General features: G+C 46.0%; 3 protein-coding genes across 4 annotated transcripts in view; all 3 read right to left on the reverse strand.

Annotated features, from left to right (window-relative positions):
- The window catches only part of LOC144273803 (protein FAM83D-A-like), a 14,686-nt gene extending 5,879 nt beyond the window's left edge, over positions 1 to 8,807 (reverse strand). Inside the window, exons 1-4 of the mRNA XM_077832507.1 lie at positions 8,346 to 8,807; positions 2,515 to 2,682; positions 1,502 to 1,626; positions 845 to 1,231 (exon numbers count right to left, since the gene is read on the reverse strand). Of these exons, the coding sequence (XP_077688633.1) occupies positions 845 to 1,231; positions 1,502 to 1,626; positions 2,515 to 2,682; positions 8,346 to 8,807 (1,142 nt within the window). The remainder of the gene's footprint in view (positions 1 to 844; positions 1,232 to 1,501; positions 1,627 to 2,514; positions 2,683 to 8,345) is intronic.
- Positions 8,808 to 12,804: 3,997 nt separating this feature from the next.
- Positions 12,805 to 28,394, reverse strand: LOC144273462 (protein FAM83D-like). The gene is made up of 4 exons (XM_077832050.1): positions 27,899 to 28,394; positions 16,965 to 17,132; positions 15,482 to 15,606; positions 12,805 to 14,171 (listed from the first exon to the last, which is right to left on the reverse strand). Exons 1-4 carry the CDS (start codon positions 28,358 to 28,360, stop codon positions 13,214 to 13,216), a joined length of 1,713 nt encoding a protein of 570 aa, XP_077688176.1. The 5' UTR covers positions 28,361 to 28,394; the 3' UTR covers positions 12,805 to 13,213.
- Positions 28,395 to 38,385: 9,991 nt separating this feature from the next.
- PPP1R16B (protein phosphatase 1 regulatory subunit 16B) lies at positions 38,386 to 110,229 on the reverse strand. 2 transcript variants are annotated; one of them, XM_077832229.1, is made up of 10 exons: positions 109,983 to 110,229; positions 57,234 to 57,304; positions 54,669 to 54,814; positions 50,176 to 50,279; positions 46,662 to 46,786; positions 43,259 to 43,384; positions 42,129 to 42,204; positions 40,931 to 41,060; positions 39,900 to 40,068; positions 38,386 to 39,162 (listed from the first exon to the last, which is right to left on the reverse strand). In XM_077832229.1, the coding sequence occupies exons 1-10, from the start codon at positions 110,227 to 110,229 to the stop codon at positions 38,641 to 38,643; spliced, it is 1,716 nt and encodes a 571-aa protein (XP_077688355.1). In that variant the 3' UTR covers positions 38,386 to 38,640. The 2 variants fall into 2 exon arrangements, with proteins under 2 accessions (XP_077688355.1, XP_077688356.1); XM_077832230.1 differs by lacking the exon at positions 43,259 to 43,384.
- Positions 110,230 to 144,179: the final 33,950 nt, after the last annotated feature.

Consider the following 144,179-nt stretch of genomic DNA (forward strand, 5'->3'; position numbering starts at 1 on the left):
TAAGGCACTTTTATGTTTTAATGCTTCAAGTACTTCACTGTGCATTGTGTAATAACTTGCATAGGAAGAACCACAACAGTGCTCTGTGTAAACGTCTCTCTTTCACCAACAGAAGTTGGTCCAATAAAAGATATTCCCTCACCCATCTTGTCTGTCTAATATACTGGGACCAACATGGCCACAACAACACTGCAAACAACAGTGCTTAAAAGCAGCTGATGCACTAACTTGCTCCACCTAGCTGCAGCCATTCATTTGAAGAAAGGGTGTGATGTCTGAGGCCCAGTAGGCTAACATCTATCTTTTTCCATCTGGTTGAGGTTATATGTTATCGTTTGGCTATCCATGTCATTTTTCAGTCAAATGTCCCTAGCTGGAGAGGTTGCCAAACACAAGTTTGAGCTTGGACCTGATTTCAGAGCAGAAGAGTGCCCTCCCCCCCCCCCCATTTATTTTTCAGAAGGAGCTCTTTAAGCAGTGTTCTTTTCCGTAGCAAGAGTCTTTAGAACAACCAGACCCATTGAGTTATGAGGATACTGATCTAGTAGAGGATGTGAAAGTGCAGCAGAATGACTGAAAACTAGAAGAAGTTAACAAGAGTTATCCACATGCTGGTGATAATATCCACATATTATCACCTAGGAGGCAGAGACAACAATACAGTCTTATGTTTGCTGGCCTGAGTTGTAGTAGTCTTCAGAAGAACCACTGTTTGAGTATTGCCTTCTCTCAATTTGAGATTTGTTTTCCAGTGGCTACCATTACAACATTGGTTTGCAAGGAAGCATTGGATATGGGCACAGTGGGCTCTTCTCATCTTTCAAGTTGAGTGGACAGTGCTTACCTCTCTATGCTCCAACGTGGCCTCATGACTGCAGAGACATTCTTCTCAGTCAACGGTGGAGATGCCTGCATTATGATATTTGACTCACACTTTGCCTCCCTGGAGGCAATCAAGAAGCTCTGTTTCTTTCTCATGTTTTCTATAAATGCTCTAAGGTAGAAAAACTCCATTCTCAAGAAGTTTTCCTTCATCCAGTCACTGGAAGCCTTTGTTCTCCTGAGCAGCTGATCAAACATTCCACTCTTCTTGCAACCGGATGACAGTTTGGGGTTGATGGGCTTTGACCGTGCAAAAAGGATCCGGAATTCCAGGTCAAAGCGTGCAACTGCTGGGCCCGACAGAATCAAGATGTTACTGCTGCTTAGTTTCCCATCAGTCCATGTGAAACTTAATAATGAGAACATTCACAATGATGTTAATTTATTACAATAAATAATACACCCACACAAAGGTTGAAATAGTGCCAATACATGTTCCCTTTCAATACAAGAAACTAGATTGTTACTGTACTACGGATAGTTAGCAACATAATTTTTAGTGCAAACATCACATACGATCAACAGGTCACAAGAAAATCAGTTTTGTACTGTTACCCTTCACCCCACAATCCAAAGAAGTCATAGGAGACAAGGACATGAAAAGAAATAGGGTACTTGCCTGTAGGAACCTGTTGTCACTCTTATGCCGTCAACCAAGATAAACTTTTCTTGGACCCTCCCCACAATTTTGACTCCTGACCTTGTGCAATAGGTGTTTCCTGATATAGTTCGAACTCTCATCAGCTGTTTGAAAGGGGGGGGGGGGAAAAACCACCCTTATTTAAGTTTTGACATATCAAAAGAAAATGATTCTACCTAAGAGGGAAACTTACAAACGTTAACGATAAAAGAGTGTCCGAAGACCACTGCTGATCAGCTAACACAGGATGTTGCTGAGTGGCATAAGATTCACTCTCCTAAGGAGTCAAATGACCATTCTAAGGGGTTCTTGTGGCTTAGGGAGCAAAACATTAAGTCAAAATTTGAACTAGAATTTAGTCTCCCTCTTTGTAAAGCAGTGAGTCTTGATGCCGTTGGGCTAACAAGACCACTCAACGTATTTGTCCTTAAGGGAATAAAAAATGGACTAAACTGAACTGAACCCTCCTTTGTGTCCGTACAAAAGAGTGACTAAAATATAGTGGATTATGTGTTTACACAGTACGAGTCTCCTCCCCCTTTAAATAATTTATGTTTGTGGGAAGAGAACCTCTCTTTCAACAGATTTCCTAGAGGAAGGAAGAGAACTTTAATCATCTGGGCCAGAAACATTAAGACATTCATCAGAAAGATTCCCATTCTAAGGAAAATCAATTTACTTTATGAGATGGCCAGAAAATGAAGGTTCAAGCTAAGATATTTAAACAAAGAAAAGGGTGTCTGCAGTGCTTTCAGCAATCCCATAACAAGTGTTAAAGACAAAACAATCACTTCAGTGTAATACATGGGTGTTAGTGCACCTCTAAAGACATCATCGTTTGTGCAGTTAATGCCTTCTTTTTCAAGATCAGTTAAAACTTACAAAAAAGAGCAAGAGCTACACAAATCATATTTCTTCTGAAAACTCAAATGTTATGGTTGCAACAGGGCCAATAACCAATTGTTTCTTGCTATAAGTATCACAGTGCCTACCTTCTCCTGCTCATGATCAACTCCTAGATTTCTGCACATTTTCAGAAAGTGGGGAAATGAAGCACGATCTAAAAGGATGTACACGCTAACTTTCCGCTTGCTACAGGCTTCCTGAAGGTCTTTGAAGATATCAATGTCTGTGAAAGTATCCATAACCACAGCAATAACCTGAAAAAAAATACAGAAGAAACCATTAGTTCAAGAAAATCTTGTGACCTATATCTTATTTTTCTCAGCACCCCAGGGAAGATTTAGAAAGGGCAGAGGGGCGTGTGAATCAATTTAGCTTCCAAATTAAGTAGTTCCCTGGTTGATTTCCTTTTATTGATACTATATTCCCTAGACAAGTTTCCATTTTCCTTGCTACTTTTTTTTAAGTGTTATTTCATTATGGCATGGTCAACATGTTCTGTCATTCTTAGCAGCATTCCATAAGTGTCTCAAATACTGGATAATTTAGATATGCAATGCTGTAGCCGCATCAGCCCCTGGATATTAGAGAGACAAGGTGGATGGCGTAATATCTTATTGAATCAACTTGTTGATGACAGACAAATCCCTGGCTGAACCAGAGCAGCATGTGCAGGCTCTACAGTGGGAAGGCTTTTTATATTGCTCTGTATCAGAGGTGAGAGAGGACACCATGATACTGAGGGATGAAAGGGTAAGGGAATGAGTTTAGGTTAAGCTAACAACACTTCAAAGGGAAAAATACATGGGTATTGCACGTGTACTATACCTCTATATTAGGTGTCAAATATGTTGCTTCACAGTACACCTAAGGTATATGGATACCCATTGTAATCAATCTTTGCATATCATCGCTTCCACAAAGTCATATACAGTACAATGGAAAAACAGATATTGAACTCTTAGGATGATGGGAGCCTGCTTCTTAGAGTATTTATTCTGTCTTTGATACTTACCATTTGATAATACATACAAAGAAATGCATACATCTAAGATTCTTTGCTACTCCATCCACATGGTTTCCTTTTGTACACCTGGAATTACAATAGCAGGAACTAGAGAGTCTGTGAATAGGGGCTACATCTCTTTGGTTCATAGGGTGCAAACGACATAATTAAATAGCTGAAGGCAGGTAAGTGAATTGGGAAAGAGAGATTGTTGGCTGTCAGTCCTTTCTGCCAATGGATAAGTTACTCAGGATGAGGAATCTTATATACATTAAAAATCAAGTACTGAATCATCGCTTATCAGGGAACATTATCTCCGTTTGTCATTTGCTCAGCAGCAGCTGGCTCACTGTTTGATTATATTTGTATTCTATGTTCCCTCTTTTGTATTGAATGACTTCACCCTCAAGGTTAAGCCACACAGGTCTTAAGGTTCCTTCATTTCCCCCACCTCTAAATTGATCCCAAGACCCACCAGGGCAGTCAGAGACCACAGACTGCTCTCCAATACCAGATGAGTGGGCTAGTAAGAAGCTTACTTAGAAACTTTTTTTTTAAAAAAAAAGATAAGTGTTTCACCACCAGCCTTCCGTAATCAAATAGTTGACCTTTAATACCATTCAGCCACATAATAAACTGGGATATGGGAACGGGGAGTAAATATCCGGTCCAAAACAGAACTTTGGCAAGATGGTTAATTCTTAGCTTGAAGTTTCTTACACTGAAGTACCCCAAGTTGGAGATGCAACACAAATGCAAGCCATTTTGATAGACACATTCTAAATCAGAGATTGTGGGATTGTGTCCTCTTCCTGCAAATGTATTGCTTGAAGAGAAGGATTGCTTGAGTCCCAAAACTTGGAAAGGATCACTGACTTCACCAGTATTATCTGCAAAGGGTTTGAGTATGCAAGGAAAAGGAACTTCTCATTGCAGCAAATATCTTCACTGATGTGAATTGGTTTCCCCTTTACTATCATTTCTTTAGATTAGAAGAAATGCTGAGGATCCTCACCATATTGTCATTAGTAGGGCTGTCAAGTGATTAAAAAAATTAATCACAATTAATCGCATGATTAAAAAATTAATTGTGATTAATCACACAATAATAGAATACCATTTATTTACATATTTTTGGATGTTTTCTACATTTTCAACTATAATTGATTTCAATTATAACAACAGAGTACAGTGCTCACTTTATTTTTGATTACAAATATTTGTGCTGTAAAAAACAAAATAATTTTCAATTCACCTTATACAAGTACTATAGTGCAATCTCTTTTTCGTGAAAGTTGAACTTACAAACATGGAATTATGTACAAAAAATAACTGCATTAAAAATAAAAATGTAAAACTTTAGAGACTACAAGTCCACGGAATCCTACTTCTTGTTCAGCCAGTCACTCAGACAAACAAGTTTGTTTACATTTGCAGGAGATAATGCTGCCTGCTTCTTGTTCACAATGTCACCTGAAAGTGAGAACAGGCATTCGCATGGCATTGTTGTAGCCGGCATCGCAAGATATTTATGTGTCAGATAAGCTAAAGATTCATATGTCTCTTCATGCTTCAGCCATCATTCCAGAGGACATGCGTCCATGCTGATGATGAGTTCTGCTCGATAACAATCCAAAGCAGTGCAGACCGACACATATTCACTTTCATCATCTGAGTCAGATGCCACCAGCAGAAGGTTGATTTTCTTTTTTCCGTGGTTCAAGTTATGTAGTTTCCGCATCGGAATGTTGCTCTTTTAAGACTTCTGAAAGCATGCTCCACACCTTGTCCCGCTCAGATTTTGGAAGGCACTTCAGATCCTTAAACCTTGGGTTGAGTGCTGTTGCTATCTGTAGAAATCTCATATTGTACCTTCTTTGCGTTTTGTCAAATCTGCAATGAAAGTGTTCTTAAAATGAACAACATATGCTGGTTCATCATTTGAGACTGCTATAACATGAAATATATTGCAGAATGCAGGTAAAACAGCAGGAGACATACTATTCTCGCCCCAGCGAGCTCAGTCAGAATTTAATTAATGCATTTTTTTTAAACGAGTGTCACGAGCATGGAAGCATCTCCTCTGGAATGGTGAACGAAGCATGAAGGGGCATATGAATGTTTAGTATATCTGTCATGTAAATACCTTGTAATGCCGGCTACAAAAGTGTCATGTGAACGCCTGTTCTCTCTTTCAGGTGAGATTATAAATAAGCAGGCAGCATTATCTCCCGAAAATGTAAACAATCTTGTATGTCTTAGCGATTGGCTGAACAAGAAGTAGGACTGAGTGGACTTATAGGCTCTAAAGTTTCACATTGTTTTGTTTTTGAGTGCAGTTATGTAACAACCAAACAAAAAATATATTTGTAAATTGCACTTTCACAATAAAGAGATTGCATTATGGTGCTTGTATGAGGTGAATTGAAAAATACTATTCTCTTTTTTTATAATTTTTACAGTGAAAATATTTGTAATCAAAATAATATAAAGTGAGCACTTTACACTGTATTCTGTGTTGTATTTAAAATAAATATATTTGAAAATGTAGAAAAAAATCAAAAATATTTAATCAACTTCAATTGGTATTCTATTGTTTAACAATGTGATTAAAACTGCAATTATTCATGATTAATATTTTTGAGTTAATCGCATGAGTTAACTGTGATTAATTGACAGCCCTAGTCATTAGGGATCCCACGACGTTTTGAACAAAGGAAGCATTATTAGTCTAGATGGCCTGACCAAGATCCAGCTTGGATAATTACACTCTGCCTTCATAGCTGATATCATAGGGATAAAATCTAAGTAGAGATGTTCTTCAGTTCTCTTCTGAAAAACTTAAGTGGGACTAACCTAAGTCAGCCTCACTTCAGTCCCCAGCAAAATCATGGAGCAGGTCCTCAAGGAATCCAGTCTGAAGCACTTGGAGGAGAGGAAGGTGATCAGGAACAGTCAACATGGATTCACCAAGGGCAAGTCATGCCTGACAAACCCGATTGCCTTCTATGATGAGATAACTGGCTCTGTGGATATGGGGAAGTGGTGGATGTGATATATCTTGACTTTAGCAAAGCTTTTGATACAGTCTCCCACGGTATTCTTGCCAGCAAGTTAAAGAAGTATGGATAGGATGAATGGACTATAAGGTGGATAGAAAGTTGGCTAGATTGTCGGGCTCAACGGGTAGTGATCAACGGCTCGATATCTAGTTGATAGCCGGCATTAAGCAGAGTGCCCCAGGGGTCTGTCCTGGGGCCGGTTTTGTTCAATATCTTTATTAATGATCTGGATGATGGGATGAATTGCACCCTCAGTAAGTTCGCAGATGACACTAAACTGGGGGGAGAGGTAGATATGCTGGAGGGTAGGGATAGGGTCCAGAGTGACCTAGACTAATTGAAGGTTTGGGCCAAAAGAAATCTGATGAGGTTCAACAAAGACAAGTGCAGAGTCCTGCACTTAGGAAGGAAGAATCCCATGCACTGCTACCGGCTGGGGACTGACTAGCTAAGCAGCAGTTCTACAGAAAAGGACCTGGGGATTACAGCGGACAAGAAGCTGGATACGAGTCAACAGTGTGCCCTTGTTACCAAGAAGGACAATGGCATATTGGGCTGTATTAATAGGAGCATTGCCAGCAGATCGAGGGAAGTGATTATTCCCCTCTATTCGGCACTGGTGAGGCCACACCTGGAGTATTGTGTCTAGTTTTGGTCCCCCACTACAGAAGGGATGTGAACAAACTGAAGAGAGTCCAGCGGAGGGCAACGAAAATGATTAGGGGGCTGGGGCACGTGACTTACGAGGAGAGGCTGAGGGAACTGGGGTTATTTAGTCTGCAGAAGAGAAGAGTGAGGGGGGATTTGATAGCAGCTTCAACTACCTGAAGGGGGGTTCCAAAAAGGATGGACCTAGGCTGTTCTCAGTGGTGGCAGATGACAGAACAAGAAGTAATGGTCTCAAGTTGCAGTGTGGGAGGTCTAGGTTGACTATTAGGAAACACTATTTCACTAGGAGGGTGATGAAGCACTGGAATGGGTTACCTAGGGAGGTGGTGGAATCTCCATCCTTAGAGGTTTTTAGGGCCTGGCTTGACAAAGCCCTGGCTGGGATGATTTAGTTGATGTTGGTCCTGCTTTGAGCAGGGGGTTGGACTAGATGACCTCCTGAGGTCCCTTCCAACCATAATATTCTATGATTCTATGACTACAAGGCAGAAGGCTGCTATATTCCATCCGAGAGGTGGCATGAGTGATCCCCAGGTTTAGTATGTACAGAGCACCTATTGTGGGTTAGACGCAAGTTATCAGGTTTTATTTAAAAGACACACTGTGTGATGGTGTGATACTAAGGTGCTACAAGCATGTGTTTTGGGATGACCACGTTATGAGTAATTGCCAAAGTCGCACATGAACTAACCGAGACCAAGGAGTGTCCATAAGCACACTACACTGTCATTTATTCTGCATATAACACATACATTGCCGAAAGACTAGTTTCTAAAGTAGGAAAGATTTTATCACAAAGCAGACAGGATCCCTGCCCTGAGGAGCTTCTCCCTTCCTTCATTCTCCTGCAGGATTGTAGTGATGGCCTGTCCAGAGAGGAAAGGTCACCACAACCATGACTGTCACAAGTTTTTGCAAGAGCAAAGTCGTGATTTTTAAAAAAATGCAATAAATAATAATGCAAAGTTGCAGGTTTCAGAATTTAATCCTAGCTGGCCAGAGATTAGGTGACCAAAACCAGGGGGTCTTTAGTGCAACACCAGCTTCCAGGCTCCAAGTTCCCCAGGTACAGAGGAGCGCTGTGCAGCGCAGCAGCCCGCGGGTTTCCCAGGCCAAGGGACGCGGTTCCCGAAGCAGGCGGCGCGGGCAGGAAGGGGGCGCAGAGGCCGGGCTGGGGACTCACCTCCCTGGCCGAGCGGATCTGCCTGCGCACCGCCTCCTTGCAGCTGTAGATGGTCTCCCCGAAGCTGGGCTGGAAAAGCGCCTCCACGCGGGTGAGGCCGCGGTACGAGCCGCTGGAGAAGGCCGGCCAGCCCAGCTCCAGCACGGGCGGCTCCACGTCCGACTGCTCGGGGAAGTAGGTGAGCGAGGAGCAGTCCAGCGAGGCGCTGAGCGAGGGCTCGGCCGCCCCGGTCTCGGCCCCGGCCGGCGGCGCGGCCGCCTGGAGGACGGCCTGGATCTCGGGCTCCGAGAGGAAGCCGGGCACCTGCTCCCGGCGCAGGAAAGCGCGGAAAGCGGCGCGGCCGCCCGCCACCAGCTCCTCCAGCGCCAGCCGCTGCGCCTCGCTGTAGAGCTCGGGCGAGCTCGGCTCCCCGCGGGGCCAGCGGCCGGGCGCGTCCTCCAGGCACTGGGACTGGTTCGCCATGGGGAGCCGCGGCCGCTGCTAACCACCAGCCCACAAAGGGCAGCCCCTAAACCAGGCCCTTTATAGGGAGTTTTAAACCCAGCCAACGCCCCCTCACCCCGATTCTCCTCCACCTGCCAACCAGCGCCGGGCCCTGCCTCCTTCTCTTGCACCTTCCCAGGCTGAAGGGAGCGACGGTCGTTGAGTTCAAGCGGCTGGTAGGCTCCCTAATGCCCCAGCTCACCTTGGTGGAGATGCCCTGACTCAGGCGGGGCAGCTGCTGGAGCGGGCCAGAGAGAAGCAAGGGAGAGTCTCTGACTCTACTGGTGCCTGCTTTCTTCCCACGCTGATGCTCCCCACTTAGCAAGCCCTTGTGTAACTCCATCCGAGCTACCCTTCCCCACGGGGCGGGCAGGGAATTATTTCAAACTGTTGTAGAAACAGAGCACACTCAGCACAGGAGACCTGGTACCAAAGAATTGCACCTATCTTGTTCTTGCATTTACATTCCTGCATGGGGGGGGGGGGGGGGTCGGGCGGAGAGAGAGAGGGGAAGAAGAGAGAATGGGCTGTAATTTTATTTACTTTGATTTCTCATCCTCTTAATATGAAGGAGCCCTTCCAAAAGGTGGTGAGCCCTTACGGCCCAGGTAGCAAGGAGTCAAAATAAAAGCAAGGCAGTGCCCCCCCCCCACCACCTTTTGCCAAGGGATGTCTGGGTGAAATCTAAAGCTTAAGAGGCCACAGCTGTACTTATGTTAACAGTCCTTCTCCCCTTTTTCTTCAGAGCGAACCATATCAGAGGAATGTTTGAAACAGCAAGAATAAAGCCAGGGTCTCTTCCGCAGCACTGTTCTTTCCCCCAAAAGAAGTCTAGTGTCTAAAGAATACGCTACATCTTGATGACTTTGACTTCTTCCAGGTACCGTTTATGGGGGTTAATAGCACTAGAATTAATTCCCATCTCTCCTAATAGCGGGAAAATATAAGCCAGACAGCAAATGTTTCATTAAGTGAAGAAGAGTCAAAATCCCAAATAGAAGGGAAGAACCACAGATAAGGAAAAGTCATAATTAAGAAAACCCATGCTGCAAATTCACTGTTTAATTTGTGAAGTAAAATACTTTCTGCTGATGGGAAAATACTGTATAGCAGCCCAGTGTAACACTGTAAAAAGGACATGAAATGAGGAAGGTTTTCAAATAGACTTTAAAAAGGAGACATGCTGCCATAAAGGAAGCATGGAGTAAATCCCTCACCTGGCTGCTAAAGTGTGCATTGACTAGCTCTCTACAACCCCTGCAGTGGCTGATGAGGGGACTTCTTATCACGGGGCCACCTTTTTTTTTTTTTTTAAACTCCTTTAAACAGTGCTAGTGCAGCCAGGGCTTTCCTCATAGTTGCATGGTATGGGCGTGGTAGCATGAAACAATGAATGGTCAGCTTTCCCCCCATAGGAAGGTTGAAATGTATAAAGTAGCTACTTTTGAGCTTAGGTGTAGGTAGCGCTACCAACAAGAATCATAGAACAGATGCTGACAGAGAAATAACGGTACTGCATTGAGCTATCTTATTTTGTAGACAAATTAGATTTAGGGCCTATCTTTCCACTCACTGGTATATCGGAGAGGATCCAGTTGGAAAGCTGCCTTGTTCCACCCGTTGCACACAAACTCACTGAAAGGGAGAACGCTGTAGTATATTTATGAGACCTGAAGGTACGGTTTTACAAAAGTGGAAATGAGATTGGCCAGTGAAGGTTCTGTCCATGTAGCTATCTGCTATTATAGCTTGCCAAGAACAAACATCCCATAGTAGGTTAGAAGGACTTGGCTTCGTCCTCCTCAGCATATCTCCAGGTGATCGTGATAGATCAGAACTAGTAACCGTTCCTCACTTCTGAAAGATTTATGGAATACTGTTAATCTGAAACAAGGGCCGCAGTGTTAGAGGTGTGGTACTTTCAAGGATTATACTTCCCCCACATCCCTTTGCCAATTGTTGTAGGTTTCTAATTTTTTTTAAAATGTTTCTCTCTGGTTCTTGGTAGGAGAAAGACACAGATGGGAAACAAACTGTACTGGAGAAAACAATGAAACTGGCTACAGACAAAGTGCTATCAGTTACCACATTTGAAAGAAATGGTTTTTCCTGTATTTTTTCCTACTTATTTGTAACAGTAGGTAACATCTTCACACAAGTGTAATTAAGATGATGGCATCCACTTGTTGCAACCTAAAAAATTTAGATTACATGAATGTAAACGTTATGCAGTGTCATTGTGTGAAGTCATTGCTGTGCAGGGTTGTCAGCTAGATTTTAGGACAGATGACAGAGCACCTACTGCAGTAATTTGTATTGCCCCACTGCCACCCCCTATATCTGCAGTTCTCAACTGGGGGTCTGTGGCCCCCTGGGGAGTCCATGAGCCCATTCCAGGGGGTCACAGGGCCCCAAGGCTGAAGCCCTAATCCCTGGTTCCCTCCATGGGGCTGTAGCTGGGAGGCACAGGGCTGAAGCCCCTATCCCTGGCACTACCTGCAGGGCTGAAGCCAGGGGCTGAATCCCAGAGCGCCGATGCTCCCTGTGGGGCAGAAGCCCTGAGCCCATGGGCAGAGTTGGGGACATGGAGGGCATTCCCCCTCCACCCCCTAAACTGCAGCACAAGAGCACAGCAGTCCCAGGGGCAGATCCACACCTCTCCCTGCTCCCTGGCAGGTTGGAGGCAGGAAGCCGGAACCAGGCAGTGCGGGACAGCTGCTGCTCTGGCTGGTGCTCCAGGTTGAAGCTGCTCCTCAGCTCCCAGCCTCCTTTGCTCCCGCAGAGGCAGTCAGTAAGAGCCACCCAGGTGAGGATACCTGGCTCTGTGGCTGGCAGACCCCTCTGAGAACAGGGACTGCAGGGGAGCCCTCCAAACACAAAGCTCCCAATACCCCCTCTCCCTACACCCTGAGGCTATGCCCTCCCTGTACCCTGCCCACACAACCCCTAGTCCCTCTCCCTGCACCCTGAGCTAACCCCTGCCCTCACCCAGCCCCAGTCCTATATACCTTATAGAGAAGAAAGTTATTAGACTGGCCGTTTACGGGCACATTGAAATAAGGCCTACGCCAGCAACGCTCCCCTAGTGGGGAAGTAGCTTATACTGACCAGTTCTTTTGCCCTTATAAAACTTATACCAGTTACCTGAACAAAATGAACTAGACTGCCAAGAGGACTGTTTTGCTGGTACAACTGCATCTACAGTAAGGATTTTTGCTGGTGTAAAAACATTGTAAATAATCATATCCCTGACATTACTGCACTAGAATCTTTGTCAGTACCAGCCAGGGCTGCCACTGCTCGGAGATTCCATTGATTTAATAGAATCAGGTGCCTAGTCATCAGGAATAATTTTCTACTGAGGGCAACTACAGAGAGTGTGCAGTAATAAGGACACATTCTCCTTCCTAACAGGAGTAACTGTTTTTCAGCAGAATATCCCACAAAGAAAACATTCAAGGTAATACATACCTATTCGTTTTGCTGCCCCATAGGATCACTTTTTGTAGCATAGACCCTGAAAAGGCCTTAAGCCTTGTCACACTTATGAGAGTTCTCCCAAATGATGGGAGTTATACTCTGTAGTATAGAGTGGTCGTTCATCAGGGTTGTTTACTACATTATTAAAGAAGTGTGGTTTTATATAAAACAAAATGTGCATAAGAATGATGTAGCTGGAAGATTGGCTAGTTAGGTACCACTCAGTGAGTTTCATTAGTTTGGAGTTAAACGGAAGGGATATAATCAAAACACAAAAACAACCTTAAGCTCCTTATGACTATCATGCAAGAGTGCTAAACCCATAATATATCTAAATTCATCATTGAATTCAGATTACGAACAAAATTAGCCTTATTTAGTGCAGATATGTGAAGCTATTTCCCCACTTTGGTTTTTTAAAGTTGTTTTATTTTCAAAATAAAGTTATAATAAAACCCAGCATTAACATAATTCATGTTAGCGAGTGGAAGTCAGAATAAGATCTCAGAACCCAATTTGAACAGAATCATTCTGACTCAGTAACAACTTTTCTCAATATAAATAAGTTAAAACCATAATGTTGACAGCACTACGAAGCACTAACTAGCATATTTTGCCGGTGACGGTCTAACAAGGAATTGAGGGGTAAACATCAATAGATAGAATGAATTTTAGTGTTATTACATATAAAAACAAAAAGCACGTAGAGGCACATATGGCATTAAAAATATCTAAACATATTTCAGTGCATTGTTTAACAAGCTGCATAGAATGAGACTACAGTGCCGGTAAGTTACCAGCCCCTACACACACGGTACCGGGATGGACTATAAAAATCAGTAGCTGTTAAAAGGACTGTGCAGTGAGCCTGGAGCTCTTGGACTTACAGCCAACTCAGCAGTCACTTATTTGAACAGAGAAACGTCTCTGAGGCTGAGTAGGCTGGTGCTGATCTCATGCCTCTGTTTTACATTGCAGCTTACAGTGTGGCAGCTCGTATAGTTTTCAGGCGCACGTCCCCTTCGGGAGAGGATAGCAACCATATGGTTAAGTTTGGATCGGATAACGGAGTAATGGAACTGCCTCTCTTTATGCAGTTTTTGAAAGTATTCTGCCCTGTGGTTGCCAGAGTACTCAATGGACCTCAGAGAGGACAGCGAGCTGGTAGAGCTTGCCACAGAGCACTGGGAAGATGATGAAGAAAGTGACCGTAGACTAGAAGAAGTTGATGTGGACTTTCCAGATGAAGGAGATCCTTCTTTTGATTGTTGTCGCACGAGTAGATGCTCTTCCACACTCTCCTTCTTGTCTGTCTGGGTCATAGCTGTCTTCCGAGGCACTACTGTTTGAGTGCCAGCCATTCTAGCAGCAACAGAGGTTTGGGTTCCAGATGTTACCATTACAACACTGGTTTGTGTGACAGCATTAGATAGAGTCACTGTGGGCTTCTCTTCCCATGGTTCAGTTTGAGTAGACATGCTATTCACCTCCTTTGGTTCCACTATGGCCTCCAGACTTCCAAACCACTCCTCTGTGCCAATGTAGGAAGGACCCAGGTTATAGGATTTGCTTCCTTCAGTGTTGTTAGCCAAATCTGTTTTTTTCAGTGGTTTCTTGGGGGTGCTTGACAGTCTGGCCAACTCTGCTCTCAAGAGGTTTCCCACAGTGTGGTCTTTTGGTGATTTTGTTCCACTGACCAGGTGATCAAATATTCCACTGCTCCGGCAGCTGGATGGCAGCTTAGGGCTGATCGGTTTTGACTGTGCATAAAGGATCCTGAACTCCAGGTCAAAGTGTTCAGCCACTTGGCCTGACAGCAGCAACAAGTTACTGCTATTCAGTTTCCCATCAGTCCATGTGAAGCTATTGAAAACAAACCAAGATTCATAGTTAAACTCACTTTAATTGGTACATTAGAAAGAATAGTACAGCTATATACACCAAGCGACAAGTACACATTAGGAGGGTTGTGTGTTTAGGTGAGGTATAACTTTCCATTAGGGCTATCCATATCCAGTCCTTATGCAATCGATGACACTTTATGCCATAGTCATCTAATCTTGCAATTAAATATACAGAAGCCTGGTGAGCTAATGCAGTGGCTCTCAACCTTTTCAGACTACTCTACCCTGATTTGTCTTTTATACCCCCAAGTTACACCTCACTTAAAAACTATCTGCTTACAAAATCAGACATGAAATGTAAAAGTGTCATAGCACACTATTGTTGAAAAATTGCTGACTCTCATTTATACCATATAATTATAAAATAAATCAACTGGAATATAAATATTGTACTTACATTTCAGTGTATGGTATCTAGAGCAGTATAAACAAGTCATTGTCTGTATGAAATTTTAGTTTGTACTGACTTCGCTAGTGCTTTTTATGTAAGCTATTATAAAACTAGGCCAATATCTAGATAAGTTGATGTACCCCCTGGAAGACCTCTGTGTACCTCTAGGAGTATGCATACCCCTGGTTGAGAACCATTGAGCTAATGTACGGTAATGTGGTTGTGCACTGGTTTTCAGGAACCCACCATGCAACTAGGTTTCATCTCTGATGCAGCAACAAAAACTGAGGGAGAAATATGTTTGCCATTGCACAACTGGCTGTAGGTGTTTGAATAATACAAATGATAGAAAGTTCCCCAAAATGGTGGGCATTACAGGAAATTGCGTACTAGGGACCACAGCCTGCCAGAAACAGAAGCAACGAGACCAATGTTTTCCTCCCCATGACCCTCCTCCATGGATCTGAGTACTCAATTGAAATGCAGCCACTCTGAGAAACCAACCTACTATCCCCAAGACATGGAGAGGGGACAAGCCTACCAAGGATATAGCAGAAACACCATGAGACTTGTCCCAAATGAACAAACTACATTGTTAGAAGCAGCCCAGATTCATATGGACATTCCACAAAGGTTTGGAGGAAATTTCTAGAGACAGTTTGCCAACAGACAAGCTTTAAACTAATGCCAATTTCTGGATCAATTCCCCAACATTATTCAAGGCTGATACAGATTCAAAAAGTTCATACAGCATTAAACAGATGAATCACCAATATTGCTTTTGAGTCAATCTTATACCTTTCAAGTTAGTTTTCACTTCTTGCAGAAATCTCCTCCCCACGAAGACCTAAAGAAATGCAAAGGACCCCAGAACTTGCCTGTAGGAGCCTGTAGTCACTCTAATGCCATCAATTAACATGAACTTCTCATGGACTTTCCCAACAATTTTAGCTCCTGACCTCGTGTAGTAAGTGTTCCCAGTTATAGTTCGAACTCTCATCAGCTGTTTAAAACAAAAAACAAAAACCTGATTTTCATAACATATAAACCATGCAGTGTAGGAGAGAGGAATGAAACGGACTTGCTTAATACCACTTACTGTCCAGCAAGCATTAATACTAAGTGATACTATTAACAACCGTTTATACCAACAAATTTGTGCTAAACACTATAGAGATAAATGTGATTGAGGTCCTGGTCTCCACACAGTTTACATTCCAGATCAGAGATGTCAAACTCAATCTGCAGAGATGGCCCAATTCCATTTTAATTATGGGTCATTAGTAAGGGCATAGCTTAGGACTACAAAGAAACTCACACTGATGACAACTGGAGGTTTGCACAAAGATCGAAGGTAGAAATGGCCTTGTCTGTAATAACTGAACTTTTAATCATTAGTGATTTAGTACCAGATTTTCACATTCAGCAACACTTATTGGGAAAATAGCCTCATCTTTAGGAATACTATTATTTCTTCCCTACCTTTGTCCCCACTACCCTTTTTGTCCCTCTGCATTTCCTGCCCTGCAGGAACTTCCAAATCCTACCCCCTCCCTTCTTCTGTCCCCTGAATGTCATCATTGGGCTTTAGCATCAACCTCTCAGTGAGAGTAAATCAGGGACAGGGGAGCTCAAACGTCAAGATATCTGAAAACTTAAGGCAACACTGCATAGCTTTACACTTGGAAGATTCGTCAACCACGAGAGCTAAAATTTTTATTATTATTATTATTCATAATTAAAGCTTTGATTCTGAAGAACTGGAATATGTCACATGACCTACGTGACTATAACACATGGGTCTGACATTAACACTTTTGTTGACACTTCATTTAAAAAGAAGTGCATGTTATACGGGGAGGGTAGAACAGACACTATAAAAGCCACGCGTGTATAGTGTGTCTTATTGTTTCCTGGGTGGGGAGGAGGGCTGGCTTGTTCTATTTAGCAAACTCTCACTTGAGCAGAAGACACTGTTTGCAAGTAGTGATTTAGAATGCATGCTCTTCAGGACAAGGACAGTCTCTTACATGTATATATGGCACTCAGCACAATGGGGCTGCTCACTACAACTGTGGCCTCTGCACAGTATTGCAATTCAATACATATAAGTTGGGAGAATGGCCAATATACTTCTTCTACATGGCTCTTGCTGGTTTTGGGAACCTATCACATTGGGTTAATGCAGAGCCCATATTCAAAGCCTGCAGTATAAATCCCCAACCTTTGGGATACACAGAGGCTTCCAAGCAAACATAAGAGAGTACCTAAAATGTTCAACTCTAGGCAGCATGTGAAATACTGGTGTGTCTTTCAAAGGCAGTGCTATAATTTACCATAGAAAACTCCTCTAATACTTACACCTTCCTGCTCAGGACAGACTCCCAGACTCCTGCACATTTCCATAAAGTGGGGTAGAAAATCTTGGTCCAGAAGGATGTAGACTGGAATCTTCCGCTTTCTATAGGCTTCCTGAAGGTCACTGAAGATCTCAATATCTGTGAAGGAATCCATAACTAGAGCGATCACCTGCAGAAACAGAAGAAGCCGTTAGGCCCAGAGCCTGACTCTCTCATTACACAAATAAGCATGACTTTGCCTGTCTAGATCAGTAGCTCCCCCAGTCAGTTCTCATTCAGTGGTATTGTACAGCCAGACACATTTCTTTCATGCTGCCTTTTTTTTTTTTTGGGAGGGTGGGGGAGGCAAAATGATAATCTTATGTTCCCACAATTTAGTCAAACTCACTATGCCCTGGAGTATACAGGATGATCCCAGATGGATTATTCCCACACCTGTTAATGCTCTCACATTATGGTTTGCTTTTCTGCACAACCTTAGATAATGACATCTTATTTCAGCACCTGGGGAGCTGGCGAGGCACAGTCAGCAGTCTTGCAGAGTTGGCTCCACTCCCTTGCTCCCAGATACGCTGGGCTGAACGCCTCCTGCTGAAGGGGGTTGTCTTAGCCCTACAGTTGCTGATCAGTTCACTGCGGCTCAAGAGAGTTTTAGACATAAAAAGCTTCTGTCTATACTGGACAATCTAACATGTCTTCCATCCCTGTAGTATCCGAGCATCTCTTAAGCTTCAGTGATTGGATCCTCACAAGACCCCTGCATGATAGGGATACATCATCATCCCCATGCACACAGAGATGAAGCTGCTTACCCACAGTCACAAAGGGAGTCTGGGGTAGAGCTAGGAACTGAACCCCGATAGAGCCAGGTATTATTAGTCTGAATCCCAGTCCAGTGCCTTCACCAAAAGATCATCCTTCCACCAGCATTAGCACCACTGCACACTTTCTGCTATTAACTCCTCTAGTGTAGTCAGGGCCCAAGACAGGAAGATTCTTCTCTCCCAGGCCATTAAGAACTAGTACCACAGCCATGTGTGTTCTAGAAACCCATCTAGCTAACTCCAAATGTCATCACAGACCTAGATATCTAGCCCATCATCATTCAGAGGAAGTGCATCTGGCTTGGGGTGATGGAGATGAGTAAAAAAAATTCAGTTTGATGGCTTGTTTTGCCATATTCCAGAGTACTGGCACATCAAAGGAGAGTGGCTGTACAAGTAATGTAGGTGTATGGGAGCGGCACTTATCAAGTGTAACCCAGCCCCAAGGTGCGTACAGGCATGCTGCATAACCACCACTTGTGTGGTATTGCTCACACACAAAGTTACTTCCCACAAGTACAGAGATTTACTTTTTTGCTCACCATTGTACTCTGTTCCAAAGCACTGGTAATTAGAGTCTGCAGAAATACTCAGGTGTTTTTAAACAGATTTGCTTATTGCATGTGTCCTAACAAGAGTTTACTGTAGAAAGCATTTGCAGAAACCACAACTTAAGTAGATATTAGAAAATATCCACTGAAAGTAGATTTTGAGTTGAAAAACTCCACATTTTCACAAGAATCCCAATTCTAAAAGTCATGCATATCAAATCACGGAAGACAAACAGTACCTGTGATTTAGGTGTCCAGTGAAAGTTAAACAGCTTGAATTTTAGCTCTTGAGCACTTGCAACAAGCTACACTCCAAGAATTATTCACAGAAGTTTGGCGAATAATTTGAGGAAACAATAAAGGTGTTGTGACAATGTACAGCCAGAAGAGGGAAGCTAAAGGTATTTAGCAAAGCATTCAGTTTTGGTCTACTTCTGCTCCCACAAAGTCAATGCTAGAAAACTCCTGTTTAATTCAAGGGGAGCAGTTAGACCAACAATGGCCGCTTTTGAAAAGCCCATTCTAAAATCGGTCAAACAAGTTATTGGCTGCACTTTATTCACGCAGCTGTAATCTCACCAACACTTACAATTTGAAAGGCGTCATTAGCGAAGGTGCTTCTAAGGCAGAGGTGGGCAAATTACAGCCTGTGGGACCATCCTGCCCAGCCCCTGAGCTCCTAGCCCGGGAGGCTAGCCCCCAGCCCCTCCCCTGCTGTCCCCCCTCCCCTGCAGCCTCAGCTCACCACGACGCCAGCGCTCTGGCCCGCCACTCCTGCCAGGCAGTGCAGCAGCGGGGCTAGCTCCAGCCAGGCGGCGGGGCTGCGAGCTCCTGCTGCTCTGAGCAGCATGGGAAGAGGGCAGGGAACGGTTGGATTGGTGTAGGAGTCCTGGGGGGCCTGTTGCGGGAGGGGGGTGGATAGGGGTCAGGGCAGTCAAGGAACAGGGAGGATTGGATAGGGGGTGGGATCCCAGGGGGTGGTCAGGGGACAAGGAGTGGGGGGGGGGGCGTGGTTTGGATGGGTTGGAAGTTCTAAGGGGGGCAGTCAGGGGGCAGCAAGTGGGAGGGGGCAGGAGCCAGGCTGTTTGGGGAGGCACAGCCTTCCCTACCCAGCCCTCCATATAGTTTCACAACCCCGATGTGGCCCTCAGGCCAAAAAGTTTGCCCACCCCTGTTCTAAGGGTATGTCTACATTGCAATTAAAAAAACTCATGTCTGATCCATGCCAGGTGGCTCAGCCTTGCAGGGCTCAGACTAAGGTGTGGTGTAGTGTAGACATTAGGGCTTGGGCTGCGCCATGGGGCCAGCAATCCTGCTGGCTGGATCCAGCCCGTGGGCCATAGTTTGCCCACCCCTGGTGTAGACAAAGACTCCTGATGCACTGTCCTCACCTTTTGCTTTGTATGCCTGAAACTACAGTGGCAGAAACTAAAATACCAGTGACTGAAACTACCTTTCTGGTTCACAGGGTACAAGTGACTTACTTTGGAAAGCTAGATGCTAGTGAATGCATTGTGATCACACGTTCTGGCTTCAGGGCGTTCTTACCAGTCCATCAGTCACTAGCTTCCCCAAGGTTCAATCAAAATCAAATACTGACTCACCAGTCATTAGGCAATAACAATCTGTTGCTGTCATCTCTCTCACTGTTTAATTCATTTTGTTTAATACATTTACACCCTTCCTTCATTTGGGATTGTGCATGACCTCAAGCTGAAAGTTTATCCATCCACAAGTGTCACTAGTCCTTTTACCATACATCAAAGCTGCCTAGTTACATAGCCTTATAACTAGGAAGATGACAGGGCTACTCCTTGGACTGACCATCAGAAGAGTATTATGAAGTGTTTGGCTAGCATTTCTTCCTCCAGGTGGTCACCTCTACTGCAATTGAGCTCCCCAATTCAGCAAACAGTGGAGCTCACCTAGAAGTGAAGTGGCATTGGAACCATGATCTCATCCACCAGTGTTAGAGAACCACTTACCCACCACCTTAACTTCCTTTTTAGCTTGGAGGGGAACACATGCCTCCAGAGATATTTAAGCCTCGTTATAAGGCTATGGAAAGGAGGGGGAAGAAAAAGTGAAGTCTATGAAGAGACAGACCACATGTCCAGTTTGGGCAAAGTTCATTCTGAACCTGAGGTTCTACAGGGAATTATGGCATGTTACAGATGCACACCATACCAGGCTATTAACATGCAGATATAGGTATATACTAGATCAGAGAAGTTGCTTGGACATTGGGAGGGGGTAAATTTATCTTTCTTTTTAAAAATAATGCACATTCCATCCAAATTTATGGACGGACTAGAAAGGCCAGTATCATCCAAGTCTTTAAACCAAGTGCTGAATTCATCAGACCTTCAAACATTTCTGAACTGCAGTTTTAAATAGAGAACTTCTCTAAGCTCTGCAAGGGGAGAGAAACCCAGTGAAAGCCATTTCTCCTTTTTACCACACTTGGTCTTCAAGAGGAAGCTTGGAACTGAGGATCTTAACTGCTCAGAGAGACCAAGGGACTGTTCACCCAAATAAGGGTAGAATACCTCCTTGTGTAGTTGCATTCTGTCACCTGTTCTTACTCATGAAATTTCATTCTTCACTGCTTCAGGAGGGATGCGTGTGCACATGCAGGATGGGCATATAGTAGACCCTCTCCATATTTTGATCCCTGCAGGATGATCCAGGCCTCAGCTTTAGTGTGTGTTTTAGGCCACAGGAGTATGTTTTAGTCTCAGGTGAGCAGCGTGACTAGTTTCTGCCACTGAAGGGTGCATATACAAGCACAGAAGGGTATAAGTTATTCACTCTCTTGTCGTTTCCCTTCATTGCACCAGCTATGCATGTTACAACAATACAGTTTAATAGCTATACCTCCCTTGATATTTCCAGTACCTGAATCACTTATTTACTTCTCTTCTGGGGTTTTAATCCCTCCCCGTATAGAATAGAGAGAATGCTACACTAACAACCTTTACTGAACCACACCAGCTGGAACTGATTAGCCCCCTGAAGGCACTGCGAGACCTGGCCTGCATCAGCAACTTTCCTTTGTGATAAAAACCCAAGATAAAGAAATGCACAATACCTCGCAACATTTGGAAGTTTCTATGCAGACCCAGGGCATTATGTGACAGAGGTAATCCCTGAAGAAGAGGCCAGCCTCATGTAGTAAATTTGAGTTGTATGCAAGTTACAGCAGACAATTTGATTTCAAGTAGCTCTGGCACCTATAGAAGAAGTGGGTTTATCCCTAGCAGATAGGATTATCCAGTAACCATGCCCCTACTGAATCTGAGATTTCCAGAATTTGGGTATCAGTGCTATAGTAACATGCTAGGAGTTAAGCCCATTGCTTGAGTACCGTGATGTATTTCTAGCCACCACCACCACCACATCTGGACTTTCCCTTCCTCGATGAGCTACGTGTATGCTTCAACTGGACTAGTCACAAGGTCAAGTTTCTTGTTGTAGGTTCACATCTACATCTAAGCCACACAACTCCAATCCTCCCACTTCCCATTACTGTCAGGTATAAGAATATGGAAAGAGGTGCTGTTTTCCTACTGCACTGGACAGACCAGCAATCCAAGCCAAACACAAGTAGAGCAATGTTTCCATTCACGTATTTTAGATTTTCACAGCCACCCCTGGCACTTCCTTCCAGCTAGTCTTTAACCACCAAGAAAAATCTGAATCAGGAGCCTGCTATTATTATTGAAGAAGTGTCAGACCACTGGTCCATCTTCTAATCCAATACCCTGCCTTTGGCTGTAGTTAATACCCATAGCTTCAGATGAAACCCATCCCCAGCCTCTATACAGAGCACATAGTACCGAGCCAGGTACACAGTGTTGTACGCTGGGGTGGGAAAGGAAGAAAAATAACTTTTCTTCCTAACTCAGTTTATGCCCTGAAGTGTGAGATTTAGTGACTGCTTTTAGTGTCTCTACACGTTATTGGTCCTAATTTTATCTAGGCTATTTTTATTAACTTCAACTATAGTAATTGACTGATCTCTTGGGGCTGCAAATTCCTTAGGTGGATTACACACCATTTCAAATCGTTCTCTTTTATTCATTATAAATTCTCTTGTCCTTTTTTCCCTCAAGCGATCCCTTTTCCCTCATATTGTAGGGCACCATAAAAAAAGTCTTACCTGTTACTCTCTTTCATAACTTAACACTGATTGACATGGAATTCTGGTCCTCAAGACTACACGTCTTTAAAAATTCTGCCCCATAGCACTTGGCCTTTCCTGTTCTATTGTGTTTTGGGGAGGGGGGGATCTTTGTGGGTTGTCATGCACATACAGATCAACAGCTGACCTGACAAATTGCTTTCTTTAAACTCCAAGTTGTATTTTTAAAGTTATTGTTTGTTAGCAACCAAAAGAAGTGTATTCAGAACATGATCCTCCCAGATTAAAAAGCCTGACCTCGCTCACTCCAGAGATGCATTGTCCAAATGCTCATTGTATTCCCTCCCATAATACGCATACCTTCAAATGGCAACCAGAAACCAATTCAAGTTAGCAAAGGGTGGGGTGGAAGGCGGTGTTAGTTTGAGTGTAAGTTACCGGTAAGCAAGAAAAAAATCCTCCAGATGCCTGTAAAATACTGTTCAATTATAGAAAAGTCTTGGGGGGGGGTGGGGGGAGATATTGCCTTTGTCTTCTCAGGTATTGGCCACTGTCAAACCGTGGAGTACAAGGGAGAAAACAAGCAAGACTTTCTCTTTCGGTTGTTTGATGCCTGCTTGGGTCTTAGTAGCATTGTAGGACATCTTGGGCTATGTCTACACTGCAGTAACACAACTACAGCGAGGCAGCTATGTTGCTGTAGGGCCACAGGAGATGCGTCCTACGTTGACGGATGGGTGTTTCTCATTGACGTAGTTAATCCACCTCTCCAAGCAGTCGTAGCTAGGTTGATGGAAGAATTCTATCAACCCAGATGCACCTATACCAGGAGTTAAATTGATGTAGCTATAGCATGCGAGGTGGGAAAAATTTCACAGCCCTGAGTGACGTAGCTAGATCAATCTAATTTTAAGGTAGACCAGGCCTAAGATACGAGTTATAGGAGCTATGGGGCCCAAAGATCTGGGCACTACTTCAGTAGAGATAAACAGCTATTCTGGAGCTTACGTTACTGTGACAAAACAGGATCTGGCCCATTGCCTCTAGCAATTGTTTTTGATAGAACTGCATGTTTGTGTGGTGTTTATCAACTAGATTAGGTCTAGGGCATGGTTTAAATGTCTAACTTTAACCAACAAAACCAATACTTTCCCACTGGCTCAGCCTCTAGCGCAAAGCCCAGCTACTGTGCCATGTTCAGCTGCCGAGAAGCCTGCTAGCCCTAGACTCTGCACAGGGGCTCAGTCTTGCTTAGCAGCCTCACTAGTAGACATTGGAGGCAAAGATAAGATGAGGGATGTCCCCTTACCTCAGATACTAGCTGCTGAAAAAAAGATGGAGCTTGCTTTCTTCTCCCCATAGCAGAGCCTTCTGGCTGGGGCGGGGAGGAAGCACACACCCCCAAATGCAGCAGGGCAGAACAAGGAGGACTTCTAGGCCATCCTTTTGCCAGCTTCCCAGTTTTGGCATCTTCAGACCCACCTACCAAGCAGCCAAATGCCTACCTCTTTTGCTCCCCACAAACATCAGTGTAAAATGGACATTTGACAGTTTCATAGCTGCCTGGGGCGGAGGGGGGGGGGGGAGGGGTCCCACTAGCAGTAGTGAAACTGGCTAGCATCAGGTGAAGTTTAACTCCGCTGCTGCTGAGCAAAACTAGGAACATCAGCTGTTTACAGACTAGGGAGTTGAGGGGAGAAAAAAATAATCCCAGCATTATGGCCAGAGGGTTGTCTTTGCAGACAAAATCCTATTGCATCAGAGAGGGAAGCTACATGTGCAAGAACTTTGAAAGGCAACATGGCATTTATTAGGGAACTGCAGCTACACAAGACAAATTGGTTAGGAACTTGATATGGGAGCAATTAAGGGTCCGTTTGGTTTGGCCAAGACAAATTTCAGCTCATGAGCAGTGGAACGGTTGGATGAAAAGATTTGGAATGTCTTGGCAAGCAGCATAAAGGGAGGATGGAGTTTAATATTTATGTAACTGTGTAACACTGCTAGAAGGGAAAGAATTAATGGGTGTGGCCCAGATCCAAACAGATCCCTAAAAAAATTTCTAAGCTGTTTAAGACTGGACAAGTTTGTGCATGATGTTTTTGATAGGAGATGGTAAGGCAGAGAGAGACCAGTACATTCATAATATATTGTGTAATAGGTTTAGTGTTTTTTAAATTACTTTACCGTTTCCGCAATACAGAAACTATTGCGAACCAAGAAGTGGTTAAATCATTATGACCCTAACACTAAAAATATGTTCTTATTTCTCCTAATCTTTTGACTTTATAATTTGACATTTGTTTTGAAGAGATTAAAGCTCACATTGTGTCATATCAGTGCAGACACACATCCCAATATTCTGGCTAGGATAGCATGTTAGATGCGTAGTCTGTTTTATACAGTAGTACAGCTTGTATGCACGGTTATGTAACAGCTTCCAGTTTCTATAGAAAGTGTGATATTTGACAAGTTACAAATTGAAAGTGACAGACACTACATGTAAAGTAAGGCATATGCACAAGGGGCCATTCAACCTTCACTCTACAATTTCTGACTTCTAAGTGCATTGTTTCCTCAACCTTTATATCATGTTAGTGCCAGTTTTAAACAGGTATAATTAACCATATTGCTGGTTAGCATTGCAAGAATAAGTGCAGCAATGACAAGGGCTGGGCATACATTAGATACACGGTCTCATGTGAAGTTTCCTTCTCCTCATAGCAGAAAAGCTGTTCCATTTTGCATAGTGAAGGCCATTACAGTGCTAAAGATGTTCTCCTGCTGTAATCCGCATCAACTGGAGAAGTCAACATCAACAGGTCCATATCCATGCAGCTTATCAGACAGTCCAAGGTTTTAGCCCAGTCACTGGGGCAGTAGTGGTCCAGCTACACAACATGTTATAACCAGCTCAGAGGACATCTTGGTGATGATCAAGTCCCTGACTCAGACACCTCAATCCAGCCTTGCTCCTTACAAGCAGCACAGGCTGGAAGCATAGTATGAAAGTTGCAGGGAATCCCTTGCCTGCATTCGGAGGCTTATGAGGGTTTGTTTTGCTTTCTTGTACATCAAAGCGTCCTACAGTCATGGTTTGTTTCAGTGCTGCCTTGCCTTCCCCTCCCACTGCCCCAAATTCCCCCTTCTTACAGACATACCCTGAAATACACTAAGGGATGCTTTTCAAACCACGATGTTGGAGAGCATTAGTTAGAATTGGCAAGGGCGACGCAGCCCAAGAGTCTGACTAGCCCCAGGTGTGACATACAAGGGTACAGTCCAGGCCAATGAGTAGCTGTGTTATCCCTGCCCTGTAAAGGGCACGTCAGGTTACAATGCCTTGCTGCTGTAGTCTCCAACCTGGAGAACGTAAATCGCTCCCAGCTATGTCTGTATGCGCTGCAGACAGCCAGCACACCTTGACTCTTGCCAGCTTTAAAGATTACTCCAGGGTGATCCCAACACACTCCCACATTTCTCCTCAGGAATATATGTCCTGTACTGCCAAGCCCTCTCCTGGACAGCACAAATAGGTTAAGTCCATTATTCCTTTAAGAGAATAATAGGCAAGGCTCAGATTTTGTCAGGAATATTTTAGTAAAATCACAGACAGGTCAAAGTCTTCCATGGATTTTTGTATATTGCCATGACCTGTAATTTTTACTAAAAATATCCCTGAGGAAATGGGGAGGAAGGAGGGTCCAACACCCACAGGCACTGGGAGCTCTGGGGGGCCCCGCCACCGCTGGACAACAGCAGGGGACCCCTGGCCACCCACAGGGAGTGGCAGCTGTGAGGTTCCCTTGCTGCCTGGAGTTGTGGGGGAGGTTCCCCCACCATCCTCAGCAGGTGGGAGCTGCAGGGTCCCCACCACACCACCTGCGGGGGCTGGGAGCTGCAGGGTCCCCCTGCTGCTCAGGGGCTCCGCCACCAGCATCAGCTGAGAGCTACGTGGCCTGCCAGCTGACAGCTCCAGCGCCGAGGAAGAAAATGTCACAGAGGTCTCTGGAAGTCACGGATTCCGTGACACAATCATAGCCTTAATAATAGGCACACAATTTACTACCCCAAAAGGAAGGTACCCAGACACTTCAACTTGAACATACTGGATTAGATAAAACAAAACAAGTTTATTATTAACTACAAAGTACAAGTAATAAGGCATAAGAGTCAGAAATGGTTACAAGATAAAACACTGCCTAACAAACTATATTAGATTCAAAGCAAAGTTCTCACCACATGCTTTCTGCAGTCATAAGGACCAATCCACAGGTCAGGACTCCTCCCACAGAGTTTAACAGCTGCTTCCTTTGTCTCTTTAGGGGCAGTCAATGTGATGGGCAAGGTCTGTGTATGGGGTGGGGTGTCTTGGGGCCTTTATCTCCTTTTTTATAGTTTCAGTCCCACTCTTGAAAAACATTTCCAGCAGAGACCCAAAGAGACAGTCTATGTGAAAGGATATACCCTGCTTGTTTTTTTTCACATATTTAAGCGTCCTTTGATTTTCTTCTCTGCTTGATTATTCAGTTTTCAGCTTAAATGCAAATTAAAGCATGCACACATTCCCTCTTTTGTTTAGGACAGACCTGTTTTCTGCCTGTATAGGGCAGTGGGGTTTCAAACCTGTGTTAATAACCCCACACAGAGGAATGTTATAACTTCACATAGAATGTGTGGCCACACTGTACCAGGAATAACACTGACCACCAGAAAAGTATAGGTTTTCAAAGGATACCTCTGGCAAGGCATTCTTTGTACAAAGGTTATTGCAATAATGTGTACAGTATGAATACAGGGATTTATTCGTTCCGTACTAACAACTCACCCCCACTAACTTCCCAGATTAAACAGGTTTCAGAGTAGCAGCCGTGTTAGTCTGTATTCGCAAAAAGAAAAGGAGGACTTGTGGCACTTTAGAGACTAACAAATTTATCTGAGCATAAGCTTTCGTGAGCTACAGCATCCGATGAAGTGAGCTGTAGCTCACGAAAACTTATGCTCAAATAAATTTGTTAGTCTCTAAAGTGCCATAAGTACTCCTTTTCTTTTTGCCAGATTAAACACTCACCCAGTCATTAGAGCAAGGGGCTAGAGGTTGCTCACACTGAAGGACACAACAGCAGGGCGGGTTATATTCTAGCCTGCAGCCCAGCTTCCATGGGGTGCTGCTGGAACAGTTTGTATAGCGAGGGTACGGACCGAGCACCATTAAACCAAACTCTGCACCCCTGTACGTGATGGAAACCACTTCCAGCCAGGTGGTGATGCTACACCCGCAGCACCCCCAGTTCCCCAGGCACAGAGGAGCGCTGTGCAGCGCAGCAGCCCGCGGGTTTCCCAGGCCAAGGGACGCGGTTCCCGAAGCAGGCGGCTCGGGCAGGAAGGGGGCGCAGAGGCCGGGCTGGGGACTCACCTCCCTGGCCGAGCGGATCTGCCTGCGCACCGCCTCCTTGCAGCTGTAGATGGTCTCCCCGAAGCTGGGCTGGAAAAGCGCCTCCACGCGGGTGAGGCCGCGGTACGAGCCGCTGGAGAAGGCCGGCCAGCCCAGCTCCAGCACGGGCGGCTCCACGTCCGACTGCTCGGGGAAGTAGGTGAGCGAGGAGCAGTCCAGCGAGGCGCTGAGCGAGGGCTCGGCCGCCCCGGTCTCGGCCCCGGCCGGCGGCGCGGCCGCCTGGAGGACGGCCTGGATCTCGGGCTCCGAGAGGAAGCCGGGCACCTTCTCCCGGCGCAGGAAAGCGCGGAAAGCGGCGCGGCCGCCCGCCACCAGCTCCTCCAGCGCCAGCCGCTGCGCCTCGCTGTAGAGCTCGGGCGAGCTCGGCTCCCCGCGGGGCCAGCGGCCGGGCGCGTCCTCCAGGCACTGGGACTGGTTCGCCATGGGGAGCCGCGGCCGCTGCTAACCACCAGCCCGAGAAGAGGGAAGCTGATCCGAGAGAGGGCAGAGCTGAGGCCGCACGGGGGCCTTTTATAGAGAGTTTGAACCCAAACGAGCTGCCGCGCCGCCGCCACGGATTGGGGAGGTCGCTGCCTCTCCTTCCTCCCTGTGGTTGGCTGGCTGCTTTTGAATGTGTTTGGCCAAGCCCGCCCCTTCTGCGCTAGGGCGAGCTCGGCCCGCCGCCAGCTCCGGCCGGCTTCTGTGCCCCGCAGGCTAGGCGAGCCAGCCCCGCTGCCGCGCCTGCCTCCGCACGCTCCCTGCTCCTCCGAGGGAAGCAGAGACTGCCCAGAGACTGAGGTGCACTGGGGCCCAGCCAGGGGGTTGAGAGAAGCAGGGGGCGGGCAGGCCGAGAGGAGCAAGTGGTGGGCGAGGGGAGCCAAGGGGGTCTCAGGGGCCGGCTCCGTGGAGCCATTGTAAAGCCGGCACTGGCCCGGTCACCCCGCGGCTGCTGCTGGGAGGCACGCTGAGGCGGACTGCCCTGAGTTTGGGCAGCAGCACGGGGCAGCCAGGTTTTGGCCTCGACCCCCTGAGCAGTGCCAGGGGCTGGGCTGTGTGGGGAGTCTGAAACATTTTCCCCCTCCTAGGCTGGCTGCAGGCTTTACTTTGCAGCTCTCTCGTCACTGGATCATTTCCAGTTCTCTGTGCTTTTTACTAGGGTTGTTAGACAAGGGCTAAGTGAAAAGTGAATCTGGAAATGTGGACTTATTACTCTTTGCAGAGTCAGACCTGTTCTACTCATGATGAGCTCCTTATTTAGTGGGCTGCGTTTAACAAGCGACAGAGCACGTCTTTATAAACCAAGGAACATACCGTTGTACTATGCCACTTGAAAAGAGGGGTACGGGCAAAGAAGCGAGAGCATCCAAAATCCCCGCTGCCCATCCCCTGTTATGAGCCTGTTGCATTTAGCAGAGGTAGGGGGGAAAGTCCTGAGAGAAAAAAGGGCTAGAAGCTTTAGGTCTGATGAAACACGGAGGCAAATTAATGTTTCAATGGCAGCAAATGGTAGGGAGAAAAGGGCATTACCTTTCTGCAGGGGGATGGGAAGAGGTAGCACAGATTTAAGGGGTCTCTGTTATTTCACTGCCAGCTCCAACTCTGCTAAATGCGAACGCTTTCTCTGCAGACAGCTGCTTCTGCCCTGAAGCTGTGCCTTCACAAGGAAAAGAGGTGTATTTTTCACCTGTGTTAGAACCATAGTGAAGACAAAAAGAAAAGGAGTACTTGTTGACAGGGACACGTTGGAGGGATACAAAGGGGGGCACCAGCTAAAGGGGGGGCACATGCCCCCCGAGGTGACCTGCATGTTAAGGACAGCTACATTATTCTGTTGCCTCTGCCCCATTGATGACTGGAGATAATTTTTAAGTCTTCTGAAGCTGGAGAATGAGTTCAGGATGGTACAGGCACAGTGAGAAGGATTCTTACATTTGCAGTCCTCTGGAAACAGTGCTTCCGGAATACTGAAAATGAGTCCAAAATCTCATTCTTGATGGGTAGCAATTTAGGCACCATCATTTTGTATGTATAGTTGAGATTATATTTTGCCATGTGCATTATTTTGCATTTAACAGTGAATTTCATCTGCTGTTTTCTTGCCAAGTCACCCAGTTTTGTGAAATCCCTTTGTAACTCTTTGCAGTCTGTTTTTGACTTAACTACCTTGAGTAATTTTGTATCATCTGCAAACTTTGCCACCTCACTATTTACCCCTTTTTGGAGATCATTTATGAATATGATGAAGAGCACTGACCCCAGACCAGTACAGACCCTTGGGGACACCTCTATTTACTTCTCCCCTTCTGAAAATGGGCCATTTATTCCTATCCTTTGTTTCATGTCTTTTAACTGGAGTGCCTGGGAATGCTTTCAAGATCACCTAAGGATCCTTAATAAAAGGCTTCCCATTAAATTAAATAATCTTAATCACCCCTTCTTTGTTTATAAACAAACTCCCTGCACCAAGGGCAGAAGTCCTTAGCAATGCCCTTCCCCGCCGCGATTGGGGCGGGCCATGTGACCCTTCCTCCCTGCAGGTAGGTTACCACTGGTTCAACCTACAATTCCTTGTCTTCACTACAGTTTAAACACATTAGTTAACATGGGTGCATTTTTCAGCTGTCAAGCTAACTTTCCTAGTGAAGACAAGACCTTAGTGGCAGTGGAAAACTCCTGTAGCCCTTATGGTGGCTGGATCTGCTGGTATTTGTGATCAAGGGAGGGATGACATACACATCTTCCCTCACTCCAGGGCTTATCTATACAGGAAAGTTATACCGGTGTAACTGTGTGCATGCTCTTCTTCCAATATAAGCCAAGCTGAAAAAAGTGTCCATACAGAATGTTCTACTGGTATAACTAGTAAAACTTTCCTATTAAGACAAGCCTTAAGAGGCTTAATTCCTTTTCTTCCTCCTCTCTCTGCAAGGGTCTGTTCCCAAACTTGCAGAGAGATAATAGCCCCTCTCCTGAAGCAAACAGACAGTGGAATTGATGAAGGACCAGCATGACAGTTGCACATTGGCCTGTTTGTTATGGGGGATGGGGAGGGGTTTGTGATTTTTACTGCTCCTGTTATACCTGTGATGGTTACCCTCAGGCCCCAGTAGAGAGAGCTGCAGCAGTGCTTAATTTGTTATGAAAGAGGTGCCGGTGCTCAAGCAATTATGTTCTGGGGCTTAAGGAATATTTTACTTTTATAACTGATGTGGCAAGCTCAGAGGTGCCTGAGCTCTGACCTGCCAAACTCAGAGGTGCTGGGGCTCAGCCCTGGCACAAATTAAGCACTGAGTCAAACATAACTGCTGAGTCCTCAATTGTGGAAGAAAAGCGTGATGGTTCCTGGGTATTTGAGGACGTATGAAAGAAGTCCTTGCTACTGTGGCAACCTGCATGTACAGGATTAATGAGGAGTCCACCATGAGCTCAAAGCTCCATGCAATGTTAAATCTGGTAATTAAGGACACCAGGCCATGGGCTTGAACACTAGTCAATTCCCATCATCCTAAGACCTCACACTTCTGTTGATCATCGGTTGATTTAAGATCACTGCATTTTATCCACCTGCCTAGCTCTTCCAGACACATTATGTTGGCAAAGCCCATGGCTGCATCAGAGGAGGAAACACATTTAGGTACAGTCCACGCAGTGGTGGTACATTGTTATATTAAAAATCAGATGCCATAGATTTCAAACATATTAAGCCAGTAAATAAAGACCCCATCTGCAGTTCCTGGTATTATCAAAAGAAATTTAATATATTTTTTTAAATTAAAAAATTCAATCATTCTATTAAAGACACTGAGAAGTCAGATGCTAATACTGTCATACATATCCTGTTGGCATGAGATTTACGTACAGTTTGATATTTAATGCATTGCTTCAACATGTTAAGAAACCATCTTTTCATACTTACAGTAGCAATATGAAGTTAATTCCATACAATATCAAATATCCTTTTTTAAAAAGTTTTAAATATATTACTCTGATTGCCAAAATGCCATTTTTATACACAAAGCTGCTAATACAATATACAGTTCTCTTACATTATTTTTTCACATAAAATACATTTTGTCAAGTTTTATTTGTACATCATTTACTACAGCTCAATGGAGTCATGAATTATTGCAGACGGCTGGGCATCCTTTTGATATGTCCTGGATATGCAGCAGCCGAACCTAGCTGTACCAGGTCTACAAATGCCACTGAAGTTGGTTTACTGCTTCCTTCTCCTGGAAAAAACGACAAAATTGCAGTCTAGATGCTGAGAAGTCAGATAAGGCTCAACTAAGGGTGTATCCACACTGGCTATTTGAAAACCTGTTCTCCACTGGCTCAGGTGGAGGCTGGAGTATAGACTGGGCTCAGGCATAGGACTGAACACCAGATAACTTAAATGCCTGACTCTTCTTTCTAGACCTTCCACCATTGCTACCACCAATAGAACTGCAACAGCGGAGAATTACAAGCTGTAAGTTTGCAGTAGCAGATACACCCGTAAAGAATCCAAGCATACCCTTCCTGTGTAGGCAACTATACACTGGCAGCTTTACCTGCATGAAGACAGCAGGATCAGGCCTGGAAACTGCTCAGTAACTCCAAACCCCACTTTACAGCCTTAGAAAAATTACAGTGTCGTGTAGTAATGGACTACAGCTCGTAATACTGCAATTGTGTTTGGGCACTTACTGTACAACAATGAAACATTTTTTGTGGACAGAATGTGATGTGCCAACACCATCTGTTAAAATACACAAGGACTTGGATCTCATTGTGTACCCTTATGACCCGAGAAGAACAAAGCTAACCTGGAGTTTTCACCTTACACAAGTTTTCATTTATAAATCAGCCAATTACTAGTAAGATAATACTTTAGGAAGAACATGTAGTGCTCATAATGCTTGCACCAGGACATCAAAGCTAGAGAAAGAATAAAGATTTTAATGCTGGCAGCAGACTTGATGTTGGAATCAAGTCATGGCCAGTGGACAGGAGCCAGAGCTGAAACTCAGGTGTATGCCAGGCCTGAGTATAACTTCAACCATAGCCCCAAACTAACACAACTAGAACTCATTATGCTTTTATTCCAGGTATCACAGGACTGCTGAAAATCTGTTTTATTTCAATTCAAATACAATTTTGGGTGGGAGGGAAGATTCCCTCTCCTCTCACTCGAAAAGCAGAGAAGAGAGATGGGGGAACAAAAGAAGCAAAACAAAACTCTGCAATTCAAATTGAAAAATTTCACAGGAAGTGAACATTTGAAAAAAAAAAGATTTTCCTTTGAAAAGCCATTTTGTCAAAACAGTTGAAGCCAGCTGTACAGAGTAGCCGCATTCTAGTAGCCACGTGCACTTAGCTATTTTTAGCTAGCTTGGTAATACATAGATATACCCATAGACAGAGAGAACACCTCGAGGCAGGCTGACCCCAATTAAGCCACTGAGATCTTTTAAAGAATAGTTCTAGGGCTTCCCCCAGTGGACTATTCCTATTTCAGTATATGACCGATAGTGTTTCAACACAGAAGGCTGCGAGAACAGATGCCCAACATCAAGGTGAAGTGTGCTAAGAATGAGGCTCAATGCAATTTAGGGGATTATAAATGCTCACATCTACCTACAAACTTATCAGCGAAAAGCCACTTTGCATTAACAGAATTCATCATACCCATTGGGTATTGCCCTGTCTCATTATTGCTATTTACCGGAACTCTCCCTGTGACCATCATCCCCTTCCTTCCCTAACACAGGGGAGGCTCTGCCCTGTGTAACATCTCATCAGAGCCCAAGCTAGAACACTAGGCTCAAAACTGTGGAAGAAATTCAGATCCAGGTCCATACTGAGGCCTTGCTCTAAGAGCTCAAATGGGACAAGAAATTTCAACATCTTGAAGGGGAAAGTTTGGATCTAGGTCTGAAATGAGAACCTAACTTTATAGTTCAAGCCCATCTCTAACAATTAATAGCCTATTGCTATGCATATTGCTTGGCTGGATCAAGAGCTGGCAGAGACTGCTCCCACGCACTATTATGCATCTGAAGAACGTCCTTTAGCATGGCAGTTGGAGCTCCCTCCAACTCTTCATTAGCTTGCTAGCAACCCTAGGGCCCCAGTATATCATGAAGGCTTGCATGCAGTAAGGTTGTGCCCATACACAACTCTCAGGGTGTGGTAACTAATAACTGGATGATAGCTGGATCAACCTCCTCAAAAGCTTGGGGAAAGGTGGATCTGAAATTTACACCCTGGGCTCATGTCTAAGAAAGCTAGAGTCTGACCGGCTTCCCCACTGATACTCAGATTTTAACAGAGCCAGGCTGCCCTTGCCTACAGGGAACATGCATGAAGGAGAGGATTGTACCAAAGAGGCAGGGCTAGACAGCTGTGTAGGCTTTAGGGGGAACAGAGTTTGAATGGTTGGGCCAAGAACAGAACGCTAAAAGAGAAGAAAAAATTTCTACTAACCTAAGTGCTAGACATGCAAATCCTGAGATGGTTTCTATTCTCAACTTTTTAGTGGCACTAAAATCTCCAACAAAGTAGCTGAGTGTCAGCTATTGTACGCCACAAAATAATCAAAGCATCCTACCGGAATGGCCCCCAAGTGCTAGATATTACAGGATTGTAGCTATAGTGCTTTTTAAAAATGAATAAGGACTATATTCTTAAAGGAGGGCACTTGCAATATATCTACAGAAGTGCCTGTGCACCTATCCTACCCGTGAAAACCTGCATTTGCATCTACCAAATAAATACCTGCCGGTGGATTAAGTCCCCATTTTGTGCTCCGAGATATCCATTCGGTGCTTACTATCATCACTTCACACACATGTTGAAGTTGTCTACGCCCTGCCCATGTATCCCTGCTGGTGTCCCAGGGCCCTCTGGGCATTCCAGCCAACAAGTCACTTATGCCCTTGTTTGAAAACTTATCCCAAGCTGTCAAATTGATTCACATCCTTAAGTAGCCATGGAAAGGACCCTAGACTGACTATCCCGTTCCCAAATCCCTACATGCACCAATGGTAGGTAAAGCTCATCACTGCCCTGGTGCAGCTCCTGGAGCATTCACTAGTTTCTGGCTCTTCTCCATTCTGAGATAAATTGGAGATAAATTACAAGTTATCACCAAGGTTATATTTACAGCCCCAGAGCCATAACAGCCACATTAAGCAGCTCTAAGGCCAATTTTATGGTTGCAATGTTACAGCAGTCCAATTAAGGGAATATTTGTGCAACCTAGAGCATGTAGCATTTCTTCCACATCCCCAATAGTAAAGCCATTGTTGCTTAGTTAGACATCACAACATTAGCTGGAATAATGAAATCCTGGAGATTATGTTAATCAGAGATGTCATATTGATGCATCAGAGCTATTTGTCTCCATTACGCTGGATTCACACTGCTTTAGTGTAGTAACTAACCACTGTCAACGAAAGCAAGCCCCAAACTATATAATTCCATCGCATTCAAGTGTCTGCTTTCTATTGGCTGGAATGAGATGTAAAGCCCAATACTCCTCTCACTTTCACCAGTGTAATCGGACTTCATTGGAGTCACTTCTGATTTATGGCTGGTGTGAGTGAGAAGGAACAGGCCATGACCTGATATCATCTATCACTGGGAATACAGCTCACAGCTGTTCAAAGCTTAGCATCGGCTGCAACTGATGTGCAGCAGCACCAGGATAATTCTGCTCCAGCGATTCTCATTCCCGTGGGGGTAATGGGAAAAGGACATTCCCTAGTAAAAGGGGAACATCTTCATTCCATGATATCGAGGCTAAAGTTGCTAAGACTGTCTCAGAAAACTTGATGTGTTCCATTCCCTGGAACTCTGGGTAACCATATGACACCACCAGACCTACATACACCCTCCAACAGAGTTAGCTGCACAGGACTCTTCAATTATCTGCTCAACTCCTTTAAGTTGGGAGAATAGGAGCTAAGCTCCCTGATGGCCCAATAAAAAAAAAAAAAACCACCCTCTAAGGTTATCATACAAGTTCAAACAATGCAGCAGTGGAGTGCCAAGGCAGGCAGGGCATCAGGAAATGGAACAGGAATAGCAGGTCAGCCCCTTGAAAATGGGGCAGGAGTGTCAGGCAGGATCCCTGGGATAATGGGGAGGAGTGACTGGGTATGTTATTAAATACATTAGGAAAAGATGCCTTCGCTGTAACAGACCTTCTGAAATCTGACCTGACTTTCTATCCCCCTATGCCAAAATTCTCTTCATTTAGGGAGAAAATGGGAAGGAAGGATAAGTGGACTGTCAGAGTCCAAAAGACTAAAGCGTCAGCCTGAGAGGAAGCTCCAACACCTGCCAATACACCCTGCACCTTCCTTGTGGTAACAGATGCCCATCTCCCCTGCCTGGGGGGTGCAGATACTATAATGTGCAATGTCCTGCCTTCTCCAGCAGAGGGCGAGATGGGCCCAAATCCCTATGCCACTGGATATGGCACTGCCGACACAGGCTCCATGCAAAAAAGTGCGACATCAAATTCAACTCTGAAGTAAACAAAGCAAGGAGTGTGTAAGCCCTCCAGACAACTTGATATGCTGCTTGTACCTAGTGGAGCTCCCTCTTGCTTCCTTTCCCTCATATAAGGATAGTGCAACTCTGGATCCCACCACTGTCAAAAAGCCCCTGTTCATTGTAACACCACACATGTCTCACTAACACACTGCTAATCTCCCTTGTAGAGATGGAACAATGTTTCTAGTTGTGGGATGGCTTCACTAACATGCTGCCTCATCTTTAGGCCAGTGTCTCCTGTTTTCCAAGCCATACACGGTTGAAAGGATGGGTGGGGAGGAGTCAGAGAAGAGAAAAGTACATTTAAAGTCCCTTACCAGAAGGGAATACAGTATTGCTCTCAAATAGCAGCTGAAAAGAGAGGAAGATGCATGGAAGTTCCATGGTCTATGGCAGATGCTTGGAGCACGATACAGTGCTGTAAGCAGGATTCTACCCAGTGATGGCTCAGGGTGGCATCAGGAACCCAAACAATCCTGCGTTTTTCAAGTTTGGGGCCTACGCTGCACCTATAAGACAAACATTCACAGATGCAGACTGTGTGCAATGGCCCCTTTGTGCAGACAAATATATTGAGATGCAACTTAAAATATTTTGTGAAGATTTTGCCTGTTTATTCTGGACTGTCGTGTCCAATTCCCTAGAGCTGATGCTCTGCTGATAGGTGCTGTCTCCTTGCTCCTACCATTCAGGTGAGGGTTTTGCTCCCTGGAGGGCAATTGCAGAAAGTGGCCTGCCAATCGCACACCCCTTGTTACACCAAGCCACAGATTCCTCAAATGCAGCCTGGCACACAGTTAACACATGCTGCCGGCTTCCTATCCAACAGCACTTCACTAGACCACTCCAAACTTCATTGCTGCATGCTGGCTTTTGCTCAGTGAAGAAGCCACTTTCTCTCTCCTACAAGATAGCTATTTCTGAGCCTTTTGCTGGCAGCTACCGTACTGCTGCTGGTGACCCCAGCATAGGGTCTGGAAAAACACTGGAATGCTGGGAAAAAATGTAAAAAAATTTCCATCCTACTGTGATGCTCAACAACCAAAAGCAATGATTTAGCATTGACACATTTAGATGCTTGAGCAGCTTAGCCCCAAGAACACAGGTTCACACACAAGAGTGTTAAAACCTAGTGAGGCTGGAAATATTTCCATGCCATTTTTACTGGAAGCAGGTATTTCTTTCCCCTTCCTTCCTAATTTAAACAGAGCCCTGCAGTTCTGGCAACCCAAATACAATAGCACTCTGCTAGTGCAGCAGAGACAGAAAGCAACAGAGACCATTCTAGTTTTTAAGCTGAGTGAAGCATAGAGAGTAAAAAGCAGCACCAACAGGGAAGGCGAGATTGTTAAAAATGAATGGATTTCACTAATCTAAGGGTCTTAGTAATACAAGTAATTTGTTCTTATCCCATTACTGACCCTGTCAGTCAGCATTTTATTGCCGGAGTTTATTCTACTGGATTTCCATCAGGAGTTCTGCTTCAAACCCAATGGCGCTGCACAGCCCCTGCTTTCAATTACAGTAGCCCACAAACTGGTTTGCAGCTTTTGACAGTCGGCTGCCACAATGCAGGCATCACACAACTTCCCGAAGTACACGCACTGGGGATGTGCCCAGCTTCACCTTTGTGTAAGCAAACGAAATACACCGAAGTTTCAAAGTCTGCACTTGCAACTCCTGGGCTGTTTGCACAAAGGCAGGGGTCTGGCCACACATTCTTGAGGGATACACCTATCACATCCACGAGTGAGAGGCAGGCCCAGTGTGTCGCATTCCAGAAGCTGGGTGGCTCCCAGCAGGAGGCTCAGAAAGGGAGGACTCTAATTCAGATGGTTTTGTCTTTCAAAGACCCTTCATGATTTAGAGTGGAGAGCCCCCCACTGTCCCTTTCATAACACTGCCGTGAGGCAGAGTCAGATAACTCTTTTTTACTGCATGTGAGGACGTGTACTTCATTTCTCCACTATGGGCCTCACTCTGCCAGCCTTACTCATTTGATTGCAGTGGGGTTACTGGCCGGGTAAGGTACTATTCAAGATGAATGAGGCTGGCACCATCAGGTCCTATGTAACTAAACTGAGTTCTCCCCATGTGGAGATGGAAACAGCCCATCCACAATAATAAAGCTAACCTGGTCACCCACTTTTAGTCTCCTCTGAGGCGAGATATGGATGACACTAGGAAATCCTGCAGCACCCGTGCACTTTCTCCTCCATTTCATCCATGGGAGCTTTGAATTTCAAGAGAGGGGGATCGCCACTGGATGCTGTGTAATAAACGGATGTCCCATTGGAGCTGTAGGGAGAAGTCCTGGAATCAATCAGGTGCTCCTTGGCCTCGCCCCCATTCTCAACTACCCCACTCACGCTGGTGCCAAAGTGGGTGCTGAGGAAGGGGTGGTTAAGCAGCTTAGCTGCAGCCCGCTGCCGCTTCAGTTCAGAAAGTGTTTGATGACTGCGATCCTTGTAGCCACACCAGATTTGCTGAGAGTCGGGGACACCGGGACTGCTGTAGGGCAGCGCTTGACTTGTATTACAGTCTGGAACTGTGTGCATTTTCCAGATGTCCCCGTTGGAAACCGAGTACTGGTAACTACTGGCCGGTGTCCTGAGTCCATTCTGGAGGGAGGACTGAGGGTCACTCTGTGTGCTTTTGGTTGCTAACTCAGGAAGGAGCATAGACTTCTCCAGCTCTGAATTCTGTAATGAGAAAACATTAAAGAGAAGCAGCTCCCAGTGTACAAGCCATCCCTTCCACAGCTTTCAAGTCCAGGCTGGTCTCTTTTAATCCATTCCTGCAGCCAAAGAGTAGCAGCAAAGGGGTGAAATTACCTATCCCCCAGCCCTATTATTTCATTAATGTGTGAACTTCAAATCCTAACTGGGACCAGTTAAATATTAACATAGAAGGACAGTTCCACGTTGGCTTTCCTTTTAAAAAACAAGGCAATTAAATGCAAAAAAACCCAAAACCCCACCTTATGTTAGTTCAACATGATGGTAACTGAATTAAATAAAGATAACCAGAGAGTGCAAGATCAAGTTCTTCTAGAAACATTGGCCCATCCACATTGCAGCTACATAATGTCTATTAAATGCACATAAAAATACACACAATTATATGAGAACATGAGCTTTTGCAATTGCCTGTCTTTTTGGGTCAGATTCTGGCCTCATTTATTTTGTTGTGAATCCCACATCATTCCTTTCACTTCTAGAGCAGTACTCCTGATTTACACCAGTGTAGCTGGAACCAGAATCTGGCCTTGTATTTAAATGTGTGCCCTTAACATTGTCTTTAAGATAATCTAGGTTCTCACACAACACCCATCACCATAGTGTCCAAGTACTGATAATCAACATGCCCATTCACATCTCTGGTTTCAGGCTCTTTATGAATTTTGATAGGAAAGTAGAACATGAGTTTGGTTCCTTACTGGATCTGTGTTCTCTTGGTCAGATCGAGCCTCCATGATTTCTCCAGCATAGCCTGAGTTTCTCTGTTCTTCCGTTGCTCCCATTTGCTGCCAGACAATGGCCTCCTTTTCATACTCCTTCCTGTAAAGGTTGGTTCGGTCCGAAAGACTTGCCCTCCTCACCACCTTCCTGAAGGAGAGAAGCAGGGAGCAGAGACTTTAGCAAGATGGGGCAGTGAGGGAGCTCCTTCATATCCTCCTTGCACTTTACAGCATCTTCCATCAGTGTCTAGGAGCACATTACAAACATGAATTAAGCCTCAGAGCACCCATGTGAGGTAGAAAAGGTCCCTAACTCTCACGTTACAGGGAGGAAAGGGAAGCATAGAAATGGTAAAGGAATTTTTCAAAGAGGATTTGGGCTCAGAAGATGAGATCTCACATACAGTTCTGCTAGTGGACAGCTTTCCACCCAGCCTCCCCTGGAGCTTTATCCGTTAGTTTTGTTCTAGGAGAGGACCTGTGGACTGGTCCAGTGGAGTTCTGCAGGCCATAGCTTGAGAACTGCTACTCTAAATTCATACAGAAAAAGAATATTCTAGATAGACTGTGTGTTCAGTCAATTTGCAGAAGAGTATCAGGGTTCTGTCCTTATGTTACCTATTGCTATACCTCCACTTTTCCCCACATCTCCAGTCATTAGAGCTATCATGCAAGAAAAGATCTTTTCAAAGCATTAATCAATGATGGAACAACTACCAGTAATTTAGGAGGTGGGAAACTCCCCTATCACCTGCTACGTTTTCCAGCAGTGTCTGATGCACTGCATCATGGAGCCTACTTTTCTAGAAGCAGCACAATCTCCAAAAAAAAGCTCACTGAACAATTGGCCCAGTTTCAGCCTTTTGGAGAGTCCACTGAACTTCAGAGCAGACAGCTTTGTACCTGATTACGCTGCATACTGGGTAGTCTGCTTTCAGGTTTGGGACCGCAAGGGTGCTCTCCAGTCTAGTGTGTGGCATGATCTGCGGGAAGATCAGTTTCACACTCACCCTCGGCTTCCCGTGCTGGAGGTTCTCCTGCTGAGGGAGGACTTATGCCTCATCTGAGATTTCATGATCACATCATGCTTATGTTTCAGCTCCAACAGTAACACTTTGAACTCCTCTTCTTCACACAAGTCTAAGGCACACACAAACCAAACCAAGCCATGAGCAGGGCTGTACTAATGTAATACACTCAGCTGAATGGAACAGGGGGTATGGGGGCTAGAGGGAGCACGTATGAGAACTACCATAATTAGACTCTTCTGCGCCACCCACAAAGCTGTGCCTTCTTGGTCTTCACAGTTTGGTAGAGATAATGGAATAGAATTGAGAAAGAAAATTTAAGCAGAACAGGAAAGCCAATCCCTAAGGCAATTAGTGGAAGCAGCATTGTCTGGGGCACCTAAAACAGGACTGGAAAAAAGCGCTGGAGAATATTCTGTGGATTTTAGCTCTGCATTGGCCAGAGAGACTGACTCGATCCCTCTCTTCTGTGCAGTGCATCGTACCTCACATCACAAAGGGGAAGAGATGTTTTGACCATTGCTTTATATTTTGATATTCTAGAAATGTAGGATGACTCTTGGAATCAAATGGAGGTCTATGGGGAAGGGAAGAAGCCTTTTGAGAATTTCTGTATTTAACCAATTCCTGTTCCCATGGACACACAATGACAGGAGGTCAGCAGCTGGGGATAGGACTCTTAGAAATGGAGATTGGAAATCGAGGTATCAGACTTCCCTATCTCCCCCCTTCCCATTCCACACCAAACTGGCTTGGAATCTGGCCACATCAAACCAGGGTAATAAAAACCACATTCTTTGGGCTGCACAGAGTAGATGCAGAAGACCTGAAAAGCAGCAAACCATTCACAGTTCTGCAGCGGACAGGTGGAGGGGGAGCTGGAGACGGGGAGGCCATGTGGGCAGGGGTGTATGGAGGAGAGGCGGATGCTTCAGGAGCAAAGGTAACATTTTCAAAAGCACTGAAGTGACTGAAAGGCACTTACACTCTTAAGTCCCATTGACTTTCAATGGGACGTATGCTTTTAAGTCACTTGAAAAAAAAATCACACTTTTAAAAATTTCAGCCCTGAACTCCAGCAGGCTCAGAGACTCCCTGGTTGCTTTGTGCTGTTTGGAGAAATCCCAGGGATTTAGCCAAGATTAGAAATACCCTTACAAAGGAGAGAATTTGAACTCACCTATTGGCATCTCATCAAAGGCCGTCCTGGCACTCAGGCTGGCTCCATGGGACACCAGCAACTCTGCCATCTGCATCTGCAGCAAGGGAAATAAAGCAATATTCACAGCCCTGGTTTAGGCAATCAGTAGCTGCATGTGATCTAAGGGACCAAGCAAGCTATGGAACAGTGGCGTGTGTGATCCACTGACACCAGGATCTCCAGCTGTGCTGGTGGGTGTATGAGTGTTCTCCACGCAAGAGACTAAGCACAGTTCCTACCAGCTCAACCACTGGGAGATTTCCCACCAGCTCTCCCAGGGAAAGCTGCTCACTTAGAATCACCAGGGTCTTAGGGAGACTCTGAGCTTAGATACTTCCCCCCCACCCGCCCAATGCATCCAGCCCATGGGCGGGGACCCCACAATTGGGAGTAAATCCACTCCATGTCTACTTGCCAGGATGGCAGTGTGTCCATCGGCAATGGTCTCTGGCACGCATACCCTAAGGAACGGTACTAGCAGATAGGGATCCATGAGATGTGGGAGTTGGAGGGGAAAATACTAGGAACAAATCAATTCCTTGTATGTACATGTACAGGCAGAGAACACACTCCAACCCTCCAACGCTGGCACAGTGAGATTCCCTGCTTATCAGTGGGACCTGCACTCATTTCTACCCTTGGGAGAGCCTGAGGTATCAGACTTTAAAGCCGTAACATGTGGATGTCTAAAAAGCTATTTTAGGTCTTTTTTAGGGCTTTCTGAGCCCTGCGCAGCTGGTAACTAGGACTCCGGCTTTACAGGTGGACGGATACAAGAAACAGTGCCAATGACATTTCACAGCATTCGAAAACCATCCTAAACAGTAGTTTTCCAATACATGCCCTATTCAAAATATTGGATGGTGTAAGTGTGTGGAGGGGAGGGGGAGCAAATCTTGGCATTATTAAGGCTTTATTGGCACTTGTTTGGACTTCTTGTGCCCACACCATACACTTGCTCTGCTTGTACCCACAGAGCACCTGGATTTTGCAGACAAAGGGAGCGTGCACTCTGGCCAGAGCACTCGTCCTCTGCTTTGAAATGCTGCCCCAGCCTCCCTCTGAGGTGAGCCAGCCGCACAAAATAGACTTTCAACAAAAATCTTTACCTGTCCCCAGAAGGCAGCAGCATGGAGAGGTTCCCATCCATCCCAGTCCTGGATGTCTAGCTGTGCTCCATGGTCGAGAAGCATCTCAGCTGCATGCAGGTAGCCATTAGCCCCAGCTATGTGCAGCTAAGAGACCAGGAACAGAGAGTATGAATTGCTGTTTAAGGCTCATGAACTTCCTTCTTCACCAAGTAACCCAGGTGATGCCACTGCAGTGTCTGAGTTTAGACCAAGAAAAAACAGCAGTGCTGTTCAGTGCCCATTGAAGTGAATGACAAGACACTGCACCAACTTCCAGGGGAGTCTGTTTGGACCCTGGAGTGTCATCAATGTGTTTAGGGAAATTTCTGCCACTGAAGGTCTTTGGGCTGATCTAAGAAATGTCCTCCAAGGGTTTTTAACATGTAAGTGCTTTTTCACACATGTCAAAACAAAATGACATCACCATCTGTAACTATTTATGGAGAGAGAAATGTAAGGTACTGTGATGCTAGGTGCAATGTGGCAGGTTTCTGTGGTCAGGAGTTAAACACCTCCCCCCCCAACATTTTGCATTTTTATCTCAAAAGGTTCCGCAGTGCTTCACAAACTATAAGCATGCAGCACCCCCACAATGCAGCCTGCTCTGGGATGGAGGATCACAGCTAAAGGGCACTCTGCACATTCCATGACAATGGGGGAAGAGGACATTCTTCTGAGATGCTCTGGAATGGATCTCCAGGACCAAGTTTTCAGCCTGGCCGTAGCCACGCTTCCATTTTTGTGGCCACAGTTTTGCACATGCTGTTACTTGCGCTAACAATTTAAGTGACTTAGACATCTAAATCCCTGACTGCTTGCAATTCAGGGAATCTGAATTTCAGATTTTGGACTCCAACGTCTGCTACAAAGAGCACAAACTGCATCTGAATGTCCTTCAGATGCAACCTTAATCACAGGATCTTTCCTACTCCGTGAGGACATTTAGGTCTCTTTTGGGAGTTTTTCTCCATAGTGTCTGCTGCTGTATCCTTGATCAAAAGATACCGTCTTCCTGCTCTGTGCTCTGTTTTGCAATTTACTGTATACAAGTCGGCAGCAGTCCTTCCCCCACAGAGATAATTCCATTTCAAGTGGTGTTGTACGGGGAAAGAGAACTTCTACTCCTTTCTGCACATTCCATAATGGAGAAGGAATGTGGATCATGCCACAGAAATGAAATTATACCAGTTGTCTTCTCTATAGACTTCTTTGTGTTCTCTTGTGTGTAATTTAAGGGACACTCTCAAAGCAGGGAGGTCTGACGCTCAATTTGCCCTTTTGATATCCTATCATCCACGTAAGAGTTATTTTTGTACTAAAATTCAGTGCTTTTCTAAAAGAAATGCTAGTTGCCTGCACCACCCTACGAAAACGAGCCATTGCTGTCATGCATCCCAGACTAGAAGTTTGTGGCTGTCAGGTAACAAAAGGCAGCTGCAATAGTGTTTCAAAGCTGGTGGTCATTAATATTGAGAGCAGGGCCCCATTGTGCTAGGCACTGTTCTAACACACAGGCAGACAGTCCCTGTCTCAGGGAGGTCACAGTCTAAAACAGCAACATACAAAGGTGGGGGTGAAAGGAATACACAATCGGATATACAAAAACATTTGCATCCCCTCACCCTATTATAAAATATATCGAGTGCCAAATCTCATCTTCCCCTCAAACCATCATGAGCTAGCTCATTTCTTATAGGCTTTGCATCAGTGGTCATATCTTCATGAGGCCAACAAGGGGCTGCATGTGAGTGAGAAATTCTTGACTTTCACAAGGAATAGCCTGAAAGGTAAAAGCAGGCTTGATCCTCAGGGGGCAAGCTGTCAAAATTATAACAGTTCCACTGTGCTGGTATGATAAGACAGAGATTTTAGAATTGCCCAACAAGCCAGAGTTGGGTGATGCTAATGGAATAGTCAAACAGGATGTTCAAAGAATTGAAAATTAGTTAAAAGGAGAAACCTCAGAATGCCGTGAAAATGTAAACCCCATGAAAGATTACTGCCACCAGAGTCTTATTTAGAGAGCCTGCCCTCCTCAGATTTTGTAACTAATGATACAGGAAAGATTTCTGAATCCCACTGACAATGTTTTAGAGTTGGAGACTTCATTACACTGCCATGGTTTGGCAACTTGTGTAATGACATCAGGTAACCTAGATACCCAGGCCCGCTGACGGAGAGGGCAGGGCAGGCAAAGGGGACAACTGCCCAGGGGCCTGGGCGATTTAAAAGGAACCGGAGGCCCCCAGCCGCTGCCGCGGTAATGGCAGACAGGATTCCCAGGGCCCTTTCAAATCGCCTGGGTGGGCCGCAGGGCTCCTAGGCGCGTGTGGGGCAGTACCAGTGGCGGCGAAGGCAGCCAGGTGGGCGTGTGGAAGCCCTGGCGGTGCCAGAAGAGCACACCCAGTAGCGCAGCCAGCAGCTCGCTGGGCACCAGCCAGCACAGGTGCAGCACTGCCCAAATGTCAGGCGGACGGTGTCCATGGCTTGTGCATGTGTGCACCAGCCCGCATGCGCTCCAGCTCTGCACTCACGTGGCAACGCCACGACAGGCCAGCAGCAGCGTGGGGCCCGGCTCCAGCCCGCCCTGCATAAATCAAACCTCAGCCATCACTTTCTAAGGGGCCCATTGACTGTTCTGTCCTGGGGCCCAGAATTGCTGTCGGTGGGCCAGTAGGTACCAAAGCCTTCTCAGATACCTCTGAACTCAAATGTCAAGTTACCAAAATCACAGCCACACAGGCTACAATACACTACACTTAAAAAACAATATTACTAGGGCACTCTAGTTTTTTTGGAAAGTTTAAGTGAGAGGCCAAACAGACTCCTTTGGGGCAACCAAAAAGATATGGGGTCAGATCCTTCAGTTGCACCTGATCCCACTAAAGTCAATGAGGATTTTTATTCTCACTTCAGTAGAAGTCAGATCAGATGCTAATGGGATTAGGAGTGATAATAGAACAACTGAATTGTTTTACTCAGCCTGCCCAAAGACTTTTCCAAAATTCATGCTTCTATTGAAGTGTACAGGACTTTCACTGTGGGACTTCTTTTGAAGCAGCTGGTACTGGACTGCTATCAGAGACAGAATACCGGACAAGGTAGGCTAGTGATCTGATCTCTTACGGCAATTCCTACAGATCAGTTGGCCATTAACTCCAGTGGGAGTGAGATCAGGCCCTGAATTGCAAAAAGTCTTTACTCATGGACACCGTTTGTTGCTCAAAGGAGATGACCTAAAATAGAAACCACTAGCCTTCTACCTCCTCACACTGTACTTGTCTTTGGAGATTAACAAAGGACACACACCACCGACAGCCTCCTAGAATTCACACAGATTGCAGGGACGGATGAGGGTGGATACTGTAGCAATTCTGCTCACCAATGTAGCACCTTGAATATCTGTCCTGTTCAGGTCTTGTCCTGCTGCAATCAGACCTCGGATGTCAGAGATCATGGCCTGCTCCGGGGCAGCCCGCATCTCATTGATTTTTTCCTGTGTGATGCCTGTAGTTAACAGGGAGAAAAGGAAATGGAAATGTTCTTTTCCTCTCCTGACCCAGTAAATAACAGCAATAATTGGGTTCAAATTCCTTGTCTGATCATATCTGCATGCTGAGCATCAGTCAGAACACTTGGCATACTCTATCCGTTCAGTACCTACAAAGCACAGCCAGGTTAATAGTGCTCCTAATGGCGTGAGAATGATATTCCACCAAAATCCTACCCTGGGGACAAGAGCCAGAGTCTTTAATGCCTGTGCAGAGAAAACAGGAGCTCAATTTTAAGCCCCCCGCACAGAAACTCAGCTTCTGTGCTTCAGAAAGATGAAAGGCTATCAAACCCTCGTGGCTCACAGGCAGCTAGCTGCACAGGTTGAGGACTGATGGTGTAATTACTGTTTCTTTAATCGTTTGCATGCTAGAAGCAAGTTTGAGCTGAGGCACTTCCCCTTTCAGAGGTAGCCTCATTCCTGACCCACATTTCCAGCAAGCCTAATGGAAGGGACCATCTTGGCCATCTATACAGAAGGTAATTATGTGCTGCATGGTTGACAGGGGGACTCCCCTCTCTGTGCTCAGGAAGCAGGCCCCCATTCTCAGAGGGAACTTAAGGGCTATTTCATCCACCCTGCTATTTGCCATAGGACAGTCACTGCTTATGTGTATGTTACACAGGGAAGGGACTTGGCAAGGGAGAAAAATTGCAGCTGTGGAAGGGTAAGAAATCATAGAAATGTAGGACTGGAAGGGGTCTTGATAGGTCGTCTAGTTCAGTCCCCTGCAGTGAGGCAGGACTAAGTATTATCTAGACCATCCCTAACAGGTGTACGTCTAACCCGTTCTTAAAATCCTTCAGTGATGGAGATTCCACAACTTCCCTCGGTTATTCGTTCCAGTGCTTAACTACCTTTACACTTAGGAATTTTTTCCTAATGTCTAAAATTGCAGCAAGAGAGATTTAGTTAAGCTCATTGCTTCTCATCCTGTCCTCAGTGGTTAAGGAGAACAATATATCACTCTCTTTATAACAACCTTTTATTACCTGAAGACTGTTATAATGTTTCCCCTCAGTCTTTTCTCCAGACTAAACAAATCTAATTTTTTCGATCTTTCCTCATAGGTCACATTTTCTAGACCTTTAATAATTTTTGTTGCTCTCCTCTGGACTTTCTCCAGTTTCTCCACATCTTTCCCAAAGTGTGGTGCCCAGAACAAGGCACAGTACTTCAATTCAGGCCTTATCAGTGCTGAGTAGAGTGGAAGAACTAATTTTCATGTGTTGCTTACAAGTCTCCTGCTAATACATCCTAGAATGATGTTTGCTTTTATTTGCAACAGTATCACATTGTTGACTGATATTTAGTTTGTGATCCCTTTATAATCCCCCCAGATTCTCTTCTTAAGTACTCCTTCCTAGGCAGTCATGTCCCATTTTGTATTTGTGCAAGTGATTATTTCTTCCTAAGAGTAGTACTTTGCATTTGTCCTTAATGAATTTCATCCTCATTATTTCAGACCATTTCTCCAATTTGTCAAGATCATTTTGAATTCTCATCCTGTCCTCCAGAGCTTGCCATCACAGCCAGCTCAGTATCATGCACAAGCTTTATAATTGTACTGTCAATGCCAGACCCAGGACAGATCCCTGAGGGACCCCACTCAATACGTCCTTCCAGCATGACTGTGAACCATTGACAACTACTCTCTTGAGTACTGTTTTCCGACCAGTTGTGCACCCACCTGATAGTAGGTTTGTCTAGGCTATATATCCCTAGTTTGTTTATGAGAAGGTCACGTGAGATAGAAACAGAAACCTCACTAAAGTCGAGCTATATCACATCTGCTGCTTCCCCCCATCCACAAGGCTTGTTACCCTGTCAAAGAAGGATATTAGGTTGGTTTGACATGCTTTGTTCTTGACAAATCCATGTTGACTGTTACTTATCACCTTATTATCTTCTAGGTGCTTACAAATTAACTGTTTGATTATTTGTTCCATTATCTTTCTGGGTTCTGAAATTCAGCTGGGCAGTCTATAATTCCCTGGGCTGTCCTTATTCCCCCTTTTATAGATAGGAAAATGGGGGAATACATAATCCGTACAGCATATACCCTTCTGACAGACAGGTGAGAACCCCAGCCCAGTTCTGCTCCCATCAAACTCAGCAACCAGACTCCCACTGACTTCAATGGTAGCAACAGAGGGCTCTGTGTTTAAATGAGTAGGGAATACATGAACAGATGATGCTACAATCTGAGAACCAGCTTAGGAAAATTGAAGGGGTAATAGCAGTGGCTCGAGCCAGGCATAGTGAGGACAGAATGCAAGTACTGTACTGAGAGATTCTATAGTGATGGGCGCCAAAACAGACCTTAGTAGATAGGCAGATGCCAAGCAAGTGTTCCTCATCCACAGCTTTAGCAACTAGGATAGGCCAATCATGGTTACCTGGTAAGCTATGCTTAAGACACTTAGTCCCTCTTGAATGCACCCCTCCAGTGACAGTGCACCGCACCTCTGGGGATGGAATCATGCAGCTCAGCATTCTTAGACTGCATCACTGGGCTGCAGCCTCCATTTCCCGAAACCATGATCACGAGTCAGGCCCAGCTATATCTGGCACCTGTCAGTCCTTTTCCACCAGGAGTCTGTGACGAGTAGCTGATTAAAGTGACCCACAGACAGCTTCTTCAAAAGAAAGCATTATTTATTCACCCAAAGGTACAGCGCAAAGGGATAAACCAAAACAAAAGGCCTGTGCACCTGGGTCTTGTCTAAACATTGTTCTCTCCTTGCAAGGTGTGAGTAAGTTCTACTCAATCCAGGCCTGACCCTGGCCTGGGAGAGACAGGCAGTCCCTGTAGTCTTCTCTCTGTCAGAGAGCCCTCTAGCCACTGCTGCTTGTTCATCTTCCTTCTTCTCTAGGCTGGGGTCTTTAATGGTTTAGTGCCCCTCTGAGCCTAAGCTCTGGCTGGGGAAAGGTAAACTAGCTAGCCTGTCCAGAGCGAAGAGCTAAACTCAGATCCAGGTTCAGATTTTAAACTCCCCCAAAGCAGCTCTCTCTCTCTCTCTCTCTCTCTCAAAATCTAAGGTTGTCTTTTCAGATGAGTCCCTTCACAGCACGGGTTCTGTGATAATGATCCCCATTAAGGGGGGCTGTATGGATCAGAGGATTGGTAGCTGGATAGAGTCCTTTACCGTGGGTTACTATGCAGGACTTTATAGATTAGGCCCATGAAAGTCTGGCTTCCAACAGCTGCCAAGAAGAAATGCAGTGCAGTGACTTCTACTTTCCTCAACAGGAGTACCAAGCGCCGAAGAACACAAAAACATGATTCAATACTTTATTAACCCACTTCCAATGTATTTTGAGTATTCCCACTCTTCCTTACCCTGGTATGCCATGCAGGTCTCAATGACATCGAGGGTCTGCTCATCTTCACAGAGATCATATGGCATATTTCCATCTGCATTTACTGCCAGCAAGTCTGCCCCACTACAAAGAGAAAGTCCATCATGAGGAAGTGGCACCAATACATATAGAAGGGAAGGGAAGCTCAGATGCTGCCCTATAACAGACAATATCCAACAGGTCATGGCAGCTGGGATGAGTCCTCTGAAGACCAAGCTGGGGTTTTAATAGTAATGTCTCATATTTGGTGCCCAAATACCTCCAGGATTGGACAGACACAAAGATATACAAGGCGGTGTCCATGGGACCTATGAAGGATTGACATGGGGAGGTACCTGTCCTGGAGTAGATGTATTCATAGCACACTGAGCCTCCTCTACGGGATTTGGGACTAGTGGATCTGGGCTGTGCATGTCCGCAGCAGCCTCTCCTGCGCTTTTAGGAAGGAACAGGCCAACGACCCATCGGTGCCAGAAGCAACATCTCACAATGAGCCACTGGCACCTCATTCTGGAACACCGCACCAAGCCATTAACAAATCCTTAGTCAGTGGACACTTGGCTGGCTGGTCCTCACTGAAAAGTTCTGAGTGCCAAGAGGGTTACTGGGAATGTAGGTGTGGACTAAACTAGTAAATTCCTCTCTGGGCAGATTTTTGTCTCTTATCCATTACAGGATTTCTTGCATCTTCCTCTGAATCTTATAGTGGTTGCTGTTGGAGGCTGAATACCTAAGGAAATGGAATACTATTCTGATCTAACAGGGTAATCCCTGTCAGTGTTCAACCTCTATGAAGTCTGGTTGTGTATTTTATATTATAACATAGCTAAGGCTTGATCTGTGATAGTTACTGCCTTTAAAAGAAGGCAGACAGCATCCACCAGCATTTTTATTCTTGTTCATTTTTCTTTCACATCAGCAGAGCAAATTACAATATAATTTACACTTGCAATGTATTAGAGTTAATTTAAGCAACTAACAAAGCATAGGACTTGACATCCTTTGGAAGCTGCTACCTTTGGTGGTCTCTGGGTTCTCTGTTCAGACACCAAAGCCTTGTGATGCAGTGTCGAAGCAAACCCTTTGATCTGAGACACCTGTTGCAGAAGCTTTCTTTGATCACAAAAACCCCACACTATGCCAACTGCAGAAAACCTGTCATCCCTCATCCTTAGAAAGATACAATTGACAACTCATCTTCTGAACATGGACCATGGTGCAGTGTTACTACGGTATTGGTTTGCCAGTGTCTGAGTCAACAGAGGGCTCCCTGCACCCCCCGAATGGGATGGACCAGAACAGATGCTCCCACCTCCCCAGTCCGACCATGCTTGCTTGTTATCCCTCATGCTACATCCTTTCACAAGAAAGGATGTTGCAGGTCTCAGCCGGAGTGCAATATGCATTCCTACGTTTCATTTATTTCTGCACTCCATTTTTAACCTCCCTCCCCAAAACTTTCAGGTTCCCACCAATTTTATCCCTGGGCTTGTCCAAACCTTGAGGCTACATATATAGCTGCCCCAAACATTAGAGCTATGCCTGGCTGAATTCCATTTTAATTTTTTAATTATTTCAAAAGATAATGGTTTTTTTTAAGATTTTTTTTCTATTTTTATCGATTTACATTTTCACAGTTGCGGAAAATTGTGGGGGTCAGACAACAATTATTTAATGAAGCAGATGCTAAGATTCATAAAGTGACAGCTTTATAACTATTAAAACACATATTGTCAACAGCACATGTCAAAATACACAGAGTAAATATCCTTAAATCAAACTTTAATAACTTCTCAAGCAGCGTTTTCTCACTTTGCCTATCTATAAATTTCAGTTATTACTGATGGGAAACATCTTTTAGTCAGTGTGTGTGTATGGTGAAACTGACATTTACCAATAAAAATCTAATCTTTCCAAGCCTAATTATAAGCTAAGGAAACTGCAGGAAGCTCCCAGCAATGGACAGGTTTGTTCAAGGTCATGAAGCATTGCTTCATTATCTTCCTTATAGACAGAGTCCTCTGCCCAAGAAAGGGGCCAAAATTTGAACCCAAGTCTCCCACCTGGCAGTGCAGTAGTCTAGGACAACGGGGCCCCCTGGCTAAAACCCAGAGCCCGATCCCCGACGTCCCCTGAGGGGCTGAAGCCAGGAGTGCCAAGCCCTGGTGTTCCCTGTGGGGCAGAAGCCCTGAGCCCATGGGCAGAGTTGGGGACATGGAGGGCATCGCCCCCCCGCCCCAACTGCAGCGCAAGAGCATGGCAGTCCCGGGGGTAGCTCCACACTTCCCCCCTGCAATCTCCTCTCCCTTCTCCCTGGCCAGGTTGGAGGTGGGAAGCTGGAGCCGGGCAGTGCAGGGCAGCTGCTGTTGTGGCTGGTGCCATGGAGCAGGCAGCAGCAGGGTTCCCTCATCTCCTGCTGGTGCCTGGGTTGAAGCTGCTCCTCAGCTCCCAGCCCCCTTTGCTCCCGCAGCAGCACAGAGGTAGCCAGTAAGAGCCGCCCAGGTGGGGAGACATGGCTCCGTGACTGGCAGACCCCTGCGAGAACAGGGACCACAGGGGAGCTCTCTCAGCACACAGCCCCTAATAACTCTCTCCCTACACCCTGAGGCTATGCCCTCCCTGCACCCAGAGCTACCCCCTGCCTGCACACAGCCCCAGCTACTCCTCTCCCTGCAGCCTGAGCTACCCCGCCCCCCGTCTGCACACAGCCCCTAGTTACTCCCCTCCCTGCACCCTGAGCTACCCACCCGACTGCACATAGCCCCTAGTTTACCCCCGCCTGCACCCTGAGCTACCCCCTTGCCTGCACACAGCCCCTAGCTACCCGCCTCCCTGCACCGTCAGCTACCCCCCTGCCTGCACACACACCCCTCCCTGCACCCACAGCCACCCTCTGTGTGCACACAGCCCCAGCTACCCCCTCCCTGTACCCTGAGCTACCCCCCAGCCTGCACACAGCCCCTAGCTACCCCCCTCCCTGCACCCTCAGTTACCCCCATGCCTGCAGACACCCCTGTCCCTGCACCCACAGCCACTCCCTGTGTGCACACAGCCCCAGGTACCCCCTCTCTGCACCCTGAGCTACCCCCCTTCCCACACACAGCCCCTAGCTACCCCCTCCCTGCACCCTGAGCTATCCCCATGCCTGCACACAGTCCATAGCTAACCCTTCCCTGCACCCTGAGCTGTTTTCAAACTTTTTGAGCTAAGCCGCCCACCTTTGAGTTATAATTTTTGGTTGTTCCCCCCCCACAACCCAGACAGGCTGGGTGGCCTGCTGAGGTGACTCGGGGGTGGAGGGGTCACTCCCTCCCTGGACCCCACCATGTAGAAGTGGGTCGAGTCTCACTGGCCCTGGGTCCCCCAAAATAGAAGTTAAACTATGCCTATGACCGAGGCCCCTGCCTTAAGGCCATCCCCACCCCTGCTGGGCCCTGGAGTTTTTATAGTATGTCAAGGGGGCCTCAGAGAGAAAAAGGTTGAGAACCCCTGGTCTCGGCCGTAGAGAAAGGGGAGACAGACACAGCTTGTGAAGGGCGACATGTTAGCGTACAGGGCTTCTTCTCAGCCTGCCCAACCGCCATCCGAGGCGAGAGACAGCTTTCAGTACAGAAAGTGCAAGGTATTCATGCTACAGACAGCACCTGGGGACACAACTGTATGGTTATTGACACCTCCTCGTTAGCCTCCCTTCAGATAAGTACAATTTAGCGTGATTACCCCTAGGCTGTACTACGCTACGCACTAACCCTGGGCCTCCTGCTCACCCAAGTGCAGAGAGCACGAGGGGCTTAAACATTAGGGCCCGCGCCCAAGTGCTTGAGGCAGGGGTGGGTGGGAGGCCCAGTGTTAGTGCCCTGTGTGATGCAGCTTGGCTCTCTATAGCATTTGTGCTACGTGAACACCTTGTACTTCCTCTGTCAGTGTTTCTAGCCTTGGCTGAAGGACTGGCATGGTGCGTAGGGCATTGTGGGGACCCTATGCACAGAGATGAGTTTTACCCCTTGTCATTTGTTTTTTCTGGCTATTCCTCTTACTGCTCCTTTGCTCCTGGTCCACCTACTGTGAGCAGAAGCCTGGAAGCATAGAGGAAAGGTGAACTACACACATCCAGCCAACAGACAACAAGCCACATGTGACAGATTGAAATCCAAATCCAGAGGCTTTGGCCAGACAGGCGCCTGCCCCCTTCAAAGCAAACTGATCCAGGTCACCCTCTGCTTTACTGTTTTCTCCTTGTTTTTTCCTGTTCTTTCCCTACTCTTCCAACCCAAGCATCATTTCCTATCAACGTGCAGCCTTGACCTGGCCAACAAGCACCTTCAGCCTGATCCTTCAAGGTACCAAGTGATTTCAATTCCTACCAACAGCAGTGGAAATTGTGAGCACTCAGTAGCTCAGAGAGAAGCAATCAGCACCTCATGGATTCAGGCCCACTGAGAGATACACAAAAAGGAAGCAGGGGCCACCTACTGCTGAATTAGGATCTTCACCAGGTTGATGTGACCACAGGTAGCTGCTGCATGCAGCGGAGTCCACAGCTCATTGTCCTTTGCATTGACATTAGCCCCGTGGTTGAGGAGAAGCTTGACTATCTCTTCGAAGTTGTCTATGCAGCACTGGTGAGGGACAGAAACAGAGGAGATAATTTTTACTTGTAAGTGATCACAATACCACAAGCTGCATCCTCCATAAGAAACAATTGCTAATGGCACAGTAACAACACATGGCACAGTATTTCAATTGGGATTCAAATAATGCCAGTAATGCCATGGTTCCTGCCTTAACCCCAAACTGTGCCCTGACAGTGACTGTCAAGTATCAGAGAGGTAGCCATGTTAGTCTAGTTCTGTAAAAGCGGCAAAGAGTCCTGTGGCACCTTATAGACTCACAGACGTATTGGAGCATAAGCTTTCGTGGGTGAATACCCACTTCGTGCTCCAATATGTCTGTTAGTCCATAAGGTGCCACAGGACTCTTTGCCGCTCTAACAATGACTGATCCTTTCATGGGCTTGGTGGAGTTTTCCTGGCATGACTTCAGTTGCTGGCAGTGAAAGTAATGAAACCACCAGTGTCACAAGCAGAAAACATTCCCCTTTGTCTGGAGAACAATGACCCGGTGGAGAAACAGCTTTTCTTAAAGCAAACATCCCTCCAGCACCAAAGTCATTAGTAGACAAACCCCCGTTCCAGCCATAGAGTCAATGAGAGCATTTACAACATGGACTGGGAAAGGCCGAGCTCAGCTGCCCTACTGCTGTTCACTGTCCCCCCTCTCAGCAGCAAGCAGGAGGCTGCCTGCTGACACGTCTAGTCACTGCAAATCCTGTGAGCCCAGGAGCAGTTTGATTCTTCTTGTGTTTCTGCGCTAGAGACCAGGACTTACTAGCTGGGGAGGGAATTAAAATCAGTTTGATTTAACAAATTGCAGTTTAGTTCAGCCTAGTCCCCTGTGTGGACGCTTGGAGAATTACTCTAATTGCCTGAGACCCAGTCGTGCCAGCTGGCAGAGGGCACAGGGGTGCTGCATAAGGGCTGTAGGGATACCCCAAGTCTGGGGTCTATATACTGGTATGCCAAAGACTGTCGTGTAAGGTCTCTAATGAAAGCCTGTGTCATGCTGGTCAACACAATCATTGTGAGCGGTATGTATAGAAAACATGGGAGTTTACATATGTATACTAAAAATTGTGTTCCCTAGGTGTGAGAGATAGGCAGTCACTAAAAGGTGATCCACAGACTTCTGTCGGGCCAGGGGGAAGAGAGCTTCTCCCTCTGGCTGGTCATGTGCAAACTGAGTATTGTCTGGTTCACAATATACATTGACAGTCTGAGCAGAATGCTAATCAATAGGTTGTGGGGGTTACAGAAAAAAACAAAAGCAGCAGGGGTTATCATGTTTAAGATTAAAGACAACAAACTTTTGGAAGTATATCTGGGGCATAGATGAACTCCCAGTTTTCCTTCACTGGGGAAGGCAAAACTGCCGGTGGGCTTGACCTCGTGAAAAAAAGGGTCACAGCCATCCGGTTGAAAAACACGGTGAGAAGGACTTTGGGGTAAGTGGTACCTTATTAGACAAAAGGGCATCTTGTTAGTTGACTTCAGACTCGAGAACGTGTGGTAGGATTTTGTTTAACATGTAACTCTGTGTTTTAATGTAGCCCTGTGTTCCCAATATTTCTGTTTGCCACTGCACGAATCTTAACTTTTTGTTCCATAAACTTTTATTTGTTTTCTCTATAAAAAAAGTGCTGTGGGCTAAGCAGATCGGTGACTACGGTGAACTCATAAGCTGTGCTGTACTGTTCCTTTTAGGGACAGTGAGCCTGGTGATTCTGTGATTGTCTGGTGGATAAGTGTCTGGACATGCCAGGGGATGCTCCAGGGCATCTGTTGCTTACCTGCAGAGGGACAGCAGAGCCCATGTGGGCTGAGAGGGGAGTGCTTGTGCTGCTTGGGGCCGAGGCTGTCAGGGAGCTGACCCAGGCAAGTATAGACAAGGACAAGGTACCTCACAATGCTGGGTACCTTTGAGGAGCATCACAGTGCCTTCAATCAATGTATGAGTCTCCACACAAGAAGGCTGCAGCAATTTACCTAAACAGCTAGTGCACTGATTGAACCAAACCCATTTCAAAACCAGGGAGTAGCTCAGCCTTGTGGGAGACTCAAGTCAGCTTGCCTTTAAGAGCTGACAGCCTAGCCTCACGGGGAGCTGCAGAGGTGCTGCTTTTTGTATCTGGGCCTCAAGTCCCAAGTTTTGCGTGAGTTCCTCCCTAATGGAAGTTTGGGGCATAGGGAGAGGGGCTCTGAGCTCAGCTTAGCCCCAGAGGACAGGATGCTGCAACATGTGAAGACTTCAGGTGTTTTATGGGAAAACAAGCTAACTACATGTGGGAAGGGAACCCTCCCTTGTCTCTCTGAGGTGCACTCACAGATGGTCTTGCACAGACACACTGGTACGCCCGCACCATGGAAGATGAACACATGGTAACAAGCAGCCTAGGATGGGGAGGGTAGCTCAAGGCCTCACCTGATGCAGGGCAGTGAGTCCATCTTCATTGCACAGGTCCGGGCTGATATTGTTCTTCAGCAAGTAACACACTGCAAGTGAGAACAACAGGAAGAAAGGAACTTCAGTTTACCAATCCTGGATACATTGTTCACCCTCAGCTCTAACCGACTCCTGGCCACAAAGAAACATGACTGTAGATTGAGACAAAGCCATGGCCACCTACCCATTCCAGGTTGTCACTATGCTGTGCTCTGGCAACTGGGAACATCGTGGCAACAGTGGGGCTAGAACTCTGGTCCATGGGCTGCAAAAGCACATGCCCCTGGCACTTGAGCTAAAGGAGAGTTAATACAGCACATATAACATTGTGCTGCCTGATTCTAGCCAGTAGAGGGCACTCGTACACAGACAGTTTTTCACTAACTTTACTCTAAATGGAAGCTTTACCATACAGTAGAACCTCAGTTTTATGAACACCAACCATATGAACCACCAACTATATGGATAATTTTTCCAGACAAAAATGAAATAAAATAATCACATAACAAAACTGATGTCAATGTCAACCCTTCACATGTTGATGCCTTCATTGCCTTAGAAATCTCTTTGCAGCAGTTTTAAGGACAAGACCGTGATGCAGAGCACCAAACTGCGACTTATGCCCCAGACCCACTGTAATTTTCCGATGTTCAGTTTTATGAATTCCTTGATCCAAACTGGTTCATAAAATAGGAGGTCTCCTGTACCTGGGATTGTAAACTGCACAGGTCTGCTTCAGAACAGTTTGGAACTCGCATTCTATTTCACTGCACCATACCTGAGTGCAGGTTTCACTGTGCACTAGGGCCGATTTTTTCCAAAAGATAATTTTTGCTCCCATCTTGATGCAAAAGAGCCTAACTTCCAGACAGTGTGAGCACCCACGCTCTGAAATTCAGGCCTCAGTCAGGAGTCACGGATTTGGGATACAAGAGCTGAGGCACCCAAAATCAATCATCGCTTTGGGAAGTCCTGGCAGGTCTGCAAGATGGAGGTATAGCTTTTGGTACTTCACACAGGTCCGTGTATGCCTGAAGGACATCACAGGATTTTAAGAGGACTACTGATGAGTTTGTTAAAATCCCACCCCTTTCTACAAGTATTGTCAATTTTTTAAGCAAGGTTCCTTTTGCTAAAGGAAAGCTTCCAAAAATATTTGTAAACCATCTAACCAGGGCAAATTTGCAAAAGGAGAAAAATTTAGGAACTGACCTCACACATGGTAACTGCAGTGGCCACAAAATAAGTACAGAAGGGTCTCATCAAATATCAGCTGATGGCCAGTATGGGGAACATTTCAAGTCATTTACACTGAAGTTGTGATGTCCTACGCTTGTTTGCTGTGGTTTAGTTTTTTAGCTTCTGTAGCCTTATGCTCTTCCCAGCCACATGTCATTGAGCTAGCAGGTTCATAATAATTTCCTCCCTAGGGGCAGAGACGCACCAGCTACTTGTATCCCATCATGTTCCTTGGCAGAGGATGTGATCATTAAGGGAAACCAGAGCTGTAAAATACAGAACACTCATGAGGCTAATAGGGCAATAACAATCTTTGACCCTGCAGAGAGGAGAGATTGCAACACTGGCTTTCCCAGAGCAACAGTACAAGCAGGAAGGTGCCCAGTTTGGACTAGTCACTTTCCTCCCTGCAACCCCTTTATCAAAAAGGGAGAGATTAGGGAAATAACCCTGCAATGTACACACATGAGCAACAGGACCTCTGTGCTCTGCTCAGAGAACAGCAATGCTTAACACTTCTGTTCAGAGCACTATGCAGACATTGTTTAGGGCTATGCCTACACTATGCACCTTTTAGCGACACATCTGTGCTGATACAGCTGTGCCACTAAAAGGGGCAGTGTAGCTATTCTTTGTCGGCAGGAGAGAGCTCTCCTGATGACAAAACACATCCACCCCCAATGAGCGGCAGTAGCTTTGTTGACAGGAGAGCTCTCCCACTGACAAAGCGCTGTTCACACTGGCGAGTGATTTTTTCACACCCCTGAATGACAAACGTTTTACCGACAAAAGTCCAGTGTAGACAACAGCTAGTTCTCATAACTGAGCAGAGAGGCAGGGAATGCCAGGAGGTTCTTATCCTCATTTTAGAAAATACGCATGAAGGGTTCAGACCCCTATTAAAGCCCTCCAGCCTGAGAAGAGGATCACAACATAGTCAAAGTTTGTAGTATAGACAGGACCGTAGGCATGTTCTCTGACCTGCTACAACCTCAGCCATGGCCAAGGCCTTAGTCCAGTTATGTGACCCAGTTAGGTTTTCTCTACACTACAAATCTGAACCAAGGGATAATCAGGAACCTCAACCTGGCTGCTTTTGCGGTCTAGTATTTTTGCAGGGCCTTTCATCTCTCCAGGTCAGTTTCCCCATCTGTAAAATGGGGACAACAGTACCCACATCTCTCCAACTTCAGCCCTTTCTGTCCTCAGGAGTTTTGTAGTCAGGCACTTCAGTGCTTTGCCCAGAGACACAGAAGAAGATGGCATCAGGAGACTAGAACGCCAGAGTTCATTCTCATTCCTGTGGATTAGGCACTAGGCCACCCTCTCTTCCAACCCAAATTATCATGATGTAACTGATCCAGTGTGACAACCTGGTGTTGAGATATGGCCTAAAGCTTTGCAGATTCCTCTTTATATTGAAACTCAATGTGATATTTTCTTAGAGTGCCAGTTTGCTACTGACACAGTCTGCCCTCGAGTCACACAAGCAGGTCTCACTGGGATGAAGGGAGATATAATCAGGTATTCAAGCCAGACTCCTGGGTTCTGTTCTATTCCCGATTTTGCCACTCACTGATATTGGCTAAATCACTTAACTCTTCTGAGCCTCAGTTTCCCCATCAGAGATGGGAACAATGTTCCTTTTGGACCTCACAGAGGTGTTGGAGGATTCACTAATATCTGCAAAGCGCTTGGAGGTCCTGATGCTGTTGAGAGCTTGATGTGGGGAGCTGCACAGAGAAAGCTGTGTGCAGCACACACGTTTTCTTGGCCCTATACAAACCAGGAACCATGTTATATACTCTCAAGCACCACCAACTAGCACCTTATCTATTAACTATTGAGAGAGAGAAACAGAGCACTCCTGTCATATATTTATTCCTGGGAATTAAACACACACCACACAACACCAGGTTTAATGACCAATCTAGGCAGCTCACACTTTATGCTCAGCACACGGACACCCCACAGTACTCACACACTTCCCAGTTCTGAAACCGTCTGCACCCCTGCCAATACATCTGATTTAATGACTATGCTTCTCCTATTACTGGCTAACCCCATCTTCCAGCTCTGCTAATAGGATTTGACTGATAGACCTGTCACTCACTGGTGGATCTGTTTTTTTGTTATTTACTTTGGATGCGATGCCATTAGGAGGCTTAATTCAATCTGGCTCATTTCAGAGCCATTGTGTACTAATGTCATGTGGCTCTATAATCATGTTTTCTCTGCTTACAATGATTTGGGCAAGTAAATGCTGGCAGATTAACCTTACAAGTGCTGTCCGTCCATGCGGGAGGAGCTGGGGCACTGATCTCAGCTCCGTCAGAATCAGTGGAACACCAGGGTAGATGCTGAAGAGTCCATATATTCTCTGCTTGTGTGGGCAAAGTTCATAAGGCACTGAAAGGGTTAAGGATGGTTAGCAAAGGACTGACACGAAGCTCATGTATAGCCACGTGAGTTGACCCTTACTACAAGACGTATTATATTCTCCCCTTCCGCAGACTCAGCAAGGTATTATTCATGCTCATGAATGCAAGAGAGAGACTGCACTGGCTTGTGCATCACATTCCCTCCAGGCCCAGCCCTGCCACTGCACCTTAGTCCTGACAGGAAATGCCTTGCGATGAACTTACTCATAGGCCGGGTGCGCCAAAACCAGGGCAGACCTGACATCCAAGGACTCCTGACTTGGCCCCCCAGTTCTGCCACAGACATCGTGTGCCCTCTGTATGGCTCAGCCTCCCACCCCGCCCCCCCACCCCAGTCTGTAAAATGGGGACAGCGGTATTGACTTTCCTCACAGAAGGGGTAAAAGAGGTAGCTAATGCTGCACAGTGCTTTGAAGATAGTGTGCTATGCAAATTCTGAGAGCTAAAGTATGTGGTGACTGCCTAGAGCTTCATTTAATGTGTCAGGCAATGGGGCTGTTGTCATAACAGCACTGGGGCCATTCCATTCACTCAGCAACAGGGCCACTCTTCACCAGCATCCCTCAACCAGAAAGTTTCCGCACCTGGGAAATACCCTTGGAAATACCCTTCCCTGCTATTTCAGTCCAGGGTTACTTTGGGCAGGGACAGCGGAAGTCTGGTCATGTGGCGGAGACCCTGGGCCTGGGTTCAATTCCCAGCTCAGCCCCGGACTAGATTTTCAGAAGTGCTCAGCGCCCGGAAGCTGCTACTGAACAATCTGAGCTTTTAAAGGCAGGCCTCTGTAGGGCCCCATTTTCCAAGGTGCTGGGCACCTGTCAGACTCAGTGGCTTTAACTAAAGTTATGTTACTCAGTCCCTTTGGTAAAATGAAACCAGCCCTTAATCTGCCATAGACTTTGCTGTGTGACATTGGCAAAGTCGCTTCCCCTCACTCTGCCTCAGTTTCCCATCTGCAAAATAGGAGTATAAAGCACTGAGATTCTTGGCACATATACTAACTTTCAGCCAAGTGTCATGATTTTGCCCCTTAGCTGGATGGGGGATAAGCGAGTCCTCCTGTGCAACATCCCCCTGACTCTGTTAGAGGATATTGAGGCTGGGAGCATCTTCAGGGCTCTATCCAGGACTTGGAGAACCTTCTGGGGACAAGACAGCCCAGAAAGAAGGAAGCAGGGAGTTAGGTAATGGTGAGCCCTGGCCTCCACCTCTGGAGTCTAGGTGCAAAAATTTACTTAGAGCATGATGAAAATGAGTTTGGTGATCTCTGCTTTGTTCTCAGGGATTGTCTGACTGGATTTCCAACCCCCCACTCCATATCTAGGAGCTTTTCCATGGCTCTGTCAAGATATTTGTATGTCCCCCTCACCTTAGTATCTGGGCACTTCACAAATAATCAATATAGCTTCTCACTTTTGTGCGGTGTGGAAATAGCTCCATCCTACAGATGGGAAACTGAGGCACCACAAGAGAAGTGACTCGCCTAGTGTCCCACAGCAAGTCTATGGCGGAGTTTGGAACAGAACCCTGACTCCCAGGCCCCTGCTCCAGCACAGAGCCATCCCTCCTCTTTGGGCAAAGCAGGGCAAGCCCAGTCCCAGGGGTTCCACCACACTCAGCCACTGATCCCCAGAAGCCTAATTTGGAGGGGTGCCCTTGGGGAGTGAGTTCAGGCTCCATGGCCCTTTCATGGAGTGTGGTGTTCTCTGCCAGGAATGGCAAAGAGGGAACCCACTGTGACACAGACACCTGTCAATTAAGAACTGGGCTAAGAACACCCACCTCATTTCACACAGGCCATGGAACAGCGCTCAGGGCTTTCATTTACTCCCTGCTGGCTGCGTGCTCATTCACTGTTTGTTCCACCCATTGAAATCTTATCTTGCTTTTCTCTTTGGCACAAATCCCTCCATTATTTCCACCGTGTGCTGGGCCCGCGTCCTGCCTCTGCCCCTGTTACACCGGGAGCAAAGGAAGCAGGGTCATTACCCGCTGCGCTGCCTGCCTACAGAAGAACTGCAGAGCAGGCGGCAACACCAGGGATTTCTGCTTTGCTGTTGAGCACAGGGGCAACCTGAAAGAACTGCAAGAGGCACCATGCTGCCAGTTAATAGCGAACAGTGCTGGGGGGAGCCCAATTAAAGATGAACGGGAAAGCTTTAAGGCTGGGAATCTGAACCAGTAAATCCCAGCTGGGGGGCAAGGGAGTGGGAGTGATAGGTGTATGCCGTGGGTCCTTCCTGGGGGTGCACCGTAAGAGGGAGCTGTGCAGATGGGCAGAGGGCAGGAGGCCTGGGGCTTCCCCTACAGATAGCTCTGGCAGATCCCCTGAAATGTGTGAGCCTCCTGGGCCAAAGCTATTGCCACTTCCATGTAGGGAGCAGGAGCAGGCCACACCTTCTGATGGAAGACTTAGGATGAATACAAATGTGTTGACTTTCCCATGGGAAAGAATGAGGCACTTAGAATATCTTGCAGGAAACCAGTATGCCTAACAATACCGAATAACATTTACTTGCTTAAAATGCTGTGGCATTAGCAATAGACCCACTTACCAGGGATGCATTCAGTCAGTTACACTCTAACTTTTGGAACACAGGATACTAGACTAGATGGACCACAGTACTGATCCAGTAAGGCAATTACTGTCTTTGACAGTGGTCAGCACCAGATGTTTCGGGGAAGGTGCAAGAAAACCCACAGAGCATTAAACAAGATAAAATATATGTATACAATGTCACCTTCAGACTTTTAACAGAGCAAATGAGAAGTAAATAAGTGGACACCAACAGGTCAGGTTGAGTTCTGCATGAACAGCCTTTTAACACAACCCAGGACCAAACAAAACCTCTTACGATGTTGCAATGGAAACTTTGAAACAGATCAGTATTTCCCTGCAGCGTTTGCAACCCAGATGTTGCAGCACTGTGCTTGAAGAAGAATCTCAAACTTTCCGTAGTGGGTACCACACCTTAAGGGAGAGAGAATGTCTCCTGGGCACTTCCTCTTTCACTTCCAGACGACCAGCAAGCCTACCATGGACCACAGTTACTGGGTGGCTGTGTTAGTGGTATGGGCCACTCTTTGCCCAGGGTTTCTCACAAGAACAGCCTTTGTATAGGTTCACTTACAATAAAAGTTTCAGCCTGCTGTTTGGAGCAAGGAACTAGGAGAACATTGTCCTCCACAGGGTAATGGGAAGGGCTACAGTGATGAGAGCTGTAAATCCGTGGATAAACAGAAACTGCTTTTACCATTTACTTAAAAATGAGCTTAGAGCACTCAGAACTGCTATGGGTGTTTTCAAGAGAGTTCAGCATCCAGCAAGCAGCTCCCATTTTCACACAATTAAATCCTTAAGAGAGCTCAGTGCCCAACGTGCTGAGCTCTGTTACAAAATTTGGCCATAATTACCTGTAATTGATAGACCCATTGATATGCTGTAGGCACCAAGCAGAAAGATGGTGAGAAACAGGGACGCCCTCTCAAATGGAATACAGCAGTCACAATAGGAGCCAGGTGAGCAAATCGTTGTGAATAATTCATTATGAATTCTATTCACAGAATAATAATTCAAATGCATTTTCCATTATTCTATCCACTTTAGCTATAATTAAACCTCTCATGCCTAGGAAGATTTGACATCAGTGCAGTTTCTGCATACATTTACTCATTCAAATCTACACTATATTAAATAAAAGCGCTCCCATGACAACTATGAAAATACATCTCTTAAAAATAAACAGATCCCAACAGCTATCCCCATCACACTAAACTGGAAGCTACATAAACAAAGCACTTACTGAACAACATCAAACCTCCACTTGAGTCCCCCCAACCTCCTCCTGCCACATCCCAGCATGACCTATTTCCTCCCCAGACCATGGGAGTTGGGGGGAAAAGAGATAATAAAGCAGCCTATACTCCAAGAACAGTAACCGCCGTAAAGAAGACACACCAAAATGTAAGAAGCTCACTCACTTGAAGAGGCATTGTCAAGACTGCACTGTAGTTCCTTAGGCCTGAGATGTTAAGATAGGTATTCCACACAAGAAAAGTTTTGCCGGTATAGCTGAACTAGCAAACCTTCTAGTGTAGACACAGCTTATACCAGCAAAAAGAATGCTTTTGCCTGTATAACCTGTACTGGTCCCCAGAGCTAAAATAAGATATACCAGAACACTGAGAGAGACAGGGTGGGTGAGGTCAAAACCTGGACTATCCCACCAACAGAAGTTGGTCCAGTAAAAGATATTACCTCACCCACCTTCTCTCCTGGAACCAACATAACTCCAGTAACACTGCACACATAGACCAGCAAAAGCACTTGCGGCAATATCAATGCATCTACACTAAGGCTTTTGCCAGTGTAAAAAGTATATATAATAATAATAATCACACCTCGGACTGATGTTACCATCCTGGCAAAAGTTTCTGGTGTAGACCTGGCCACAGGCAACAATCCTGCAGACATATGCACTGGGTTAGCTTTAAGCACACAAGCTGTCCCATTTCAGCGAGCGGAATTAATTAATTATTATTTGTATTACTGGAGCACCTTGCAGCCCTAGTTATGGACAAGGATCCCATTGTGCTAGGTACTGTACAAAGACAGAACAAGAAGACAGTTCCTACAATCAAAGTATAAGACAGGAGACAACAGATGGAAACAGACACGAAAGAACAAGGAAATAATGAGACAATACTTGTCTGTTGGAAGTTAAGTATATGAGTAAGGATTTGCAGAACCTGTTTTATTGTTAAAATGTAAGTTTTAAAAATCAGGTTTATCTTATGCCATTTGAACTTTATTCTTAGTTTGGATAGTGAAATTTAGACTAGTCAGTTTCACTAGCTGGTTCTCAAGCTCTTGCAAAAAGCCCTATATGTAGAATAGATGTATTTTTAAAGCTGGTTCCATTGAATAAAACCTGGCAACATTTCTATTCCTCTTAAATTATGAAATTTTACATGATCTAAAATTAGGGAACTGAACTAGTTGGTAGCTTCCACTTAGATTTCTAAATGGAGCTGGTCAGAAAATGTTTCTCCCCCCCAGTTAAAACTTAGTTTTTGGACAACAAACTCTAAAGATTTGAAGGAAGCTGGCGCTTTGCATAAAAAAATTAGTTTAGTCAAAGATTCAATTTTCTACTGGAAAAAAGTTGATGAAAGTTTTTTTGACCAGCACTATTTCTAATGTTCTAATTCAGTGGTTTTCAACCTTTTTTCATCTGCAGACCCCTACAAATTTTTGAATCGAGGTACAGACCCCTTTGGAAATCTTAGACATAGTCTGCGGACCTCCAGCAGTCCATGGACCACAGTCTGAAAACCACTGTTCTAATTAGCCAGAGTGCCTGGATTGCCATCTTCAGAACAAACTGATGCATTTCTCCCACTGCCTGCAACACACAACTAATTTCCCTTCCCCTATCCATTGATAATTCTGTAGCTATTGTGATGGGTTGGGTCACAGAGACCCGCTTGGCATTGCCACCTGATGTGTTGAGACTACCTCTGAGCCCGTTTTCCCTGGCAGCTTGGGACTTCGGTATCCTGTCTTGTTGAGCCAGACACACTAGCCTGCTGCAAACACAGACCCAGGTCTGAACCACGTCCCCCAAAAGCTGCAGGCTTAACTGAAAACAGCTTAAGAAGTGTTCCTGTCTCTAGCACCCAGATACCCAGTTCCCAATGGGATCCAAACCCCAAATAAATCCATTTTACTCTGTATAAAGCTTATACAGGGTGAACTCATAAATTGTTCGCCCTCTATAACACTGATAGAGAGATATGCACAGATGTTTGCTCCCTCTGATATTAATTACTTGCTCTGGGTTAATTAATAAGTAAAAAATGATTTTATTAAATATAAAAAGTAGGATTTAAGTTCCAAGTAATAACAGACAGAACAAAGTAAATTACCAAGCAAAATAAAACAAAAACACTTAAGTCAAAGCCTAATACAGTAGGAAACTAAATGCAAGTAAATCTCACCCTCAGAGATGTTCCAATAAGCTTTTTTCACAGACTAGACTCCTTCCTAGTCTGGGTACAGCAATCACTCACACCCCCGTAGTTACTGTCCTTTGTTCCAGTTTCTTTCAGGCATCTCTCTGGGGTGGAGAGGCTATCTTTTGAGCCAGCTGAAGACCAAATGGAGGGGTTTCCAGGGCCTTTTATACTCTCTCTCTTGTGGGCAGAAACCCCTTTGTTCTCCTGTGCAAAATCACAGTAACAAGATGGAGTCTGTAGCCACCTGGGCAAGTCCCATGTCTATGAATGATTCAGCTTTTTGCAGGCAGATGCCATTGTTTACATGTTAGTTTGAACATTCCCAGGAAAGCTCAGATGTGGTTTGGCATCTCCCAAAGTCCATTGCTAGTTAAGTACTCCCAATTACTTGAATAATCCCTTCACACTATGTTGATCAAATTTGCCTTATGTGCTTCCTACAGCAAACACTTTAAATACAAACATAGAGCCAACGCTCATAACTTCAGATATAAAAATTATACATGCATACAAATAGGATGACTATATTCAGTAGATCATAACCTTTGCAAAGATATGTTACATGGCATATCTAGCATAAAACATATTCCAGTTATGTCATATTTACACTCATAAGCATATTTCTATAAAGCATTATGGGGTGCAACGTGACAGGCTATGTAAAGCCTTTTGCAAGAGAAGGAAGAGACAGCTTTAAACAGTTGCTGTAAAATGTTGACTCCAACATTTATGGCCCAGTTTATCTGCTGAGATAGGAATTCAGTGACCTGCCAAAAGATTGATCACCCCCAGCCTTCTCAAGAAAGCTCAACGCCTACTGTGATCCCTCCCATCTAACTTAATCACACTATTTCCCTGCTAATATACTTGACTCACAATAAAGGAAGTCTGTGAAAGGATTCAGGCCTGCAGGGCCCCATATGTTACTCACTGTACCCGCACAGAGAAGAAAATTTCACACCACTGAAATAAGCTAGAAGTTCTCAACCTTTCCAGACTACCGTGACCCTTTCAGGAGTCTAATTTGTCTTGCGTATCCCCAAGTTTCACCTCACTTAAAAACTACTTGCTTGCAAAATCAGACATCAAAATACAAAAGTGTCACTGCCCACTATCACTGAAAAATTGCTCATTTTTACCATAGCATTATAAAATAAATCAAGTGGAATATAAATATTGCACATACATTTCAGTGTATAGTATATAGAGCAATATAAACAAGTAATTGTATGAAATTTTAGTTTGTACTGACTTCGCTAGTGCTTTCTATGCAGTCCGTTGTAAAACTAGCCTAAGGACGAGCCAAGAATGGGGCTCCATTGTCCTGGGTACTGTGCATTCAGTAGTAGATAGTCCCTGCCTCCAAGAGTTTACAATCTAAATGGGCAAGACTGACACAAGGCAGGGGGAAAGGAGTAGAACACGCACTGCACGCTGAGTGATTAATAATGACAGCAAACATTATGTTAGTTCCACAGTGTTTTGGGGAGAGGCTTAGTTAGAAGGGGGGATAAGCTAAATGGAAAGAAAAATGAAGGGAGAGGGGACATTGAAGGGAAAGAGGATGTGAGGGGCACGGCAGGGTTAGATGAAGGGACAGAGGGGCAGATGTGGAGTGAAGCAGAGATAAACAGACTGAAGAAGGGGAAGGGAGAAGCTTGGAGCAAACAGCCAATCAGCACAAGGCAGAGGAAGTCCAGCCAAAACTGTAGGAAGCTCTGAAAGTCCAAAGATCCCTGCTGTAGCTGCTTCTGCATCTGTTCCCACCAGCCAGAGTCTCTGGCCGGTTCCTCTCTGCATTGTTGTCCAAGGCCACATAGAGAGAGGCACCTTCTCAGAATGGGAGAATCTCCCCTGCATAGTTTTGTGTCTGGAGCGGTCCCAGCTGGCTCCCATTTTACCCAGTCCCTGCTCTGGCTACTTCTGCCTCTGCTCCTACCAGCACTAGCCCCAAAGAATCAGTTTCCCCAGATGGTAATCACTGCTGAACAAGGCTGTGTGCTCTGGGGTTTGGTCCATATGCAGGCTTTATGTGATTTTATTCTGCCACAAGCAGCTGATACTTGTTTGTTTAGTGACCAATGTGTAATGAGTCCAAGTCCTGCTCTTAGGGAGCAGGTCTCTGCATTACAAACTATCTTGGTTCTCACACCAATTCTTCAAAATCATCGTGGCATCGGAGCACCTCCTAGAACACAATTAGGAAACCGAACAAGGAGACTAATGCCAATCACCAACATTCTCTCCTTTGTGGAGGAGAGGCCACTACTGCTTCCCAGACTGCACTTGCGCTGTGTCTGCAAGACTTCAGTCTCCAGAGGCTGTCAATTTCACATTTTTCACCAGCACTAAGTTTGCTGTTGGGGCCTGAAGGATTCTTCCACTGTCCGGCGCTTCAAACCTTCCCCCTCCTTTGAGGTGGACACCACCCTGCTGGGGCAGATCAGGCTACAGCTATGCTGCAGCTGCAATTTGAGGAGACACACATGCGTTAGCTCTGCTTGAACTAGCGCAGTCAAAATAGCAGTGTGGCCACGGCAGAATCTAGCCGCCCTAGTACAGTCCTGCTTGACCTCCTGAGTACGTGGCTAGCCCGAGCCGCCGTGGCCACGCTGCCTTTTTTAGTGCACTACTTGAGCTGGGAATTACACCTCTCAGCCTCAGAGGAGGAGCAGTTTGCAGGATCAGCCACCCCCATCTCAGTGAGCCGTGTTAAAGGGACAATCAACATGAAACCTAGTCAGTTTTTTAAAAAGTGAATTAAAAGGGTCAGATGCTGTATCTGCCAAACTCCCCTTGACGATTTGTAGCATTGTGATCACGTTTTTCTGTGTCTGGTTCCCTTTTTTGCTGTACGAAAGACCCACATGTCTGGGGAACTGCCTAGCCGACTATAGAGAGGAACGGTGAAACTGGACTACACACAAAGCACTATCAAAAGCACAAAGGAAAACGAAAGATACCGAGATTATTTTCACACAAATCTCCTGCTCAGTTCTTGTTACCTGTAACAACAGGCAAACAGGAGCATGATTTTTAAATCGATTGTGCCTCTTTAAGGGATGCATGTTGATTGCAAACTTTGGACCCTAATGACGTCAGTAGGATTTTTGTGGGGAGAGGGCTGGGAAGAACAGATCTACCTAAAGTACTGCAAGAGTAGAAGTAGCCCCTGGAATTAAGGTTGCTATATAGTTTCCATGACAAGACTCTGTTTTAAGCCTGCTCATATAAAATATAAACTTGTTCTTATGGAACTGCAGGGTGAAGAACCTGAGTGACTGTTTCCAGGCTCACTTTAACAGATGCTTGGTTGGTGATGAAGCTATGAAAATGTGTGCAAATACATTCAAATGAAATGGTGGCAAACCCTTTGGAGTAGTACAATGGAGCCCACTTAAAAACCTGTTCAAGAAACACTTCCTATGCACTACACTATACCAAAGCCTATCTAAGCAGACATGTAGCAATGTTCATCTAAAAGTCTACACAAAACTTGTTAGAAAATCAATCTCTCAGAGCACTGAAATAACAATAGAGCAGGAAACTGACAAGACAAAAAACAGAATCAGTTCACAGACATATCTCGGCATGAGGGAGGAAGGAAATAGTAGTGTCGGGACAGTTATAAAGTTTCAACTACCTTTTGAGTGCATGTTCTTCAGGGCAAGGCTTGCACCTTCTTTCATGTTAGTATAGCACCAAGCACATCGTGGATGCTATCAGAAACAACAGTGATGAGCATGATGAGTGTTTGAGACTTGGGGAAGTGTAATGATACTCTCCCAAGCTCCATTCACAGCAGACCACGCATTTACCTATATCATGAAACAGTGAAAGTTGCCATTTTAAAATGGAACTAGGTTCCAGAGTTAACACTTCACTGAAATAAATGACGGGCAGGCCAGCCATCTCAGAGCTATTGTTTCAGGCATTCTGACTCGGGTAGTTATCACTGCACTCATGTGCACTTGGTTTAGGTTTTCGAAGATTCTCTACAATTGTAAGGTATAGATTTGGTTTTACAAGAAGATTCTGGTGTACAGGATGACAGGGCTGAGGGGAAAGTACATGCTTGCCATGCTGCCACAAGGCAGCCCATGTTGACCCCTCATAGTGATCCAAACGACAGTAATAGTCACTTGAACTGGTAGCCAAAAGTGACTCCAACAGACGTGAATTGTTCAACTTACGGAGGATTGTTAGAGGCTCTTATTCTTTGGGGTGCCCCTCTATTCTTGTCCCTCCCTCCCTCAATTCCTACCTAACAGAGGTTCCACCTGCTCTGAGCTATACAGTCACTCCCCTACCCCTAAGCTGCATCTGGTCAACAAGAGGCTGCAGCGCTGTTGTTGTTCTGCACAGACTGCCAATTCTTACCAACTATTTGCCCTCCATTTGGCTCCAGAGAAGCAGAAGGGGGATGGGGAGCTTTAAGAAGCCAGGTGATCAGACAGCATATTTGGGATGAATTCTTCAAGGTTCTCAGCACTCTTAACTCACAATGAAGTTGATGATACTTGTCCCCTCACATAATCAGGTCTTTAGAGCTATGTACTATGCCAAGATATGCTTTGTAACAGAGCCTCTGAAACTGTTAAGTGACACTGCAACAGCAGGGTTACTAGACCTGATAGAAAACTGTGACACTTAACAAACATGCAATATCATAATGCAGATGTGCCATGGAACACCCACCATGCACACAAAATTGCATCACACATGGGCTAATGCAATCCTGGGATGTATAAACAGGGGAATTTGAGAGCACTCCCTGTAGGAGTAGAGAGGTTATTTTACCTCTGTACTTGGCGCTGGTGTGACTGCTGCTGGAATATTATGTCCAGTGCTGGTGTCCATAGTTCAAGAAGGATGTTGATAACTTGGAGAAGGTTCAGAGAAGACCCCCGAGAATGATTAAAGGGTTAGAAAACATGCCTTGTAGCGATAGATTCATGGAGCTCAATCTATTTGGTTTAACAAAGAGAAGGTTGCGGGGTGACTTGAGTACAGTCTATAAGTTCCTACATGGGGAATAAATATTTGATAATGGGCTTTTCAATCTAGCAGGACAAGGTATAGCATAATCCAATGGCTGGAAGTTGAAACTAGACAGATTCAGACTGGAAAGAAGGCATACAATTTTTAACAGTGAGGATAACGGGAACAATTTACCCAGGGTCGTGGTGGATTCTCCATCGCTGACAATTTTTAAATCAAGATTGGACGTTTTTCTAAAAGCTCTGTTCTAGCAATATTTTGGGGAAGTTCTCTGGCCTGTGTTATACAAGAGGTCAGACTAGATGATCACAATGGTCCTTATGACCTTGGAATCTGCAATGGGCTGCTGGGTGCACTCAAGTGGTAAAGAACAAGATCACCTGTTTAATGGGCTTGGTTTCTACTGTATCTGAGACACCAGAAGGAAACAAATCTGAAATAGGAAGTCTGTTGTAAGACGCGTTTGTGGTTCAACTTCCTTTTAAAAACAAACATTGACAGAAAGGAAACTTTCGTGTGAGGTTACAAAAGGCCTGAAGTTTATCTGAGAAACAACAATCGATCTTCAGGAGCCATTCTATTTTCATGACACACAAGTATTCTGTAGATAATATTAAGTGATTCACAGGTTGGAATAAGCTTCCAGAATACCCTGAATTTCTGTAGCACCTGTCATTTGAGGATGTCAGGAAGCTCCATTCCCATTAGTGAAGTAAGCTGCATTAAGCTAAAAATGGGTGTTGTGTCAGAGTGGGGAGCTGGAGCCCCAAGACAGAGGTGAGGGCCATGTTAAAGGCTTAGGGAAGAAAAGGTAGCATTTGGTTGAGTCAGGATCGAATGCTATGATAGAAGATGTGTCCATTTGAGCCCCAAGAGTCAGCAATGAAGAGGAGCCTTCAAAAGCACAGCTGCTTAGCCACAAGACCCCCACAAGACAGGCTTCCCTGGTCTATGTCAGCAAGATAGATGCAAGAAATGCAAGAGAATTTTAGGTGCAGGCTAGAACCTCATTTTTCCTGAAAGCTTCAAGTCACTTCCCCTTTCATCTGAACCTGCTCACCTGTCCCTCAAAGGTAACACACAGAGTGAGCAACTTAATATCCTTGCATCTGCCTACTACATCTCAATGGGCTTGATAAAGAAATGCATTTAGTCTGCTCTTCAGACCAAGAGCCTTTCATATGCCTGGAATTCAAAGAGAAACCCTGGGATCATCAGAAAGAAAGAACCCAGCATTTACAGTCTCCCTCCCTCCCAAGGTTTCCACTATCCCTCATGCAGCCTGGCTCCAGTAAATGAGACAGTGGTAAAGGCAGCTGCAATGGAGCTACCAGATAACTATGCAAAGCTAGACAGTTAAAGGGAAAGCATCAATTAGAGTGTGACCCACTGTCAAAGTCAGGTTTTCAGATCTGTGCATGCAAATACAGTGTGCAGTAACTGTTAGTGTGATGAGCACGTGAGCACCAATAACAAGAAGAGTTCTTCCAGACCCCTTTAAAGGGGGATCCTGGGTTTCGCAGTCCTACTGCTAGCAATCCTAAATACAAGCAAACTCAACATTGAAGTCAGATTGCCACAGGAGCTAACAAACTTTGCAGAACACAGATTCTGACAAGTGATTTGTACTAGAGAAGACAGGGCTGATGTACTGTATATAGCGGGGATTCTTTAATAATACTGCTGGACTCAAACTGCCAGTGCAGTTCTCTCTAACTGTAATACTGAAACCAGACAGCCTGTGCACTTGGGACCAGGCCCTAGAGCCTGGTTGGATTCAACAAACAGAATGGACCAGCTGAGATATCTATAGCCCCTCTTTACGGCTCAGCTCACCATGCCCTGCAAATTAAAGCCAAACAACTAAGGAAAAACCCAGGATCTCAGAAACTGAAGGTACCTCCTTAGTTTTCTTACCTGAGAAACTATTATAATTTCATTCTCCACACTGAGTACATTTCCAAAGTCCCCATCTTGCTTCATTAACAAGCCCAACCAGCCCATGCCCTGACCAAGGCTCCAGACCTCAGCCCTGCTGAGCTTAGAATTTGCCCAGAGGTTAGATAAAAAGGGAAGCTTTCCAAATGCAGTCACATCATTAAGTATATCATCCAAGTGGACAGATGTCCAGAGCCTGCACTGGCCCATCTCCCGATTATTAAAGGTGCTGATGCATCTGAAAATGTGGGTTTTTTACCCCTGAAAGCTTATGCCCAAATAAATATGTTAGTCTTTAAGGTGCCACCGGACTCCTAGTTGTTTTTCTGGATATAGACTAACACAGCTACCCCTCTGATACCTGATTATTAAAGCGCCCTGAGTACAGAATAATTTAATTTAATATTTGTTTCACCTGCCTGGAAATGCCAGGTTGACACCTCCCCAAAATTCATCAGATTGTCACAATTTTTATGAGTTGCGTCCTGCTTTCTGCAAGATTTGCGAGAGTCGTCTTTCTCAGTTGCTCTATATCAAGCGCAGGACAAGATCAGCAATGAGGATACTTGTAGTTACACCCACTAACAAACCCCTAATAGCGCGGGTTCACTTTCAGCAGCTTTCTTGGTATGGACATATTATTAGGATGGGAAACCAATACATTACAAAGCATGTTTACTATGGAATGCTGCCACAATGTGGTGACCATGTGATTGCCAAAAGTTTCGGTGACACGGTAAGATCACCAGTGATGGACACAGACTGAACATTCAGCTAGACCTAGCTAGAGATCAATCCACGTGGCCCTCCATCTGCAAGGAGGCTACCTTCATTGGGGGAGGAGGGTTTGCCTTAAATGATGATGAAACTTGGGTGTCATAATCAAGTTTCCTGGTATGATAGTACCACCACATGAAGTTGCAGTTTGACAACTTTGGGATTTTTTCTCAAAAAATATGAACACGCAACGCTCCCTCCCCCAACAGACAACCACCTCATGCATCAATAGACTATGAAGAGAAATGTGCCTACTAGCATGCCCATGCATTGACCATCCTACATGTTGATACAATGAAATGAAACTGAATCATGACATGGATGATGAGACACTGAAATTCAGGGTTGGCATGCACTGATGCAATATCATGTAACATTCACACAATATATGAAGGTTCAGTGTCATCATGTGATCTTCTGCCATCATATGTGGGAAACAGACCAAGAAGTAGCAGTGGAAAGTGTAGAGACAGATAGATGCTTTGTTTTCACTTTAGCCCTTGGAAGTGCTTCAGTCATAGGGTGGATGATATTTTCAATGGCCCATGCTTCAACTCAAGAGTCAGATCTCCCCCCATGCCTCCTCTAGCAATAGTACACAAACGGGGATTATTGTTTTCCTTTGTTTGCCAGTTAACGAACATTCTCATTTATCAAAACACTTTGCCTTTCCAAAGTACCGAGCTGAGAAATAAAGCAAATTTCCAAATCACTTAATGCAGGGTCTTTAAGTCCTGCTGAAGCTCTGTCAGTGGCCTCGGAGCCAATTCTCTTCTCTACACTGGGAGAAGTCTAGAAGAACTCCATTGACTTCTATAGAGTTACACTGATTTGCGTGAGGGCAGAATACATGCAGTAATGCAAGGACATTACGACTAATTAATCAGTTTATTCTGCCCCATATGTTTAATTACTAGAAAATTAGACTGTAAGCTCTTTGGAGCAGGGACTTCTTTGTTGTGTGTTTTGTACAGCACATAGCACAGTCGGGTACTGGCCCATAACTAGGGGCCCCAGTTGCTGCCACAAAACAAATAGTAAAGAAAATGTCAATCTTCTGTATTTTAATTACAGATTGTCCTGTGTTCATTCTGCTCCTAATATTTGAACATCAAATAAACAGGGACCATTTAAAATTGACAGTTTTAATAAGCATAACAGCCAGCATCAAATCTTTGTGATGGATGAGAAGAATCTGACATAAAGAAGATACCACATGATGGAGATTAAGATATAGCAAAAGTCAGGCCGGTGCCTTGCATCACCTGGCAGCACAATCTTTTGCATTCAAGATTTATAGTAATAACAAAATGCTTTAGAAGCAAAGCCCATCTTTGTAAGTTCATTAAAGTTAATTAATGCTTAAAATGGCTGCTTATACTGCTCCGCTGATGGGTGAGCTAATTACCTGCTACGGAGGTGGATCATGCCGACATTCTCGGGAGCTATGAGTCAGTTTTAATTAGGAGGTGAGGGCTCAAAGATTTGTGTTCTGCACTGAAACAATTTTATGTGCCATTTAGCAGTACTGTGCATGCTCTGCTGGTCCCCTGCTCCCTGTGTGCTGCCCGAATCAAATGAGGCAATATCTCCAGCTTCGTGTGTTACGAGCCAGGCTGCTAGTAGCTGGATGCAGTCAATGCAAACACTAATAATGTTTAGCGCTTGGGGCTTTCAATCAGGCCCTCTGATGCCAAATGGAATGTTTCCATTTATGTTAAATGGGCAGTGGATTAGACCCAGAGTGCTCTGTTCAGCACTCCTTGCACAGGCAAGTCTTCCATCAAAGTCAACGTGGGTTATGCTGGGCAAGTGCTGCTATGTATTAGGTGGGAGGGGCACAGCACACTTAGACTGCTGTCCCTTGGCCAGCTTTTGTATGTTGGGCATGACAAAGAAATATCCCCTTTCGAAATGCTGAGGGAAAGCCCCACTGATGAATGGGGCTGCAGCAGACCTCAGCAGAGCAAGGAGGCCTCCTTTTTATGCTCAAAGTGATTCTAAAACGTGAGATCATCTTCATAGGCTCCAAGGATCGTCCCTATTTTACAGATTGGGAAGCAGGGAGAGTAAGGTTCCAGTTTTGCAATCTCTTAAGCATATGCATAACTTTCCCCACATGAGAAATTCCACTAAGGTTCACGGGGCCACTCACATGCGTAAAGTTATGCCCGTCTTTGTGTTGGGAGAAGCAGAGGCCATATGACTTGTCCCAGGCCACAGGAGTCAATGTTGGGCGAGAACTTTGGAGGTCCTGGCTATCAGTCCTGTGCTCAAGCCACTAACACTTCTCCTTGTGGAGGTTTTGACCTCAGCTTTGTCTTATATTTGATTTGCATAAAAAAACAACCCCAGTGTCGCTCTTCTTAAACAAAAGATTCATTTTCAGGCAGACAGTTATAATACAAAGTCGGGGCCGGAGGGAGACACACTTCAGACTTTTGCTGTTTTCAATGGAAAAGAGGCTTCCTGTGTTTCACATGGAGTTTGAAGTGAACCCGCTTCCACCTGCAGTGGACCCCGCAAGAGGGGAGGGTCCCAGAGCTCAGGCTCCCACCAGAGCCCAAATATCTGCACCACACTTTTACAGCCCCGCTGCCCAAGTTCAAGGAGCCTGAGTCAGCCGATGCAGGCCCACCATGGGTATTTAACTGCAGTGTAGACATACCCTGAGGTAGCACTCCAACAGATGACAGGCCCCTAATGAACTTGCATCCAGTCCTCATTGATCTAAGACAGAGGTGGGCAAACTACGGCCCGCGGGCCACATCCAGCGCATAGGACCGTTCTGCCCGGCCCCTGAGCTGCCTGCTGGGGAGTCTCACCCCCGGCCCCTCCCCTGCTGTCCCCTCTCACCTGCAGGTATGCCACCATGCGGGCAGTGCAGCTTGTGCCTGCCAACCTCCCAGGCTTCCCAATAAGCCTGTCCTGCTGCTCTGAGCGGCCTGGTAAGGGGGCGAGGGGGTTGGATAAAGGGCAGGTGGTCCCGGAGGGCAGTCAGGGGACAGGGGGTGGTTGGATGGGGCGGAGGTTTGGGAGGGGGGGCCGTCAGGAGACAGGGAGCAGGGGAGGTTGGATAGGGGGTGGGGTCCCAGGGGGCGGGAGGTCCCAGGAGGGGGCAGTCAGGGAGTGGGAGGGGTTGGATGGGTCAGGAGTTCTGAGGGGGGCAGTCAGGGGGCGGGAAGTGGGAGGGGACGGATAGGAGGCGGAGGCTAGGCTGTTTGGGGAGGCAGAGCCTTCCCTACCAGGCCCTCCATACCGTTTCACAACCCCGATGTGGCCCTCGGGCCAAAAAGTTTGCCCACCCCTGATCTAAGAGCTACATACCACAGTACAGGGCGGGGAAGGGGGGGTTGTGTGTCAATTTTGGGGCTAACAGGGGGAGGTGCAGGAGGAGGATCACAGAGCTGTCATTAATGCAAACAGCTTCCTGATAAGACAAAATTAACCCCTTCACTGTTGAAATCTGTTGCAGCCCATTCATCAGTGGGGCTGTTCCTCAGTATCTCGAAAGGAAACATTGCCTTCACAGGCCCAACATACAAGAGCTGGTCCAGGGGACAGTAGTCCAGATATATTGTGCCCTTCATACCAATGCACAACAGCAGTGAAGATGTTAAAAAGGTGATTGCACATCCCATAGAGGGACAGAAATAAATGTACAGAACAGCCAGGAAATGTTCACTTAGCTCTAATACCACTGCAGGCCTAGAGCAGTAAATCACAGTAACCGTTATTTACATGACAGCCATTAGAAGCAAAAGCAGGGAAACTGATGCAAAGAGAGCCAGCATTCCCCCCCCCCCCACCACCACCTCCTCACAGGGCCTGATTCCAAGCCTGTGGACTGCCAACATACCTGATCACAGCAGTTTAATTCAGCACTAACTACATTCATAACAATGGGGTTACATAGATACGAACAGCCATACTGGGTCTGACTAACAGTCCATCTTGTCTCTTGTCTCTGATAGCGGCCAGTGCCAGATGCTTCTGGCAATTGGAGGTTTAGGGTCACCTGGAGTATGCAGTTTTGTCCCTGACCATCCTGGCTAATAGCCATTGATGGACCTTGCCTCCATGAACCTATCTAATTCTTTTTTGAACCCAGTTATACTTTTGGCCATCACAAGATCCCATGGCAACGAGTTCCACAGGTTGACTGTGTGTTGTGTGAAGGAGTACTTCCTTTTGTTTGCTTTAAACCAGCTTCCTATTCATTTCATTGGGTGACCCCTAGCTCGGTTGTTATATGAAAGAGCAAACAACACTTCTCCATTCACTTTCTCTGCACCATTCACGATTTTATAGAACTCTATCACATGCCCCCCCACCCCCACCATTTCTTTTCTTAACTGAACAGTCCTAGTCTTTTTAATCCCTCCTGCTATGGAAGCTGCTCCGGACCCCTCATCATTTTCGTTGCACCTTTTCCTATTCTAATATACTTTTTTGACTTGGGGCGACCAGAACCACACACAATATTCAAGGTGTGGGAGGACCATGGATTTATATAGTGACATTATGATATTTTCTTTTTATTACCTGTCCCTTTCCTCATGGTCCCTAACTTTCTGTTAGCTTTTTTGACTGCTGCTGCACACTGATGTTTTCCAAAAATTATTCACGACTTCAAGATCTCTTTCGGAAGTGATAACAGCTAATTTAGGCCCCGTAATTTTATATGTATAATTAGGATTATTTTTTCCAATGTCCACTATTTTACACTTATCAACATTGAATTTCATCAGCCATTTTCTTGCCCAGTCACCCAGTTTCATGAGATCCCTTTGTAACTCTTCCCAGTAAGAGTATACATTTTGCCACCTCACTGTTCACCCCCTTTTCTAGGTCATTTATGAATATGTTGAACAGCAGTGGTCCAAGTACAGATCCTTGAGGGACCCAGCTATTTCCCTCTCTCCACTGTGAAAACTGACCATTTATTCCTACCCTTTGTTTCCTATCTTTTAACCAGTTGCTGAGCCGTGAGACGACCTTCCCTCTGATTTCATGACTGCTTACTTTGCTTAACAGCCTTTGGTGAGGGACCTTGTCAAAGGCTTTCTAAAAGTCCAAGTACACTATATCCACCGGCTTAAGCTTGTCCAAATGTTTGTTGACTCCCTCAAAGAATTCTAATAGCTGCATAGTTGATCTGGAGAGAGATCAGAACTAGACAGACAGAGATGACCTGAGATTTACCCTTCCCACTCTCCTCCATACTAAAAGCCAAGTAGCTTTGCCATCATGAGCACAACATTCTGAAACTGAGATTGCAAAAGAGCGTATTCTGGAAAAGACTTTTTTAATACCAGTTTTAAAGATTTCCAGCCTATAGTCGCTGGTATTAAGATTTTACAATGCTTTGAACATCTCCCCACAATACTATAGTCAGCATCTGAAAGAAAGTCACTTAGAATACATCCTTGAGTTATAAAGGTCCCCAAAAATGCCTTGGCTGCAATTTCCTTCCTAGTGCTGCTCCTGCTTTCTGCCTGCATCCTTTGAACAGTCCAGAATAAGCAGATACTTGATAAAGAATATTCCTCAGGATTCAAGTGCCAAGGAAGGGGGGTTAAATTAGGCAGATACATTGATGAGTCATGTTATTAGATCTGCCCTAATTTTGTTAATTTCTCATACAGAATAATCCACCCTCACTCACAGATGACAGTCTCCTTTCACAAGAAAAACAGTATCTGATGAAAAAGTTGCTGACCTATGATTTGCTTATCACAGGCTGCAGGAGAAAAATGAAAGCAATTTGGAGTCAGGAAGTGACTGCATACCCCTATCTTTGCATGAGGCCCATTCCGGTTTATCTTTGTTCCCTCTTGGCCACTCAGAGAACATTATTGAGACAAGAAAATTGCAGCACAATAAAATATATTTTAATCACTCCATACACTTAGAGTGAAGAACAAATCACTGAGGAATGTTCTTAAAGTGGGTCCAACTACTAAAAAATAATTCATGATCAAGAGGAAACGGGCTTCTTGCAATTGTTCTGTGAGCGGCAGTTCAAGAGAGGTTCTGTTATCCCTGAGAGGTTCTGTTATCTTCCAGAAATACTGCTGCCTTGCCTTGCAGAACACCAAACCTCAAGTTTCAGAACTGCACTTATTTAACAGCACACTTACTGCATGTGAGCAAAACCTGCAGCTGTGTGTGCAAGCCCAGTAACTGCACGGAGAAGTGATGGCTGGATTAGTAATTTGCATGTGCAGTAAATTTGCAGAGTCACGGTAACTTCATATATTTTGATGCCTACAGTTATGAAAAACAGGTGATTTTAAGGAGCAGGCTGTCACATATTTGAATGCTGAGCTGCTCTTCCGCCCCAGCTCTAATGCAAACTATTTCAGGCTAGTGCTTTTGCTGGAACCTTCACATTTAGAGATACTAAAACACTGACAAAACAAGCAGTCTGAAGAATGTATTGATTAATTTCTAATTCCAGAACTAGATTAATTAGCTCTATTTAGATCTAAGGGTATGTCTATGCTGCAGAAAACGCCCCTGTGGGCACGAGTCTCAGAGCATGGGTCAACTGGCTTGGGCTGGTGCTATGGGGCTAAAAATATCTGTGTAGATGTTCCTGCTTGGGCTGGAGCTTGGGCTCTGAAACCCACAATGGGGGAGGATCTCAGAGCCTGGGCTCCAGCCCAGGTGGGAACATCCACACGGCTATTTTTAGCCCCACCATGCAAGTCCCACAAGCCCAGTGCTTACCTAAGATACAGAATAGCTAATCGGTGATGTTTTCCTCTGAACAGCTGCTATCTGGTGAGGAGTGTCTTCTAGACGTGAAATCTAGTGAGTTTGTTAGTTTAAAAAAAAAAAGGAATCCGCTCAGCACTTAAAAAACAAAAAACTTGCAAAAACAGCCAATGAAAAACAATAGCTGCTGTTTATAAATGACTCCATACTGTACTTTGCTGCAGAGTTAGAGAGCTCAGAGCTGGGCTGGCATCACAGAGGACAGCCATGAATGAGTTGCAGGATACAAGCAAGCCTCGTTCGGGGATTTTACCTTAAGGGGAGGAAGATCATATGTAGGACTGAAGGGACCTATTGAGGTCACTGGGGCAGAACCAGTAAACCTAGACCATCCCTGACAGGTGTTTGTCCAACCTGTTCTTAGAAACCTCCAGTGAGGTTCTTCCTCAACCTCTCCTGGAAGCCTATTCCACATTTAACTATCCTTATAGTTAGAAAGCATTTTCTATCTAACCTAAATCTCCCTTGCCGCTATTTAAGCCATTTATTTCTTATCCTACCTTCAGTGGACATGGAGAACAACTGATCACCCTCCTCTTTATAACAGCCCTTAACATATCTGAAGACTGCTATCAGGTGCCCCCTCTGTCACCTTTTCTGTCACCTTCAGCCCCCAACTAAAACCTCTCCAGCGCATCTTCAAAGATCTACAGCCTATCCTGAAAAATGATCCCTCACTCTCACAGATCTTGGGAGACAGACCAGTCCTCGCTTACAGACAGCTCCCCAACCTAAAGCAACCACACATCACACAACAAAAACACTAACCCAGGAACCTATCCTTGCAACAAAGCCCAATGTCAACTCTGTCCACATATTTATTCTAGTGACACCATCAAAGGACCTAATTACATCAGCCACGCCATCAGGGGCTCGTTCACCTGCACATCTACCAATGTGATATATGCCATCATATGCCAGCAATGCCCCTCTGCCATGTACATTGGCCAAACTGGACAGTCTCTACATAAAAGAATAAATGGACACAAATCTGACATCAGGAATCATAACATTCAAAAACCTGTAGGAGAACACTTCAACCTCTCTGGTCACTCAGTAACAGACTTAAATGTGGCAATTTTGCAACAGAAAAGCTTCAAAAACAGACTCCAACAAGAAACTGCTGAGCTTGAATTAATATGCAAACTAGATACCTTTAACTTGGGTTTAAATAGAGACTGGGAGTGGCTGGGTCATTACACATATTGAATCTATTTCTGCATGTTAAGTATCCTCACACCACACCTTCTTGTCAACTGTCTAAATGGGCCATCTTGATTATCACTACAGAAGTTTTTTCTCCTGCTGATAATAGCTCATCTTAATTAATTAGCCTCTTACAGTTGGTATGGCTACTTCCACCTTTTCATGTTCTCCGTATGTGTGTATATACAGATATCTTCTTACTATATGTTCCATTCTATGCAACCAATGAAGTGGACTGTCGCCCACGAAAGCTTATGCTCAAATAGATTTGTTAGTCTCTAAGGTTCCACAAGTACTCCTGGTTTTTTTTTGCAGATACAGACTAACATGGCTGCTACTCTGAAAACTAAACGTGACCTGTTGTTTTAACCTTTCCTAACCGGTCAGGTTTTCTAAACCTTTGATCATTTTTGCAGCACTCCTCAATGCTCAACACTAACTAGAAGAAAATTAAGCTGTTCAGGAGGGAAAGAAATACTGGTCCAGATTCGCTGGTATGCTGTGGCTGCCTTCTGCCACTCCGGCAATACAAAGGAGCTGTAGACCCAGGTTTATGGTTGATTTGCTTTATCAGAGCTGCAGAAAGCATCCACAACATACTGGTAAATTTGGCTCAGATTCAGAGTCTAAAAGGGCTTGTAGAAGAACCATTTTAATTAGGGCACCCCACCTCCATTGAGAGTTCACGTTCCCAGTTAAACTGCTCTCCAGAAAAGAGGCCACTAAAAAAGATCCTGAAAAAGCTTAATTAAATTAAATAGATTAAGTCGTACTGTAGTTCAGCTTTATTATTTTTCCTTTTAACCTTCACTGGGCAGTTTCTATATTGAACAGAGATGGGCCCAAGTTGCATGAGAGACAAGGAGCCAACTCCGCAGCTGAGATTTGGCTCTGGATTGCCCTGTACTGCCCTTGGGAGTTCCAGAAGATGGTGCCCAGGCACCATCACCCTCACTGTGGAGGAGCAGCCCAAAGAGATTCTACCACCCAACAGGTAAAACTGGGTCTGGATTAAGCTATGGTTAAAGCTTTACTTAGTTTGCGAAACTGCAGAAATTACAGATCCCACAATATTAGATTTCCACCGCAATTTTGATTTTAATTAGCTTACTTTGCACAGTTCACAATTTTGCATACATTTTATGGTTTGCAACACACACTTTCCCCCCAATTAGTACAGTAGAACCCTATGTATCCAAGCTGACAGCAGCTGGGGCTCAGGCTGTCAGCCCCTTGCATGTCGGGGCTCCCACTGTTAGCCCCATGCATTAATCACTGTAATAGAGTTGTGGCACCTTAGAGACTAACAAATTTATTTATTATTCTGCCATGTACATTGGCCAAACCGGACAGTCTCTACGTAAAAGAATAAATGGACACAAATCAGACGTCAAGAATTATAATATTCAAAAACCAGTCGGAGAACTCTTCAGTCTCTCTGGTCACTCGATTACCTAAAAGTCACAATTCTACAACAAAAAAACTTCAAAAACGGACTCCAACGAGAGATTGCTGAATTGGAATTAATTTGCAAACTGGACACCATTACATTAGGCTTGAATAAAGACTGGGAGTGGATGTGTCATTACACAAAGTAAAACTATTTCCCCATGTTTATTTTTCCCCCCATACTGTTCCTTACACGTTCTTGTCAACTGCTGGAAATGATCCACCTTGATTATCACTACAAAAGGATTTTTTTCTCTCCTGCTGGTAATAGCTCACCTTACCTGATCACTCTCATTACAGTGTGTATGGTAACACCCATTGTTTCACGTTCTCTGTGTATACAAAATCTCCCCACTGTATTTTCCACTGCATGCATCCGATGAAGTGAGCTGTAGCTCACGAAAGCTTATGCTCAGATAAATTTGTTAGTCTCTAAGGTGCCACAAGTCCTCCTTTTCTTTTTGCGGATACAGACTAACACGGCTGCTACTCTGAAACCTAGCAAAATGTCTGGCTATCAAAAAAATTAGCAGGCATAACATAATACTTGAGTGTTTATATTGCTCCAGCAAATTTTTCTTAAACAAATAGCTCTGGCTTTTCTAAATTACCTCAATTAGTAAAAGTCCATTATTACTTTTCCGTAATTTTTTGTGTCTTGTTCGCAACTCAGCCACAATTATTTGACAATCATCCCGCAATCCATCCCCATCCGCCCTGGGTCCTGGTAGGTTGAACTCTTCTGGGTTTGGGAGATTGCTTGGTTGCCTGCAAACAGCTAAACATCCTCCTTCCCACCCACCTAAAAACGGTCTCTTGGGAGAGTCAGCTGTTCCCTTCTGGGATTTCACAGTCCAGGACCTAGGTGATAGCTCCACAGTGGGGTAGGAAAGCCTGTTGCCAGCTGCAGAAGAAGCCTGAAAGAGACAGCCACTAACCCTTACATAGCACTTTTAATCTTCAAAGCACTGTATGATCATTAAGGCTATGATTTTGTCATGGATATTTTTAGTAAAAGTCAGGGACAGGTCACAGGCAATAATGAAAAATTCACGGAAGCCCGTGACCTGTCCCTGACTTTTACTAAAAATATCCATGACAAAATGAGGAGTCTGGGCACCTGCAGGTGGGCTGGAAGCTCCAGGGTCCCCCTCCACTGCTGGCTCTAAACTCTGGGGGTTCCCCCGGCCTCTACGGAGGCCAGGCCAGGAGCTCTGGAGGTCTCTCCTGCTGGAGAGCTGCGGGGGTCCCTCCTGCTGCCCGTGGAGGGAGAGAGCTGCAGGTGTCCCCCCTGCCACCTGCAATGGTGGGGAGCAGCGGGGGTCCCCCTTGCCACCCGCGGTGGTGGAGAGCAGCAGGGGTCTGTCACGGAGTTCCCCGGGGCGATGCTCTGGGACCGCTCCCTACGAAGCCAGGTAGGACTCTGGTGAAGCCTCCTCTCTGTGAGCAGACTGTCTCCAGGGCAAACAGCTCACACAGCTTCCAGCTTCCTGGGTCTGACCTCGGAGCATTCAGTATACTCTGCCCCTCCGTACGCTTCCCACAGCAAGTCTGCCCAGGCGGGGCTCCTGGGGAAGCCAGAGGGTCCTGCACCCCAACTTCGCAGTCAGACGTGACTCTCAGCCAGCCAGTAAAACAGAAGGTTTATTAGACGTGGTCTAAAACAGAGCTTGGTCTAAAACACAGCTTGTTGGTACAGAGAACAGGACCCCTCAGCCGGGTCCATTTTGGGGCGCAGTGAGCCAGACAACCACGTCTGCACTTCACTCCATGTCCCCAGCCAGCCCCAAACTGACTCACTCTCCACCCCCTCCTCCTCTGGGCTTTGTCCCTTTCCCAGGCGGTCACCTGATTCCTTTGTTCTCCAACCCTTAGCTATCACCTTGCAGGGTGGAAGGGCCCAGGCCATCAGTTGCCAGGAAACAGCGTGTCGGCCATTTATGTACACTGGCCCTTTGCTCCGCAACAATTACACTCTTATCCCACCACTTAGAGACTTAAGAAATGCATAGGGGAAACTGAGGCACCCCAACAGTATTCAGAGGAAACATTAAGAACAGTCCCACTTCTTCACAGGGTCCCCCTTCCCACCCATGGGGGCAGGGAGCTGTGAGGGTCCCCCCACCACCCGCGGTAGCTGGGAGCTCCGGGAGGTCTGCCTGCCGTCCTCAGCAGCAGGGGACCCTGCAGCTCCCAGCCGGGGCTGGCTGAAGTCACAGAGGTCTTTGGAAGTCACAGAATCTGTGACTTGCGTGACTAAATCGCAGCCTTAATGATCACTCATCCCTCCCAACATGACTCTGAGGTGACCCCTCCATGAGTCCTGTGTACAGCCACTAACGAAACCCAAGAGCTGCATGAACTATAGCTCTTTGGTTTGAGAATGCCACGCGAACACAAAAAGACATGAAGATTTCACTAATCAGCAGCCCTCCTCCTGAAGACTCGCTGTAGCAGAAGTAAAGCAGGACAACGTTGCTAACAGGTGGTAATCCCAAAAAAACTCTGGCTAGTGTGGTGCAGGAATCCTGGAAGTAAATGCTGTGGAATATCCTCCTTCAGTCCTGGACTACTGAGCATCTCTCTCGCCTCTAATCCTCTGAGCAAGAGCCACCAACCACAGGTTGCAGGACAAGACATTCTCCCACAGTTCTAAGTCATTTTACTTGTGATACAAGGCAGGATTCAAACCTGTGTCTCAAAGTACAACTTAACTTCGTCTCATGGGCCCAAGGCTTTGACAAATGGGTCTTACAAAGGATCTGCTACTGCTAGTAACATACAGAGATAACACAGCCAGACAGCTGACAGCAAATGGATCCTCCTCTAGTAAATCCTCTCACTAGTGAGATTAGCTCATTGTTATGCACAGCAGTCAATGCCACTTACCAAGGGCTAATTTTAGTTAAAAGAGGCTGCTTAGCATAATGAAGGACTTTTATGGGCTCTTGGATTCCCACTCCATTGGTCAATCTTTAACAGCTACCGTAAAACCCTCTCCCCTCATTGCACCCATGGAGCTGATTATTAACATGATGGCCATCTGGTGACAGCGGACTTAGCGGCAAGGGAGGAATGGGTTGGAAGCTGGGGGATCAGCCAGCCCTGCTGCTTTCAGAAGTCCTCAAAAACCTGTCCTTTCCAAACACCATGTTAATAATTCACTCCCAGCATTGGATGCAGGGTTTAAATTCAGCTGGAGCTGTCCGGAGTGGAGCTGGTAAATATTTTTAAACAAGCGGGGCAGAAATCCCGGCATGCTCCGCTGGGCAGAAGCCCCAAGCCGTGGTGCCACCCACGGGGCTGAAGCCCTGAGCTCTGGTGCCTCCTGCAGGGCAAAAGCTCCAACGCCCCCAGCCAGGCTGAAGCCTCGAGCCCCAGCACCTCCCATGAGTGGCTCCAGGAAATACTCAATGAGAATTTAAGCCCTGATTGGATGAGTATGGTGCTTTCACTGCAAGGGATGCTGGCATTACTCACTGTGTAACGGGGTCTTTAATTAGTCACCATCTCACTTGGGCTTCTGCTAATTGCCTCAGTTTCCACAGAGTGGCATTCTTCTTTGGAGAGGGCTACGTCTTGTAGGAGCCCACTGACTGAGCACAGGGCCTGCACAATGAAGCAGGATGGCAGATCTCTGGTGGATTCAGTTTGTCACATCCCTACCCTCTAAGATGCTCAGATATCAGTGATAAGCACAGTAACCACCACAGGAACTGCCATACCAATCAGACCAGTGGTTCATCTAGTTCTGTATCCTGTCAGAGCAGACAGTACCAGATGCTTTAGAGCCGAGTGCAAGAAACCCTGTACAGACAGTTATGGACTAGACAGATTAACAGACACTGCAGAGCTGGGCCCCCTTTCTCTTCAGAGAGGGACTTTACATGTTCAGTTTCCTTTTGATCTTAGGTTCCCAGCCCTGGCAGGTGAGCCCTTCCCAATTAACAGCTCAGCCAGCGTTTTCTTAATGACCACTTAAATGTTGTCCCCCATAGGAATCTCATCTCTAGTTACTGTTTTGTTTCCTGCTGGTTTTCCCTAACAGCCCCTTTTGACTAAACTCCGTATAGTCAGACAAAACCGTCCCTTATAGCCATTGGACAAGTATAGCATACGAAGGATGCAACAATTAATAGAGCAGCCCCACATCTTCCACAGAGGAGACAAATTCAGATGGAGGCTGCAGAGTCACTTTCGTTTCAGAGTGGGTCTTTCTGCTGGGAAGTGGATTCATTTCCGCTCAGGTAAGCAAAGAGTGGCAACTGTAAAGGAATTTAAACATATCGGGCTCCTAACAAAGTATAAAATATTCACTGCAAAAACAGCACATGTTCAGGCTGAGGGGAAAATTCATCCCTCCTTTCCCAACCCACAAATCTGGAAGCAAGGCTATTGCCCCTTTTACATGTATATTTGCCTGTAAATTATCAAATTGCAGCTTCTGATGAAGTGGGAATTTTCCCTTGTTATGTTGTATGGGAGCCTATGAGAGTCTTACTGTTAAGACTATGTGAGTTTTACTGTTTTGCATGAATACTTTGTGTGCCTCAGTTTCCCTGTGTGCTACACCAATGCCTTGGTGGTGGGAATAAGGGTGTGTGACTTTGGCTGAGACCCTGAGGGGCAGGTGAGGCTGCTCCAGCTGCCTGTACGTAAGCTATGGCCCATGCCCTTAATAACCTGAGACCCAAGAGGGGGATGCGACCAGGTGACATCTTTGGCCCAGGAAGCAGGACACAGACCAGGAGAAGGAGCAATGGGAGTGTCTGAGGTCGGGTCGCTGGAATCTGGCAGTCTGCCTGGGGGGACTGAAGAGGGGGAGTTCAGGGCATCTGGCCCAGGACTCCCCAAGATGGACTTGGCTGAAAGTCACTGATTCCTGTGCTAACAAGTTCTATTCTACTCTGTGTTCCTGTCACCTAATAAACCTTCCGTTTTACGCTGACTGAGAGTCACTGCTGACCATGGAGTTGGGGTGCAAGGCCCTTTGGCTTCCCCAGCAGCCCCGCCTGGGTGGACTTGCTGTGGGAAGCGCATAGTGAGGAAGGGGATGCTGAATGCATCAAGGTCAGACCCAGGAAGGTCGAAGCTGTGTAAGCTTCTTGCCCTGGAGACAGTATGCTCAGAGAGAGGAGGCATGCTACCCCAGAGTCCTGACTGGCCTGATATGGAGTAGTTCCAGAGCATTGGCCCGGTGTCTCCATGACACAGCTATATACAATAGCATCCCCTTTATCCAAATGGAGCTGCCATTATTTGGATATGGAGGTGTCCCTCGACTGTTTTTTTCTATTACAGATTCCGCTAGAGGTGAACACAGCAACAGTTATGTAGAATGCCATGGCTATCATTATGCAGTACACCATTGCTACTCAGTTAGGCAATGAAAGAACCCAGATACAATGGCTCCAAAACCACTTGAGCTGAAGAAGAGACTCCATTCGGCTATGATATGCAGTCAGATAGCTTCGATCCCATTCATGAAAGGGCAGTATTATATAAAACTAGCCAAGCTCATCACAATGCAGCAGTAAGGGAGAACTATGTTCCACCTAGTTCCCTATTCAGCAGAGAGTAACATGTAAAGACCAATACCCCATCCTAGGCTTTGCTAGCTCTGCTTACTCAGACATGAGCAACAAAGGCATTTGGCTAGTCTCACAGCCCGAGGGGCCGTTTTAGTTATGAAATGACAGGCTTTTTCTTCAATTGGCTGTTCAGCCAGCAGCTAAGGTGGCTCTCCAGCACCAATGTGTCGGCATACTTGAATATTATTGAAGCAGCTTCTAGTGGCCCCAGCCATGGCATTTCAGGACTGCTGGTCATGGTGCTGCAGACTTGGAAACTCTTCCCAGAATACCAAGTAGGCCCCTGATTGTGACTGGTGTCACAGCATGACAGAGTTTAACAATTAAGCCACTCTTGCTAGGAGATTTAACAAGCCTCTCCTACCTCTTTCCTGTCCCATGACTGGAAAGCCCAGAGTCACTTTCTGTTTAAGGGAAAGAGAAGGGTGTAGGCTTCATCCTGTCAGAATCAACTTCCAAAACAAGGTGACTGAAGCCAAATGGGAACTACCCCACCCCCACCATCCCTCTGGAAATTGGTAAGTCACTCCCACAGGAGCTGGAAACTTCCAGCACTACCTGGGGTGCATCCAGAATCCCTTCCTGAGAGGCACAAAACTCCAGTTTGGGGTTGATTAGTACCGGGGCAAGGAGTGTTTCTATTGGCAGGCTTTGCACTAACATCTACTCGCAAGGAATAGGAGGCTCATTGACTCTGAGTAACTCATTCTTAAGGAGCCAAATGCCCAGGGGTGCCATTCATGGAGTTCTCACAGAAGTCACCAGGCCTTGTAGGTGCTCAGCACATCTTGGAATTTGGCCCAGTAAGAATAAACCTGCACTGTGCTTCAGGAAACCTGGCAAAACCCAGAGAGTGTGAAAGATTGCATCCAGCAGTGCCATCCAGTCACAGCTACTCTCACATCTCCTGCGTCCCTGCCCCAGCACATTGCTACAGGGAGTGAACTAGCTGACAATTCCCCCCAGCTCCAGCTGTAATTCAGGCTGTCAATCCTACTTAGTCTTAGGAAACTGTTTGGCAGGTGATGCCCCTTAACTGGAAAACAGGTCTCTGAATGCAAGTAAAAGAAATGTTTCATGCTCTCATTCACCATCATAATTTCAGTGTTCACTATCCAAGTATTAAAGGGCTTACTGAATAAGTCAAAAATCTTGGACCACTCAGTGGTCCAGTAAAATTGGTGTCAGAGGACATGATGATTTGAACCTTGACTCCACAATACAGGGTGAACTTGGAACTTCCCCTGTGCCTCAAGTGTATTGCTTTTAAAAGGGCTGCAATGTGGTAGAAGACAAGAATAGATTCTGGGATGGGGCACTGTCCCATAGCCTGTGCCTGATCAGTTTGCTCTTTGCGTGATGGTCCTACTATGCACCCTTTAGTGAGCATCATGTTTCTTGGTAACCCTACCAAGCCCAGTGACCATTTCACAATCACACCAACGTGGAAATCCTTTGTGAGCACGACTGTTACTGAAATAGACAGGGATTCTTTTTTTCCATGCTCTTTAGTGCTTAGATTCTATATTGATTGCTACAGTAGGTAAAAAACATAGATTATTCAACTCAGTGACCCATCGAGATCTACACTAACGAGTGCTATCTGACAGCGAGGCATTAGTATTATTACAAAACCAGGACACATTTGTTTGTTTTTTTTCTGACATCACTCAGCAATGAAGTTAGACTTTAGTGTTGCTGCCCACATCAAAGGAAGTTAGCATTAGACTCCGAGAAGAATGAATTTGATAGCTGCTTTCAACTACCTGAAAGGGGGTTCCAAAGAGGATGGATCTAGATTCTTCTCAGTGGTACCAGATGACAAAACAAGGAGTGATGGTCTCAAGTTGCAGTGGGGGAGGTTTAGGTTGGATATTAGGAAAAGCTTTTTCACTAGGAGCATGGTGAAGCACTGGAATGGGTTACCTAGGGAGGTGGTGGAATCTCCTTCCTTAGAGGTTTTTAAGGTCAGGCTTGACAAAGCCCTGGCTGGGATGATTTAGTTGGGGATTGGTCCTGCTTTGAGCAGGGGGTTGGACTAGATGACCTCCTGAGGTCCCTTCCAACCCTGATATTCTATGATTCTGAGACCTGCATTGATACCTTGCTAGTGTCTATTTAAAAGCTTTCAAAACAGCTGCATGAGAGAGTTAGGAGACTGCCCCAGTCTATAGATTCCACTGGGATTGTCCTCCTTTGGTGGAACACTATCCCATTACTAATGAGGGCTATTTCAGGCAACCCAACCACATTTAATTAAAAAGAAGAGTGCATTTAGCTGCCCGAGGAGTTTTCCTGAGGTCTGACAGACTGTGCTCATTAAGAGAAACGTACACAGTTTAAAAAATCAGGTCTGAAAAGTTCTAAAAGTCACAGAAGGACTGTGAGCTCTTAAATAGGTTAAAACTTATTCTTTAAGTGTTTGACTGAAATCTCCTCCCCTGATACCTACCCACCCACCCACCCACCCACACCATAAACTTGTTCTTTATTCTTTTCCTTCTTAAAGCGGATTCCTATTTCGATTATGTGCCTCACATTTTGAGAACATGTGTTATCTTAAAGTGCTGCCTTCACCTCACAGGGGTGTTTAAAGTGGAAACTCCTCAGGACACGGATCCTGTCTTCCTGTTTGTCTTTAAAGCACTTTGCACACTGACAAGATTCTAAACAGATGTTTAGCACACTCAGTTTTAGGTGTACTTCAGATCTGCAACAGTAAAAAAGCCGTCAATATTACTGTAACACAGAGGCCCATTGGTGGTTCACTATGTGTCCGCAATTCTTATTGGCCCTGACAAATTCACTACACCTAACACAGTACTGTCATAATATTTATCTATAGAGAGTGCCTTGTAAGGTACTGAATGAAAGCCGTTAACACACTGGTCATTAATATCATTGTGAAACGTATACAGTAACACTATATGAGGAATTATGGACACACATTGATATTATGCTTTAGAGTCTGTAACCAAAGGGAGAAACAGATTTGCTTCCAGATAGGTAGTTATCTCCCTTGTCCCTAATGCAAATGGAGCACCCTGAAGCCAAACACAGTCAGAGCAGTATTTGTGTGTATGTCAACAGGAGAAGCCAGGTTGACTGGGGGATGTGACATCGGCATGGGAAGACACCAGAGACTGAGACCGTATCTACACTGCCACTGTACAGCGCTGCAACTTTCTCGCTCGGGGTGTGAAAAAACATAAGCGTAGACAGTGCACCAGTAGCTACTCCCCTCATGGGGGTGGGTTTTCTTCAGCGCTGGGACTACGCAGCGACTGGTGCCATGACTGCACAGCCGCGGCAGCTCTTTAACATTGCTAGTGAAGGCATACCCTAAAGCTACAAGGAGTTGTTTTGTCTCGGGGGGCAAAACAATGTGTTTGGGGGAAACATAAGGGGACGCAAAAAGACATTTTGTTATCCTCTTACAGAGGAGACTCCTGGGGGAGGACATGGGGGGGGAAGAACCATGAAAATCTGGGCCCTGACTTGATTGAAAATCAGTAAGGTTAAGATTCAGTCACAGATATTTTTAGTAAAAATCAGGGACAAGTCATGGGCACTAAACAAAAATTCAAGGAAGCCCGCGACCTGTCCCTTTTTTTTACTAAAAATACCCTGGGGGGACGGGGGACTAAGAGTTGGAGCACTGCCAGGGGATGACCTCTGGCAGCTGCTCCAGCCCTGCCGCTACTCCTGAGGCCAGGGCTGACCGCCGCTGCTCCAGCTCCAGTGGGGTTGACACAACCCCAGCCTCCTCTTCAGCCCTGGTGCTGCTGCTCGAGCGGCCCTGGGGCTGACAGCTGCTCCAGCCCTGCCACTGTGGAAGACATCATGGAGGTCCCGGAAAGTCCCGGAATCCATGATCTCTGTGACAGAATCATAAACTTATTAATCAGCAAATTCTGCAGAAAAACTTTGAGGGTGAGAAAATTGCTTTTAGCCTAAGGATTATAGCTTGCTAAAGTGATGATTAGTATCTTAAAAGTATGTTATAGTTTTATTTATAACCAATACTCTTTCCACTCTCTTTACTCAACATCACTTAAATCTCCATATTTGTTAATAAACTTCACTTTGTTTTTCTGTAATTAGATTCTCAGTACTGTAATATTAAATAATGTGAATTCTTCAGCCAAACATGCTGTAGTGTACGCTGTCTCGCCAGAGATAGCAAACTTGGTAATTTCGGTAAATATCTACTGACATGGGCTAGATGCTCCAGGGGAGTGCTTTGCCAGGGAGCTCGGGAACTGGGGTGAACCAAGCATTACCCATAAGGCAAAGTAAAGAGCTGGCAGAGTCCTGAGAAGTTTGTCTACGGCAGGGGCAGGCAAACTTTTTGGCCTGAGGGCTGCACTGGGTTTCTGAAATTGTATGGAGGGCCAGTTAGGGAAGGCTGTGCCTCCCCAGACAGCCAGGCATGGCTCGGCCCCCACCCCCTATCCGAACCCCCCACTTCTCACCCCCTGACAGCCCCCCCCCGGGACTCCTGCCCTATCCAACCCCCCCCGTTCTCCGACAGCCCCCCAGGAACCCCTGCCCTCGGTCCCCTCTCTTTTCTGCAGCGGGTCACATTTTGGGACTGGGAAATGTCATTTTATTGAAATAACAAATTCCATGGTGGAAAATGGCTATGAAGAGATTTTCTGATCCAGAGAATTGGAAAGAAAATGGTTATTTTGACATATCAAATCTTGGGTCATTCAGCATCGAAATTTTACCATCTCAATATTTCCAATTGAAAACTTGGGAATTTTGTTTTGCAAAAAATTTTGCTAGGTTTTGTTCTAATTTGGAAGGGAGAGTCATTCTGAGATGCTGCATCTTCCCACAGAAGGAAATTTGTTATTCAAACAGCTCTAGTTGTATAACTAATTAGGACAAAGCAACAGCACTGTGAAGCTAGCAAGTCCCCGCTATGAACCAGGATTAAGGTAAAACATGGAGGAGCAAGGTGGTTCAGTGGGGTTGCTTTCAACTTTATTCCAATAGCCAGGCGGTCATTAGACCTGCTCTCCTCACTCCTCTCCTTAGAGACTGGGAAAGAGTCCTCCTTATTAAAAGGACCTATCCTCTTGCCCACCCAAAGCCCAGGCATACGCATCAGCATTAATATGATCTCTAGAAACATCCAGTTTCCTGTGGTGAATCAGATCTTTCGTGCAGCCAGGCTGGCATCCTGCCTCAAGGAACAAACAGACTTTTTGACTCGGCCCAGGCAAGGTAAAAGGGGAACATTCCCTTCCTGGGAGAACAGGTGGGTCAATAGCCCACTTGGAAAAAATAAAGGGACAAGTTTAACGTAAGATAATAAGACAAACTCTGGGACACTGTAAAATGTGGTATACAGTGTCTGCTGAGTGTAAGTGGGAAAATATTATAGCTGGATCCCATTTCACCTTCAGCTAGTGTTCAAAGTGAGGGCAAGTTTACACCAACCTGGGATTTTCTGGAGGGCAACTTCAGGGATAAGCAGTCGCAAGCCCCACTTGACTTCAGTGCTTACTGCAGGCTGCATCTGATTTATTGTTTCCTAATTAAGGGCAGCGGTGCTGGGATAGTCAGCAATGTACTGGTTTTCCTCTGGCCCTAGAGATAACAGAGTTAAACTGGCAGCATGGCAGTGTTAAACTGTGGCTTGTTTGCTGGCGTATTTACTAGCCATGGAATGATGGGGAATAAGGTAAGCCAGGCTCGGAACACTTTTAATGATCCTTCCAGAATCTGATTTTTTGCCATTTCATTCTTAAGAGGTGATAAGGTTTCCCAAACTCAGATTACTTACAGCTTGGGAAACACATGGCCAGGTTCCAGTGGAAAGCAAACACCAGAGAAACAGAAGCATTACAATAGGTCATCAGGAGCTACCTTGACAGCTGCCATAGCAACTGGTATTAAATAAGGAATTAGAGCATTCCTCAGGGAAGTGGGAGAACTGCAGCTTGTGGGATCCAAAGCAAAACAGAGGCGTGAGGAGAATGAATATAAGTGAGTGGCAGGGGGTACAGGGCCAGCATCATTTACACAAAACACATACATGCAGTTACTCAGCCATGCTATGGAGATATCTATAAATACACTAAGACACCTGATCACAACCTAAGCCCTAAGGAGCAGGTACTGCCACTGTAAACGTATACAGGCTGACCAGGGCCAGGTCTGGCTACATCTACACTTAAAATGCTACAGCGCATCAGCGTAGAAACTCACTACAGCAATGGTATGGGAGGGGTTCTCCTGTCAGCGTAGTTAATCCACCTCCCTGAGAGGCAGTCACTAGCTCGACGGAAGAATTCTTCCATCGACCCAGCATCGTCTACATGAGGGGTTAGGCTGGCTGGACGACGTCACTCAGATGCGTGGATTTTTCACAACCCTGAGCGATGTAGCTGGGTCGACCTTCCTTTTTAGTGTATCCCAGGCTGCAGTCCCGAAGCCAGGACAGGGATTTAAGTCTGGAAAGGATAAAGCAGATTACCTCTAAATTTCTCCCTGGGCAAGAGAAAAGGCAAAAAGAAAAGCCTGCAGGCATGTTAAACTGCCGCACATAGTCCCTGGGCTGATTCTCTGCTCCCTATGAACTGTCTACAAGCATGACTCCCCCGCCTCCCCCCACCCCCCAGCCTCTTCAGGAAAGGCAGACATGTGAGGGCTCTCCGCACCGGCTTCTCCTCCTTCTAAAGTCACCAATATTCATTTACAAACCCCTCGACCAATACAAAGTGTGGCATGTTTAGCTGTAGACCGCAATGCCTTTGTGCACTGCAACTTTAGATGTCCAAGACCACTATCCACGTAGAGACACAGCCGCTGTTTTGTTCTAGGTTCCTGCCACCACCTATTACACAGGAGATATCTTCCAATCACCCCAGGTGCCTTTATTTTTGCTCTCTTGTGGTTCTCTTTACTGAAGGAGCTGAAGAACGTAGGTGGTTGCTATTTGAGTGCGGGAAGTAACAGCACAGTGGGCCGGTGAGGAGCAGGAAGAGCTAAGTTTTGCTTACTGCAATAACTTCCATGCTGCCATCCCCATTTCAGCTAGCTGATATCTGTACTGTGATACCAATTCCTCTTCAGTTACAGACCCTCCAGTTGGGCAGCCAGATCAAAAGACACTTTTCGGAGTCTGAGCTTATAGCTGGAGCAGGGACTGGAAACCAGCTGATTTGGGTTCCAGGCCCAGCTCTGCAAGTGACTCATTGACACCTTGGGCAAGTTACTTGAACCTCTGTGCCTCAGTTTCCCCATTTGTAAACGGGGTTAATAAAATCTCCCTCGGGGGAGTCGCAACATTTAAAGTGCTTTGAAGTAGTTGGCTAGAAGGTGTTATTATTATTATTATTAGAAGGTTGTTAACTATTATTGGTTTGAGTCTTGGAAATTATGACCTTTGATACATGGCAGTTGCAGGATATTAAAGCGTAAACAAGAATCTCAAAGGGGCTAGCTTGATGGCAGTTAGCATTACCTGCAGGGCATGTGCATTGCCACGTGCTTCCCACCAGCAGCCCTTCTTGAGGGCTGAGGAGGGTGTCCCTGCTAGCCTTCGCAGTTGTAAGTACAGCAGCTGTGACAGGGGGCACTGACAGGTTAAACGGGAGACGGGAGAGATTTAGCGCTTTGTTTTGGGCACAAACATCCCCCACCCACCCACTTGAGCCAAGGTAACATTAATAATCTGCCTTGAGCTGACAAAAGCCATGACATTTCCAGCTAAGGCTGCCGTTGTGTCCTCGGCTTGGCTTGCTGAGATTTGGCAACGCAGTGTTTGCGGAGAAGATGGTGACCTTAACTGCCGTACCTCACAAGCACACTGAGGAGAACTTCAGACTTAACTCTGAACTGCCTCCATTTTTACCTCTTGGCAGGAAACCCTTCACATTACGTGGTGCAACTGCAGCAAGAGTCTCCCCCAAGTCCTATCAAACCAGAGCAATGCTTTAACTTCAGTCAGCATCTAGGAATGATACAAACCTCAATGAAACTTACATTTCAGACCACAGATGACATGCTTCCTCTCAGTTAACATGTCTATTGGACAAAGGAACCAATCTCTACATTCCCACTGAAATAATGGGATTGTTAAAACAATATTAAATATTGTTTGCAGTGTTGCTGTAGCCGTGTTGGACCTAGGATATTAGAGAGACAAGAGGGGGTGAAGTAATATCTTTTATTGGACCAGCTTCTGATCTGAATTGGAGCTCTGTGTAGCTCAAAAGCTTGTCTCTTTCATCAATAGAAGATGGTCCAATAAAAGATATTGCCCCACCCACCTTGTCTCTCTAACACAGTAAAAGCTTTGTTATCCGGCATGTTGGCGGTATGGGGAGTGCTGGTTAGTCAAAAATTCCGGTTAACTAAGAGTTGTACTTACCAATGGAATACCAATTGTCAAAGAATTAGACTACAATAAAATGAATAAAGTATAAAATAGTATACAGGTTGTCAAGGTTCCTTCCCCACTCTGAACTCTAGGGTATAGATGTGGGGACCTGCATGAAAACCTCCTAAGCTTACTTTTACCAGCTTAGGTTAAAACTTTCCCAAGGTACAAAATTATTTTACCCTTGGATTTCCACTGCCACCACCAAACTTTATCTGGGTTTAGTGGGAAACGTGGTTTGGACACATCTTTCCCCCCCAAATCCTCCCAACCCTTGCACCCAACTTCCTGGGGAAGGTTTAGTAAAAATCCTCACCAATTTGCATAGATGACCACAGACCCAAACCCTTGGATCTTAGAACAATGAAAAAGCATTCAGTTTTCTTACAAGAAGACTTTTAATAGAAGTAAAGGAATCACCTCTGTAAAATCAGGATGGTAGATACCTTACAGGGTAATTAGATTCAAAACATAGAGAATCTCTCTAGGCAAAACCTTAAGTTACAAAAAAGACACACAGACAGGAATAGTCATTCTATTCAGCACAGCTCTTTTCTCAGCCATTTAAAGAAATCATAATCTAACACATACCTAGCTAGATTACTTACTAAAAGTTCTAACACTCCATTCCTGTTCTGTCCCCGGCAAAAGCAGCATACAGATAGACACAGACCCTTTGTTTTTCTCCCTCCTCCCAGCTTTTGAAAGTATCTTGTCTCCTCACTGGTCATTTTGGTCAGGTGCCAGCGAGGTTACCTTTAGCTTCGTAACCCTTTACAGGTAAGAGGATTTTTCCTCTGGCCAGGAGGGATTTTAAAGGGGTTTACCCTTCCCTTTATATTTATGACACAGGTACTCACCAATCCAGTAGCTGTACTGCACTGAAGAGTGGTTGGTTTCTTGAAGCACTTAGGTGTATACAGGTAAAGGTTTCTGTACAGTAGGTTCTCTTATGCCACTACATATCACTATGGGCAGCGCATGGTGTACACCCAGATCACCAAAAATATTCTTTGCACTAAAACTATACTGAACATAATTTAATCTTTCTTTGATGATTCAGAAGGCACTTCAGGATCTTGCAGTACCTCATGGTCATCATTATCAGCATCAACTGTCATTGTAGATGTAGAAGGTGCAGGAGATTGGGCTGAATCTGTAATGACCCTGTGACACACCCTGGAAGCTGCTTTTTTGAATAAATCCCTGATATCAGCTTGCTTACTTGTCTTCTGCCTCTTTTGCATAAAAGTAGAGTGCAGAATGTGTAATTGCATAACCAACTGCACAGTACACTAGTTCCGGTTACTAGACTGAAGATGTGTATTGGGAGATATCAGAAATGCCGGTTAATAGAGCTTTCTGGTTGATCAAGTGCCGGATAACACAGCTTTTACTGTATTACATATGGTGATATGTAATTGCAGCCTCAAACACTGACGTCCTAGTCCATCCCCACACTAACCAGGACAATACACTGTTTGACTGAGACAATATCATACCCGGACAATTCATCAGTGGGATTACCCATGCTAAAGGGGTCTGTTTAAACCAAGCCTATACAGACTAGAAGTGTGCAGCACACATGATCAACAGTAACTGCAGCTAATGGGAATTAATGGCTGTTCACAGCCAGACAACGCAGCTGTTTTAAGAGATGGTTCTTGTCTAAAAAGTACAAGAGTAAAGACTGAACCTGCCAAAGTGTGTCAGGTTTTAAAAGTGAAACCAGGGAGACAAAGCTGCTGAAACTAGCCTCCAAACCACATTCTTTCCAACACTTTAGAAGCAGCTTAACCAATTTAAGCTACTTTTGTTAAGAAACAAAATCCAGGAGTTGGCAAGAGCCATTGGCCAAGTCCAGATCCATTTTAAATGCTTGGATACAATTGAACATTCTTTGTTAAAGAGGGACAAGTAGTTTGAACCCAACATTTAGGGTCCACTGTATAGGAGTTTTAAAAAAGCTATATGAAATATTTTCAGTGATTGAAGAGATCCATAAAAAACTATTGTTTTCAATTTTGCCATTCAACAATATATTGGTAACCCAAGCACTGCATGACATATACTCTGCTAGGAATTGATAAGGCATCCATAGCAATCAAGGTTTTACCCTGGACTCCTGTGGAAGTGGGATCAGATCTGTAGTTTGCAAAACAAAAAACAAACCAGAAAATGAGCTGAATATTAACAGAACATGAAATTCTAGCTTCATTGTGTAAAGTGAGAGAGCATGCTGGGACAGAGCATGCGCACAGCATAAACTGAGAAATTAGATTAACAATCTTGTTTTCATTTTATCAATCTCAGATTACAGTAACACAGGCAAGGATTTTTGTTTTTTAAATATTTGGGCCAATTTATAAAGGTTACAATTTTCAAACCAGGGTGTCTAAAGGGGCTGTGCACTTTTGGTTTCTACTGCAGTTAACAGGAGCTGCAAGTGTTCAGTACTTCTTTAAAAAAAAATCATTTTCCCCCCACCCCCCTTTTTTGTTGTGGTGGTGCTGTGTATGGCTTTAGGAGCTGAACGTTTGAGAATTTTGGCCTGGATTTTTAGTTTGACAGAGTATCTAGACATGGTGACAGGCGCATTAAACAGAGCCCGACCCCACTCTTTATGGTCTATTTGTCATTTCAGATACCTTGAAACAGAAAAAGCACATGCCATAAAGGGCTTTCCTCAGTGGATAGTGTAAATGCTTTAAGTAGAGCTGGTTGGCAATTTTTCAATGAAATAGCTTTTTAGAAGGAAAATGCTGATGTCAAAACCAAGTGGAAAAGTTTTCATTTTAAAAGTTTCCCATTTTGAAAAAAAAATTAAGTTGTCAAAGTTTCCCATTTTGATGTTTTGGAAATGAAACATTTTATTTCAATTCAAAACTACTTTTAGTTTAAACATTTAAGGTAATTTATAGTAAAAAAGAAATTAAAGGTCAACATTTGAATGAAATGCTTTTATTGACTCAATCTGAAATTTTCCATTTGCAAAAAATTTCACAGGTTACTTTTCATCCCTATTCAAGACCAGGAAAGTTTTTGAAATCTCAAAAGTCTGACAAGACAGGAACAGAGTTTCCTGCCTAACTCTGACTTCAAGCAGCCAGGAAGAGTCATCCATTTGTTAGAACATCAGATGGACTCCCAGGTTCTGATGTCACTGACAACTGCTTAATTGCCATACGTCAGCCAGCCTGGCTGTAGTCAGACCCAGATTGTATAAGCATGTAACTGAAGCACACACCTCCACTAATTTACCATTAGAATAATTTCACCTTTGCCAACAAGGCTGATATTGACATTTCCCTTGTTGGTGCACTAGAAGGAATGGATTTTAGTGCCCAAGAAGCCCAAAAAATTATGTATTATTGAACAGAGACCTTGCACATTTAGGACTTGATTAATTTATTAAATATATGTCTTGATTCTGCTGGGGACAACTAATTTTTTTTTTCAGGCCCTTCAAGGCAGCACAGAAGCCAGCAGAAAAATCCCCCATCAAACAGGTAAATGCACCTACTGATAAAACACCTTCAAGCTTGACTGCATGCAGGAAAAGCTGAGAAAAAGGCTGCAGGAAACTAATCATGTGGGTGGAAAATTAAGGCACCTTATAAAAGGATTTTTAGTAACAAGGGAACAGACCACATAAACTTGGAAAGGCTAGGGAAAGCAATTTATAGACGCTAATTAGGGCCTCTTTTAAAATGCTTTTGTAATTGACAAGGTCAGTTTTATACTAAAATAGTGCAAAGAAAAGAAAACAACATGGACTGCACATTCCGAGCACAAGATTCTGCTGCAGCTTTCTGGAGGTTTTCAAGGGTCATCATAAGGGAAACGCCAGTGTTCTAACTAGGTAAATATTGATTTACTTGTTATGAATACAGGGCCCAATGCTGAAGCCCTACCCTGGCAAAGCTTCCCATAGACATGAACATCTGCATCAGGCCTCTGGTTTGGATCCATACGTGAGAAACTCCACAGCATTTAGAAAAGACTCATGCTTGGTTTCAATGAATGCTGCCTCCATTATTGCTATCCCACATGTTCAAGTTGAGAGATTTTTTTTTTTAAATAAATGTGAAGGTTTCATTTGTCTTCTGTTTGCGACTCTTTAGGTTTGGGGTTTTCAGGCTTCCCCACAAAGAGAAAGACCAGAAAGTTATATATGAGAACCCCAACTTTTACTTTGAGAATAACCCTAAGTGGTGGGGCTTTAAGAAACAGCACCAAATTTCACGTCACGTGAGTTGGCAATACTGGACCTCCCGTACTTTCCAGCGGACACTCCAATCTTTTTAGTTTACCTCCTCAGCCAACCAAGGCACTTAACAGAACAGAACCTCCTGAAGTTGCTACAAGGAAATCTCTTGCTTTGCTATGCATGCAAGTGGGAACTGTAAGCGCAAATTGGTAGCAGTTGTGCAGTTACCCAATCTGCGAGCAAATGCAGCATGTTTCAGGTATTGAGCACACATACCTTTTTCCAGGCACAGCCGCCCTGCATGCTTTCAGGAGAAGATTGGCCTGAGTTTTCAGCGTCTCAGTGGTGGTTTCCTATTTGATGGCCAACTATTAGGTATTATTTTCATCGTTCAGTGTTCTAGAAAGTATTGATTGGGTCACAGCCCTGGAGACTGAAGTCTTCATTCACAAGTCTTCCATTCACAAACTAGATATAGCATTGGGGATGGCTGTCTAAGCTTCCACCACACTGTCCTGCCAGTGAGTTTAACCATGGATTTGGCAGAACTACCTCCAAAAATGAGCAAGGAACTTGTCATGTCAGGTACTTCTACTCCAAATACAACTTGTGCATGAGTTAAATCAAATTCACTAAAGCCCAAGAAGTTGTCTCCATTGCCTACTTTAATCAGGTCCTATTTAGGATTTCTCCCTTGGAGAGAATGTACTTGTGTTCATCTTCCACCATGGAAGCTGGGCTGGCTACTCACCCTTTCACAAAGAGTGAAACCAGCTTGTATGGATTGTCATCCTGCAAGAATACTTTCCATTCCAAAGCTACTCACAGCAGCTTTCACAGTGAAACCAACAAAAGCATCATACCTGCTCTCCAGAGTGTATTTCTGAAGTTCCAGATGCTGGCCAGGAAGTTGTTAGGACTCTGCACAGCTGGACATCTGCTATGATATCAGTAGGAAGGAAAACCCTTCAGACAACACTGGGAAGGGTGGGTGGGTGGTTCTCAGTTAACCCACAGGGCAAGTAAATGAGTAGCAGGGAAAGCAGTGTACGGGGGCTATATATAGTTCCACAGAGGCCAATGATGTCAGCCTTGATTGTCTGTCCAGTTTCCCACCAAGCACTGCTGTGCTCTCCTACACTTCTCCTTATGCAAGGAAGAATCCCCTGTAAAAAGTCTGCAAGGCCACTACCTTATCTTGTAAATCTCAGCTGAAAAGCCACCTATGCCATGACACTCTGAATGAGGAAGCTGGTGTGCTGCACATTAGGCTGATCACATGTCTGCTGTTTTGTCTTAAACATTAATCGTAAGCCCTTTCTGGGCAGAAACTGGTTTTAGTTGATGTTTGTAAGAGTCTAGCACAATGGGGCCCTGGCCTCTAGACATGACTGCAGTGCAAACACTGGTGGTTATTTGTAAGAGGAAATGGTAAGGCTCAGCAGCATTTCTTGTTCTAACCCACGTATAACATTAACAAATACCTTTTGGGTTGATACTTATATTATGACAACTGAGCAAAACAGCTGCTGCTGCTTTCATTTATAGCAGTGTAAAAGTAAAAGAAGCCAGAAAAGGTAAAGACCTGTTAAATCACCCAATCTATCCCCTGAAGCACATGCAGGATTGTTCTCTAAAGGATACTTTATGGTTATTCATCCAGCCTAGTCTCATGCTACAAGGCTTCTACCACGTCCCTTGGGAGGTTATTCCACAGCTTAGTTGATCTCCCTGCTAACCTGATATTCAGTCTAAGTTTTCCCCTCCCTAATTTTCACTTTGTTATGCCTAGTAATACCCTTTTGTTCCGCTTTACAAATGTCAAATGTATAAACTGCAAGAAGAGGAATTTAGACCACTGTGTTTCCCAACCTAGTTACCTCTGAGCCAAAACATACACCTGGCTCTTCAGTTTTTTCCCCAACTAACTTCTCAGCCTCATTATCATATTTATTGCTCTTCCCTTGAACAGCAGGAGCTGCCATAAAAATAAGAACATCTGGCTGTGGCCCTAAAAGTCAGCTGAAAACTGATGAAGCAAAATTCTGCCTCCTAAAACGGGTGTAGGGCATTTGCTTAGGATCTGGCTCCGCTTGTTCTAAACTAGTTAAGAATTCCTCTGCCAGGGAATTCTATACTTGGCAGCTGCAGTTAGATTCCACCCACCCTTTGTACTGACTACTCAGGAAGGACAACAGGGACCAGAATAGGGACAAAACCTGGTCTGTAAACTATTTTTAGACTTGAAAAATGAACACAGTACAACTCTATTGAGTTGAAGTATTCCAGAGGCATCTGAAATATTCAGCTAAATGGGGAAGCAAATGTTGCATTGGGGATATGATCCCTCTGCATTCCCCCGCCCTCCACTCAGCCTTCAGTTAGCTAAGGGATTCAGTACAATACGGTTTCTTTGATTTTTCCAGCTAGCACTGAAAGTGCCTTTTTCACATGTGGTCTGATTTGAATTAGCGTGCTAGGACGCGACTGGTAAGAGGAACATCCTGCCACATGGGCCGAGCCAAAGGAAAGGGGTCAGACTGGTAACACTACATTTAAAGAGATCAGATGTGGCGTTTCCCGTTAAATAGAAGAGCTTCAAGCCCCAAACTGCATGCCCACCTCCTGGTCCCCACACAACCCACGGGGTATGCCTGTGTGCAATGTGAAACTGCTTTCTAGAGGACCGATGAGTTTCAGGGTCAGAGTGATTAGCAGGTGTCCAGAAATGGTCTCTTCCCTGTAGACACCTCCATCAGCTACAGCCAGGAAGGGAATATTAAAGGGCCAGGCTATAAGCCAGTTCACTTCTGCAGAAAAGGACCTAGGGGTTACAGTGGACAAGAAGCTGGATATGAGGCAACAGTGTGCCGTTGTTGCCAAGAAGGCCACTGGCATTTTGGGCTGTATAAGTAGGCCAGCAGATCGAGGGACGTGATTGTTCCCATCTATTCAACATTGGTGAGGCCTCATCTGGAGTACTGTGTCCAGTTTTGGGCCCCACACGACAAGAAGGATGTGGAAAAATTGGAAAAGGTTCAGCGGAGGGCAACAAAAATGATTAGGGGACTGGAACACGTGACTTATGAGGAGAGGCTGAGGGAACTGGGATTGTTTAGTCTGTGGAAGAGAAGAATGAGGGGGGATTTGCTCGCTGCTTTCAACTACCTGAAAGGGGGTTCCAAAGAGGATGGATCTAGATTCTTCTCAGTGGTACCAGATGACAGAACGAGGAGTAATGGTCTCAAGTTGCAGTGGGGTAGGTTTAGGTTGGATATTAGGAAAAACTTTTTCACTAGGAGGGTGGTGAAGCACTGGAATGCGTTACCTAGGGAGGTGGTAGAATCTCCTTCCTTTGAAGTTCTTCAGGTCAGGCTTGACAAAGCCCTGGCTGGGATGATTTAGTTGGGGATTGGTCCTGCTTTGAGCAACGGGTTGGACTACATGACCTCCTGAGGTCCCTTCCAACCCTGATATTCTATGATTCACCATGCATTTGACCCACTTCACTGCCCATGCACAACTGGGGACTTTTCCCAGGTAATATGGCCAACATTCTGGAGATCAAAAGCCTGCCAGCCAGGCTGGTGTGCTGCATTCAGATTCCTTTTCTAGCTGGAAGTGGCCTTGGCACTACAAGCTAAACTAAGACCAGATGCCAAGGTGACCAGGTATGCTTTGCAGAACAATTTCTCTCAATTTCAAAGCTCTTGACAGAGCTGGTCAGGAATTTTTCAATAAAATGTTTGTCGGACAATGCCTGTCTGTCAAAAACGGAACCTTCTGGCAGGAACGTATCAGCTTTAACTTTTGTCAGGAAAGGTTTCACTGCCCCAGGGCTGAAATTCAGGTCAGAATGCATATGTACGAGACATACCACCAGAAGAGCCAATAGCCCAGCGGTTACAGTACTCATGTCTGATTCAGAGCAAAGTCTTGAGGCCTGTGCCTTTCCACTCCGTAACCATCTGACATTCGGCTATGCGGGGGTGGGACACATTGGTTTTCATGAACAATTTTGAAAGTTCTCAGTTGCAGTGATACACAATGGGCATTTATTTTTTTTAATCACTACAATTTCCACCCAGCTCTACGCTTGTCTCAGTAGAGTAGAGGCTGTAGTAAAGTTTCAGAGCAGAAAACTACGTGGCCAGACTGGTTTGATCTTCCTCTATTTGAGCCAGTCACAATGTGTTTTCTATTGTGTGTGGGCACACTACAACTCTATCTGGGGTGGATTAGCCAATCTGCTCAAGAATTTGATAGTCACCCTCAACTCTTTGAAGGTTAGGGGGAAAAAAAGTCTTGATTTCATGACATCTAATGGTGATTCTTTAGTTCATATGATGAGGTGGACCAAGTCTTTGGAACTCAAGGGCATAGGACATGTTTCATATTTGATACCACACGTGGATAGTTTAGATGGCGATCCATGATGTAGTTTTCAGTTATGGATTTGTTAAACTCACAGGTGCTGACTCATTAAGCTGCAGGTCTCTTTTCATGGGTATGGTGTTGCTCATACCCACTCTTTTCACTTGAGTACGTTCCCACAAGGAAAGACATTTTAGACAAGCCGTCTCTGAGACGGGCATAAGGAGTGAGTTCCTTCTCAGACCCAAACAACCCTCAAGTTCCCCCAAGGATCTGTACTTGGACCTGTGCTGTTCAACGTATCCATTAATGATCTGGAAAAGGGGGTGACCAGTGAAGTGGCAAAGCTTGAAGATGATACAGAATTATTCAAGATAGTGAAGCAAATCAGACTGTGAGGAACTACAGAGGGAGCTCACAAAACTGAGTGACTGGCCAACAAAATGGCAGATGAAATTCAATGTTGTTAAGTGCAAAGTAATGCACACTGGAAAAAATAATCCCAGCTATACATATACAATGATAGGCTCTAAATTACCTGTTACCACCCAAGAAAGATCTTGGAGTCACTGTGGATAGTTCTACAAAAACTTCCGCTCAATGCACAGCAGTGATCAAAAGACTAACAGGGTGTTAGGAACTATTAGGAAAGGGATTGAAAACAACAAATGCCATTATATAAATTCATTGTGTGCCCATCTCTCGAATACTGTGTCCAGTTCTGGTCACCCCATCTTAAAAAGGATATAGTGGAACAGGAAAAGGCTCAGAGAAGGGCAACAAAGATGATCAAGGGTATGGAACGACTTTCATACCAGGAAAGCCTAAAAAGATTAGGACTGTTCATCTTAGGAAAGAGACAACTAAGCGGGCGATATGATAGAGGTCTATAAAATCATGAATGGTGTAGAAAAGTGTTATTTACCCTCTCCCACAACACAAAAACCAGGGGTCATCCAATGAAATTAATAGGCAGCAAGTAGAACACAAACAAGAGTGAGTACTTTTTCACACAACACACAACTAACCTGTGGAATTCATTGCTATGGGATGTTGTAATGACCAAAAGGATAACTGGGTTCAAAAAAGAACTGGATAAGTTAATGGAGCATAGGTCCATCAATGGCTACTAGCCAAGATGGTCAGGGATGCAACCCCATGCTCAAGGTAACTTGAAACCTCAGCCTGTCAGAAGCTGGGAGTGGAAGACTGGGGAGGTCACTCCACAATTGCCTTGTTCTGTACACTCGCACTGAAGCAATGGTCAGAGACAAGATACTGGGCAAGACAACCATGGTCTGACCCAGTCTAGCAGTTCTTATGCTCTTAACCCCCAACCTCTATGATCCAAAGCCAGCAGATGCAGAGGTACTGAGATCTTTAACAATACTGCTGGCCTTTGACCTCTTATAGCCTTGAGACTCAGTAGGCAGAAGTCCAGACATATTGTGTGAGAGAGCAACACTACCCTATTTAATGGAAGTATTTCATGTCACTCACAGCTGGGCCAACAGTTTAAAATATACAGAACATCATAAGTAGCTGCCACCTACCTGCCCCCACCAAAGGATGCCAGCCAGGCAGCAACTAACTTACCGCTTATGTCACATGTCATAAAATCTAATGACTGGCTTTCACAGTCCAAAACTGACACAATTATTCATAATTGGCCTCATAGTTCGCATTCTTCAAGAAGCTAATTATTCATGAAACAGAGTCAGGGTTCAGAAACTCTGGCTCAGCAGTGGGGGCAGCTGTAACCCAGTTAAACTCGCAGAGTGAAAATACGTATACGTAAGTCAGTCTCCAAAGGATTATTATAAGTCTGCCCAGACCCACCTGCCAAGAGTCAGACCAGGATTCCATTCACTAAAGCTGTGCAGTGTACACTGCTTTGCAAAATGCACTACAGAGATATGACAGACACAGCTCTACAGGAAATCCGATCTACCCCAGACTCAATCACTGTCACGCCCATTAGGTGCAATATGTCTTTATGAGGGGCTAAAAGGAATACAAGAAGGTATCTCAGAGAGAACAGCCATGGGAGGACTTTGGGGGAAACTCCTTCCAGAGCAGGCCAGGTTACCTCTTCCCCCCCTCCCCAACATACACACACCTTAAACCCTGTGCAGAAGCCAAAGGAGCCAACCTCAGTCCCTATCCATGCACACCGTAAGTGTGCAGCTACCACTACACTCCCCAAAGGGCGTGGGATGGGAAAAGGGAAGTCTGGTAGAGCTGGGGGAGCACACGCTGCCACATGGAAGAGAGGAGAGGGCTCCTACTCAGTCTAGGCTAGAGATTAGAAGCCACAATATAAACCTGCACTGGCAGAGCGAAGATGAAACTCAGCAAGGTTCCAGGCATCTCCACCTATCCACGTAAGTGCCAGTAAACCAGATACAGCTTCTACTACGATAGGACAGTACTCCCGTCAGCAGCTGCTGAGGCTGTTCTCTTGCTCCTCAGCATGGGAATTTCAATTCTAGTTTTCAGTACAGTTAGTCAGAGAAATTGTTCAGACAGTTTCCTTGACCACAGACAGTGTAGTGGAGCTAGATTGAAGTCACATACATGGGAAGTGGCGATTGTAGTACTGGGTGACAGGTGAAGGCTGGAGGAAATACAACACATTGCTTTAGGGGAAGGCCAGGTCAGGGTATATTCTGCTACTGATAGGTATCCCCATGAATGGCAAGCATTGTAGTATCTTAGCTACTATGGCAGGGGATTGGGAGTCAAGCTGATCGGGGTTCTATTTCCAGCTCTGACACTGATTTGCTTTCGGACCTTGGGCAGGTCACTCCGCCACCCTGTGCCTCAATTCCTCCATCTCTGAAGTGGAAAGAGACACTGACACACCTCACGGGGTGCTGGGAGGCTTCTTTTATCCATGCGTACAGCACTTTAAGATCTTCCTGCAGAAGTGCAGAGTAATAGGAATTGGTAGCTCCCCTGCCATATGGGGCAGAAGTACCATAGGCCTGTCCCTGCATGGGAGGGTTGGACAGGTGAAAGGAGCCTCCCCCCAAAAAGGATCTAGCCTGCACCCCCAGCATGTACCTGGGGCACCCTTTGACAGCAGTCTAAGGAAGTGTGACTTTCCACACTGACCGCACCACCTTAGCCTATCCGTGCTGCCTGGTGCCTTCACTGCAGGAAATGCCAGCCCAGAGGGGCAGTGCTTCTGTGCAGACACCACTGGAAGTGGCCCTGCACACCGCACGGAGGTACAACAAGTTCACCAGTAGCCAAGCCATAAGGACTTTGCCAGACAGAGGTGCCCCCAGCAAGTCCTACCTTCTTCCACATCATTCCTCAGTGACGCCTCCAGCAAAGCCACGCTGGCCTCAAAAGACACCTTCTTGTGGCTGACAGCGCTCCTCCGCTTCTCATGCTTCCGCTTCTTGTGCTGCATCTCCTTCTCGTACTGCGCCCACTTCTTCAGCTGCTGAGCCCTGCGCTTCTGGGCTGTCCGCAGCCGCTCCAACGTGGGCACCTTATCCAGCAGCTCGAGTTCTGTTAGGAGATCCACGTGGGCGTCCATTGGCTCTGCTGGGAGAGAAGGAGCGCCGGCCCAGGATGGCCCAGTTGGAGCGATATCCCACAGCAGGTGCTCTGCGTGTCAGCAGCCCAGCACTATACTAGTCTCCTGGGGCTCAGCTGTGAACGGTGCATCCTAATCTCAAAGGAGCACATGGTGGAACCCTGAGAAGAGAAGGAAGAAACAAGGCTAAGTCTCCAACAGCCCCATTCAGAGAAGTCACCATTCCCAGCCCAATGGAAAAAAACCTCCCCTGATAACAGCTACCATCTTAAAGAAGTGTCCATTTTGCTGACACCGGAACCCAGGCCTGCTTGTTGTGGTGCTCCATCCCCCTCTAGTGACACTGAGACCATCTAGAGATTAATGAGTCTGCTACAGCCTTAGCTAACAGACATGTGGCTTCAGGCTCACGCACTAAGGTTGAGAGGTCCCAGGTTTGATCCCATCCAACAACGACCGGGATCTGATGGCGTTACACCAGGTCAAGGCTTTTAACTACAAAACTTGGTGATGCATTGTACAGTTGTCACCTACCAGCTGGAAGGGACCTAGTGAAACCCACTTGGAGATGTCGCAGTTTTAGTTGAGGCGAACTGCACATTAGAGCACCAGGGAGCTCCCTGAGGCCATGACTCACCTATGGGCTCCTCTGGCGTAACACATAAAGTAACCACTTAAGAATCTGACGCTGGTCAGATCCCCAGCCTCATTCTCCTTGAGGCACCAGGGAAGTTAGTTTCACCTTTCACAGCAGCCCACTTGTTTATGACAGCTCTAGATTGCCTCCAGCCTGATGAGGCTATTGCCAGTTGCGTTACAGTCGTCTCTAGCAGCCCCATCGGTGATCTGAGCCCCATTGGGCTAGACACTCTACAGACACACAGCAAGAGTCCCTGTCCTGCAGAACTTACAACATCTGGTAGTAAGACAAAGAGCAGAAGATAACATAGAGGCACAGAGCACGTCAGTGGCAGAGTCAGGAACAATATCTAGGTCTGAGACCCAGTCCAGTGCCCCGGCCACTAGGCAAAGCAGTCTTGAGTGTTAAAATAAAACAAAAGCTAGAGATTGGAGACCAATGAAGTCACCCAGTTCATCCCCCAAGGCCGATGCAGGATGGACACACACACAGTGACAATCAAGGTGTCAATGTTACCTTGTGCTCTCCTCACCTCTGTTTGTTGTATCCACCAATGACTTCACCTTACTGCCATTGCACACTGAGGCAGGGTCTGTCTGCACTGTGTGTGCAGCACCCAGCACAGTTAGGCTCCAAATCCCAAACCGGGGCTTTAGAGGTGCTACCACAAAACCAAACACAGCTAAGTGTTTTGCTGCCAACAGACCTAATACATTGGGAAAACGTTTTTTAAGTGACAGGACGTTTATATCCTAACCGCTTGCAGCCCAAAGGGGGGTGTGACAGAATGTGGGGATTTCAAACCTGAGCCTGCACTCTGACACCAGCTAGCTCCCCCTGGAGACAGCTGACTGGGGTAATTAAAGATAATTAGCTAATCAGGCTGGGTGAGCTACCAAGCCAACTAGCCTATCAGCTTAAGGCTAATCAAGAGGCCCAGGAAGGCAATGACAGGAAGAGAGGAACAGCCATACTCAATACACTGCACATTCCACTACAGGAGATGAATTTGAGATACAGTTAATGAGGCACAAACAAGTTGCCTCAGTGATGAGCTAGTTTCCGCTAAATGTACAGGTACACAGAGTATAGGGTTGCAAAGTCCCAATGTAGATCCAAAGCCTGTCAAAATTTAGGTATATTTACAGGCCACTACGTTAAAGCCACATATTAAAAGAGCTGGTCAAGTTTCCTACCACCATCCTTCCCGCCAAACCTCTCCCAGGCAAGTCTGACCACGTCAGATACTGGGGGTTCATTATGCAAAATTTGCAAATGCCTGAAAATTTGGAGGGTTATAATCAAATGGAGACGGAAGCTGGCAGGAATATTCCTCGCTCACCCGCCATTTCAAAACAGAGAAAGATCAGCATCGCTGCTAAGCAGAAGTGGTGCTAAAAGCCTCAAGGCCCTTTGGGACAGACAGTATTTGCAAAACACAGAGGCAGTCTGAAACAGATCGAGTAAATCCTCAAGGCAGCTTAAATCATAGTCAAAGCAAATTATGTAAAGGCATGTGCCTCTGCTAGACCTCAGCCCCCTTTGGATAACACAAGCCAGTCCAGCCAAGCATGATTTATCCGTGGCCCACAAAGATGTTTCTGAAGAGTAAATTCTTTCCCTTTGGAATGCACCAGATTGTACGAAACGGTGAATAGTTTCACAAGGTTTATACGTGGAAGGATACCCCGAGGCCCCTTACAACAGCTCTTTCATCCCCATCCACCTTCCTGCAAATACCTCCAGAGGCCTTTGATAAAGGATTCAACCAGTGATGAGCAGCCAAAATCTTAACAACCGGTTCCCTATAAAAAGTTCTGATTTAAGGGATGTGCCTCTGTCCTGCCCCCCAGGCTCTGTCCTGACCCCTCCCACCCCCCCCCCCCCCAGGATCTATCCTGCCCCCCTACCCTCCCCAGGCCCGTTCTCCATCCCAGGTGCCTGCTGGTGGGACAGGAGTCCTGCAGCCCTTGCATCAGTGGGGTCGCTCCCGGCATGTGGGACGGCAGCTCCCTGCAGGCAAAGGCTGCCGTCTGCCCAACTCCCCACCGCGGGATGTGAGTGCCCCCAAGCGGCGGAGGCCAGACAACCCCACAGCGCAGGAGCGGGAGAGACGGGGGGACCTCGCCCCAGCATGCCCAAGGCAGCCCCCAGCCACGGCACCAGCCGGCCCTGCCCGGCTCCTGGGGCAGAGGAGGCTGCTGCTGCCAGGGGCCTGGCTCCCCGGCCCTGTGCGGCGCCCAGTCACATGGTGCCTGATCTCCCTGCCCAGTGCAGCCGGTCACACTTCCTGGGCCGGGCAGGAAGCAGCATGGAGCTCGGCCGTGGCTGCTGAGCGAGGCGTCATCAGATCAGCCTCTGCCTGCGGGGCCCCGGAGCAGCTGCCTGGATGGCTGCACAGTGCAGGTACCAGCCGTAGCGCGGCCCCTGCCCCGAGACAGGACACAGGGCCCCGCAGCCCTTCCATAGCCCCGCGCCCCTCAAACGGTGCTGCTCCATGCAGCCCCCTCTAGCACTGAGCCCCTTCTCCAACCAGGGCCGGCTCTAGGATGTTTGCCACCCCAAGCAAAAAAATTTTTGGCTGCCCCCGCTTTTTTTTCGTGCCCCCCCGCCCCCGGCTCCGCCCCTTCCCAACCCCTTCCCCAAATCCCCAGCCCCGCCTCCTCCCCCAGGCATACCACATTTCCCCCCTCCGCATTACTTCCTACGGCTTCCCCCCACAACCCCCTGCCCTAGCTCACCTCTGCTCCGCCTGCTCCCCTTAACACACCACCGCTCTGCTTCTCCCACCTCCCTCTCAGGCGAGGGAGAGGCAGAGCGTTCAGGGGAGCAGGCGGAGCAGAGGTGAGCGAGGGTCGGGGGGGGAGCACAAGAAGTAACGGGGGGGGAGTAGAGGAACTGCTCCGTGCCCCAGCTCACCTCCGCTCCACCACCGCTGCCTCCCCGGAGCACACCGCCGCTCGGCTTCTCCTCCCTCCCTCCCTCCCAGGCTTGCCGCGCGAAACAGCTGTTTGGTGCGCGGCAAGCCTGGGAGTGGGGAGAAGCGGAGCAGCGGCAGCGTGCTCAGGGGAGCAGACAGAGGTGAGCTAGGGTGGCGGGGGCACATTTCTGGGGCGGCATGGCCGGCGCCAAGCACCTGCTTGTTTTGCTGGTGCCTAGAGCCGGCCCTGTCTCCAACAGACCCCTTCTATAACACTGAGCCCTACACCATGCACCCTCCCTAGCGCTGCGAGTCGGGGCCCCTTTCCTGGGGGGCTGCCCCAGCCAAGCCCCAGCCTGGCTGGGACTTTCTGGGGCAGTGACTGCCTACCTAACCCCCCTATTCCCCGTCCCCTGACCACCCCCACCAGAACCTCCGCCCCCTCCAACCGCTCCCTGCTCCTTATCCAACACCTCCTCCCAGCCCTGGCCCAGCCCCCTTACCATGCTGCTCAGGGCAGCGTGTATGGATGCCACGCAGCCCGCTGGAGCTCGCAGTCCCCCCCCTTACCATGCTGCTCAAAGCAGGAGCGGTCCAGAGCTGGCGCCGGCAGTGTGGCATGCCGAGGCTCTGCAAGAGGGGGGAAGGTGGGGAAGGGGCCGGGGGAGCCTCCCCGGCCGGGAGCTCAGGGAGCCCTAACAACCGGTTCTAAAATTGCTTCTAAATTTAACTGGTTCGCGCGAACCGGCTCCAGCTCACCACTGGATTCAACCCCTTCTGTAAATACCTCCCAACCCCTTCAGTAAATACCTCCGCAGACTCTAAACAAGACATTCTGCTTCCTCTGCAAGTTACTCAGGCTGAAAGCTGGAACCCTGCGTTCCAATACAAATCTAACTTACAGAAGAGCCAAAGCATGCAGGTTGGTCCTGGGCTTTTCTTGTGGAAACCATCATGTGCAGAGACACCAGAATAAAGCCTAAGTGCAGCTTCAGTGGCACTTGTGAGCCTGAGTGTGTGGGCTTCAGTCAGAGTGGAACACAAGGTCAAAGGCACCTGAGCGTAATACAGAATTCTACCCTTCTGAGAGCGTTCCTTGGAGGGAGTCTAGTCTAGCAATGTTTTAGCTAACCCTGAAGATTTGAAGCCCAATGTATTTAATAACTGGATGGTTTAAGAGGTAACAGTGAGGGCCGCTTCTTGACGTCCCCCGTTGCCAAACAGAAGCCACTTTTCATGATTGTTTAGTAAAAGTTGTGTCCGTCCCTACAAAAACAGCTCAAGCAGCAAAGGCCTGATTCTGCAGGTCTATTAAAGCAAGTGGAAGTGGAAGTCAGTGGGTCTGCTTGCCTGAGGCATAGCTGCTCCCAGGAGGAAAGCTTGCAGGATTGTGCCCGAGAAGTGCCAGAGGAAACAGCACATTTAGAAGGCATGGGAGGGAGCCAAGGGAGTGGGAAGCTTGCTCTGCCATTGCCTGGCTTCACCTGCTCGCTGCATAAATTTTAGCCTCCTGTAGCTCTTACACTGACACAAGAACAAGAAACAAACAGAACTGAACAGAGAGACCTACAAGAGAAGAAAATGAGAGAAGACAAAGAGGCTGTGCTTTGCAACTCATGCCTCAACATGGCTTTAAAAAGCAGCAGCAGCCTGGAAGTTATTGTGAGGCAGCTGCCACTACCAGAAATACTAGATCCTCCTCGAGCACCAGAGAACTGCTATAGGTTTACAAGCATCGAAAGGTGGCAGAACTGGACCAATTTCCGTGCTACTCATTAGAGCACTGTAGTCCAGAAAGCCCCATGTGGATCTTGGCTCTGCAACTCAGGCTGCTTGTTTTCAAATGACCTAGTTTCTTTCACTGTGCAAAAATATATATATATATATATTTTGCACGCGTTGATTTTTCTTTGCACAACCAGTCTAATTATAGCACAGCCACGGCAAGACCTCAATGTTCATTTTACCTTTAAAGCAGCACAGGACCCAGCTGCGTGGGTGTCTGTGGCTTATAAAGCTTCACATCTTAGTTTCTCTGTCTCTCCTTTTTTCCCCCTGCCTCTGACCCAGCTTTTTTTCCATGAGCTCAGCAGCTCAGTTTCTTGAGAGGTGCAGAACACATCCTGTGAGCTGCGAGCAAACCACAGCATCAGGACAGAGAGAATAATGATCTTACTGCAGGTGCCAGTCAGAAGGAGGGACGCTCACTATTTTATGCCACTCATGTGTGATCACTGTTTTCATGATGGTCCATCAAAAAGTAATCCAGCTGCTCAATGGGGGCCCTATGTCTACCTCCAAGTATCCTTACTAAGAGCAGGTAGGTGCTGGCACTTGTGATCATGTCCTTTCCCAAAATGCAACCAAAGCCCACCTCTTGCAAACATGTGATTAGGTGAGTTCCATGAATCTACTTTTGTATCAAGTGACTCTCAGGCCTTGCAGGATCAGGGCATCTTCCTGTAAAGTGGCAACTCCCTGAGGTACAAGCAAGCAGCCCCCACTTTAACTTGTGACATCATTTAGCTGAACAAAGAGAAGGTGAAGGGGTGACTTGATGACAGTCTGTAAGGATCTACATGGGGAACAAATCTTTACTAATGGGCTCTTCAATCTAGCAGAGAAAGGTATAACGTGATCCAGTGGCTGGAAGTTGACGCTTGACCAATTTAGGCCTGGCCTACACTAAAAAATTAGGTCAACCCAGATATGTCAGGAAAAATCCACACCCCTGAGCAACATAAGCTGACCCAACCTCCAGTTTGCTCACAAACCCCCTGTGACAGGGTTCGGCCGGATGTCTACAGGAGAGTAATAGAAGGCAGATATATTAGCCCCAGGTTAAGTAGGTCCCTTTTCCCTGGGTAAGATAACAGGAAAGGTTCCGGAACAATCAGGAACCTTCTGGAGACAATTAAGACAGACAGGCTGATTAGAACACTTGCAGCCAATCAAGAAGCTGCTAGAATCAATTAAGGCAGGCTAATCAGGGCACCTGGGTTTAAAAAGGAGCTCACTTCAGTTTGTGGTGCATGTGTAAGGAGCTGGGAGCAAGAGGCGCTTGGAGCTGAGAGTGAGAATGTGGACTGTTGGAGGACTGAGGAGTACAAGCATTATCAGACACCAGGAGGAAGGTCCTATGGTGAGGATAAAGAAGGTGTTGGGAAGAGGCCATGGGGAAGTAGCCCAGGGAGTTGTAGCTGTCGCCCAGCTGTTCCAGGAGGCACTCTAGACAGCTGCATTCCACAGGGCCCTGAGCTGGAACCCGGAGTAGAGGGCGGGCCTGGGTTCCCCCCAAACCTCCCAACTTCTGGTCAGACACAGGAAGAGTTGACCTGGACTGTGGGTTCACGAAAACGGCCAAACTGAGGGCTGCCATGAAGCTGCCATGAAGCGAGCAAATCTGCCAATAAGCGCAAGACCCACCAAGGTAGAGGAGGAACTTTGTCACACCCCAACACTAATAAAGCAAAAAGTAATCACCTATGATCCAGCCACATAAAAGGACAGTTAGTTTGATTTCTTTAAAAAATAAAAAAATACTGACTTTTCTATTTTTTTTTTAACTATTTATTTATTTACTTGGAGGGTTTAACAAGTTTACAAATCCTCACCATGTAAATATCAGAAACAAAACAATCACTACAACAGTTAGCTTTTGTTTGCAGAGGCATTGCATAGGAGTACAGTCACCAGATTTAACACAGTGCTAACGATATTACAGAATGAGCATGATTACAGCACTTGTATGCCGTTGCTTGTGATTTTATTCAATTGCCATGAGATCTCTATAAACACATATTTAACAGACCAGGCATGTCTATCACGTGTTAACATTAGAGGGGGAAAAACAATTTGGGAACACTCAGTTTCTGACAGACCATCCTTTAAATAGGGTGGGCTGAGACTTAAGTATAAAATTCTTCAACTGCCCTGCTGTTTGTATTGGTCTAAGAAGCAAGAATGCAGCTAAGGACGCAGTCACTCAAACATGCACATGAGCAATTTCATTCACAAGTTGTCTCCTTTGAAGTCAGTGGCATTATTTGTGGGCACAGGTGTCTGCAGGATTGATCCCAAAGCCCCAGAGTGCTGCCAGGGCACAAAGAATAAGAGAACTCCCCACCTTCCCCTGCTGACTAACCCCACATGAATCTTCTCTCGGCTGGAATCAGAAGCCGAATGAAAGAATCTACAACAAGGACAACAGTTTTCAGTAAACAAGGCAGTCTGGTTTGTTTATTTCATTAGCATCCATTCCTAGCCCACTGCAAGGCCAGGATTTCTTCAGATCTGCCCCTCAGCAATTCACAACCAGTGTTCTCTATCCACGGCCTTTTCAGCACCATTCCTACTAGGATGACGAGCTAGTGGGATGGGGTTGGGGTGGGGTAATAGGTGCCTATATATGAAAAAGCCTCAAATATCAGGACTGTCCCTAGAAAATCAGGACATCTAGTCACCCTAATTCCTACCCACCACCCAATGCCAGCTGCAGAGACCAACTCTTCTGCTGTCCTTCTCCCACGGATGATTCCATCAAACATCCTGGCCGTGACTCCTTAGCTGGACTCTCAGTTCCTTTATCAGGCTTTGTTGCCACTAGTGCATCCATTCTCACTGAACCAAACTGGTTGGTGGCGCAAGTCCCGCACTGTGGTTTGGGCTGACAGACAGGGGAAGTTTGGGAACCACACAATCTGAGAAAGTGACTGTCAAGCAGCAGGAGTTCCTCACCTGCAGGGGGAGCAGCAGCTGCCACCTGAGGCTGGGAGAGGCAGGGGGTGCTAGACAGTCTTAGGGAGACCAAGGGACGGGTGGAGAGGGGCGGGAGCGATAGAGGAAGATGTGAGTAGAAATCAAATGGGCTCCAAACAAAAGCCAAGTAGGTGGGGGAACCCAAGATGGAAATGGGCCAGATGTGCAAGTACAACAGCACCAGCTGTATGCCAGCCAGGGCTGTAAGGCGCTTTGGAGCAGGTCTACTGCAGGCCCAAGGAGTCTGGAAGGACAATACCTCTGAAGTGCTGTACAGAAGGGCAGACGGACCAAAGTCTCTTCTGCCCCTCTCTGGTGGGAGCTAAAGCTGACATGGCGCTTTTCCAAGGAGTTTGGATCATGCCAGCGTCCTACCTAATGCTCTCTTCAGTCAAACAGGCGCTGCATACTTTCCTAAGACATGCATGAGTTCTTGCTGAGCACATAAGGGTGCAATGTTCGCCAGCAGTCACTGCAGGGCCAGGGGCTAATGCACTGTTTTCTGAAGCAGTTTGCGATACCATAAGGATAGGTGCTATGACACCAAAGTCTCTTCTATCTGGATGATGGAAACTGCGGCAGGAACCCTGTACTAGGTAATCAGCTTGCTCTCCCCGCATGTAAATCTGAGTATTGAGCATTCTTATTCACAGGAAATGCAGTAAGTACTGGGGTTTCTTTTCTTATTCTTAAAATATCACTTTTCTAACAGTCTCTCCTACCTTCAGCCATCCAACATCTTGTTCCGCAACCTCTAGTCAGAGAGGGGTTACTGCCTCGCCAGCCAAACTAGACTAGCTTCCCCTGCCTGTGACAGCTAACCCAGCTGTGAGGCCTTTCAAACACAAGGGAGGCTGGATCAGCTGCCAATATGGACTGCATGGTACACACTCAAGTGTGCTCAGGAGAGTTGTCACACCAAAGCACCTGCTCTCCAGGGGTTCCTGTCACCATCTCCCACCCCTAATCTCAGGGGATCAGCTAGTCAGAGGACAAGTTCCCTCTCAGCAATGTGGTGTGGGAGCATACAGTGCCCACCAGTGGAAGGTTTCTAAGGTAACCAAGTAAAAAACTTAGTGTTTCCTAGCCCAGTGGAGGGTTTGCTTTGAAGTGAACTGTAGCTCACGAAAGCTTATGCTCAAATAAGTTGCAGAGTAACAGCCGTGTTAGTCTGTATTTGCAAAAAGAAAAGGAGTACTTGTGGCACCTTAGAGACTAACCAATTTATCTGAGCATAAGCTTTCGTGAGCTACAGCTCACTTCATTGGATGCATCCGATGAAGTGAGCTGTAGCTCACGAAAGCTTATGCTCAAATAAATTGGTTAGTCTCAAATAAGGTGGTTAATCTCTAAGGTGCCACTAGTACTCCTTTTCTTTTTGTGAATACAGACTAACACGGCTGCTACTCTGAAATCTGCTCCTCTGACCACGGTCACAAGCAGCCACTGGACAGATGCACCCCTGCTCGTATCTGAATCTCTGCCCCACAGAACCACTATGCATCACAGCACCACTTAGCACCTACTTCACAAAGAAACAGCAGCAGAGCTTGGGAGGAAGTTTGCGTACTGTAGCATATGCGATACTAAGCTCAGGGGAGTGCATGAAACAAAGACTTTGCATAAGTACATCAATTACACTGTCAAGGCACTGTAGAGATGACTAACCCTCAGACAACTACCAACGCTTCCGTTGTAAAGGATGGGGACGTGAAGGTCTTACAGGGGTGAGGCGACTTGCCTGAGACCAGACAGCAAGTCAGTGATAGAACCAGGTCTAGAATTCCAGGGTTTTTAACTCTAGTCCTGTGCTCTAGCCACCAGGGAATGCTGAATATGGCCCCTGACTATCGTGAGCTCTCAGCTCACCCTTAGGAGTAATTTCAGCAACTATTTCTGAGAGCAAAGTTTTATTGTGCTATGTTAGTGGGTACATTGGCACTGCCAGGTTAGCCATAGGTCGGAGTGATAATAAATTAAGTCACTGATGCAAATCAGCCGTTGTCAGCTGACTCGGGCTCACAGGGCTGTTTAATTGTGATATAGACGTTCAGGCTTGGGCTGGAGCATGAGCTCGAGGACCCTGCAAGGTGGGAGGGTCCTAGAGACCCAACGTCTACACCGCAATTAAACAACCCCTTAGCCTCTGCCCGACTCAGCGGGCAAGGGCCAGCCACAGGTGTCTAATTGCAGTGTAGCTATAACCTCGGATGAATTCAGCACCTTTCATACTCAGGACTCCCAAAGCCCTTTTGTAACTATATACATAAAGAATCATTAAATGCAGCCATCTCTGGGTGATGGGCAGTCGTCAAGTGGTATTAACATACTGCATAAAAATTGAGAGAAGAGGACATTTTCACCAAGGACCCTGGGATAAACCAGGATTCTTACAAAATGTGCCTTTGAATATTTAATGTTCATGTACAGCAGGGGACATTTAAGTCAAGAAGGGCCTGTTGTTAAGGCATAGATTGGGGCTGAGAAGTTCTGGGTTTGATTCCCAGGCTTCCTGTGTGACCTTGGGCAAGTCACTTAGTCTGTGCCTCAGTTTCCATCTGTAAGATGGGGATATGACCTCACCACACTATAGAGAGGATACATTCATAACTACTTGAGATGCCATTGGTGGAGCTACATAAACTGGATCAAAGTTTACAAATTCTTCCTTAGCTCAAGGGAAGCCTGAAGATTTTAACTGAACACTTCCCCAGAGACTCCATCCAGGCCAATAAGTTTGGGATGAAGCGTTTTGGTTTGGCTGTTCTTCCCAAGGGTTCCAGATCCTCTCTCTTTCCACTGACCTTATTCCTAGCATTGGGAGCGAAATGCCAAGCTAGAAAAAAAGGTGTTAAACAGTGAGTCAGAAATGGTTTTAAAACTGACACTGTTAATAGAAAACTTGAAGGGCCTTGTTTTTTTCCAACTGTTCCACTCTAAACAAGAGCTGGAGGAAGCCTCTTAACGTTTTCACCTCATGTTTCCTGTAACATTTAACACAGTAGGACATAAAACATTTTTCCACCCCATATTTCATCTTGGACTCACTTTCTCCATTTTCTTAAAGGGACCCTGTGCCCAATGTTCCTCCTCCAGATCAGCTTGTGTATTTGTAACATAACTGCTCTTTTGAGTGGCACCTCCATGACGAGTAAAACAAATCTGATGGCGGCCTCCAGTCATCTGCACTAGCTCTGAGCCAACAAGTCTCCCAGAAGCACAATATGGACAGAATAATGAGGATTTTCTAATGGTAGGCTGAGGTTTGTATCTTTAGGGGCAAATCCTGTGTTCCCAGAACGCCCACCAAGGTCAACAGCTATGTGCTGAAGGAACGCACGATCAGGCCCTGAAGGTGGAATTTTCATAGATACATAGGTTTAGTCTGACCTCCTGTGCCACACAAGCGTGTCACTCTAGAAACACTAGTGTGTTTAGCATGCAACTCTCATCAGCTTCCAACAGGGCACAAGTAACATTTAGAAGCCCAAGTCCCATTGTACATCAGGGAGAGTTAAGACACTTTAGAAAATCCCAGCCCTCACACTACGCTCTGTAGAGCAAAGACTCCTCTTCGCTCATATTTCACTCACTGCAGAGCTATGGCAATACTGGGCAAATGCTGCATGTGGAGGTCCTTAGACTAAGCAGAACTGATGCATTTCCACTGCACAGGAGAAGAATGGATCTGGAGAGCCTGTGTGGGGAATGGCACCTTGTGGCATGCACCAAGCCAACCAGGGTGGTCACTCACACATCCCCAGAATACTGGACATTCTGGTACTTCCAGGAACAGTGTGGGCCCACTCCTGCCTGTGACCCCGCACACACTGGTGTGACCTGGTGAGGTCACACCACATGGAAGATGCCATTTGGAAGAGCTTGCCGTCCCACCCCCACCAGTGTGACCTCACGCGCATGGTGAAACCGGACAAAACCACATCTGGGTTTGTTTCAGTACCAGACAGGGGACAAACCATTTTTAAAAAGGATTGTGTCTTAAGGCCAACAAATGGCCTGCCCAAACCCAGTGCAGGGTGCTCCGAGCATGCAGGGGAAGTTTGGAGTGAAGCAAAGGCAACAAGGAGACCAGCAAGGCCCACTGACACTGAGCAGAGCTGCAGCTACCACAGCCTCTGGATTCCTTGCCCAGGCATCAGCAGAGCCCCAGTACACAGCCTGTCCACTCAGGCCTCAGGTTTGCCCCATTGGAGTAAGCCACCTCCTTTCCAGGTTGGTTTATTAATACACTTTAAAAAAAAAAACCCAAAACTTAATTTAAATGCAATTTAGGGCTTTTCTGGTGGGTGGTAAGAGCTATGGGTAAAATTTTAAAGTTAGATTTCATATTGTTGTTGTTTTTTTTTATATAGAAACTCATGTCTCTAAGGAGATAAGAGTTAATAATCCATTCCTCACCTGATCCCCTTTCTATCTGCATGTTCAGTGCAGGCTGGGTCATGATATTTCATTCAGGGATTTATTGTTAAGCAACATCTATGTGCACCCTAAGGGGTCTCTGGCAGCTGCAGAAACTGCTCCTTGGGCATTATGAAGGTGGAGGCTCAGCAGCCTTTTATTTGAAAGTTTGCTGTCAGCCAGCATTGGAAAGCCATTGGTTTCAGCTTGGCCAGGGGCACAGAGCCATCAGGAAACAGCTCAGGGGAGAGGGTCCTCAGACACGGGGCAAGGGACATTTGAAATGAAGAGTTACATTTGAAAACCCAACCTTAATTTTTATTTGGGTGGGGATTAGAAACTGGGTTTGGGATTAAATCGGGAAGAGACGACATTCTAACTCAGCCCCTTTCTATCCAGCTCAGAAGAGAAATCTCTTCTATTTACTGGCCTGTAGAGTGGCAGAGACGATAGCTAAAGTGCACGGAAGATGCATTCCTTTCCTGTATTAGGGCCATTTCTTTTTATGCTAATCCTATGCATGAAGACTCCCATTGATAGCAATTGTGCCAAGGTGATAGGCACCTTATAAATATCTACAATAGCTACACTGAGATGCATTATATATAATCACAGCTCGCGTATGACCTTGGGGATGGAGAGCATGTGAAGGGCACAAATAAGGACAACTCTGGCCTCTCCTTCCCCCGAAGGAGCAAGGACACTTTCCTCTCCCTGAAGGTAAATTTCACCCCATCATTTCCCTGTTCCTATCCCAGAAGCAAAGTATCTGCTACCAAACTCTATCTCCAGTATCAGATAAGCAAAAGGACCCCATCCCAGAATTCAGAGTTTACTTGGGAGAAATGGAAAGACCAGAACTGCATTTCTGTGCAAACATGAACTGAATTTTAACTGCAACTTTGCAACAGAGCATCCTCCGGAAGAGGCTGAACTGCAGTAATGAAACATTACAGGGAGGGACATATAGCAGCCCAGACTATGTAGAACAAAAAATAATTGAGGGCATAAGTCTCCAATTCGGTTTTTCCATTAATTTTTTTTTTCTTTTTACAGCACATTAAATCTGAATGCAGGTTGCCAGGCCAGACCCCTGTAGGGGAAATGATCTGACCCATTTGTGACAACAACTTTATAATCACCTCGTATTTGTTTTTCTGTTTCCATTAGTTTTCCCCAGCACTGCAATGGGTATGGGTGGGCTTGGTCCCAAAGTCCGGTTCCTTAGACCATATACCTGAAAATATTATGGTTTGAAGAAGGAGATTATCCAAAACAGCCCATAGAACAAGGAGACATGAAGCAGGCTACACCAGCCTTCTCAAACCATGGAGATGGTAGGAAACAATCCCCTTCCCTTCAGATAGGCATTAATCCCCTCTTAGACCAGTCTTCTTAATGGAAGCAGTCAAAGACCCAAGCCACTGGAAGTTATTTTGACAATGACATACTAGAATACGCACAGGAAACAGTCCTATGTGGACACAGAAACAAGCTAAGGGAATTAACAGGTTTCCCTTTCTAACTTCTGCAGTACCTCAGAGGCTGCCCAAGGTTGGAATTTCCTTCCTGAACCCCCCCACACCCACGTTTCCCCTGATGGGTGCTCACGGATGGTTAGAGGGGGGCATTTCAACATGCCCCAGTCATTACCAAAGCTTGGTCAGCAGCAGTCAAAGCACCTCGAGTTTCGTAGGCACAGGATGAATTCCGACTTGAGGCATCTACATGAAGCAAGGTCTGAAGGTCTCTGCCCATTTGCTCTCCACCTGCTAAGACAGTGGTCCCCAAACTTTGGGGCGCACACCTCTAGGGGGGCGCCAAGGAACATTCAGGGAGATGCACGGTGGGGAGGGGGGCACGGAGGAAGCACCTCCCAGCCCAGCTCCACCCCGAGCCGCAGCTCCACTCTGCCCCCTGCTCTGCACCCACGCCAGCTCTGCCTCTAGCCCCAGCTTCTCCCCACACCAAGGTCATCTGCTGAGCCAACTATGCTGCAATGGCGGGGAGGAGCACAGACAGATTCCATTACTGGTAGCGCCGGGAAAACACGACAGGAAAAGTTTGGGCACCGCTGCACAAAACTACCACCACCAGTGCGATCAGCTGAGCAGTGACTGCTTGAGGCCCAGATGTGCAGAGCCTCCTATAGTCATTCCTTTGTTTGACCTAAAATCTTAGCCCTGCGCAGGACAGCAGAGGCAATTCTTGGGGAATTTCAACAAATATTTCACTACCAATATGAGGCCAAGTATATCCTCGGTGTAACTCAGTTGATGGGATGGATTTGACCTGGGAGTTACTCCCAGTGTAACAGAGACTTTAGCGCCATCCAACGCCTCCCACACCTGATAGTGCTGTGATTTGGAGTGGGGCTTGTGATCCTCAGCTACAGCAGCACAGGAATTTTGCCTGAGCCACATGCCATTTCTGGCTTTGGCTTGTAGAGGTCGCTGTGCAGCAGGTGGCAGCTGTAACCACTGCCTGCAGCACCGGGGCACCATACTGAGTGGGGCAGAACCCTGGAGCTAGGGTGACCAGATGTCCTGATTTTATAGGGACAGTCCCAATTTGGGGGTCTTTTTCTTATGTAGGCTCCTATTACCCCCCACCCCCGTCCCAATTTTTCACATTTGCTGTCTGGTCACCCTACCTGGAGCAGGCCCACCTCCGAGCTGCACTCTTCCCGAGCTTGGCACCACGGCCACCCCGCCCTCTCTCTCTCCTTCTCTCTCTCTCGTTAAAGGTAGGATCCCAAGGCACATCCATCTGCAGGCTGGAAACAGAAACCTACCCAGGGAGTGAGTCATTGAACAGGACCACAGGGGAGGGCTCTGGATAGCGTGGAGGAGAGAGAGGAAAGTGGGAGCTGATGCCTGCCTACGTGCGTGGATTTAAAGTTGCGTTTTCAACCTGTGATTGTCACACAAGGGGATAAGCAGGGAGAGATCAAAAGCCGTGATTCATTCAGACCAAAAATAACAGAGTCAGAACCCAAAGAACTGTATTTTGCGAATACAGACTAACACGGCTGTTACTCTGAAACCAAAGAATCATGAGATGTTAAAATAAAAGCTGCTTATTTGTATGACTGTACAGTGTTTTTCCCTAGTTCAGGAGACACCATGCAAACACTTTTGCTTCTCCCCGGCAAGAGTGAACCAAGTGTGTAGCATGACAGTTAATTACAAATAATTCACACTTGCCACCAACATACAGCTCAGGGTATCCATTATCACAGACTCAGCTTGTTACATCTGATGCTATGTTCTGACTCGGATCCACCCTGAATCTCTGGAAAGAGGAGATGCTGTGCTATAGCCTAGCCTAGCAAGAGATTTTGGTTCAATTTTTATTAGGCCATCTGGGGAATACAAACACAAGACCCACTGAGCGACTGCTGTTTGTTTGTGTGCTTCCCACATGCTGTAAGATCTGGGAGTTAGTGGACTGATCTTGAATGCTACGTTTAATATCCAAAATTCAGCCTAAGCCACTGGAATGAGAGGTGCAGTCCCATTGATGTAGGACCGCTGCAGTTTTTAGCAGTGACAAATTCAAAGTAAGGATGAAAGCTAATTTCAACAGGCACAAACTGCATTATGCCCACAGAAAGGATGGTCAGTTTCAACTGTACGAGCAGCATGGAGGTAATGTGGACAAGCCACCAGAAGACTAGATCTCTGTTCCTGCCACTGTCCTGCTGTATGATCTTGGGTACATCACCTCCCTCTCTATCCTGTGCCACAGGGCTTGTCTACATGGGGAAGTTATTTTGGAATAAGGTAAGGTGTGAATTTAAAGTGCTGTAGCTATTCTGGAATGACTCCCCCTGAGGATACTTTTTAAATAAGAGTGCCTTTGTCCAGATTAATCCACTTCCAAAGTGGACTAAGGTAAAACAAAAAATGAAAGTTGTATTTTGAATAAGTGTGCACATGGGAGCTTTGCAGAATAGCTATTCCTGTCCTATTTTACATGTACAAGCCCTCTGTCTCCCTACCACCCCACTCCCATCCATTAAAGGAAAAGAATGATGGTATGAAAACTGCTTTTGGGACTATGGAGCAAAGTGGTAAGGAAGAACCCAGTACTATTAAACTTAAGATCTTTACTTTATACTGAAGCAAAAGCCTCCCTCTGAAAATTATTTTCCTGTTTGAAGCTTATCTGGTAACTTGCTATTTATCAAATTCTTATTTAGCTTCCTTAATTCAGATCCTATCAAGTTGTTGTAAGTGTGAATAGAGAAAAAAAAAAGCCATTCAGTTAACTTCCGTAATTCCAACAGAAGGGGGAAAAAAACAGGAAGCCCACAGAGCACTAGTACCTACCCACCTTCCCAGTGCATGTAACAATTCCCATGAGCATAGCTTCAGTTTAGCTGCTTTGAAAACCATGAGATTTGATCCTTCCCAGTTAAAGATACAGACTAAATGTTCCAACAAACAAACAACTGAGAGTAATGTAAAAGACTGAGTATATTCCACTGAGAATGCAGCAGAAGAGGTATTGGATGGACTCAGGAGGCCTATGTTGTACCCTGGGCTTTCACTAACATAACCTAGATAGTCATGTCAATTCTGCCTCAGTTTCCCCTTCTGTAAAATGAGGATGCTGCCCACTTGCCTTTGCAGTTAAACCATTATTTTAATTGCTAACACGAACAGGACTTCTGGGTTCATTCTCATGTCTGCCACTGGCTGTTGGACCCTGAGCATGTCATTTAACCCATGCCTCAGTTCACCCAATTGTGAAATGATGTACTTCATTTGCCTTATTGGGGTATTGAGGTTTAATGTTTGTAAAACCTCTCCATCTCGTCTAGTACTTACATGGCCCTGGTCACTATGGTATCAGGGTACCTTTACAAGACCCTCAGATGAAAGATGCTGTAAGAACAAACTATGTATTATTAAAAATCTCAGCTCAGCTCTGATCAGCTCAGCTGCTGACTGATGATTTTGAGCTGCCATTCAAGACTACACAGGTTCACTTATATCAGCTCTGATTGTCTGGTCACAGGCAGGCAGGTGACAATAAGCATTGTTGTCTTTGCTACCAGCAGATAGAGAAACTTCAAAATTTTGCACTGTCTGGACAGTATATTCTGTATTAACCATGAAACATTTGGGACCTTCCACCCCTCCAGGTGGGAAAACTGTAATAAGAAACATTTTGTACTATTGATCCAAGTGTCAGGGTGCTTTAAACAATTCAGCCTCCCATGTGAAGTAGAAGAATCCCTATTTTATACAGGGAAACAGAGGCACGGAACCAGTGATGATACATACACAGCCTATTGCTGGTCCTGACTGTAGATCCCAAACACAAGACAAGCTGGGCTTATGCTTTACGAATGTGGATGTTAAAGCCATGTATATACAAAAGCAGAACCTACAGCAAGAGGGCTTTTTGGTTAATTGCTCAGGGATGAAGAGATTGATTTTCAAATCAAACATAATGGGTCTCACCTGGATAGTCAACAGAAGATTCATTTTTTTAAGGCTTGTTAAGCATATGGCTTAGAAGTAGTTCAGAAGTGTCACTTTAAAGAAAAATATTAAGGAAAAAAATGTATGTTGCACAGCAAAAAGTGACAATCTACAAATGAATGTGCCATGATTGGGAGGAACACTTCACTGAGCAGCACAGCTGGTATGGATAGATAACTGTGCACATGTAGCAATGGCTCTGTCTGTATGAATGAGCGAGCAAGCACATGGAAGGGAGATGGAGAAGCAAGCAGACTAATAGAGGAAGACAGACTTCTAGAAAGATTGCAATAAGCCTCTTTAAACTTCCCTAAAGGGAGAGCCAGCTGGCAAACCATTCCCATGATAGGGTGTTATTTGACCCAGGAGCCTTGCAAAAAGTAAACAGCTGACCCCTTTCACACACCCCAGTTCACCCCTTCAGCTCTTTTAACAGGGGTGAGGGCTAGATATGCACTACCCCATGGTCTAAATAAGCATTTACTTGCTGTCAACAATTGTTGGCCTTTCTGGCACAGAAGAAAGCCAGCTGAGCTGTTTTCAGCTGGAAAATAAACACTGAATTCAGACTGACCATTAGCATCTTCAGAACAACCAATCTACTGTTACTCACCCACTGACCTAATCCAGCTACTTTAGTCCAAAAGAAAATAACACATTCTAAATGCATAGAAAATTCTTCCACAACATTAGCATCCCTGGGCCCCAACCCTGCAATGAGCAACATGCAGGCAGACTCCCAAATTTGCACAGAGCCTCTGAAGTCAAAACCAGTTCTGGGGGGGAAGAGGTATCTGCCCACATGTTGCTCATTGCAAGATTGGGGTCTTAGTGTCCACAAATACATCTATGGAAAATGTTATTGACTTGGGTCCGGCTTCCCCTCACCCACAAGAGTTCTTTACTTCAAAAATAAGAAGTACGTAATTATACTAGCTTTTTTAAGTGACATTCAAAACAAGGTTTTCATTCTGCCTAAATGGAGGTGGGGGGAAAGAGGAGGAGGAGAACTGTCAGCCAGGTTTATAAACACCCATTGTGCCAATATTTTAAAAAAGCCTGCAAAAGAGACAGAAAGAATCAAATGTGGCAGTTTGCAAAAAGAATTTTCAAGAGATCAACAGGATGATAGGATTAGTGGGTATGATTAATGGAGAGAATTCAGCCCAAAGACAAGATGACAAAGTGAAGCTCTGATAAATATCCAGAAGTAATTTAGCAATAGTGACAAAGGTGAAGAATTATCCAAAGTAGTTACGGGGGTTTTAAATAAGTTACAGATTTCAGTGAATGTTGAATATTAGGTAGGATTTCTTTCCTGAATGACTAGGTCAATTAGCCAGTGATCTAATTTGCCAAGTGAGGACATTTAATCATCATTTATCTAATCTCATTTTGAACCACCTAAACTATGGACCAAGTTTTGCCCTCCAGCTGAATGAGCAATTCTAAGGTCTCGTCTACACTAGAAAATTAGGTCGGTTTAACTATGTTGATCAGAGGTGTGAAAAATCCACACCCATGAGTGGCATAGTTAAACCGACCAAGTCCCTGTGTAAAATTCTTCTGTCAACCTAGCTACTGCTTCTCGGGGAGGTGGATTACCTGTGCAGACAGGAGAATCCCTCCTGTCGGTGTAGTGTAGTGTCTACACTGAAACGCTACAAGGGGTCCCTTCCAGCCATAAATGCTGATTCGGGGAAGATACTAAGCAATGGTGGGCCTGATTCTTTTCTCACTTAAACTTGTTTGATACCAATTTAATTCCAGAGCTGCCTAACTGAATTTAGATTTAGACGGGTAAGCAAGAGGAGAATCAGGCTCACTAGAGTTACACTAGCTTAAGTGATTTCATAGGTAAATTCTGCAGTTTGTTTGAAGAGAGTGGGTTCCTTTTGTTGGGATGTGAAATGGAAGAGAGCATGAGCTAGTAACCTAGCATCCCTAGAAATCTTTTAGAACAAAGCCTATGTTTTCACTAGTGCAGTGGTTCTCAACCAGAGGTCCGGGCCCCCTAGGGGGCCTTGAGCAGGTTTCAGGGGGGCCTCCAAGCAGCGCCAGCATTAGACTTGCTGGGGCCCAGGGCAGAAAGCCGAAGTCCCACCACATGGGGCTGAAGCCCAGGTCCCTGAGCCACAACTTCCAGGGCTGAAGGTGAAGCCTGAGCAATGTAGCTTCGTGGGGGACCCCTGTGGCATGGGACTCAAAGCAATTGCTCTGCTTGCTACCCCCTAAAGCCAGGCCTAGCTTTTCTGTGCAGAAAACCAGTTATTGTGGCACAGGTGGGCCATGGAGTATTTATAGCGTGTTGGGGGGAGAGGGGGGCTGAGAAACAAAAAGGTTGAGAACCTCTGCACTAGTGTACATCAGGGTAAAATGAAACATTCCCTGGTCAGCAAGAAAGCCATGGGCTTTTTCTGATTTGTTAACCCGAACATCTAAGACTGGGTAACCACCACCAACAGCATTGCAGGAAACACTGGTTGATGTTTGGCTTTTACTGAATGAAATATACCCAGAGGCAACAGGCATTTTATAAATGATGGAAGTCAAAACAAAACATGGCTGAGTTTTCCCACAGCAGAATTGCTGCAGAGATGATACAGTGCAACCCAGACACCAAGAAGACGCTGGTACCAAGAAAATCCATGCAGGGACAAGTTCTCACCAAAGAAAGATTCAACAACAAAACCTTGTTAGAGACAAGCTGCCTGGACATGCAGTCTTAAGGGGAGAGAGAAACAGTAGCATCTTTATGTCTAAATGATATCACATGCATCATATACATTGGAACTGGAATACTTTTAATCTTTCATTTACTATGAAATCTTCAGTCATTTCCCCTTCCCTCCAGTCAGAAGGCAAGCAGCTCAATTTTTAGAAATCCTGGGGCTGATACAAAGCCTATGGAAATAAAGGAAGCCTTTCAATTAGCTTTAATAGCTTTGGATCCAGGCCATCAATATAGAGATTAAATGAGTAAGGGAAAAATGTTATCAGAGTTGTTATTTGTATAGCATTTACAACACAATCTGATGTGCTTTCCAGTGAAACCAATCCAGGTGTGGACTAGCACCCCACGATTAAAGTACATTCCAAGACAATAAATAAATAATATTAGTTCTGAATATTAATAAGGATACTTGGCCCTTCCCTGTGCAATTTAATAGTAATAATCTAAGGCTCAAAACAGCTCTGTTGAGGAAGGTAAGGTAATAGATGGGCTCAGAAGTTAGGACTCTCGACTCACTCTGTCTGAAAATGCTTTATACACTTGTTACAAATACCTAAGATGACTCCAGTTGAAACACTGGAGATTCCTCCCCCCCCCCCCCCCCCCGTATTTGTTTGCTTTGTGCATTCCAAAAGTCAGTTTCACTATTTCCCTTATGTAGTTAGAGTGTCCCCTGGTTTGTGTGGGTTCTTCACAGCAGAGGAAATAAACATTTTTAAAGATAAGAAAGTGATAATAAAAACAAAGACTGGCAGGCAAGTTGCAGACTGACAGAGCCCCTTCAAAATGACTGAACTGCACACAGGAGCCTCAGGGCAGGGTTAGCACCTGAAATGACTAGATTTGAGGTTGGTTGACAGTCTCTGGGACACACTTTCACTGGATCACACAGGAAGACGGCCAGGCTGGCCACTGAACTCCCTGAAGCCCCATCTTGTACTTTAACCATCAATTCGTTTCTAAATACAGAGGCATATGTTTAGCTGAACTATTTTAACATGTCTAACTCCTGCCAAAGGAAGAGAACCTCCAAATGAAGCAAACAAAATCCACTCCTACGTGGGGACAAGAAACTGAGGCCCTGAATTCTCCAGTTTCCTGTGATCACCTAATTTCCATAATGGGTAAAGTGTTTTCAACCCTGAAGCCAATCTGGCAATGGAATGAACTGCCCTAGAAAGGTAATTATGTCCTGTCATTAGATGTGTTCAGGATAAGGTTAGACAAAGTATAGTGGGATTAACAGTGTTTTATCCTGCTTGATGTAGAGGGCTGACTAGATTATTTAAGTGGTTCTTTTCAAGCTTGCCTAGGATTGCACAATGCTGGAGGTCACTTCCTGATTTGACACTGCAAAGTAATTTTGTCAGCACTGCTCAATAACAGATTACCACCACCCCCCTCTGACTGTTCAGCTATGGAGACTTAGGTTTGCATCACTTACACCTAGTCAGCCATGAAAGCTAGTTTGGTGGTCTCAAGTCACTTGTGGGTCATTTTGTCCACCCCGTGAAGCCACCACGCATCACTGACAATACCAGAACTGGAATAGCAGGGAGTGTTGTAGGTCAAGCAGGCAGGCATTGGCACAGCAGTGTGAAGATCTGCGCCTGAAATGACAGGGATACTGCAGGTCAGGACTGAGGGGCACCCCTATGCGAAGACCCCATACTGCAAGACAAGGGTGGGGGGGCTGCACATCAGAAACAAGGTGTCAGGTGCACTGGCAGAGCTATGGGAACAAGAACTGGAATAGTAGGGCATATCGTAGGCCAGACCTGCGATGCACTGGGAGAATTGTATAATGGGATTGGGAGTGGAACACCCCAGGGGCAGGGGTGCTACGGCAGGACTGATGTAGATAGGAAGAGCCATGCAGGCGATCAGTACTGGAAGAGCAGGTGGGTAGGTCAGGAGCTAGGCACATTCTCACTGCCCAGTGCCCATAGCACTTCTACTGCCTCCTCCCCCACGAGCAAAAACAACCGCCCAAAAATCACAGCGAAGAAGGTTTGAGAACATAAGAGCCCTCAATAGTGCAAACTACCCAGAGCAGTGCATCGCACCCCCAGATACCCAGAGCTGCTGCTTTCTCTTTTACACCTCTGCCCCCGCCCCATGCAAACCCAGCCCTCCCCTTCCCGCAAAATCTTCACCCTACCAGAGCACAACATAGTCCTGCTGCCTCGGGCACAGGAATTCAAGACCCAAGTACCCGGGGAGCCAAAGTCCCGACGCTGTGGGCAGGGGCAAAGAGCGGGCGGGCTCCCCCTGGCTGCAGAGCCCAGACAAACAGAAGGGAGGCGACACAGCCTGAGCTGGGAAGTTCCTACATAATTAAAGCCGGAGAACCGCCGTAGTTGGCCGGAGATGAGGGGGTTGGGGGGGGGGGCAGATCTCCGGCTCCTTCACACCGCCCCCCCCGCCCCCGGTTCTCCTCTGGATGCACCTGACCCTGATGGGGCGGCGGCGGGGGGGGGGGGGAAGATGTGAGGCGCCCCCCATCTCCCAGCGCCCCCTCGGGCTGCAGCTGCTCTGTCACTCACCCGCCGCAGGAGCCAGCCCCGACCGGGCTGCGGCAGCAGCCGCCCAGGCCGGCGAGAGGCGAGCACCGCCGGCGGAGGGCCCCCCACCAGGCGCAGGGCTGCAGCCAGGCTCGGGAGCGCCCTGCAGCTGCCCAGCTCCGGAGCGGCCCCTTGCCTCCGCAGGCGGCAGGGACCAGAGGGAAGAAGCCGGCGCTGATAGGAGTGCAGCCGCCTCTGGTCCTGCGCTCACTCCCGCCCGGCTCCTCCTCGAAGGTGTGGCCAGGGCGAGAGGAGGGGGCTGAGGACCGGAGCCGGGCGATGCTCTGCGCTCCCCTGCCCGAGCGATGGGGAGGGATCCTGCGCGGGGACGTGCAGAGAGGGGCTGGGGAGCGGCCGGGCGCACAGGTATTTTCAGAGGGGCTAGAGAGGCAGCAAGGAGCAGGGCGCAGCGCATGGCAGAGTCCCGTGCTTCCTCCAGCCGGGCGGGTGGTAGCGGGAACCAGGCCAAGCAAAGCAGTGGGGGAAGGGTTGCTGTGCAGGGAGGGGTCCCCACCGGGACAGTATTGACTGAAGAGCGTCTCAGAACGATTCAGAACTGAAATTCCATTTTATATTCCCCCCCCCCCCAATATATGTGCTGCAGATCCTGGCATAGATGCTGGAACTAGGGCTGCTGCTGCACCCCCTGGCTGGAAGTGGTTTTCATCATATACAGGGTTTACAGCTTTGTTCAATGGCTCTCAGCACCCCCATCATACAAATTGTTCTAGCCCCCCTGGATACTTGGTAAACCACCATCACTGTTTTCTGGCCTGCTCACAATCAAGGTGCCAAAGTGATATACTACAGGCCCGCCAAACCGTTTGGAAGGCATTTGAGTACAGTGGGGATGGGACCATATAAACATCTTGATCTAGATCAGCGGTTCTCAAATGGGATCTGCAGACCCCTAGGGGTCCATGAGGGTACTCCAGGGGGTCATGTCCGGGGCCACCCACCGCACTGATCAACTCCTCACCCTCCCTCCCAGTGCCTCCCTGCACACCACAGAACAGCTGTTCAGCAGCATGCAGGAGGTGGTGGGAGGGAGGGGGAGGAGCTGGGACAAGACACACTTGGGGGAGGGGGCAGAAAGAGGTGGGGAAGAAGAGGAGCAAGGGTGGAGCAGGGGTTGGAAGAGGTGGGGTGGGTCGGGGCTGCAGCCTTGGGGGAAGGGGTGGAGTGGGGGTAGGGCCTGGGGCTGAGCAGGGGTTGAGCACCCCGTGAGAAAATTAAAAGCCAGGTTGCAGGTCAGCAAACAATTGTAGATCAAAATGGGGGTCCTCGGGTTGCTAAAGTTTGAGAACTGCTGATCTAGATTAAAACAGGAGACGAGTCCTTTGGACACAACAGGAGAAAATGGGGAATCCCTGTATTCAAGCACAGATTTTATTAAGGGATCCGACTCAGAGAAACAGAGCTAAATCCTTTCTACAGCTGAAAAGTAGTTAGGGGCCTTTCGTGCTATACACCCACTTGTGAAAGGAAGACAAATGAGGAAAGTGGAAAGGAAGTAGTGAAAAAAGGAAATGTCTGTTTTTTTAAGATAGTAGCAAGCTTAGTTCAGCCCCCAACCCCCTCCCATCAACTGGGCTTCTTTTATTGGTTCCGATCACTTGATGTAAGTTAGCATAGCACACTAACTGGTATGGAATCACTGATTTACACTGCTAAGGATGTGACCCTCTCTGTATGAGCCCTTCTCTGAAAGATGCACACAATCTCTGGACTTGGCTGATGTCAGATAAATGACAATGTTTAGAAAACAGAAGAAGGGGAATTGGGAAAAGAAAAAAACAAAACCAAAAACCCCACACCTCCTCCAAAATATTCTTTTGGAATCAAAATGTACTGGGTGTGTGTGAGTGCCTATGAAACAATGAGTGCCTTTGATTGCTCAGATTTTTTTAAAAAGGTCTCAGGTTCTAGTGTTGGCAGAAGATTCCAGGTATATTTGGGTCCTCCTAAAATAGCCTACTATGGATCTAGACAAGATTTGCATTTTAATTCAGAGTGAGCACACCTGGAACACTGCTGGCTTTATTGAAATTATTATCTGGCTATCCAGATTTTAAAAATATCTAAAGTTTTTAGTAGATAAAACAAACGAGCCGGATAGCAAGTTCCTGTTTGACATTAAATGAATTTACTCTGGAAGGGAGAGGTTTCAGGCTTTATATAAGGAAAGTGTTAAAAACAAAAGCCACGTAAACAATATTTTGTACTTCTATAAGGTGTTCCTTTAAGCCTGTCAAAGAACTCTGCATATGTTAATGAATCAAGGCAACACCCTGATTATGTAATTTTCATGTCCATTTTGTAGACAAGTAAACTGAGGTATAGAGAAAGTCACTTGCCCATGGTCACAGTAAGTCAGTAGTAGAGTCCTGGCTCTGAATCTGCTTTAACCACTGGACCCTCTCCTCGTGGAATAAGAGACTGTACATGCACAAATTCCCAAGTGCACCCTACAATGCTTTGTCACTTGTTTTGTCCCCCCATTACAAATACAGTATAATGCCAGTTATCTGAACTCCCTTTATCTAAAAATCCTAGTTATTTAAATCTACCCTGTGTCCCCCATGTAGCCCTGTCAGCTAATCCTTTCTGTTTATCCAAACACCTGGTTATCCAAAACATTCAGGTGTCCCCCAGGTTGTTTAGCTAAACCGGAATGTACTGTACTACAATAATGAAGTCTTGATGTGAAGTGCTTTGTCTAGTAGAGTTATCTATGGCCTGGTCTACACTGGGGGGAAATCGATATAAGTTGTGAACAACATAGCTGAAGTCGAGGTACTTAGAGCCACTTACCACAGTGAAGATGCTACAGTAAGTCGACTGCTGCCGCTCCCCCGTCAATTCCGCCTGCGCCTTGGTGGAGTACTGGAGTCGACGGGAGAGCGCTCAGCAGGTGACTAGACATGATAAATCTACTCCCACTGGATCGATCGCTGCCCGCCGATCCAGCGGCTAGTATAGACATACCCTAAGAGGTCTACTGACTACAGCAATCTACTTTCTGTATACAAAAGGCCTCCAGGCTTTAAGGCAGTGCTTAATATGTAATGAAAGAGGTACAGAGACTCAAGCAATTAGGTGCCAGATCTCAAGTAATTTTTTTTTTTTTCCCAGAGGTGCCAGGGCTATGAATTGCCAAGCCTACAGGTGCCAGGGCTCAGCCTTAGCTAGCCCTGGCACAAATTAAACCCTGCTTTAAGGGCTTGATACTAAAGGAATTCAGTGCCTCTCATTCAGATCAGTGAGGGGGCTCAACACAACAGCATTTAGATTAGATATCAAGCTGAAGGGTGCATTATACATACCAGACAGAGATAAGAGCTTAGCAGCTTTGTGCCCCAGGTGGAGAAAACAATTCCCTGGATGTGACCTACAAGTGACCAAGGAGAAAGTGCTGTGCTACTGACTAGAAGGAAGCACAAACATGTGACAGTGGCTTAGCTACTCTGCCATCAGGATGCAGGTACTGCTTCAGCCACCCTCAGATATAGCACCTCTGGCCAAATTAAAGAGAGTCTTCCCCTTCCACAATGGGAAACCCAGCTCACCTGCTCTCTGTAAACCCAGTACTCCTTTTTCCACAGCCTGCCCTTGATAGTGGAGAGGGCTTCCTCCCACACCTCCCAGAACTAGGCTTCAGGAGTCTAGGGCCCTCAAACAATAACAACAACAACAGATACAAACACTGGGCTTCTAGTCCACACCTATGCCATATTCTCCCAGGCCATATCCCTGCTACGTTCCACTCCTCCCTGGGATTTTTCCTATATCCTGCCACCTCTCAGGCCTTTCCTACAGCCACTTCCAAAGAGAGGGTTTCTTCTACTTTTTGTCAACAGCCCATCTGGTCTCTCCTTAGCCCACTGCAGAAAGGCTCCCAAGCACTTCCTACTTCCCCAAGCCTCACTGCTGATCTCCCCCCACAGCAGCAAATTTTATAGTTCAGCCATCACATGATCCTCAGTCACCTGACCTCTCCCCGTCAATGGTTAAAGGAGCCCAGACTGAGCAGGGCTGTACTGGCTCTGGCTCACATATACTCTGCCTTCAGGAAATACTGGTGCCCATTATCCCATTCTAGGGAATTGTTCCAGCCTAACAAGTCACTTTATAATTTGAAATATGGACTTTCCCTTTGAATAGCAAGCTTCTTAATTTGTAGAGGTCAGCAGTGTTTGTAATGAACCGGGAGCCTTCCAGGTATATAACAGCACAGCAAAAGTGTTGTATTGGGCAGGGAGTGTCAGCATGTGTGAAGCTTTCGTCTGGTCATATCCCAAGAGTTAGTTCTACCCCAAATTAATTTATTATCTGTGCAGATCCAGAGAACCAGGCCTCCACTGTGATTAACCCTATTGTTTAAAGACAGATTCCACCAGGGAAAGCCTGCTACAACAATGGATTTATTCAAAAATAACCTGGTGCTGTGCCAGATTAGAAGAGGGGAACAGAGTCTATCATGCTCTGCTCTGTATGTCATCTCCTGGCCCGGTGAGGAATATCATAGATACACTTGGGTGGAGGACAGCATCCACTGTTCCACAAGCCAATCCTGTTCAAAGTATATTTGTTTGTGATCTTCACTACTTGCAAAGACTGGGGAAACAAGGCTGATGAGAGGAAGACAGAACTGTTCATCTCCAGCAGGGATCCAGAAAATCGCAACAGCTTATCTGAAGAAGGCATGTAGACACCACACTGTAGAAAGGGTGAAGCAGTTGCCAGTTAGAAGTGTCTGGGTAACTGAACTAAACTCAAGTGGAAGTTATCTAGGAAATTTATGCCACTAGCTGACGTTTGCCTCATAATCACTGAGACTAGGGAGGCAGTGTGGTCCAGAACTAGATTTGAAGTCAATAGCAGAGCTGGGACTACAGCCCAGGTCCTCCTGATTTAAAGTCTTTGACAACCGTAGGCTTAGCATGACCCCATGTGAAATAACATTTGTAGGGACCCATCCAGCTCTCTCATATGTAACCCAATCCTTCTAAGGAAGGATGGTCCTGGGGTTAGGGTTCTAGTCTGGGACTTGGGAGGTCCAGGTTAAATTCCCTGCTTTGGCAAAGACTTCCTGTGTGACCTTGGGCAAACTACTAAGTCCCTCTGTGTGGCTGTAAAACAGGGATAATAGCACTTCTCGACCTCACAGAGGTGCTGAGAGGATAAAAATGTCTAAGATTGCGAGATGCTCAGATAATATGATAATGGGGCTGTATCAGTAGATAATCTGCCTCTTTTCCAGCTTGATCACCCCGTACGGAACTGAAGTGCATTTTACCAGTCAAGGCAGGAAGGGAGTTTGGTCTCTCAGAAACCAGTGAGATGTGGCAGAGTCAAACAGAGTTGCAAAAGGGGAAGCAAAGATTGCATTCCAGTTGGCAGGTCAAGGGTGTGCATGTGATGTAGGGCAGGTGGACTCACAAGGGGCAAGGCGATTCCACAGTTCATGTAGCTGTGAAGATGCTAGATGGAAGCCAAGGAGCAAGAGCTGTGATCTGCACCATGTTCCACTCTGCAGAAGCAAACCAGGATCTTGGCAGCAGCTAGGGTGGCAGGATGGGGTGGGGGGGGGGGGCCCTTGACTTCTCTTCAGAGAGCACTGGTGAAGCAGAGACCCAAAGTCACCGGCAGTCAGAGAACTGCCAAGGACATCACTTGGGTGTAATTTTAATGCCTTATTCCCAGAGAGACCAAGGGCCACCCTGAGTATTGGTGTAAGCAGGCATAACTCTGGAGTTGCCCCTACCCCTTACCTGAGGGCTGAACTTTAGGCTTTTCTGATCCCAGGTAGAAACCTAGAAGCAGCAGACAGAGAATAAGACCAACTAGGTGCTAACATCCCGTGATCTCATTACCATAAAAATGTAGGCTCTGTGTCCTGGGAAGGTTTTTACCTCCTGCGCTTGTATTCTAGAAGCGCATTGGTCAGAGGCCAACTAGATGCCAGCAGCCAGTTGAGTCTATCTGGGGGCCGGGGGAGAAAGAAACAGAAAGATTGAAGATTTGAAGATTAGAAATGGTGCCTTGTGATTGGGAAGAAACTAGTTGAAGGAGAGGGGCTAGCACAACAGAAGGGGCTAAGCAGGAAGTGAGAGAGACACACAGAGGGAGCTACAAAGTGAAAGGATAGGGAGGATTTAGAGAGGGAATAGCAGGGAAGAACAGATGTAATTTGGGGGGGAGATTACTTGGGCCCGACTGGTGAGGAGAAGCATAGTGGAGTGAAAATCAATGAAGTGATTCAAGGAGAGTTGTGCTGAGGTCAAAGCAGTGGGAAAAGATCATTTTAGTGGTGGTGGTTTGGCTAGGCTGGGAAAGGAGGCAATTACAGAAATCAAGGCAAGAGGCATGGGAGCAAGAAAGAGGGGTGCAGAGCAGAGGATGGAATTTGGTGATATTATGTAACAAAGTACAAATTCAGAGGTTTGGAAAGGGGTTGAAGAAGGTGGGGAGGAACAATGTGGAAATAAAGATTTTAAGGCTGTGAATCTGGTAGAAGAAGAATATAGTGGAGTTGTCAAAGGTGGAGTGGGAGGAAGAAATCCAGTATTGAGGACTTGGCAGCAGGAGATGCAGGACTGGATAAAGGGGGAGAGGAGTAGACTTAGGAGTTTTCCACATAGAAGTGGCAGTACAAACCATGGGAGCAGAAGTCTCCAAGAGACTAGAAGAGGAATAAACCTTGGACAACTCTGAGGGACACCAACAGAGAGGGGAAGAGCTGACACCCCAGGAGATACTAAAAGGTGGCATAGTAGGAGGAGAACCAGGAGAGCACAGAGTAAAGGAAACCTGCAGTGGAGGGGAATAAGAAGAGGTGACTGATAAATAGAACTACAGGAGGCCAACAGATCAAGAACAGAACAGAAGATAGCCCTTCGATTCAGATGGGAGGAAGTGATGAGTGACCTTGGTGATGACGATTTCAGCAGAGCTAAGAAAATAGAAGCCAAATTGCTATGTCACAGCACAGAGCATTAAACTGGCATATGAACTCCTAAGAGATGCCAATAAATGATTCAAGTGCCCACTGCAAAATTAAAACCCAGTGCAGAGCCAGTGGATTTAGAATCTTAGTGAATAAATTTAAAGCTGCAAAGGGAAGACTATTTAATCAACCCCACAGGATTAGCAAGAGATTAATCCTTATCAGGGTCTAGCATTTATTTTCCTCTATTTTGCTATTCCCATAAGTACATGGGGCCAAGCTCTGCCATCTTTACCAGTGAAAACTCTCATGGTAAGAGTCAAAACACATTTTGTACGGGGGATGGGCTCCAGATGCAACAGTCAGATCTGGCTCTTGACCACCACAGCATGTGGGGGTGTTTGGATCCAGGACTTGGATTAGGCTTTTTATTGAAAGGGACCATTTGTGGAACTGGAAACCAGATCTAGGTTTGCATTTCAAACACCCCCACTTGTCTGGACCAATCACAACCCTGGACTGGTCTCTGTAAAGACTACAGGATTTGGCTCCTGGATATTGTAAGGCCAGGAAAACCATGCTGCAGGTTGATTGAGGGAAGATTCTATATTGGTGCAGGCACTAACTGAAATCTTTGTGGCTTGTAGCGGGCCATCTGCCCAGCTTCGTGTGAGAAACCATACACCCATTATCATGAGCCAACCCTCCACTTACCTGCCTGTTCGTTTCACCCACCTGTTACATCTCATCTTAAACTGAGATTCTAAACTCTCTAGGGCAGGGACTCTTCTTATTGCTCTGCAGTGGCTAGCAGTGGAGACCTGGCTTGATTGGACCTTCTAATAGGATCTAAGGAGGCTCCAGCACATTGGGAAATGGGGCTGTTTTGTGAAAATTGCTACAGTAATAAGGATAAAAACCACACCTCTAGGTTGTGATTCTCTACCACCTTAGTTAGCTGTTTACAGCTGTGCCAAGTGAAATGTTCACACCTGTGAGTGGAGGCTTCTGATTGGGAAGAGCCTGCCAGCCTGTTTGTACAGGTGTAAGTGATTACAGAACATGGTGGTGGTTGGGGAGACCTGAGCTCCTTGAGCAATAGGGACAAGACAAATTTTCCTAGGAATGGGGTTTCTTCCTTCAGACTTTGTACAGACTTAGCACTGATAGCTGAGATTATACTTGCGCTGTCCTGGAGCCTTGCCCACCAGAAGCAGCAGAACTTCAGCTAATGGGGTCTGTAATCTCAAGGTTAATTCCTGCTTGAAATGCCCCTGCTCTGGCGTCTGTCATGCTACTGTGAAACAGACATGTTTGCCTTGCACAGAACGCATGAATGGCAGGCACTGTTTACCGTCCTGCCTACACAGATTCTTTACAGAGCAGAAAAGAAACTCAACACCTAGATGATGCGTCATTTATTTCTGTCTATTGTTTAGTTTTGGTTGTAAAGTCCATTGTGTGGCACTTAACCTGTGCACTTTGTTCCTCTAATCTGAACAAACACATTTTTATCTACCACATCAGGGGGTAATTATAGAGATGGATTCAAGATGCAAAGTTTGTCTCTGGTGTGAGATTTCAGAGACCAGAGTTTGGGGTTACTTTAGTTTAGCCCAATCTATCCCATTGTCTGTGAGGTGCTGTGAAGCAATAATGCACTTTTATAAAAGCTGTGTATTATGATTTTATATATGAGAGAGCCAGGGTATGAAAGAAATGGCATTAGGCTTAGCCTTTTTGTAAAATGTGCTGGAAGTTTATTACATGAACATGTTAGACTCCCCTAATTAGAGCATCTATTGTAAAATGACAGAAGCCCAGTAGAATGTGAGCTGTGTCACAAGGATACTTCTATGCCACAGATCTGTTGTGAAGCACAAGGTCAAAGACCTTCAAACCACCTGCAAAATTTGGGCATTCCTGGTCAGCCTCCATCTCAATGTTCAATGACAAAACAAGGATTTTAGGAAGGCAAAGCTGTGCATTAGCCTGAAGGGGAGGTTATCAGCAGTGTTGCAAGTGCTCAGCAACAGCATTTCCACTGGGCTTTAGTCAATGAGTTCTTTTGATACAAGTGCCATCAGAACATAAGAATGGCCATATGGTGTCAGACCAATAGACCACCTAACCCAGCATTCTGTCTTCCAACAGTGGCCAGTGACAGGTGCTTCAGAGGGAATGAACAGAATAGGCAATCATCAAGTGATCCATCCCCTGTTATCCACTCCCAGCTTCTCCCAGGGACACCCAGATAATGGGGTTGCATCTCTGACCATCTTGGCTAAGAGCCATTGATGGACCTATCCTCCATGAACTTTTCTAATTCTTTTTTGAACCCAGTTATACTTCTGGTCTTCACAAGATCCCCTGGCAATGAGTACCACAGGTTGACTGTGCATTATGTGAAGAGGTACTGTACTTCCTGGTGTTTGTTTTACACCTGCTGCCCATTAATTCCATGGGGCGACCCCTAGTTCTTGTGTTATGTGAATATGTAAGTAATATTTCCTTATTCACTTTCTCCACACATTTTATAGAGCTCTATCATATCCCCCCTTAGTCGTCTCTTTCCCAAGCTGAAAAGTCCCAGTCTTTTTAAAAAGAAAAGGAGTACTTGTGGCACCTTAGAGACTAACCAATTTATTTGAGCATGAGCTTTCGTGAGCTACAGCTGAAGTGAGCTGTAGCTCACGAAAGCTCATGCTCAAATAAATTGGTTAGTCTCTAAGGTGCCACAAGTACTCCTTTTCTTTTTGCGAATACAGACTAACACGGCTGTTACTCTGAAACCAGTCTTTTTAAACTCTCTTCATGTGGAAGCTGTTCCAGACCCTTATCCATTTTTGTTGCCCTGCTCTCAACCTTTTCCAAGTCTAATTTTTTTTTTGAGATGGGGTGACCAATATTCAAGGTGTAGGCGGACCATGCCTTAGTCTTATTTCAGCCACATTTACTCCCATTGCTTTGATTGAAATAAGTGATCATCATCCACACCTCTCCAACAGGGTCACAGAAACAGAATTGTAGAAGGATGTGTTTTACTAATCAGAGAGCCAGGAGACTGGGCAAAACATGAACTTCAGGATCTGTGGAAAGAATCCAGAGCCCAAGACATGAGGAAACATAAACAGATCCCCATAAGCCTGGGAGAGGAGCTGTTGTGTCCTGTGATGAATACGATGAAGTAACTGAAAGAGACATTGTCTTTAGAAGCAAACACCATTTCCAGGGTGGAAGGAATATTGTGCTGTTTGCAGATAAGGTCAGAGCATTATCCTAGAATACGAAATAACGTAACAGGCGTAACTCTGGCTACAATGTATTCATCTTACTGACGATCATTCTCCTTTGCCTATAACACTTGCATACTAGCAAAAGGTTAATAGTTCCTGTGCTTTGATCTGAAATTCATTAATGTCACTGCAGTGTAGGAGCCTTTCCCTGAATTAAGTAAATAAGTCAGCCAGC

Source organism: Eretmochelys imbricata, chromosome 13 (assembly GCF_965152235.1).
Source record: "Eretmochelys imbricata isolate rEreImb1 chromosome 13, rEreImb1.hap1, whole genome shotgun sequence".
Lineage (NCBI taxonomy): Eukaryota > Metazoa > Chordata > Testudines > Cheloniidae > Eretmochelys > Eretmochelys imbricata.

Coding starts and splice junctions, on each gene's coding strand:
- PPP1R16B (XM_077832229.1), bottom strand. CDS start 110,229: ATGGACGCCCACGTGGATCTCCTAACAGAACTCGAGCTGCTGGATAAG. Junction 54,815..57,233: donor GACTCACTGCCCTGCATCAG/GTGAGGCCTTGA, acceptor GTCCCTCACCAG/TGCTGCATAGACAACTTCGA. Junction 41,061..42,128: donor CTTTGATGAGATGCCAATAG/GTGAGTTCAAAT, acceptor TGTGTGCCTTAG/ACTTGTGTGAAGAAGAGGAG.
- LOC144273462 (XM_077832050.1), bottom strand. CDS start 28,360: ATGGCGAACCAGTCCCAGTGCCTGGAGGACGCGCCCGGCCGCTGGCCC. Junction 15,607..16,964: donor TCTGTCCTGAGCAGGAAGGT/GTAAGTATTAGA, acceptor TGTTTTAAACAG/CTGATGAGAGTTCGAACTAT. Junction 14,172..15,481: donor GTGACTACAGGCTCCTACAG/GCAAGTTCTGGG, acceptor TGTTTTCAATAG/CTTCACATGGACTGATGGGA.